Source organism: Tursiops truncatus, chromosome 17 (assembly GCF_011762595.2).
Source record: "Tursiops truncatus isolate mTurTru1 chromosome 17, mTurTru1.mat.Y, whole genome shotgun sequence".
NCBI classification, from domain to species: Eukaryota; Metazoa; Chordata; class Mammalia; order Artiodactyla; family Delphinidae; genus Tursiops; species Tursiops truncatus.
The window spans coordinates 37,463,314-37,589,954 of record NC_047050.1 but is presented as its reverse complement, the minus strand read 5'-3'; the positions used below and the strand labels follow the sequence as shown (position 1 = coordinate 37,589,954).

General features: G+C 43.1%; 2 long non-coding RNA genes across 5 annotated transcripts; one reads left to right on the top strand and one right to left on the bottom strand.

The window, feature by feature from the left end:
• Positions 1–43,157: 43,157 nt before the first annotated feature.
• On the top strand, positions 43,158–101,548 carry LOC109548284 (uncharacterized). 4 transcript variants are annotated; one of them, XR_004522810.2, is made up of 5 exons: positions 43,158–43,310; positions 80,119–80,222; positions 94,160–94,332; positions 95,839–95,928; positions 98,905–101,548. It is a non-coding gene; the product is annotated as an uncharacterized lncRNA (long non-coding RNA). The 4 variants fall into 4 exon arrangements; XR_012327270.1 differs by having other exon boundaries at positions 95,839–101,548; XR_004522809.2 differs by having other exon boundaries at positions 94,160–95,928.
• A 14,656-nt stretch (positions 101,549–116,204) lies between these two features.
• On the bottom strand, positions 116,205–121,746 carry LOC141276911 (uncharacterized). The gene is made up of 3 exons (XR_012327267.1): positions 121,586–121,746; positions 119,388–119,472; positions 116,205–118,425 (listed from the first exon to the last, which is right to left on the bottom strand). It is a non-coding gene; the product is annotated as an uncharacterized lncRNA (long non-coding RNA).
• Between the last annotated feature and the right edge of the window lie 4,895 nt (positions 121,747–126,641).

Genomic DNA, 126,641 nt, shown 5'->3' with positions numbered 1-126,641 from the left:
TACAATATTAGGTAAGTTTCAGGTGTACAACATAGTTACTCACAATTTTTAAAGGTTATATTCCGTTTATAGTTATACAATATTGGCTATATTCCCTGTGCTGTACAATATATCCATGCTGTTGCAAATGGCAAAATTTCATTTTTTTTATGGCTGAGTAGTATTCCATTGTGTATACATACCATCTCTTTTTATCCATTTATCTGTTGATGGACACTTAGGTTGCTTCCATGTCCTGACAATTATAAAGAATGCTGCTATGAACATTGGGGTGCATGTATCTTTTTATTTTAATTTTAAAATATTTTATTGCTAAAAATTCCAAAACAATTACAATAGTAACATCAAAGATCACAGATCACCATAATAAGTATAATAATAATAATGAAAATGTTTAAAATATTGCAAGAATTACCAAAATGTGACACAGAGATGTGAAATGATCAAATGCTGTTGGAAAACTTGTGCTGACAGACTTGCTCAATGCAGGGTTGCTAAAAACATTCAATTTGTAAAAAAAAAAAAAAAAAAAAAAAGCAATATCTTTGAAGCACAATAAAGCTAAGTGCAATAACACTAGGTGTGCCTGCAGTTGTAGTACTACACTTATGTTACTATTAGCAGTCCTTGGTCACAGTGAAGCCCTCCAAACAAGGTGCTAAACCTTTCCTGGTTCTCAGTCACTTGTCTCAAGATTCCTATTTACTACTCACTCTTTTTTTTTTTTTTTTTTTTGCGGTACGTGGGCCTCTCACTGTTGTGGCCTCTCCCGTTGTGGAGCACAGGCTCCGGACGCACAGGCTCAGCAGCCATGGCTCACGGGCCCAGCCGCTCTGCGGCACGTGGGATCCTCCTGGACCGGGGCACGAACCCGCGTCCCCTGCATCGGCAGGCGGACTCCCAACCACTGCGCCACCAGGGAAGCCCTACTACTCACTCTTAAAGTCAGCATCCCACAGTTTAACATGTTTAAATGTCCTCTAGTTTCTTCAAGTGCTTTAGTCTTCTTAATTGTAAGTATTATAGGGCAGAGACCATGTCTTGAATTCTCAGAGATTCTGATTCAGCTAAAATAGCATGGGGTGCAATGGTTTGTTATAAGCACCTGAAGTGATTCTAATGCAGGTGGTTTATGCAGACCACATTTGAAGAAACAATAAGATAATGGTTTAGAGTGAGCTCTGGAGCCAGGCTGCTATGAGTGGTTGTAGGCGTGGGCAAGTCAACTTGCCTCTCTTACCCTCAGTTTTCTTGTCTGTGAAAAATGAATAATAGTACCTGCCTCACAAAAGTTGCGGTGAGGATTGAATGCCATATATTGATTTAAAGCGTGTCTCATTGGATGTGCCTGACCCACCATAAGTGCTCAATAAACAGTAGCTCTTATTATTCCTATAATGCTATTTATATTAATCACTGCATGTGCACTTTTTGAGTTAGTGTTTTTATTTTTTTCAGATATACACCCAAGAGTGGAATTGTTGGATCTTATGGTAGTTCTCTTTTTAGTTTTTTGAAAAACCTCTGTACTGTTTTCCACAGTGGCTGCACCAATTTACATTCCCATCAACAACAGTGTACGAGTGTTGTACACTCTGCATCCTCACCAGCATTTATTTGTATTCTTTTGTGTGTGTGTGTGGTACACGGGCCTCTCACTGCTGTGGCCTCTCCCGTTGCGGAGCACAGGCACCGGATGCGCAAGCCCAGTGGCCATGGCTCACGCGCCCAGCCGCTCCGTGGCACGCAGGATACTCTAGGACCGGGGCACGAACCCACGTCTCCTGCATTGGCAGGCGGACTCTCAACCACTGCGCCACCAGGGAAGCCTTGTATTCTTTTTGATGATAGTCATTCTGACAGCTGTGAGGTGATAACTCTTTGTGGTTTTAATTTGCATTTTTCTGATGATTAACAATGTTGAGCACCTCTTCATGTGCCTGCTGACCATCTGTATGTCTTCTTTGAAAAAATGTCTATTCAGGTCTTCTGCCCATTTTAAAATTGGTTTGTTTGTTTTCATGATGTTGAGTTGTGTGAACTGTTTATATATGTTGGATATTAACCCTTATCAGTCTTATCATTTGCAAGTAAATATTTTTTCCCATTCAGTAGGTTGTGTTTTTGTTTTGTCTTCTCTGTGTAACAGCTTTTAAGTTTAATTCAGTATCATTTGTTTATTTTTGCTTTTGTTTCCTTTGCCTTAGTAGAGAGATCCAAAAAAAGATAGCTTTGATTTTACATCAAGTAGTGTTCTGCCTATATTTCCCTCTAGGAGTTTTATGGTTTTGGTCTAACATTTTTGTCTTTAATCCATTTTGGGTTTATTTTTGTATATGGTGTGAGAAAATGTTCTAATTTCATTCTTTTACATGTAGCTGTTCAATTTTCTCAGAACCACTTATTGAAGAGACTGTCTTTTCCATTGTATTTTCTTTCCTCCTTTGTCATAGATTAATTGGCCGTAAGTGCCTGGGTTTGTTTCTGGGCTCTCTATTCTATTCCATTGATCTATGTGTCTGTTTTTGTGCCAGTACCATACTGTTTTGATCACTGTAGCTTTGTAGTATAGTCTGAAGTCAGGAAGCCTGATTCCTCCAGCTCCTTTTTTCGTTCTCAAGATTGCTTTGGCTATTTGGGGTCTTTTGTGTTTCCATACAAATTTTAAAACTGTTTGTTGAAAAATGCCACTGGTATTTTGATAGGGACTGCATTGAATCTGTAGATTGCCTTGGGGATTATGGGCATTTTTACAATATTAATTTTTCCAATCCATGAACATGGTATATCTTTCCGTCTGTTTATGTTTTCTTCAATTTCTTTTATGAGCCTCTTATAGTTTTCTGAGTACACATCTTTTACTTCGTTAGCCAGGTTTATTCCTAAGTATTTTATTCTTTTTCATGCAACAGTAAGTGGGATTGTTTTCTTAATTTCTCTTTCTGACAGTTCGTTGTTAATGTATAGCAATGCAACAGATTTCTGCATGTTAATTTTGTATCCTGCAACTTTACTGAATTCACTGATGAGCTCTAGTAGTTTTTTGACAGTGTCTTTAGGATTTTCTATGTATAGTATCATGTCATTTGTAAACAGTAACAATTTTACTTCTTCCTTTCCAATTTGGATTACTTTTATTTCTATGTCTTCTCTGATTTCTGGGCTAGGAATTCCAAAAATGTTGCGTAATAGTGGTGAGAATGGGGCTTCCCTGGTGGCGCAGTGGTTGAGAGTCTGCCTGCAGATGCAGGGGACACGGGTTTGTGCCCCGGTCCAGGAAGATCCCACATGATGCGGAGTGGCTGGGCCTGTGAGCCATGGCTGCTGAGCCTGTGTGTCCAGAGCCTGTGCTCTGCAACGGGAGAGGCCACAACAGTGAGAAGCCCACGTACCACAAAAAAAAAAAAAAAAAAAAAAAACATAGTGGTTAGAATGGACATCCTTATCTTGTTCCTGATCTTAGAGGAAATGATTTCAGTTTTTCACATTGAGAATGATGTTTGCTGTGGGTTTGTTGTATATGGCTTTTATCATGTTGAGGTACATCCCCTCTGTGCCCATTTTTTTGGCAAGTTTTTAATCAAAACCTTTTTCTGGATCATTTGAGATGATCATATGGTTTTTATTCTTCAATCTATTCATGTGATTATATCACATTGATTGAGTTTGCAGATATTGAAACATCCTTGCATCCCCAGAGTAAATCCACTTACTCATGGTGTATGATCCTTTTCATATATTATTGCAGGGGTTCCCAACCCCTGAGCTGCAGACTGCTACCAGTCCGCAGCCTGTTAGGCACTGGGCCGCACAGCAGGTGGTGAGCGAGTGTGCGAAGCTTCATCTGGTGCTCCCCATCACTGGCATTACTGCCTGAACCACCCCCCAACCCAGGCCGTGGAAAACTTGTCTTCCATGAAACTGGTCCCTGGGGCCAGAAAGGTTGGGGACCGCTGTATTATTGGATTTGGTTTGCTAGTATTTTGTTGAGAATTTTTGCATCTATGTTCATCAGTGATATTGGCCCATAGTTTTCTTTTTTTGTGATATTTTTGTCTGGTTTTGGTAACAGGGTGATGCTGGCCTTGTAGAATGAACATTTGGAAGTGTTCCTTCCTCTGCAATTTTTTGGAATAGTTTGAGAAAGATTGGTGTTAACTCTTCTCTAAATGTTTGGTAGAATTAACCTGTGAAGCCATCTGGTACTGGACTTCTGTGGTTGGGAGGTTTTTTTAAATTACTGCTTCAATATCAGTACTGGTAATTGGTCTGGTCATATTGTGTATTTCTTCCTGATTGTGTTTTGGGAGACTGTACATTTCTAGGACTTTGTTAATTTCTTTTAGTTTGTCCATTTTATTGGCAAATAGTTGTTTGTAGTAGTCTCTTATGATCCTTTGAATTTCTGTAGTGTTAGTTGTAACCAATTTTTCATTTCTGATTTTATTGATTTAGGTCCTCTCTCTTTTTTTCTTGATGATTCTGGCTAAAGGCTTATCAATTTTGTTTATGTTTTCAAAGAACCAGCCCTTAGTTTCATTCATCTTTTCTATTGCTTTTAGTCTCTATTATTTCTGTTCTGCTCTTTATGATATCTTTCCTTCTATTAATTTTGGGTTTTGTTTCTTCTTCTTCTAGCTCCTTTAGGTGTAAGGTTACATTGTTTATTTGATACTTTTCTTAGTTCCTGAGGTAAGCCTATATCACTCTATACTTCCCTCTTAGAAATGCTTTTGCAGGGCTTCCCTGGTGGCGCAGTGGTTGAGAGTCCGCCTGCCAATGCAGGGGACATGGGTTCGTGCCCCAGTCCGGGAGGATCCCACATGCCACGGAGCGGCTGGGCCCGTGAGCCATGGCTGCTGAGCCTGTGTGTCTGGAGCCTGTGCTCTGCAACGGGAGAGGCCACAACAGTGAGAGGCCCGCGTACCGCAAAAAAAAAAAAAAAAAAAAGAAATGCTTTTGCTGCATCCTATAGATTTTGGATCATTGTGTTTTCATTTGTCTCCTGGTATTTTTTTATTTTCTCTTTGATTTCTTCAGTGATCCATTGGTTATTTAGTAGCATACTTTTTAGATTCCATGTGTTTGTGTTTTTGCAGAGGTTTCTTTGAAGCTGATAGTTTTGCTCTGCTACTGGGCTGGGCCAGGGCCCAGTTGGTCCCAGGGCAGGATCTGGACTGCTAGTGGGTGGGCTGGGTCAGCAGGCTGTGGGATGTTGGGTTTCTTGAAGGTAGTGTCTGTCCACTGGTGGGTAAACCTGGGCCTGAGGCTAGAAGAGGTTCACTAGTGGTTAGGGCTGGGGACCAGCTGGTCCCAGGGCAGGATCTGGCCTGCTGGTTAGTGGGCCAGATCCATAGACTGCAGGGCTGCAGTTTGCTTGTGGCTGGTGTCTGCCCCTTGGTAAGGCTTGTCTCAAGGCTAGAGCAGGTTCCCTGGAGGGAGGGGCCAGGGCCCAGGGGATCTAGGGCTGAGGACTGCCCACTGGTGGGTAGAGCTCAGTACTGGGGTCTCTGGCTGGAAGGCCCTGGTAGGGGGGTTGGTCTCATGTCTGATGCCTGTGCACTGATACATATGGCCAGGTCCTGGCCCCTTTGGTGGTCAGGGTCATGTCCAGTGGAAGCTGTGGGCTCAGAGGGTCTTAAGGCAGCCTGTCTGCTGGGGGGTGGGGTTGTGTCCATGCCCAATTAGTTGCTTGGTCTGAGACATCCCAACACTGGCACCTACAGACCGTTGGGCCAGGGCAGCGCTGGGTCCTGGGACTAATGAGCTAGAGGGAGGATTCCAAAATGACATTTGCCAGCATCATTGTCCACGTGGTAGAGGAGCTCCCCAAAATGACAGCTTCCAGGGTCTATGTCCCCAGGATGAGCTGCAGTTGCCTCCTGCATGTCCAGAAGACTCTCCAAGATCAGCAGATAGGTCTGACCCAGGCTCCTCCCAACCTACTGCTTCTGTCCTGTGTCCCAGAGGGTGTGAGGTTTAGTACGTGCCCTTTAAGAGTGACGTCGCTATTTCCCCCAGCTCTGGGACTCCTGAAAGCAAGCCCAACTGGCCTTCAGAGCCAAACGCTATGGGGGCTCATCTTCCTGGCACAGGACTCCCCAGGCTGTAGAGCCTGACATGGGTCTTGGACCTCTCACTCCTTGGAGAGAATCTCTGCAATTGTAATTATTTTCCCATTTGTGGGTTGCCCACCCAAGGGTATGGGACTTGACTACATAGTGATTCCGCCCTCCTACCCATCTCTTGTGGTTCCTTTAGTTATCTTTAGTTGTAGGAGATATTTTTCTGGTAGGTTATGGTCTTTTTCACCAATGGTTGCTCTGCAAATAGTTGTGATTTTCGTGTACCTGTGAGAGGAGGTGAGCTCAGGGTTTTTCTACTTTGCCATCATCACTTCTTTTTAAAGGCACAACTAAGAAATTGTGAAGACCACTTCTTATATCCCATTGACCAGAACTTTGTTATAGGGCCATTCCTAGCTACAAGGGAGGCTGGGAAATACAGTGTTTAGCTTGGTTATAATGCACCCACATAAACATTCTCTCTCCTAGGAGAAGGGGAGAATGAATTTTGGATTTCATCTGGAAGTCTGTTTTACAACAGCTGTTTCCAATACACTGAAAGCTCATGGAAGACCGGGTCTTTGGCAACACTTATTCCACTAAGTACTAGCATAATATGTATGCATAGTTGGTTCATAAACAAGAACTGCCATGAAATCTGCTCTTGCCATCCTGGTCACTATGGGCTAGTCATGGAGTTAGTGCATGCACCTGCAACGGAAGCTGATCATCACAGAATCAGTGTCTTCTCTACTACTTTCTAGCTGGGGGTCTTTGAACAAGTCAGCATGGAACCGAGTCTCTTCATCTATTCAGTGGGAATAATAATACCTGCCGTCACAGTGTTGTTAGGATTAAATGTATGCTTAGTGTTTGGTACTAGGTCAGTGCTCAATAAGTGTTTTAAGAAACTAGAATCGCAAGTAGATTATCCCATAGCTGATAGGGACAGAGTAAAGGGACTAAGTAGGTGATTAAATAGTTAATCCCACTAAGGGATAGTAAGTAAAAAAAAAAAAAAAAATGTTGGGAGACCCCTGTAAGTTAATGATCACTCAAGAAAGCAGGCTTGCTTAACAACAAAACCAAGCAGGCTTGCTTAGCAATAAAACCACGCAAAAGAAGCATGAGACATGCCCTGAAACATTTAAACAATGGTGGAATGAGATGCACATTGTGCCCAGTGAGGTCAGTAAGTTAATGATTCCTAGGACATACTCCTCTGTGCACACTAAAAACAAAAATATAAGGAAAAGGTGACATTATAGTGAAGCCTGAGATAGTTTACCATATTTTAGTATATGTTACTTGCCTTTTTGCTAATCTCGGTAGCACCATGACAATCTCAGTTTGACCATGTAGGGACTAGAAAACTCCCCCGCCCAATGTGGAGGAGGAACTGATAATGGAAGCTTGTCTACACATGAGAATGAGGAAGAAGGTGGTCTTCTCCGCACCCCCACTTTTCCTCTGATTATAAAACTGGAGCCCACTAAGTTCTGGGGTGGCCCCCTCTTGCCCACCTGCTTATAAACCTCACAAGTGTCCTATTCTAAGAAATCACTTCTTTTCTATCACTTTGCCTCTTGCTGAATTCTTTCTGCCCTGAGACATAAAGAACTGGAGCTCCTTGAAGCCCCTGAGCTGCATTTCTGTGGTTTCATAGCAACATCAGGGAGGGGCCCCACACAGAATCCCCCAGTTCACACAGCTGCTGGTAAGGAAAACAGAATAGTTCTCGGTAGGCGTGTGCTTGCTTGAGGAAACCCAATTTATAATCATCTTTATAAACAACCAAAGAAAATCCTCAGCAAGTAACATTAGGAGGCCAATAGCTTGAATTTCTCCACTGATTTATGATATAGCTTTTCTCAGCATGACTCTTTTGCCAGGTACCAAGAGAGATACTGGGAATGTCTTCTCTCATGACGGAAGGGTACTAGTGGAAGGCAAAGAACTTTTCATCTAAAGGTTGAGCACTGCAGAATTCTAATCCTGTGGGAGGTTTGTCTATGAGACCTGCCCTAAAGGGCTTCTCCTGTTTCCAGACGATAAGAATTCTTGGCTCCAGGGCTGAATTTTTCCTGTGAACTCTCAAGGCAGTTGGCTCCTTTTGTGCTCTCTAGAGGGGTGAGAGTCTAGACCTCCCTCTAAATCACACAGTCATTGCAAAAACCATGCAAGCTACCATTCCCAAAGTGCTGCCACATTTTTTTAAAAGTAAATGGTCTTGAGTGTGTCACCTGCAGGAACAAGAGTCATATTGACAAACACAGTGACATGGGAAGAACATGGATTTAGAATCAGATGGACTTTGGATCAGGCCCCAGCTCCACCGCTTGGCTGAAAGAATTTGGGCAAGTCCTGTAACTTCACAAAGCCTCAGTTTCCTCTGGAGGCGAATGTATTGCCTCAATCGTATCCTTAAAAGAATCAAATCAACTAACATCATGTATCAGAAAAGCACTTTGTACACTGAAAACCTCTGAAAACATTATTTCTAATGTTGTGAAATTGGTCAAGGGACCAATTTCATGCTTTTAAAGGGACCTCCGGGGTCCTCTTCTACACAACCCCCCCCCCCCCCCCATTAAAAGGCTAGGGTGTTATGCCACTCTGGCCTCTTATCCCTCCCCCATCTGATGAGGAATATTCAAGGAAGAATTACACTCGCTCCCTTATGATGTTTCATCCCCCACGAGGGTCTGGATCATTGTTTCCTTGGCTACCCTCCCCTCCATGAATGGCCCCTTCTCAGACTAGTTAGCAGGTTAGACCTTGGCATCAGAGTCAGCGAAATCCTGTTTTGAACTCTGTTCTCCAACTTTTGAGCTAATTAGTTAGCTGTCTGAGTCCTGATTTTCAAGTGGGGGAAAAATAATAGCAGTGTATCAGCTTTGGGCTGCAAGTAGCAAAACAATCCAACTCAAACTGGCTTAAGCAGTAGGGTTATCTTATATAACAGGACATCCAGAAGAATTCTGGGAAGGAGACAAGATTACTCTCAAATGAAGCCAGCTTATCATTGGTGTGGGAATGCATTTGGCTTTCCTGAGGCTACACTGGGGAAGAACAAAACTGTGATTCAGTTAGAAGAAAGGGAAAAATGGATGCTGGGTGGGCAACCGAGAGTTTCTCCTGCCAGGATGCTACCAGGGATATGTGAGAGTTAGAGAAAATAAGGTGATGAAAAGGAAAACACTTGTTCCCTTAACTCACTATTCACTGAAGGCCTCTGTACTCCATGTATAGGCAGGGATTTTTCCCTTACCAAGCAATTCTCCAAATTTCAGTGGACATAAACTTGGTGTGCTACAAATTTAACTCAATCCCAACACGATCTCCCTGGAGATAGCATCAGATCCTACAGGTTAAGGGCTCAGTCCCAGAAGGCTGCCCCACTCCCCACTTCAGATGCCGATCTCAAGTCTAGGTTATCATCTGTGCCTCTGACTGAACGGCCATAAATAGGAGGTTCTCATGATCCCTCCTTGGGTTTGATAATTTGCTAGAGTGGCTCACAGAACTCAGAAAAACAGTTTACTTACTATGGATTATTGGTTTATTGTAAATGGATACAACTCAGGAACAGCCAGGTGGAAGAGATGTATAGGGTAATGTATGAGGCAAGGGGTATGGAGTTTCCTTTTTCTCTCAGGCTCACCACCCTTCCTGCACCTCCATGTGTTCAGGAACTGGGAAGCTCTCTGAACCCCATACTTTAGGGATTTTTATGGAGGCTTCATTACACAGGCATGATTGATGAAATCATTGGCCACTGGTGATTAAACTCCATCTCTAGCCCCTCTCACCTACTGAGAAGTGGAGGGGTGTGAGGCTGAAAACTCCAACCCTCTAATCACTTGCCTGGTTCCCTCAGCAGCCAGCCCCCATCTGTAGGGGCTTTCCAAAAGTCACCTCATTAACATAAACTCAGATGTGGTTAAAGGGGCTTGTTATGCATAACAGATGATGCTCCTGTAGCCTTTAGAGCACTTATCACTTAGGGAATTACAAGGGTTTTAGGAGCTCTGTGCCAGGAATAGGGACAAAGACCAAATACCTACTTATTATATCTCAGTATCACAGGTACTGAGTGCTTAATAAATGCTACCCATTAGCATTGTTCTTTGTTTTTTTCTTCTCCTGTCAAACCTTCTTTATCCTGGATCTTTCGTCCTCATGATCCAGATGTGTGATCAGACAGACACTTAAAAAATGTAGCACTTTCTGGTATCAAGCAGAACTGTGAGGACAAGACTTTTAAGCAGAGGGGACACAAAACCTGTCAAATCACAACTGTACAGAATTCTCCTTAGGACCAACGTTGGTCACAGGTGTCTTCAAAGCAGCCCCTCAGGCCTCTTGCTGTGGCTGCTGTGTTGGAGGAGCGGAGGGCCTGGCACAGTCCTCACAGGTTATTCTTTTTTTCCTTTTTTCTTTTTTTAACATTTTTATTGGAGTATGATTGTTTTACAGTGGTGTGTTACTTTCTGCTGTATAACAAAGTGAATCAGCTATACGTATACATATATCCCCATATCCCCTCCCTCTTGCGTCTCCCTCCCACCCTCTCTATCCCACCCCTCTAGGTTGTCACAAAACACTGAGCTGATCTCCCTGTGCTATGCGGCTGCTTCCCACTAGCTAGCTATTTTACATTTGGTAGTGTATATATGTCCATGCCACTCTCTCACTTCGTCCCAGCTTACTGTTTCCTCCAGTCCATTCTCTACGTCTGTGTCATTATCCCCTCACAGGTTATTCTGTTATTGCAGGAGCTTGGCCTGGTAGCCTGCGAGCTCATGGCCTCCTTCTCCACCACCCCCGGGGCCCTCCCTCCTCTTTCTTTGCTAGCTCTTTCTAGCAATGGAGCCATGTGCTTGTGATCCTCAATATCATTTTTGGTAGAATTATTCTGAGCAAAAGTGCAAGTACAATAGGGACACTGTTTTGAAAATATGATTCTGATATAGTTTTTCACTTGCCTATAGTCCTTGTGTCATAAGTCTGAGCACTAGGCTTACTACTCAGAGAAAGAGGGTGGTTTGCTCCTAAAAATAGTAAAGATACTGTTTTTTGTAGTTCATTCTTGGATATAAGTTTCCACATTAGAACATTCCAAAGCCTAGAATGGGTTATTGTTTTTACAAGGCCATCTTGCTCAGATGCCTGCTCTCAAGAAGACACATTCTTCTTATTTCCCAGTTGGGGGTAAAGGAAAACAGCATGACAAAATAACATGTAATTATACATGTGGTAAGTAGAAAACGAGGTAGGTGCAACCAACCTTATTAATTGGAAACTTCATTCTAATTAAATGGATGTTATCCTAGTAATTTCATAGAAATACCAGGTGACAGAGACAGAGGTGTTCAGAAATTTGTTGCTGCCTTTTGAAATGTAGCAAAACATACCAACCAACCAACAGAAATCTCATCAAGATATGTTGCTTTCAATGATTCTCCTGTGGGCAGGCCACTTTCGTCTTTGAAGTTGATCAGTGTGGTGATATCACGTCATCATTAGTGTTCTGAACTTGTATAACGCTAGCAAGCAGTATTGGTTGTGGAGGCAAGAGTCCTCTTTCTTAATCTAACTCTGTGATTGAGAGCAAACCCTCACACCTGCAGAAAAATAAAAAGCAGTGTATTATAGTCAAGATACCATCCAGAATGCATCTTTCTTGGTCCCAAAAGTCCATGCCACAGATCCATTAGCTTTCCCTTGGGGTGCCCACTTAATGCCATTAGTGAACACTTGTAATAACAAGTGTTCATATATTACATATATATATATATATATGTGTGTGTGTGTGTGTGTATGTAACCAAATTTTTTCAATATTCTCAAAAATATACAAGAGATTACACAAAATTTTAAAAGGACACCAACCATTTCTAAAGCTAACACCAAATATATACTGTGATTAATTCACAGGATTTACTCACCAAATCCAAAGGGGCACCTTAGAATAGCTGGGATTAGGAGATACTGAAGTTATCAGATAACAGACTTTTGACTGAGATTCCATAGTGCTTCCACTCCAGACATTATAATCAGAGTAGCATTTTTGAATTGGGTATCTTCTTTCAGACAGATTTCACCTGTCATGCCTACAGGATTTTCCAAATTTTCTCCCATCTGCTGGGACTTTCTATCTGATTTTTTTTTTTTTTTTTTTTTTTTGCAGTACACGGGTCTCTCACTGTTGTGGCCTCTCCCGCTGCGGAGCACAGGCTCTGGACTCGCAGGCTCAGCAACAATGGCTCATGGGCCCAGCCGCTCCGCGGCATGTGGGATCCTCCTGGACCGGGACACGAACCTGTGTCCCCTGCATCGGCAGGTGTACTCTCAACCACTGCGCCACCAGGGAAACCCTATCTGATATTTTTAAAGTGTCTTTTTCTTTTAGCCAAACACTTTACAGGGATATGTCCTTCTCTAGCTTTAACATTTTTGTTTCTTTTTCTGTATACATAGTATGAGGAGGTATCCTTTTAAAACTTCAATTATGTAGTGCTTTTTATTTCTTCACCTAAGCATTTAATGTAATTAATAATCTATAACTTCTTGTCAAGTAAGTCAGCGACCATTTCATCCCCTGCAACATGGATACTCTTGGAAGCAGTTAAGTCTTAAGATATTGCTCCATGAATGATTCAATGGAACTTAATCCTTTTGTTGAGTATAGATGAGTATGTTTAACAGGAGCGTAATGGAAATAATTTCTTCCAGTTTCCTCCAAAGGCCCATATCATGGCTCTCAGTCAAGTGACCTTTCCCTCTTATCTAACCTCTGCTCAAGGAGAGAAGATGGGCCAGTGACAACTGGTGTAAAATTCTTGTTTGCAAGTTTCTTCAACTTCCTGGAATGAAATGCTGACCCATTGTCAGAAATGATCCTGTATTTTAGATCCAGGATTCCTGGGATCCAATAAACAGGCAGGGGTCAGCTGGATTTCAATAACTTCCTATTATGCCTGCAGATAAGTGACACCATCTGAGATTGCAGTAGAGATCTGAGATAGAAATAGTAACATATGAGTTATTTGGAAAATAATACTCCAGTTCAAATTGTATTCTTCTGTTACTTTCTCAAAGTACATTATTCTTTCCTATCAGAGCATTTATAATTTTAATGATGTTTGAATGCTTATTCATTAATGTTCATCTCCTCAACTCATCAGGAAGCTCCAAGAGGGCAGGAAACTTATCCTTCACTATTATTGTTATTGTTTTTGAGATATTACTTACCTATATAAAAATACACAAATCTTAAGTACACAGGTTGCTGAATTTTTGTGTGCATATACACCCACATATCTACCACCTAGGACATGATATAGACCATTTTCTTCACTACAGAAAGTTTTTTAATGTCACTTCAAGTCAGTATTCTGACATATAACTACAGGTTAATTTTGCCTGTTCTTGAACTTCATGTAAATGGAGATATACAGTATATATACTCTTTTATGTCTGGCTTTTTAAAAACTCAATATAAATGTTTTTAAGATTCATCCATATTTTTCTATGTCTCCACAGCTGTTTTTCCCCTATACTAGTATATAATATTCTATTATGTGAATATATCACAATTTATGTACCATTTTCCTGTATATAAACATTTGAGTCATTTCTAGTTTTAGTCACAATGAATAAAGTATCTTATAGGAGTCTTTTGATGACAACACATTCATTTCTTTGGGGTATATACCTAGGGTAGAATTCCTGTGTCACGGGGTAGACATATGCTTAACTTTAGTATACACTGCTAAGCAGTTTTCCAAGATAGTTGAACCATTACAACTTCCCCTAGTAGTGACTGAGAGTTCCCATTGCTCCATATCCTTGACAACACTTAGTGTTGTCAGTCTTTTGGTTTTAGCCATTCTGGCTGGTGTGTAATGGTACTTCATTGGGGTTTTAATTTGTATTTCCTTGATGAGTAATTATGAAATGAAAATCTCCTTCAGGATGATATTTTCTTTCCCACATCTGTAAGTAGACTATTTGTTGGTTGACCAGAGTTAGTTTGACTAAAATAGATGCAAGTATCATTATATTTCCTGCATTCTGCTGGCCCAGTTTATTAAATTTCTTTCTTCACTTAAAGTGAAATTTTAAAAGCATAGAATTTCTATTAGAAATTTTACCTTTACTTTTTGAGACATGAAGAGAAATCATCTCAGTAGAAGGAATTTTCCTGAGGCCATTATTTCTGAAAGTTTGGTTCCAAGAGCGCTTGTAAGATGGTATACTGGGTTGAATATATTGACCCCCCCAATTCATATCCACCTAGAACTTTAGAATGTGACTTTTTGGAAATAGCTTCTTTGAAGATGTAATTAGTAAAGATGAGGTCATACTGGATTAGGGTGGGCCCTAAATCCAATGTGGGTATGCTTATAAGAAGGCCATACAGGGCTTCCCTGGTGGCACAGTGGTTGAGAGTCCGCCTGCCGATGCAGGGGACACGGGTTTGTGCCCCGGTCCGGGAGGATCCCGCATGCCGCGGAGTGGCTGGGCCCGTGAGCCATGGCCGCTGGGCCTGTGCGTCCAGAGCCTGTGCTCCACAACGGGAGAGGCCACAACAGTGAGAGGCCTGCGTACAGCAAAAAAAAAAAAAAAAAAAAAAAAAAAAAAAAAAGAAGGCCATTCAAAGACACATATACAGAGGAAAGAAGGCCATGCGAAGACAGAGGCAGAGATTGGAGTGATGCAGCTACAGGCCAAGGAACACCAAAGATCCCTGGGAGCTACCAAAGGCTAGGAAGAGGCAAAGAAGGATTCCTCCCTGGAGCCTTCCGAGGGAGCATGGCTCTGCTGACGCCTTGATTTCAGACTTCTAACCCACAGAACTATAAGCAGCTACATTTCTGGTGTCTTAAGTCACTCAGCTTGTGCTAATTTGTTATGGCATTCCTAGGAAACTAATACAGATGGCTTAATGGAGAACTTCATATCCAAGGTAATGGAGCAGAGTCAGCTAAGAATTCTTAAAGGTACCCCAATGTGGTGCAATAGTGTAGAAGCTCTGCAGTGGAAATAGCAATGCTTCAGGTGTGATTTTCTTTTTTGGTAAAACGGAATAGTAAGATGGTGCTGATGAGAAGTACATCCTTAATATTTCAAGATTCACTAAATATTCAAGGATTAGGTCAAACAGTATTTCTGAGTTCCATAGGCTCTTAGGAGCTGACTCATTCCTGTTGAAGACTTTCTGTTTCATTTACCTCAAAGGAGAATGAAAGTCTCTCAAGACAGGGCACAGCTCAGTGCCTGGCACAAAGAAAGAGATCATAAATATTGCTCAGTAAGCTTTCAGTAGATGGGTCTCCTTCAGTTGTCAAGCAACAGAAGCCAATTTAGACTTACTTTCATGGGCTCACAGAACTGTGAAGACTGGGACACAGCTTGTTTCTGGCAGGGCCAGACCCAGGGACTCAGAAGATGCTCGCAGGGGACTGTCTTTCCATTTTTCAGCTCCATGTTAGCTTTATTCGTGGGTACCTTTCTCCCACCTCTCCTTGTAAAGGCAAAGAGAGCCACCAGCAGCTCTAGGCTTACATGATTCTCGCAGTTAAGGATTCCTAATCAAAAAAGAACGGAGTGCTTCTTTCTTACTAGCTCCAGAAAAAGCCGAGTGTAAAGCTCTGATTTATCCCAGGTAACAATAACTGTGGTGGGGTGTGGAGAACACTGGACGGGCCCAGGTCACATGTGGGTAAACCACAAGGATGGAGAATGGGCGGGATATTTCTCTCAAGAGACCTCAGCAAACTAAACACATATCCATCTCCTGCCTAAAGCTGTCATTTGGAGTTGTCTTTGGAATGGATTGCCATGCTGGTAATTGCTCAGATTTTTTTTTATAGCTTCCCCTGTTGTCTCTAGAAGTTTCATTCTGTCATTCAGCAGTCAGAAGAAAGCAAACCATTGGCCACAGCTCTTTTCTGGAGCAAACTTCCCTGGGTTAATATGCAAAATCCAGTAGAATACAACTGTAGGCTCTCCAAAGGAATAAAGGACACTAATGGAAATTTAAAAGAATAAAAGCACTAAGAATGAACCTCATTGGGTCCTGGAACACAAAAGATCCATTTTAAGATTGGCAGAGCCAGGTAGCACTGCAAGGAATCTTCAAATTTCTGAACCTGAATGAAATCAAGTGGAGTAATCAGTTTGAAAAAGAAAGGCATCTATGCCTGCAGAACCAAATTAGGCCTGATTGAGATGCGTCATCGTCTTCTCGTTGATGATTGAGAATTCTTTCTCTGTATCTCCAAAAGACAAGAATTAATCAAACTAACGTTTTAGCTATTCAAAATAAATAGGATTTGGGATACAAGCACATTTATTTTATGTTAAAAAAGGGGAAAATTGAGTTAGAAATGATTAGCACCTAGTATTTATTATAAAATACTTATTATATGTCAGGTACTACGCTAAATGCTTTATATGAAATAGTTAATTCTCCCAACATCCTTATAAGGCAGATATACCATCTCTGAGCTACTTCTAGAATTTTCCATTCAGCAGTTTACAAGCTAGTTTTCAATAACGCATTACAATTTTAAAATCCCACCTCTATGGTCTTTAGTATAGAATGGGGGAGCAAAAGCCACACTGGTCCATGTGGATCACAGAGGATGAAGCCCAATAACACATGTAAGAAGAGGACTGGCCCAGGGCCCAATCCAGCACATGAAGGGGGCTCAGTCCACCCTCGGGCGCTCTTGTTCACTCCGGGCCCATTGTGTTGCCACTTCTAGCTCCACATCTGGTGGACTGGTCTCGTTGAAGTCCTAAGAACAATGAGAGTGAACTGCCACAGCGAAGCAGAAACAGACCCAAAGAATGAAACACTGTCTGAGGGCATGTCCCAGGAGTCCAGGCACTGTTTGCTCCGAGAGTGACAGAGAGCAGGCAGGCGGTGCTTCCAGGCTCCCTCCTGTGCCACTTGGCTGGCGTTTCTCTGAGTACGTGCTGCACGTATGAGTTCTCTCAAAACACATGCTCTCTCTTTCTCAAATGCTTCTCGGAGATCCTTGAGCTTCTGGCTTATCACAAGAAGTATTCCTGCTATTCCAGAAGTAATTTTTTTCATATCTGAACACCTGCTGATAATTGAGACTTGGACCTGTGAAGCAATCCTGGACCTTGTCATGAGTGAAAAATTCTGCTGCAGCAGCCCTCTCCCTGACGCTTTGACTATTTAAAAAATGATTTTTTTTAACTTTACAAAAGGATATATGATCTTTTACAAAAATTAGAAGTCAACAAGTAAAAGGAAGAAAACAAGAAACATAATCTTATCTGTCTAGTTAATACACTAGTTTGTTTCCTTCTAAATCTTTTCATCTCTCTGGGTTCATATAATGCAAACTATTTTGTGATTTGCTTTTTGCATTTAATAATATTCAAGTAAATGTTTTCCTATATCTGCAAATATACTACTATCACCCATAACTGTATAACAGAGTAGTATTCCACTGTGTGGGTACAACTATTTTTACATTTAAAAGTATGGTAGGTGTCTTTATGTTCTGATGTCATATTAAAGCAGACATTGAAATGATTAGCTGGCAAACGTAAAAAAGAAAACTTTTTAATGGTGGTTTTCCTAGTGGTATATCGAATAATTGGTTTGGTTACTTTTTCCCGAGACCAATACCTTTTTTTTTTTACTGCATTAACTTAATTGGTCTGTAGCTCTGAGGTTCTGTGCATAGATCTTAAATGCTCCTGAAAAGCTAAACAAAAATATTAGATAAACATTGGATGTAGGTTTTCCTGCCAAGAGTCAGAGCTGTCTGCTTTGCTTTCCCTGGCACGCTGACTGGAATGCTAGCCTTGTTTACGTTCTGGGGACCATGCAAAGTCATTAGACGTGGGAGGGAGGGTGCAGGAGGTGAGAGGCACTTATAGCCTGCTGCTCCTCTGGGTGCTTTCTCCTTGAACAGATTTCATCTTGTCACTGAAACGATTCTTTGTCATTTGTGGAGGCTTCCTGTCAGTAATATTTAGGAATAGTGCCTTTCTCGGTTTTCTGTCTTGTTTTATTAGCCAATGTGTAAGACAGTGCTCCCTTGCTTACCGTATTATTCTTAGCCTGTTGAGGAGAATGGAAGAGAAAACAGGAGTGTTTGCTAGAGCTTTTGAATCAAGAAAGAGCATCTTCCCTTTAAGGAGACTCAGGAAGGCTGTGCTGCATACGGCCACACCCCTGAAACTGATGTTTCACAACCTGTCACCCTGCAGCGCAGTGACACATTTACACAGGGGTTATATTTTGTACACTTACCTCCCTAGCCTTCCAAGTATGTGCTGTTAACCACTGCACCACCTTTCTGGGGAGTGCCTCTCCAGCAGCAGAGCTGCAGCTTCTCTGGAGGTCTTTCCCCTAATCTTGACCCTGAGACAGATCCCGTGTTGGTATCACCCTTCTGCCTGGCACTGGCTGGCTGGGAGTAGCCTCTGACACTGGGTTACCTCCATTTCAGATCTGCTAAAGAGCTTTGCATCACTAAGTTCTGAGACTTCTTGTGGTGAAACAGACGAATTGGCAGTGGGAACACAGCGTATTGTCAGAGAGCAGACTAAGAAAAGGATAAATTCAGAGGCAGAGGTTGTGTGAGGAACTAAGCATGTTCTTAGAGCTGGGTTTCCCCGAGACCCCCCAAGGGCACACAGCCCCTCATCTGGGACAGGAGTTAGCTTGTTATCTCTGGCCCCGGCCTCCCTCTGGCTGACAGGTCTCCTCCTCTCTCTGCATTTCTAACCTTGGTTCCGGCTTCTCTTATCCTGGAGGCTCTTGCTCTGGCCTCTAAAATTTCCCCTGAGTTTAATGGTCTTTCAGCACCAGGCCCCGACTCTTGTGTTTTGATTTGTCAAATTTGACCTCTTGGGCTTCCCTGGTGGCGCAGTGGTTGAGAGTCCGCCTGCCGATGCAGGGGATGCGGGTTCGTGCCCCGGTCTGGAAAGATCCCACATGCTGCGGAGCGGCTGGGCCCGTGAGCCATGGCCGCTGAGCCTGCACGTCCGGAGCCTGTGCTCCGCAGCGGGAGAGGCCACAACAGTGAGAGGCCCGCGTACCGCAAAGAAAAAAAAAAAAAAAGTAAAGGCAGAACTGGGATTAAAATAGAAAACTATCTGGCTCCAGTACTTGTGTTCATCTCACTATGTCAGACACCCATTCATTGACTTACTCAGAGTCAGGTTTTGGGCCAGGTGATATGGCCAGGAAGTCACCAGGGCATGAAACAGCTGGGACTTGACCCCTGATCTCCCATACCAGCCCAATGTTCTTTCTCCCACACCACTGCAATCTTTGTGACCCAAAACTGGGCAAACCGTATGAGAAAGGCTAAGTGGGGTTGGGAGTTTGGTCTACCCTGGTTCAGCGGCACCCACCAAAATGGGAAACTCTTTCCAAGTCTGACTGAGTGCCCGCTGGCCACCTCCCCTCCCCACTGCTGGAAAAGGACACCCACTTTGTACCTCATCCTTTGCTTCTGCTTCCTTCCTGGGCTGCCTGCAAGATGCCAGGTACTTAGTGTAGGCTTTATTTATTCTTGTCTCCTTGAGGTTTTGCCTATGTGTACTTTCCACTTTCCAAAGTGCTGAAAGATATATTGTTGTTTTTTTTTTTCTTCCATGCAGTTTATTGCAGAGCCACTCACAGAATAACTCATTTTAGAACGAGATTGCTACAAATGTAGCATGCACTTTAATTTAGGGCTGTCCTTGCTGCACTGTTAGAGCCATCAGTGTTGACCTCTGGGATTTGTCTCAACTAATGAGGGTTGCAGCAAATATGAATTTTGCCTGAATGTCTACATTTTTAGAAGGAGGTTTAGGATTGTTTAAATACAGGTTAAATCCATTTAATTGAGCAAGCATTTTAAGGTCCATTGAAGTGTAACCATTAATAATGTAATCTCCCAGGCTGGAGGCTGACGGGATAGCAGGGATGAATGAGGCAGTCTGTGTCCCCTGGGAGACTTTTGTTTAATTGAAAGGGAGGCTGATGGAGAGCAGGGGTCAGCAAACATTTTCTGGAAAGAGTCAGATAGTATATATTTTAGGCCCTGTGGGCCATAAGGTCTCTGAAGCAACTACTCAATTCTGCCTCTGCAGCATAAGAACAGCCATAGCCAATAGTAAACAAGTGGGCATGGCTATGTTCCAATAAAACTTTATTTACAGGGCTTCCCTGGTGGCGCAGTGGTTGAGAGTCCACCTGCCGATGCAGGGGACGTGGGTTCGTGCCCTGGTCCGGGAAGATCCCACGTGCCGCAGAGCGGCTGGGCCCGTGAGCCATGGCCACTGAGCCTGCGCGTCCGGAGCCTGTGCTCCGCAATGGGAGAGGCCACATCAGTGAGAGGCCCGCGTACAGGAAAAAAAAAAAAAACTTATTTACAAAAACAAGTAGTGGGACAGATTTGGCCAACCAGCTATAATTTGCTGACTCCTGGTTTAGAGCAAGGTCTCTGCCACAAGACTGCCCATTTTACAGCCCACTGCCTTCAACTGTGGGACTTCGGTCAATTCACTTAATCCCTCCAAGTCTTAGATTTCTTATCTATAAGTGCGAATAGGGATAAAAGCTGCCCCATGGAATAATTCTAAAACTGAATGAGATAGGGCTTCCTTAGGGCAGTGGCTGGCTCCTGGTAAGAACTCAATAAATGTTAATTATTACTACTAGGCCAGGAGCCCATTCAGAAGCCTCTCTCTGGTGAGGACATCACTATAGCAGTGATGACAGGGATAGAAGTAGAGAAAGGGGGCTCTAAACCATAAAGTGCTGTAAACGAATTCTCTTAGAAGTGAAAGTCTTACACGAGGACCTTGTGAAGAGGTGTGTGAAGATCAGAGAGCCTTCTGAGGCTTTTTCTGACACCCCCTTCCCCCAGCAAATATGGTTATCTTTGCTCTGCTCTCATCACATCTTGTGCAAACATCTGTTAGGGCGTTGGCGGTTCCTCTGAGGTAACCAATAGTTAATGTCTGTCCCCACTCCACTGCGAGCCTCTCCTGGGATTTCAGGACCTGGAAGAGGGCTGGGCTCAATGTTAGGTGAAGAGTAAGTATTGCTTTTGTATACTTTTCAGTGTTTAGGATTCCATATATGTAAAGAAACAGCTCTGCTGTAACAGCCCTGAGATCTCCATAGCCAGTCAGTCCAGCTTTGGGGGAGGGAGTTTTGGAAGGACCCTCCCATCATGCTGCTAATATCCTCCTCCTTTTCACTGCAGTTCCTAAGCTGGGTCTTCCCCATTCTCTGAACGTCTGTTTTCTTTATTTCTAAAAGTCAAGAACTGATCCTGTAACACTTACAGAATGTTCTTGAATAACCAATTGACCCCTGATTGTTAAATGAATAATCTTTTTCTCATAGAAATGAAAAACAGGTTAAAATGCCAAAGTCAAACAATCCAAGCATGGCAATTCTGTGGCGGATAGAGGCCATGCCACTGTACGGAGACCCAGATAAACAGAGTGAGGGCAAGCCAGACAGCCAGCTCTCCATTACACACCCCGGTAGGCATCCTCCAGCGCCTTCCTGGCACAGTCTGGAAGCGTGGTGCCAACTGGGGACACGGCTGACATCCACCTCAGTTCTAACAGATGCAGATCAATAGACCTGGCAGCTGGTTCATCTTCATTTGAGTTGCTTTTGAAAGTCCAGGGTAGGGAAAGCCAACAGGCTCTGCAGCACAATGTGTTAGATTGGCCTTGGCCAAAGGCACTTCTGCTGTCTGCCTCTCCGCTATGGTGAGTCATTCTCAACAGGGGCAGGCGGGAGGGGGAAAGGGGCCTCTTTGCAAGGATGTGGAGCTGGCCTGCCACATCCCAGTTCTTTGAGCAAACTGGGCATTGTTACTCACTTCTGTCTGAGATACAGAACCAGGAATGCAGCAGAAGGAAGAATGGGGGCCTGGGAGAGGAAGAACAACACAGACACATATCGGTGCCTGGGCAAGCATAGTGCTAGAGGCTGACACACATCCTCATGTGAAATTCCCACAAAAAGTCTGAGTCCTCCATGCCAGAGCACTTCTTTACCCTGGATCCTAGGTATGAAGGCAATTATCCAGCCTGAATCAACCTCCACAAACCTCCAAGAGGTTCTGTCACTGCCCCACGCTCTCCCCAAGACCAGTCAGCACTTGCTATACTTGCTTTTCTCAAACTCAGCATTCTCTCTTTCACCACAGAACCTTTCCAAGTGCTATGCCTTCTATCTGGAACTCTCTTCCCTTCCTGACTCCCCTTCCTCCAGCGTTTTGTCTCAGTAACTCAATATTTATACCTCAGTTCTCCTTCATCAGGAAAGCTTCAACTCACCCTGCAGTGGAGGTCAAGTAGCTTAGGTACAAGCTGCATTTCTCCCTTTCAAACCTCTTACCTCAGTTTGTAATCACCTTTATTAGCAATAAGTCAGTAGTTAATGCAGTGAGTGTTTTATCCCCATTGTTAGCACAGTTCCTGGCTCTAGAGTTGAACTATTAGGACTTAAATCTTATCTCCAACATCTACCAGCTGTATAACAAGGGCAAATCACTACATCTGCCTATGCCTCAGTTTCTGCATCTATAAAATGGGCATGAGAATGGTGTTGACATCATAGAGTCATTGGGATGATTAAGCAAGTGAACCCCTGAGGTGCTGATGCTGCCTCTTCTCCTTGGTGTTGACACCTGGCTGGACTTCTGCATTCACAGGTACAGTCAGGACCTCAGCATGAACCACTCCTGACTTCTTGTTTTGACCAACTGTTTTTGCTGTCAGATTGGTTCATTTCTGCCTGGTCAGTCCATGATTTTTCCCTTTGACCTTGACCCTGTTTCTAGCCCCAAAGCTGACATGGACATCACTAGCCCTGGCTCTCATTCAGGTTGTGACCACTGCTCTGGAGGTAGGAGAGACAGTGGTGACAGCAAGGTGGAATTGGATGGACTGAGCTCTGACCTGGAGACACCACCATCTACAGGCTGGGAGTCAGCAAGGGGCCGAGATGACAAGCAGACAATTTCAAGACTCCAAAAATCTGCCCTTTTGTCACATTTTCCCACACTCCCCTCCCTGACCTGGGCAGCATCCTGTCCTGTTCCCCTCCCTCTTGACCTGAAAACAGCACTGGGGAGAATATTGTTGGTGATGTTTTCCATTATAATCACTCTTCTACTCTGTTAAGATTACATTTTACATGTTTAGATTTTTTATTTTATCTTAAATTAGTTTTTAATTCTAAAAGTAATACAAATTTACACGGTTTAAAAGTTAAAACTGATCAGAAGCATAGAAAAGTTATGAAAAAGCTCACCTTCACTTACCTATACTTGCATATCCCATCCCCTTCTGAAGGGTAGCCACACTCTATGGTGTGTCCTTCTAGAAAAAGTTTGGCAAATATGCAATTTATACAAAAATATGTATTATACATCCCTTTCTGCACTAATGATATATTATACATATTGCCCTGCACAAGGGTACTTCTTTTAATAAAGCTGTAACTTGCTTTTATTTTAAAAGATAAATAGAGATGGAAGGAGAAACAAAGACATTCAAAATGCCACTTGTCAAGCTGTGCTTCTTCAAACATTATTGATATATGACTCATTCTTCTCAAGGCAATAACATTCTGTTCAGAAAATTCAGAAAAGGTCGTCACCTTAAAACCAAAGGAAAACTTTGGTCTTAAATAGATATTTAACAGTACTTGTTCAGAGTAGGCATTTATCACCAATAGTGACACAACTATTGATATCATTATTAGTATATTCTAGAAGGGAAGACTGCCTAGGAGGAGCTGATTACTCCTTCCTTTCTGCCACTGTTATCCCTTAAATACACACTGTAGTCACATCTATATTTTAGGTTTATAACTGTGTGTTTGTATTTCTTTCCTTTTGAGTCTTATTTATCTTTCAAGCCCCATGGGCTCAACAGTGTCTGGTACATAACATGCAATGAGTCTTTGCACTGTCAATCCCTATGTAAAGACACAGCTTCAACCCTTAAATATAAACAGGCAACCAAGGACCATCAGACTTGAGGAAAGCTAAGTCATGGGATCCAGGAAATAAGGAACCTAACACAAGAAGGAGATGAAGAGAATAACCGGGATGATGGCAGAAGTAAGTTCCAAGACAATAGCTCTGCAGCAGGCCTAGAAAGAAACCAGAGGAGATGGTGCAAAAGAACAGAGGATGTCTCCAAGGAAAAAGTGTACTTAATAGGTTACCTGATGTATTTGACCATACAGAGGGAAACTTTACAGCTTTGTAAGTGAATCTGGCTGTAAGTTGGCGATAAGTACATAAAAAGAACTAAAGGAATAAAAAATAACACAATCCTTAGCTCCAAGAAAAACAAGAAGTTCTACAGGAAAGCAAAATAAATAATGCTTGTATAGTCATAAAAATATAAACACAAAATAGTAATTTAACCGAAACCTGGGATATAAACATACTTGGGATATAAATATACTTGGAAAATGAGATGGAAGAGAAGTATAATAAAGCTTATCTTTCACAGTATGAAGTCAATAGATAACGTCTATAAAACTGAAGAAAGGGCTTCCCTGGTGGCGTAGTGGTTGAGAGTCCACCTGCCGATGCAGGGGACACGGGTTCATGCCTCGGTCCAGGAAGATCCCACATGCTGCGGAGCGGCTGGGCCCGTGAGCCATGGCCGCTGAGCCTGCGCGTCCGGAGCCTGTGCTCCGCAACAGGAGAGGCCACACAGTGAGAGGCCTGTGTACCGCAAAAAAACAAAAAAACAAACAAAAAAAAAAACTGAAGAAAAACCAGCAAGAAACTTCTGTTAAAGCATATTACTTAGACAGTATGGAGGTCCCTTAAAAAATTAAAAATAGAATTACCACACGATTCAGTAATTCCACTTCTAGGTATATATCCAAAAGAAGTGAAAGCAGGATCTCAAAGAGATATTTGTATACCCATGTTCATTACAGCCTTATTGACAATGGCCAAGAGTGAATATCCATCAGTGAATAAATGGATAAAGAAAATGTGGCATATACACACAATGGATTACTATGTAGCCTTAAAAAAGAAAGCAATTCTGCCATTTATGTTCAAATGGATGAACCTGGAGGATATTGTGTTAAGTGAAATAAAAGTTACAAAAAGACAAATGTTGCGTGATTCCACTTATATATGATATCTAGTCAAACTCATAGAAACAGAAAGTAGAACTGTGATTGTCAGGGGCTGGTTGCGGCAGGGGGGATGGAGGGTGTTGTTCAATGTGTATAGAGTTGCAAGATGAAAAAGTTCTAGAGATCTGTTGCACAGCACTGTAAATATAGTTCACACCACTGAAGTGTACACTTAAAAATGGTTAAGAGGTAAATTTTTTGTTTTTTACCCAATTAAGAAAACTCATGGGGGGAGTTCACTGGTGGCACAGTGGTTAAGAATCTGCCTGCCAATGAAGGTGACACGGGTTTGAGCCCAGGTCCAGGAAGATCACACATGCTGCGAAGTAAATAAGCCCATGCGCCACAACTACTGAGCCTGCACTCTAGAGCCCACGAGCCACAACTACTGAGCCCTCGTGCCAGAATTACTGAAGCCCTCTCACCTAGAGCCCTTGCTCTGCAACAAGAGAAGCCACCACAATGAGAAACCCACACACTACAATGAAGAGTAGCCCCCACTTGCTGCAAATAGAGAAAGCCTGCGTGCAGCAACAAAGACCTAATGCAGCCAAAAACAAAACCTCATCGACTGTACAGTTAAAATATATGCATTTTATTGTATGTGAGCTATACCTTAATGAATTTGAAATGAGCAAAAAAGAAGAAAAACATGTTACTTAGAGAAAACACTAGAAGAAACAGCTCTTTTAAAAAATCTCTTTAAAGAGGTCATCTCTGGTAGTGGGGGGCGGTGGTAGAGCAGGGACTACTAGTTCACACTACGTGTACAATTAACTGTTAAATGTTATATTATGCTCATATAGTGCCCAGAAAAAATAAACAATAAATTTTAAAAATCCATTCAAGGACATGAGTAAACACTGAGGTTTCAATGGAAAAATGGGTCAAGGTTATGATTCAAAAAGAAATACAAAGAGCTAATGAAAATAAGAAAAAAGTGTTCAAAGTTATTAGTAACAAAAGAAATCCAATGATACACTCTTTTTCCTATTAAAATAACAAATAGTAATAAAAATCATATAATTCAATGATGGCATAGATGGAATGAGATGAAGGGTTTCACACATTGTGGTGAAACCTTCCAAGAGGGCAATTTGGGAATGTGTATTGAGGTCCTTCGGGTCATACCTTTTGACCCAATGGCTCTAGTTTAGGAATTCATCATAAACAGAAAATCAAAGGATTAAATCAGAGACATGGACAAAAAATTTCCAATGTTCTATTATGAAAAATTTTAAACACAGAAAAGTTGAAAGTACAATGAACACCCATATACTGTTCACCTAGATACAACTATTGATAACAGTTTGCCACAAGTAAATGGTATGACCTCCATAGTTAACAGTGGTTATGTCTGGTTATCGGGATTATAGGTAATTTTTACTTTTTATAGTACATTTTTTAGTTTTGAGCAAAAACAGGAATCAAAAATTCCCAATTAATATCTTAGCAAAAAGAAATTCCAGGTAAGTGATTTCAACAAATATTCCATAGTCCTTTCCTGTGTGTAATGCCATATGGCACTCCCACTACTAATACCATTTCTGAAATCAAAATACCAGTCTTCAGAAGCTTTAGTGAAGTCTGTGGTGAGCTTCTCCAGCTTTTTGTCAACAGCTTGCCCTTGAGAGAAATTTCTAAGATGCACATCGTTTATTTGAAACTAAGAGTGAGTTTCCGTCTGGGTCAATCCGAGACTGTGTTTATTACTATTTTTCCAATTTCTAATGACCCTGGACATCGTCCTGAATTCCAAATGGTCACCTCTCTTAACTGGTCTGAATCGCCTTCCTCCACCCTTGCCTGCCCAGCTCACACATACCCACTGTGGAAGGCCTTGCCCACATCCATGGTACCTGATATTCCAGAGCAATGAGAGAGATGCTCCTCCCACCTCCCGCGTCCCTGAAGCGCTGCGCATGCTTTCTTCCCGCGCGGGGTTATCACTCAGTCTCCTTACCTGCCTCCGACACTGGGCTCTTAGCCCTTGAGGACAGGGCCTGCCTTACCTCAGTGTCCCAGGACCTAGAAGAGAGTGGGGCTCAGCCACCAGGGCTTTGAATGCCTACTATGTTGCTTAGAAGATACATTGTTTCCGCCGGAAACCGTTCAAAATGGCTCCAGAGCGTCCCCCTTTTGTCCTTTGTATTTCCCCTTAACTTTACTGAGAGAAATGCCTGAAGAAGATGTGGTTTCCCGTCTGGCTACCAAGCAGGAGCTCAGAAGTTTTGTCCTGCCTCTGATTGAGTGCCTCAGTACAGACAACTTTTTCTCTTCCAGAGGGAAAACAATTTGGGAATGACGTGGATCATCTTCTAGACGGCTACTGTGGGAGGAAGGGTGGCGGGGGAGGAATGGAAAATGAAAGTTCCTTTTGAGCTCACAGTGAGCTGAATCCACTCAGCAGATTTATCCCCTCTCTGGGCTCGTTTCCTCATCTGTGAAAGGTTAAGTCTGGACGTGATGGCTTCTCAGGCCCCCTAGACAATGTGAGTCAGAGGCAGTGGCCCTTGCCGGGAGTCCCGGATAGGGGTAGAGAGGATACCATCAACACAAGCCCCTAGAGAACTCCAAGCAAAATCAAGAGAAAGGAAATTCAGAGCATGTCCCCACCCTGGTCAGGTGACCTCTCCACTTTTGGAAAAAAAAAAAAACTCCCAAAATGAATGAGACTCGCTCAGAGGCCTTTTGTGTGTGTGTGTGTGTGTGTGTGCGCGTGTGTGGTGCATCTCTGGCTGGGGTTCTTCCTGAGCAAGCACAAGCTCATCTCGACCTGTAGACTTAGTGCAAGTTCGTGATCGCAGAGATGGCGCAGTACTACTGGGTCGTTTCCTGCCCAGCCTGATACAAAGTTCTGCACACACCATCGCTTCATGGAGAAGGTTCAGGGACTCTGTTAGCTACGACCTCCTGCTCGCTGGCCTTTGCCCAGGGCCCGGCTACCCTGCTAGGCTGCTCAGTCACCGGTGAAAAGATTGCTTCAGTTCCGTGGCAGCCTGCTTTAGGATTTGGTTAGGTTTGAATCATTTTCAAAAACAGAAAATGGACATCGGATTCCAACTCCCTCACATCCTGTGTGTCTCAGTTGCCTCCACAGAATCGTCACAAACGAACAGATGTAAAATCAGGCAGGAAGTTAGGGCACCGTTTAGAAGAGGGCAGATTTACGCAAAGATCCTCAAAATTTATCTCTTTTGAAACACGGAGGCTGCCTCAGAGCTTGAGAGGATGTTGTGCTGGAATGAGCACTTCCTGTGACAAAATAATTACCCTGTGGCTCCCCAGCCGGCGGCACTATGGAAACCAGCGACCTGCTGTGCATGGCCTGTGACTAATGTGAACTGAATTTTAAAAGGCATTATTTTGCCAAAAAGAAAAAGCAGGACTATAATAAAATTAATGAACTTTTAAATATGACGTTTATGACTTTTTTCCTTACGTGCTTGAAATATTTGTCTTTGCTGAAATCCAGGGCATAGAGACTTAGGATCCCAATTATTCAGAATTACCTCAGACTTTGAGCGATACTGATTTGTGACAAAACAGAGAACTGGGCAAAAGTAGAACTTCTAGCTTCATACTGTCATAAAAAATAAAACAAAAGCGGTAATACAATGTCCTTCCCAGTGCCTTTTAAGACCTGCTTCCCTGGCTGCTCACAGACACGGACTGCCCACACCACCTGATGAGAGCCTGGGTGAGTGGCCAGCCTGAACTGTGGGGTAGACTTAGGTCCCTTGGTGGTGCCTCTCAACGTCTACCACGCGGATTTCCTTCGACCTCCAGGGAAATTTGAAAACTGATGATGTTTTGCTATGGAAAGTTCTGCTCTTGGGACTATGCCCAAGCTTTTGATAATGTTTACATCTATTGCTTAATAATTCCCAACACACATCATATAAAACCCCCACAATTTAGGGTACTTTAGTTCACCTACCAAAAATAAATCAATTAATTTAAAACAACAAAGGGAATTTATTTCCCACAGTAAGTTGAGGGGGAGAAACCCACAGGGCTGTTGTTCATTCCCTGGGGCCAGTTAGAAGTTTTTACTCCTCTTTCCCCATAGGGGAGGCCTTTGCACTCACTCCCTTCCTTGCTCCCTGAGAGCTGATAATCTGGTTGTTCAGATTCTAGAACACTGACTGGGTCACGTTCAAGGGGACAAGGGTGCTAGGAATGAGTGGTTGTCTCCTCCTCTGCATGTGGCTGAAGCAATAAACTGATTCAGGGCAGATCGGCCCATCTTCCTTTCTCTTCTCAGTGGGAAAGGAGCTGAGGTCTCGGCCTGTTTGGGAGGGAGCCAGGGAAGCTCTCTCCCCTCCCTGTAGAGGGGCTTCTCTCATTTGCTGCCAACTAGAGGATGGCGAAAGCCTGAGAATCAGATGTGGACCTAGGAGGAAACTGAGGGCTGCCCTTCAGGCCTCAGGCTGCGCCCCTTTCTCCAATTCTTTTCACTGCCATTTTGCACAGAGCAGTGGTTCTCCAACTCTAGCAAGCATCTTAATCACCAGAAGACCTTGTTGAAACACAGACTGCTGGACACCAGCCAGGATGTCTGATTCAGGAAGTCTGAAGTGAGACCTAAGAATCTGCATTTCTAATAAGTTTCCGGGTAATGCTAAAGTCGTTGGTCTGGGGACCACACTGTGAGAATCACTGGCTTAGAGTTTCAGATACAAGCCCAGTTTATGATAAAGTAGTATTTTGCTTTCTTTTACAAACTAGGTGTTTCTGGGTCCCTTGCTGAATACCATCAAAGCCTCACTCTGACTCCTAAAAAGAGTAATAAAATTATTAAATTATCCCAGTAATAGACAAGGGGTTTTATGATGTAACGATAAAGATCTCAAAGGTTTTTACCCTAAAGAGGAAGAAGTCAAAGAATCTCAAGTAGAAAGCTGCCCACATGTCCTCCACAGATGGTTAAAAAGGCGTGAGTGGCCACGAGGGAGGGCCTGGCAGACACAAGGAAGGACTTCTAAGTGGCAAGGATGATTAAGCAGGCATGGAAATACTGTCCCTGGGGGTCTCTAAAAGCAGCATCAATGACCAATCTCACTCGCATGGCTTGAACCTGGATGAAAACACACATTTCTAGAAGAGTTGCAATTAATTTGACCCTCATTCTCTTCCAGGAACTATGCTAAATGCTATATTTTATTTTATTCTTGTAACAACTCTGTAAAGTTGGTACTAATATTATCACCATTTTACAAATAAGGAGGCAGAGACCACAAAGCCCTCTTGCTCATACACCTGGAAAGTAGCAGAACTCGGGTTCAAACCCATGTCTCTATGATTCCCTGTCCCGATTTTAGGTCATACACGAAGCTATAATTAGCTATTGGAGGTTTGTATTTTCAGATTAAAGAGTCATTCCTGTCCCAAGAGGTCGGAAGGAAGAAAGTTCCCTGTAACTGAATGAAAGATACATGATCGGCAAGCTTTGATGGGTTGTGGGTGAGCGAGGTGGGGTAGAGGATATTGGAAGCACAAAGGCGCAACCAGTGAGGAGCTGGGGAATGATATGAAGAGCCAGGTGCCTGTGGGGGGATTACGCTGAAGAGGGTGGAGAGAAAGGAAACTCAGCTCACAGTCTGCCTCTTTCACAATTTTGCTTGGGCCAGATATGCGGAGTGTAGCCAATAAAAGAAACCCAGATTCAATAAGGGCTTAACCAGGATGGAAATTTATTTCTCTTTGATGAGACAGTCCAAGCTGGTAGAGCAAGTTTCCTTTGTGAAGATGTCAGGGGCCCAGACTCTTTCCATTTCATTGCTCTGCCATCCTCAATACGTGCATCTGTCTTGTGTTGTGGATGGGCTGCTCCACTTCCACCGCCCTATTCCAGCTACTGGCACCAGATCCAGAAGTTACACGTGCAACTTTCCTCTGTATATCTTTGGCTAAAACTTAGTCCTGTGGCCACATCTGGCATCAGAAGAGGCTAGGAAGGCTTCCCTGGTGGCGCAGTGGTTGAGAGTCCGCCTGCCGATGCAGGGGACGCGGGTGCGTGCCCCGGTCCTGGAAGATCCCACGTGCCGCGTTGTGGCTGGGTCTGTGAGCCATGGCCACTGAGCCTGCGCGTCCAGAGCCTGTGCTCCGCAACGGGAGAGGCCACAACAGTGAGAGGTCCGCATACCGCAAAAAAAAAAAAGAGGCTAGGAAATGTAACTTTTGTTTGTTTGTTCATTTTGTTGTTTTTTGTGGGGAGTTGTGTGCCCAGCTGAAAATAAGGGGCTCTATTATTATGAGAGAAAGGGAAAATGGATAGTGAGAGAAATTCAGCTGTCTGCCTCAGTAGGCCCTTTCAGCGTGGCTTAGGGTCCCTTCCCTTTGTTAAAAGCAGAATATCATTACAAAATACATTTCAAGGGCTTCCCTGGTGGTGCAGTGGTTGGGAGTCTGCCTGCCGATGCAGGGGACACGGGTTCGTGCCCCTGCATCGGTCCGGGAAGATCCCACATGCCGTGGAGCGGCTGGGCCCATGAGCCATGGCCGCTGAGCCTGCGCGTTCAGAGCCTGTGCTCCGCAACGGGAGAGGCCACAGCAGTGAGAGGCCCGCATACAGCAAAAAAAAAAAAAAACATTTCAAAACCTGCTTTTTTCCACCATAACAGAGGTCACCACCAGCTACCCAGCCACCTGACCAGAAAACCTGGGATTCTCCTTTGCCGCCTTCTTGCCTGTTCTCTGACAGGAAGCAAGTTCCATGAAGGCAGAGAATGTCTGTGCTGTTTGTCATGTTCCAGCGCCCAGCAAGGGGCCAGGAGCGTCACTTTCTGCTCAAACCCTGTCATATCCCCATGTTCTCAGGATGAAGTTAGTGCTCCTTTGGCGGCACTCAGACCCTTTATCGCCTGCCCCTGTCCAATCCTTCACGCCTCCTTTCTACAGCCTGCGGGTCCCTTCCCCGAAGCCATTCTGCGTTTTTCCCCGATGCCCCACATGCCGTGTGGCGCGCTGTTACTGTCGCCTGACCCAATCCCATTCCTCAACCAACTATTGAGGCCTCAGCTCCGATGTCACTCTCTCCAGGAAGTTTCTTGGATCCTATTCTCATTCTAAACCTCCAGGCCCCTCTCTTCTGTTCCTGTCTCTGCTGAGCGATCCTCTATTATAGCATTCCTCATTTTTCTTATCTTCTGGAGGCCTGAGACCTCCAGGTTTTGTCTCTATCCCCCCAGCACATTACACAATGTCTGATATATCGCTTAATAAGTGTATGTCGAGTCCACTTACAACTCCAAGAATCAAACCGTGCTCAACACTTGTGTATCATGCACCTCACAAACCAGGACCAAGCAGAGTGTGGTCAGGACAAAGCCAAACCCATTCCACAGACATTTATTGAGCACCTGCTTTGTGACTGGGAATGAGAGCCAGGTGTGGAACAATCCTTTCCCACAGAGAGCTCCTAGACCCATGCGGAGGACAAGCCACACACCCAGCTAAGAGTTCTCACCTAACAGATATGTCGTGACCGCCTTCTTCTCTCCCGCGGGGAATTCGCCCTCCTGGGGCCTGGAGGTGGAGCTTGTACCAGCCTAGAGCGGTCTTCCACCCCAGCTGCCCCAGGCTACGTGGGGAAGTGGGCCAGCGAACCCGCTTCAGAGAACAACTCAGGGCCCTGCGCTTTTCACACTATTTCAGATTTGCAACCTTGTCTCCTGCCTCAGTGCCACTGAGACATCTCAGGGCCTTTTATTCAGTCCCTTAACAACGGCGATTAAAGGCAAGCAAAGTGAGGCACCATCCAGCCACTGCAATGAAAGAAAATATCAGGGGCAATTTAGCTTCAAGTCTGAGAACAACACAGGCAATCAGTTTTTTGCCCCTTAGTATTCTTCAGGCACAGAATGAAAAAGTATCTCAGATCTGGAAAGAGATCCAAATCTGTCCCAACACATCTGGTTTCAAAGAAAAAGGTCACGTTATTTTTTTCCTGGTATTTGCAAACCCAAGGATCAGACACTGAGCGGCCTGGCTGCCTTTGCTTGGGTGAGGAAGAGCTCAGAAGAGAGCTCTGAGCTCTTGGAAGGGGATGAAGGCCAGACGTTGCTCATTGGTTTGTCACCCAGCAGTCACCTGGAGCCTCCTTCCAGACAGCCCCCGTGTCAGGCGCTTCAGAGACAGAGATCCATTCTGCCGTGCTTCCACCAGGCAGGGCATGACACGTGTGCAAGGTCATGTGTTATTGTAACAAAAAACTGTAGACAACTTAAGTGTCCATGGCTAACAAGCCACGTGATAAATTATGGTCCTCCCATATTATGGGACGTCAGGCAGCCATTAAAAAATATATTATCTCTAAGATTTGTTGTTATGAGAAGAAAAGAAGCTTCGAAACAGTGTTAGATATTTGTTGTTATGAGAAGAAAAGAAGCTTCGGAACAGTGTTAGATTTGATTATTACAAAAAAGGGATCTATCTGTCTACACACACATACATGTGGGCATATGCAGTCTTTTTTTTTTTTTTTGGCCGTACCACGTGTGTTCCCTGACCAGGGATCAAACCTGCGCCCACTGCATTGGAAGTGGGGAGTCTTCACCACTGTGCCGCCGGGAAGTCCTGCAAATATGCAGTCTTAGATGCTTACTGGCTTACTGCTGATGCTCTGGGAAGGGAAACTGGAGACTTTAGGGTGAGAAGAAGACTTAATCTTCACTATATATGTTTCAATAATGTCTGAATTTTTAAAAAACAATCTTAAAAAGAATGCTCCTTCTTGAGTTAAAAAAAATGCAACACGAGTTGGATACCACTCTTGAATACCCTGCCAGGCAGTGGACGTGCGTCATCTCATTCACTCTTCACAAAACCCATGAGGAAGGTATTGTTGCCTCCAAATAACAGGTGAAGTAAGACAGCAGCAGCTATGGAGAGCCAGCAAGGGCCAGCGCACCAGGCCCAGGGCCTTCAGAGCTGACTGAGCCCCAGTTCCCAGAGTAAGTCTGGGAAGTCAGGCCAGGAAGGTAATGTCCAGTGAAGGGGCCACGATCTGGCCAAGGGGACAGGACTGCTTGGGGCAGATAGCACAGGGACATCAGGGAACACTTCTTCCTGAGGTCTGAGCCCTGAAGATTGAGGAGGATTAGTCAGGAGGAGTGGGAGCGAGGTGAAGGGTGAGTAGCACATCTGGGGGACAGAGCAGCAAAGGTCAAGAAACAGAGGATGAGGGGAAATGGTGCCCCACAAAGGCTGCAGGTCCGGGTGTGATGAGTGGTGGAGATGAGGCTGCAGACAAAGGCTGGAGCACAGGAAGGAGGTCGTGGGTGGCCAATGCTGAAGGTGGCCAGGAGCCACTGCAAGGTTTCAACAAAGGAGGAGGGCTTGCTCCTTCCTCATCACCTTCACTCTTTTTTTTTTTTTTTTTTTTTTTTTTTGCGGTACGTGGGCCTCTCACTGTTGTGGCCTCTCTTGCCCCGGAGCACAAGCTCCAGACGCGCAGGTCCAGCGGCCATGGCTCACGGGCCCAGCCGCTCCGCGGCATGTGGGATCTTCCCGGACCGGGGCACGAACCCGCGTCCCCTGCATCGGCAGGCGGACTCTCAACCACTGTGCCACCAGGGAAGCCCACCTTCACTCTCTTGTCTGTTCTTTTTAACGCCAATTACCGTCTACAAAATCCTGTTCATAGTTTACTTGTTTATTGTCTGTCTCCCTCAACTAATACATAAGCTTTGGAGAGCGAGGACCACATGTGTTCTGTGGGCTCCACCATCTCCATGCCTAGAGCAGTGCAGGGCACGTGTGGACACTTGGCATTGGATAAACGGATGCAGATTGACTGAAGGCCTGCTGTGCACCCCACACGAGCCACAGTCCTTGTCTCCCAGGAGGGAGACAAGACAGTGCGCTGGGAGTATCCACCTGCCCCTCCAGAGCTCCTCCCTGTCTTCTCCATCCCCGCCGCATCCCGGGAGGTGGGCCTCCAGGGGCTGCCTCACCATTGTAGAAGTTCCCTTATGCTCCGGCTTCTGGGAGAGGCCAGCCAATGGACAGCACCACCAGGAGATCAGAGAGAGGGGCCTCCCTTAAGCCTGTCTTTTATTTTCTGTATCCTGAAGCTTTGACGTCTGGGGCCTTGCAGACCTCAGAGGATGCCTTTATATGCAAATTTACCCATCCAGAGTTCTTATTCCCAGCTGCCTTCTTTATCAGCTCTCTCACTCTGGGCCACTGTCCCTCTGCCCTGGACCAGGTACCAGGCAACTAGAGACAGCCTCTAAACCCCATTGTTTAAACTAGCCAATCCTAAGCTTGCTTATCCTGCCTCCCTTTTTCCTTCCAGTAGAAACCACAATAAAGGCTCTGGTCACGTTTTCTACTGTCTCCCTCTGCCTCCTGACCAATTCTGGTACCTCCCTATGGACCCCTCGCACAGTGGCGTGCTACGCCTCCTGTGTCTAGGGAACTGTAAGTATAAAAACTTCTTCCTTCATGACAGTCATTTCGTGTCTGTGTGTCTTAAGGTACTCGATAAAACAAATCCTGAGTACCCTGGAAACTGGGCACAGTGAGGTCAGGGTATGTATTCCCTAAATGCCCTGCCCATGGAGGGCTGCCTGCATCCCTCAAGCGAAGGTCACAGCTCCCGTCCAGGTGGCTCTCTCCGCATCACTCTGACCTCCTAGGTTCTGGTAACCGCCCTCCCTTATTGCCCCTTCAGGCAGTGGTGATCAGCTCTCACTACTCTCTGCGTTTTCCCTATACCTTGTCCACTCCTTAGTAAATAGTCCCTTTACTAAACTCCTCGAATAATCCTCATCTGTGTGTGCCATCTGCTTCCTGGCAAGACCCCAGCTGATACAGAGCACTGTACCATTGTGCCCAGCAGGTTCTTAACAGTTACTGAATGAAGATAGAATGAAATGCGTCAGGGAAGAGGGGTACAAGATGCTAGAATAAACAAAGGAGGTAGAAACCCATTGTGTTAGGATCAGGGAAGTTTTCAGGCAGGAGTTGGCACTTGCATTGGGCCCGGAAGGATGAGAAAAATTTCAGCAGGCATTGGAGACTGGGGGATGAGGAAATATTTCCCAGGTGGAGAAGCCAGCTCACATGGAATGGTGACAACTGGAAAAAAGCAAGGCTTGTGTGTGGAACAGCAAGAAATCCAGTTTGATGGAAGGACAGTGTTTGCAAAAGGGAGTGGTAGGTGATGCAGCTTGAGTGATGGGTTGGGAGTGAACCACGGACGGAGGTCAAGGCAGGGGAAGAAATTGGGATTTGCTGCCATTCTGCAAAAGTACGGCCATGGAGACACACCCAAGCAGGAGTGCATAGACGGAGCATAGTTTAGGAGATGATGGGGAGCACAGAGGGCAGGGGCAGCGGAGAGAATTCTGCAGGTAGGGAGACCAGCAAGGAGGATCCGGCAGGAATCCACTCAAAAGTCAAGAGAATGAGGATGGAGAGAACAGGCGTGACAGCAGGGGTGGGAGTAAGGGGGCAAATGTGTCCACTAAGCAGGCCAGGTGAACAGTGCCCCACGTCAGGGTTCCTGGAGGTGGGTCAAAGGCAGGAGCCTCTCACTGCTGCTCTTTCCTCAGGCCCGGGTTCCATCTTCTTGGGAAGCCCTCACCTGTGTTCCACCAAAGAACAGTGAGAGAGGCTGGGGAGAGGAGCTCAGGTCCCAAAGTGATAGGAACCAGAGGTTTTGAACCAGTTCTGTTGAGTTCCCAGGATCATTGTCACCCACATGTAGAGAGGTGGGGAGGGGTCCACTTAATTTCCTCCAAAAGTTGGGGTGAAAAGAGCCATTCTCCTAGGCACCATTTTTCTTTCTCTTCCTGATCATAATGGTGATAAGACCAGGGGCTCTGTGGTGGAAAGAGCATGGGCTCTGGAATCAGACCTGGGTCCCGGTCCCAGCAAGCTGTGTCAGACTGGACAAGTTACTTAACCTTTCTGAGCTTTGGCTGCCTCTTAAGTAACGTGGGAATACTAATACCTACCTGGCAGAGTTGTTCTGAGGGGTAAATAGACAATGCACCATATATGCTTGTATATAAGGTGAGCTTTTTGTCCCCCTGAAAACTTAGCCCTCAGAAGGAAAAAGGAACTACCTTATATTTGTGTCCCTACTAAGTCTTCCTATTATGGGGTGTGTCAGAGGCCTCTTAAAGGCCACTTCATAGCCTCTCAGACTCACTTGTTTCCAAGGTAACGCCCAGCTGCTGTGGCCACCAGCTGTGTGGCTTCACATGGGAGTAACTCATCGACAGTGTCCCACTTCCTGCTGCACCTTCTTCCTGCCCCTTCTGGGACTCCCTGCAGACACTGCCATTTTGCTGTGAGGTCCATTCAGTGCCCATGCTGAGCATCCCAGGAGGGGAGGGACGATAGCTCCCCAAGGGCGAATATTGACCCCGGGGAGACTAGGGCAGGGGTATGAATTCTTCCCTCTCATCCCCCCTGAGCCAAGACGCAATTATAAGGCCTCTTGGAGGGTGTCTTGAGAGATGGAACACTTGCTTGCCTTGATACCGACAAGGCTGCAGCTCAGGAATGCACCTTATACCTGCCCCTGCCCAGCACCCGGCTCCTGCCTGCGCATTCCCTGATAAAGTGGTAGCTGGAAGACTTTGCCCGAGGAATTCTTTCCCTTTACATTATTTTGATAAAGTACTGTTTGAGAAGGACAAATTGTTCTGAAACGATGTTCTGTCAGTGCAGTTTGGAATGGTTATAAGGGTCGCTTTACACAATGGATTTTTCAAAGGAGGCAAATTTAATACAGATATAGTCATAAATCTGTATTATCTGAGGATAATACAGATTTAGTCATAAATCTAGGGATATGACCTCACAATAGCAAATACTAGATATCATTGAAAACAGGCCTTTTAAGGATCACTTTAAAAAGCAATATGAATGGGGTTATTTTATAAATATCGTAAATACACATTTAGAGAATGAATGAAAAAAACCAACTGTACTAAGTCTTATGAAAATAGATGTTTGGAGCCTAAGGTAAATTTTCATTAACAGCATATTGTATGGATTCAAAAAGCAATGTTATCTCAAAGCAACTGAGTGGGACGTAAAGTCGCCGTGTTTTGGAAAACTGTTAGATGCCTCAAAAAGTGACTTTAGTTGTGACAAATACAGTGATAGTAAAGGGAATATGAAGAACTTATGTAGGATGGTTTTATGAATATGAGATTGGGAATGTTTAAAAGCAGTATTTCTAAATTACTATAATTTTTATAATACATCTTGATAAATTAATAAATATAACAGGTAGACATTTGTCTATTTCATTTACGTTTCTAAAAGTTTATATCCTCACATTGGTCAAAACCTTTGTTTTTGATCGTTAATCTTTCAAAAATGGAGGCTCATCATTCTTTTTGTGTTTGCTGTGTATTTAAACATTTGTGGTACATAAAGGGCTTGGCACAAAGGAAGGAGTTAACAGATGCCAGCCCCTTTGCCTTCTTACTTCCTAATTAATGGCTCAATTCTCCTTGCTCTTTGCGGCTCAGATTCCACCAGGAGTTAGTTTGCTTCACTTTGCTTTGTTTTCTCTAACAAGGGAGCCAGACTTGGACTAGAAAAGCACCTGAATCTTTTTACCTGATATGTCCTGGCTGTCTTTCTACCATAAACTGATGAGGGGTGATGGTGGGGTGCTAATTAAATTGGGATAATCTAATTTTTGCGGATGAAAATGATATATCATTTTGCCCAAGAGATATCATTCTTAGGAGACCTCACTCTGCTTGCCTTGAAGAGGCAGGACACCTGCCAATTGCAGGTCAGAGCCACACAGAAAAAAAATGTGCAGGGAAATATTTCTTATTGGGAATATTTTCTCATTACCACAGAGGCAATGGTGCTCAGTGGTGGCTAAAACCAGACGGACATTAATATGGCTGCTTTGGGTAAAGAGAATCACTGAGGGGCTTCCCTGGTGGTCCAGTGATTAAGACTTTGCCTTCCAAAGCAGGGGGTGCAGGTTCTATCCCCGGTTGGGGAGCTAAGATCCCACATGCCTCACAGCCAAAAAACCAAAACATAAAACAGAAGCAATATTGTAACAAATTCAACAAAGACTTAAAAAAAAAAATGGTCCACATCAAAAAAATCTTTAAAAATAAAAAGAATCACTGATTTTTGCCCTTCCTAATCAGGGATGCCGCTTAAGAGGGCAGTAGGTTGCTTCATTATTATAATTTATTATCGCATCCACTTGGGGACTTCAACAGCACCTTGGCTCCCTAGCAGTTTGTTACTGTAGACAGGATCCATGCATTGATGGTACCATGTTCTTAGGAGCCACAGGCAGAGAAGGTGCCATTTGGGTATCTTCTTACAGCTGGAGAAGGAAAGCAATGGGTAGATGCAAGCCCTGGGACCAGGCTCTTGAGCGGTCTCTGGGTCTCTGATCACCCAGCAGGTGAGTCCAGGGCAAGGCTCTGAAACCAGCTCCAAAAAGGAAACAGAAAAATGGCTTCTTATTAGCTGACCAGGTGACCAGGGATAGCAGAATGGTTTGGGGTCAGGCAGGCCAGGTGTGAATTTCAGGTCCTCTACTTACTAGCTATGTAAACTTGGGTGTATTAATTAATGTTTTTGTTTTCCATTTCTTTGGTTCAAAATGGGGATAACAATAGCCCCTCTCCCTTTCCCCATAAAGTTGTTGGAAGGATGAAATAAGGTAAATATGGGAAATGCTTTGCATATTGTCTGGCCCCAACTACTCCAGAGATGTGAGCTATTATTATTGAGTATATTACATTTTCTTTAAATCGCATTTGGCCACATCCTACTCATGTGTTATTAAGGAATTCCTTCTCTGAAGATACTGTTTCTCCTAAGAAAAATGTACATACAGATACCCCCCAAATTTTACAGATAATTTTAGAGAATTCAATAACCCTCTGAGTTCCAGACTGAAAAACATCGTGTGACGTAACACAGGGCTTTACTTCTAAACATCCTAAAACATTCACAGTTTCACAAATAGAAATATTACCTCACATATGAGATTACCTTATATTCAACCATTTCCTCTGTACTTTAATCTATTTCCTTTTCAGTGGAAGACGTCAACTTGGTTAATTACCTTTAGAGCTTCAAATATCTTAATCAATAATTGGACTGTTCACAATTTGTGGGTTAAGAAGTGGAAATCTGTGCTGCAAAGTAGGCTTCAGTCCTCAAATGCACGCGCAGGGTAAAGTGTTTCTACCTTTGGGAAAACGTTGGAAATGAGAAATCCTTCCAAGTTGCTTGAATACCTGACATCCTTTTGGGGGAAAATATGGGGAATATTTTCTCAGTCTTCTGAGGTTAGATGCCCTGATTTCCTTAGAGGTCAATAGAATTCTGAGGGACACATTCTGCTGGAATTTGCCAGTTTCTGTTACTCAGTTTTCAAATATTTTATGAAAGACTCTTTCTGAATCATTGGTAATTTCAAATGCCACAGATTCTTCTAGTTGGTTTAATGAATCAAATAGGTCATGAAGAATGACTTTACTAACCAAAATGGCGCCTAAGCAGAGCAGTCCAAGTCTCCATATCAATTATCGAAGCTTTGTTTTATAGTGTTGCCAGATGTGGGAGAAGTGCTGGATAAGGGTCTGAATAATGATTAATAATAATAACAACAGCAGCATGAATAGCAGCTGTTATTTACAGAGCATCTACTGTTATAGCACTGGGCTAGGCACTGTGCTCATCGGTTCCCATGCATTATCTGATTTAATCTTCACAACAATCCCATAAGACAGGGCTCACAGATGAGGAAAATGAGGCGCCAAGAAGAGCTTCTTTTTCAACTTCAGTGGCATCAAATCAAGACTATCCAAACTTTTCCAGAGAAAAAGCAAACCGAAGTCTTATGATTGCCTACATTATGGATGGAATCGAGTGGAAAAGAAGTAGGAAGTTAGGAGAGATGGGGGAAGGAGGACTTGCTGAAAATTAAAGTTACCCACAAACGTGCTGCTGGGGAGGATTTCATCACAACTCGCCGTGGAGGAGGCCTTGAGGTGGTGGTGGCGGACTGAGGACCACTCCGGGTCTGTTGAAGGGGGGATTCTGAAGTGTGAATTAAACATAGCCTTCTCCCTTCTGCCCTCCAGATTCTGAATCCATTGAGAAGTAAACAGGAGTTATATAGGGAGCAAAGCATCCACTTTCTAGATAGCCAAGCTGATTGGAGAGCATGATTAGACCATTGGAAAACATAGTGGTTTGACCCCATTCCTCCAAATCAAACCTGGGGTACTGGGCACAGGAAAGCAGCATGGAGCATTAGGCCTGGCCTTACACTTGCGAGTCTAGGAGACTGTAAGACGGGCAGAAGGAGGGAACCTCAAGTGTGCCTTTAACCCATTAACCTTGCCCAACAGAGAACATGCACATCCAGGGACCAATGGATGTCAAACTCTAGTCATCTCAGCAACCAGATAATCACTCTCCCCACAGGAGGAGGATTGAGAGGTTAAGAGTGGGAACAGAAACATTATTCCAGAAGTCTGTCCTCTGGAGAATAGAATGGAGGTTCCCTCTCCTCTACAGAAATGTGAAGACAGGTTACTGAACCTCCTGCCTCAACCCTCATGTCACCCTGACGCCCAACAGGAACCTCTACCATAAAGCCCTATGTGCTCAATTTTCATTCGCTTTTCTCTAATGGATGCCACATATCGCAGGAATCCAAGATGTAGACTCAAATAGAAATAGATAAAACAATAACAGGAGCATAAAGAAACAAAGTGCTTCAGGCAGACTCTCCACCACCAATGAAAGAATAAACTGCTACTCATATGCTGCTCGGGTGTGGACGTATGAAAATTGTATGTAAAAACACATAAAGCATATAGTTCTAAGTCTATCGATGACGTGGACTATGGTGATGATTTGTAAGATACAACACCAGATGCATGATCCATGAAACAAACAGTCGATTATTATGAAGTTAACCTTATGGGAGTTCCCTTGTATGTTATTTGTCATTTTTCCCTTGCTGCTTTTAATATTTTTTCTTTGTCTTTAATTTTTGTTCATTTGATTACTATATGTCTTGGCATGTTCCTCCTTGGGTTTACCCTGCCTGGGACTCTCTGCACTTCCTGGACTTGGGTGACTATTTCCTTTCCCATGTTAAAGAAATTTTCAACTATAATCTCTTCAAATATTTTCTCAGGTCCTTTTTCTCACTCTTCTCCTACTGGGACCCCTGTAATGCAAATAATGGTACATTTAATGTTGTTCCAGAGGCCTCTTAGACTGTCTTCATTTCTTTTCATTCTTTTTTCTTTATTCTGTTCCATGTCAGTGATTTTCACCATTCTGTCTTCCAGGTCACTTATCCGTTCTTCTGCCTCAATTATTCTGCCATTGATTCCTTCTAGTGTATTTTTCATTTCAGTTATTGTATTGTTCATCTCTGTTTGTTTGTTCTTTAGTTCTTCTAGGTCTTTGTTAAACATTTCTTGCATCTTCTCAATCCTTGCCTCCATTCTTGTTCCGAGATCCTGATTCATCTTCACTATCATGATTCTGAATTTTTTTTCCAGAAGGTTGCCTATCTCCACTTCACTTAGTTGTTTTTCTAGGGTTTTATCTTGTTCCTTCATCTGGGACATCTACCTCTGCCGTTTAATTTTTTCTAAATTTCTGTGATTGTGGTTTCCGTTCTGCAGGCTGCAAGATTGTAATTCTTGCTTCTGCTGTCTGCCCTCTTGTGAATGAGGCTATCTACGAGACTTGTGCAAGCTTCCTGATGGGAGGGACCGGTGGTGGGTGGAGGAAGGTCTTGTCCCTCTGGTGGGCAGGGCCATGCTCAGGAAAACCTGCTTGTCTGCTGATGGGTGGGGCTGTGTTCCCACCTTGTCGGTGGTTTAGCCTGAGGTGACCCAGCACTGGAGCTTACAGACTGTTTGGTGGGGCTAATGGCAGCCTCTGGGAGCGCTCACGCCAATGGGTACTTCCCAGAACTGCTGCTGCCAGTGTCCTTGTCCCCACAGTGAGCCCAGCCACCCCCTGCCTCCACAGTAGACCCTCCAATACCAGCAGGTAGGTCTAGCCCAGTCACTTATTGGGTCACTGCTTTTTTCCCCTGGGTCCTGGTGCACATGAGATTTTGTGTGTGCTCTCCAAGAGTGGAGTCTCTGTTTCCCCCAGTCCTGTGATCAAACCCCACTGACCTTCAAACTTAGATTCTCTGGGGACTCTTCCTCCCATTGCTGGACCCTCAGGCTGGGAAGCCTGATGTGGGGTCAGAATTTTCACCCCTGTGGGATACTTCTGTGATATAATTGTTTTCCAGTTTGTGGGTCGCCCACCCAGTGGGTATGGGATTTGAGCTTATCACAATTGTGCCCCTCCTACCGTCTCGCTGTGGCTTCCTCTTTATCTTTGCATATAGGGTATACTGTTTTGGTAGGTTCCAGCATTTTATTGTCAATGGTTGTTCAGCAGTTAGTTGTGATTTTGGTGTTCTCATAAGAAGGGGGCAAGCTCGTGTCCTTCTATTCAGCCATCTTGAGCTAATCTCCCACTAACATTTGACAGAGACTCAAAGGCAGACAGAGGAGTGGGATAGCTTTACAGGTGTAAAAAAAGGGGGAGGCTTCAGGTATGTCCTGATTGGAGGCTGTTGGCATGGGGAAGCTCCAGAGGGCTAACTAGAAATGGGGCATCCTAGGTGACTGGTTAGGGGATGTATTTGGCTTTCTCTGGTTGGTCCTAAGTTGGAAGCTGTCAGTTATAAATCAAGTCCTGGCAGATTGTTACAGAAGTTATTGTTTAACTTCCTGGATTGTCACTGGAGATAGCAATCTGGCTTCCTCAAGTCTGACTTATACCAGGCTGGTTTCCTGGGTTGCTTATTGCAGATAAAGAGGTTGGTTTCCTGGGCAGGTTACTATAGATTGTGGGTCAAAGTTCTTTTTTTTTTTTTTTTTTTTTTTTTTGCGGTACGCTGGCCTCTCACTGTTGTGGCCTCTCCCGTTGCGGAGCACAGGCTCCGGACGCGCAGGCTCCGGACTCAGCAGCCATGGCTCACGGGCCCAGCCGCTCCGTGGCCTGTGGGATCTTCCCAGACCGGGGCACAAACCCATGTCCCCTGCATCGGCAGGCGGACTCTCAACCACTGCGCCACCAGGAAATGTTGCACAACATTGTGAATGTACTAAATGCTACTGAACCGTATACTTCAAAAAGTTTAATTTCATATTATGTGAATTCTGCCTCAATTTTAAAAAGTGGGGGCATATAATTAAACCAAAATAAAACCTATAGTGAGCATCCTACGTCTTTCTAAGAGGATTCATTGCTGGGATTCAGACATGTCCAGGCCTGCCTAGAAATTATGAGCTGGGCTGCCTGACGGACAGAGGTCCGCCTGAGAAAGGATCTGCTCCTACAGGAAGAGAAAAAGGCAAGCTTGATCCAGTAGGGCATGGGGGAGGGTGATTCAAAGAATTAAGTGTTTCCGGCCCTCACCTTTCCCTGATGTAACTGCATGTCCCCTGTATTCTAGGCCACCTGGGTTGCCCTTTCCTTTAGTATCAGGCCCCAGCTCTGTCTTGACAGTAGGATACACTCCCAAATAGTGCGAATAGCTCCAAGGGGTAGGGCCGCTAACACAGCCTGCCAGGGTGCTCTCATCCCTTGTACCAAAGTTCTGCTCTGGTTTCTTCTCACACTGCCTCTGACCAATCTACTACCTCTCCACGCCACATTAGCTTCTTCCCAGCATATGTTCTTGTTGCTTGCTGGAGGCTTTTGTAATGATGGGATTGCTACCGGACGGGGAACCCCTTCCAGGGCCCGAGAGGGCTCCTGTCTAACACTCGGAAATGAATTGTCCAAGGAAACACACATACTGACAAAGCAAAAGACTTTATTGGGAAGGGGCACCAGGGCAGAGAGCAGCAGGGTAGGGGAACCCAGGGGAACTGCTCTGCCACATGGCTCACAGTCTCAGGTTTTAAGGTAATGGGGTTAGCTTTCTGGGTTGTCTCTGGCCAATCATCTTGCTTGTGCCCATATTTGGTCTGACTCGGGTCCTTCCTGGTGGTGCCCACATCTCTCAGCCGAGATGGATTTAAGTGTGAAGATTTCTGGGAGGTTGGCCAGACATATTATGGGCTGGTGTCTCCTCCCTACTTTTGCCCCTCCCGAATTCTTCCAGTTGGCTGTAGCTTGTCAGTTCCGTGTTCCTTATTGGGACTTCCTGTTGTGATATAACTCAGGGCAAGCAGTTATTATCCTGCCTGGCCAGGGTGGGCGGTTTCAGTCAATTACATCATTAAACAAGGAACCTGGCTGGGCACCAGGCATCACTTTCCCTAAAGTCCTGGGTCAAATCTACCCAGGCCAGTCTCATGGCAGAGGCCTCCTTCTGGCCCTGACCATCATCATGCAGCTGGAGCCTATTCCCTCAGTACAGAGGTCTATTTCCAATTTTCTCTCTCCTTGAAGTCTAGAAACATTTTCACTCCTCCCCCATCTCTTTTCTCCTGGACTGGCCCAGACAAAACCAAACGTCAGAGATCATCAAAGCCAGGATAAGCTACTAGTAAAAGCAGGACATTATTTCAGAGAGGGAAACATTACACAAACTTTAAAAAGAACTCAACCTAATTAGCAATCAGAGAAATACTAAATACAACCTGCACTTTATACACACCAGATTGACAAAAACGAGAAAGACTAACAATACCAGCTGTTGGCAAGGAAGTGGAGCACTCTGACTGTCAGAGTGAAATGCAGTAACGAGGGACAGTGTCCAGCAAGAGCACATGCTCAGTGTCACTGGCCTCACTAGCCCTGCGTCCTTTCACTTCATAAAGGCAGAACAAATCCTCTTTGCATCAACAGAAACATTCCAGACCAAGGTCTGGCCTCCCCTTCACGTAACCTCTCTGCCAAAGCAAAGTCTCCGTAGGATGGCTCCGCCCTCATCCCTTCAGGCGACTGGCACAAGAGGCAGGCCTGGGGTTCTTCCTGCCTCTGCTCCTCCTCGGGGCTCCCAGTGAGCCAGGCTGGGACCTGGGACCTGGGGCCCTTTGCTGCAGTGCTTTGCACCTGGACAACCGTCTCCTCAAGTAACAGAATACAAAGAAACTATAAGGGACTAAAAATAACGGCACACATGTGCAGCTGGGGCAAATTATGAACAATAAGATACAAAAAAGGCCAAAGTCCAACTGCCATTTCTGAGGTGCTGGGATTAAAAGCAGGGTATTACCCATGATCCCTGCACACAGCACCACCAAAGGGGTGAGCAGACCATCTAAGCCAGCTCTCCAGCGGACCCCCACCCCCACCCCATTTAAGGAACCAGCTCATTCTTCCCCCACCACCCGGGGATCAAGCATGGGCACCTGTTACTTTGTTCTCTCTCCCTTGTGCTGAAGCATGAGTCCCAGTAAAGCCTTGCCTGAATTTCTCTTCTGGCCTCTTATCAATTTCTGTTGATTAAAGAGTCCAAGGACTCAGCGTTCCTATCCTGGGTCAGTGTCACAAAGGTGGATGAAAGGATTTCCAGCTCCTGCAGTGCCCTCCTTCCCCTGGGCCTTGCCGCTTTAGGGCTGGCATGCTTCGTGCCGGGGTCAGCAGCACCTTTGGCCCTGGGCACAGCAGGGTCACCAGCGAAAATGGAAAGATTTAGCGGGGCTCCAACATCAAAGGGGCGTCAGCACCAGTGTGGGAGGCAGGGGCCACTCGTGCCCTGACACCGTGCCTGTGATGGCTTTCAAGTGGCCCTGGGCTAGGTCTCTGCAGGGAGCAGAGTGGGAGCACAGACATGCAGACGCCTTGGGTAGATGAGGGCATCCTCCTCGGCGCTCCAGGAAGCTGGAGTAAAGGCCCTTCCACAGAGAGAAATAAAGGCTAGGACCAGCTGGTGATGAAGGATGGTACATATTGGTTCTCCAATTTGATACCCTGCTGGCCTGGCTGGAAACCAACAACAAAATGCTAGTAAATCAGGTAATCCTCTGGTGCCAATTCTGTAGAATGCTTCTCAAAGGGAGGTCTTCAAACTGTTAGCATCAGGACTTCCCTGGTGGTCCAGGGGTTGAGATTCTGCCCTTTCAATGCACAGGGCACGGGTTCAATCCCTGGCCGGGGACCTAAGATCCTGCCTGGCGCAGACAAAAAAAAAAAAACAAAACTATTCACATTAGCATCAGGTGCAAATTTGTTTAGATCTGGATGCTCAGGTCCTACCCTAGGCCTCCTGAATGAGAGCTGAGGAACCTACACTTTAAGGAATTCCTCAGGGGACTCATGTTTCCCCGCCATCAGGGGATTCAGGAGCCTCTCTGCGAAGACAGCTGAGCCTCGAGGACACCTGGGCTCCGCCTCCTCCTATTAGCTCAGTCTCTTCACTAATGATCAGGGAGCCCCACACATCCAAGGGACTCAAGGATTGTCCTCCAGGCGCATTCCATCTGCAGAACACAAACTCCTCGTGCCAGAATTCCTTTAAGAGGCTTTGTTTTGTAGAATGTCTGAACAGTGTCCTTCAAGGAGATGTTCATATCCCTAATGGGTTGTCAACATCATTTTTGGCTTTAATTGTGATTTTGTGAAACATGAGATTTGGGACGCGTCTTAACACAGTTTAGTCTGTTATATCCCGAAAGCCGCTTGGGATTTGTTCCCTTAATGTACGTATCACATAAAGGGAGGAGGGGGCAGGGGGCTGTGTGCAGAGCTTCAGGTGCCTTCACCCCCTGCCCTCGCCTCACAGAGGTGGGCTCCAGGTCAGCTTGCCCTTTAGTGTACCGGGTTGCCTGAGTTTTTTCCCATGGGTACGCTCTGTATCTTCTTCTTCCCTCATTTCCCCCCTCCAGCTTTTACTCTGGAGTCTGTAAAGGTAATAACGCCAAAGACAGACCAAAAGCAGGATTTTACACATTGACTTGAATCTCTTGTTACTCACAGTTTGGAATTGTTACTTAGTTACCAGAAGAGTCTGGCTTGGACTCCAAGAAAATTAGTCTGACGCTAAAAACTTAAAAATGCCAGATGTGCTCCAATGTTTAGACAGGCTTGGCAGATGAAAAGTTCCAGAATTGGAAAATGGTACAAGCATGAAACCCACTCAAAATTCACAGACCTCTGCATTTACGCATTTTCCCCTCTTTTTTCTCCTCCTGGTCAATTAATTGCGTATGGGTGGGCCGCAAATCCGTGCTCTGACAAACATTCCTTCACCTGCAACAAATGATTTATCGTGGCTTTTCCCAGAGGCAGTCTACATTTCTGTGAACTTAAAAAAGCAGTGGGGCTTCCCTGGTGGCGCAGTGGTTGAGAGTCCGCCTGCCGATGCAGGTGACACGGGTTCGCGCCCCAGTCCAGGAGGATCCCACACGCCGCGGAGTGGCTGGGCCCGTGAGCCATGGCCGCTGAGCCTGCGCGTCCGGAGCCTGTGCTCCGCAACAGGAGAGGCCACAGCAGTGAGAGGCCCGCGTACCGCAAAAAAAAAAAAAAAAAAGAAGAAGCAGTGGTTCCTGCTCTAGAAAAGGAAGAAGGGGGAATCTCGATGGAGCCCCCTATTTTTATTTATAGAAAATCATAGATGAGAAAGCATTGCAATTTGTAAATACGTATGGTGTGTCTCCCCTGCTAAACCTGTGTTATTAACGCCACAGATTGAAGTCTGATCCAGTCCACCTGGGGTGGGACCCCTGAGGATTTGCATTTTTAACAAGTTCCCAAGTGGTGCTGATGCTGCTCATCGAGGGACCCCACTTTAAGAACCACTGGTCAGAGCAGCGATTCTCTCAGCCTTGCTGCACTTTAGGAGCATGGTGGGGGAGGAGAGGGTTAAAAACCTGAACGCCTGGACCCACCTCAGAAGAGCAGTTGGTTGTGAAAGTCATGTCAGCGCTTTCAGTCACTCTAGGGCTGTGTTTCCTCAATCTTGGCTGCACATCGATCACCTGAGGAGTTATATTTTTTAATTAATTAATTTTTGGCTGTGCTGGGTCTTCGTTTCTGTGCAGGGGCTTTCTCTAGTTGCGGCAAGCGGGGGCCACTCTTCATCGCGGCGCGTGGGCCTCTCACTGTCGTGGCCTCTCTTGCTGCGGAGCATGGGCTCCAGACGCGCAGGCTCAGTAGTTGTGGCTCGCGGGCCCAGTTGCTCTGCGGCATGTGGGATACCTCCCAGACCGGGACTCGAACTCGTGTCCCCTGCACTGGCAGGCAGATTCTCAACCACTGCGCCACCAGGGAAGCCCACCTGGGGAGTTTTTAAAACCCTAGCGCCCAGGCTTCTGCTCACCTCAGGCCTATTCCCAGGCATTAGTGGTTTTCAAGTCTCCCCAGGTGAGTCACACATGCAGCCTGCAGCGTGGAGAGCTGCCGGAACGCAGGACCCTTATCACTGAACAGATGCCATGGCTCTGGGAGGGGCGCGTGCGCTTCAGAGTTAAACCCTAACCGCGTCAGGAGCAGTTTCTTTTTTCCGTCTTTTCTCCCATGAAGTAGGTTTTGAATTAGAGGCTCTAAATCCGCTTATGTTAATGCTGGAGGGGTTCGATGGCATTTTAATGGTCACAGAAGCAAAGAGGATCACTACACTCTTTTGAGGTCAGGGAAGCTTCCACTTTGAACGAAAAAATGGGCTTGACTTCGCTATTACCTTCTTTTGGGGGTGGGAGCAGAGGCTGACCGTATCGCCTCAATGGGAAGGCGACGTTTGAGGGATACTGGGTGAGAGGTGAAGGAGCCTGTTGTACGTTTGAACCAGCCCCACCCAATGTGGCTGCAGGCTGTGAGAGAGGAACAGAAGAAATGGAAGTAGGGAGGATGGTCTGGGGAGACCTGCCCGGTGCTCAGGACAGCTGGGGCATGGCGGGGGGGGGGGGTCCAGGTGCCTCAGGACAAGTCAGGAGGGGACTAAATGGGGACTCAGGGACGCTTGGAAAACACCATTTGGCTTAAACCTGGTGCCGAATGTGACTTTTTTTGATGAGGGACCCAAAGAACACACTTTCCCTTCAAAGAAGTTGATTTAGACAAAGCCGCTTTATGGAGTTCTTAATCACACGTGGGCCCTTAAACCAGAAAGGACCCCAAAGATCACCCGGTGTAGTTCTATCCAAACTATGTTTTGCTGAGCTCTGGGGATTCCCAATGGTTCTCTGAGGGGCCCAGAGATGGGAGGGGAGGTGAGAACCGTGGTAGAGCCCAGTAGTGGCCTGAGGGGGGGACCCTACCCCTCACCCATAGGCATAAGATCTAGTTAGTACTGCACATGCTGTGCAGCATCAAGACAATAAAAGGCAACGCAGGGCACCTGCTCGCTCCCGCCAGCCACCCTCCTAAGCACTTTCCATGTGTGAACTCATTCAGTCCTCACCAACTCTGTGAAGTAGTTCTATCCCCCTCTTAACCGTGAGCAAAGGAGCCCAGCGAGGCCAGAGAAGTTGTCCAAGGTCACAGTCATAAGTGGCTGAGCTGAGACTCACATTGGACAGCCTGGCTGCAGAGCCCAGCCTCCAGCACTGGGCTGTCCCCCTCCGGCTCACTGCCGTGGGCATCCCTGAGTCTGCTTGGCCACACGAGGGAGGCTCAAGGCTTCCCCACCCACAGTTCAGCCAGTGTTCCTCCCAAGCCACTCCAAGGTGGCAAGACCCCTCCTCTTTATCTCCAAGAAGGCACCTCTGTCTTTGCTGCTACAGATGAGTGGAGGGTGTACGTCTTCTTCCACGTGGTGGGGTAGGCACCAGCTCCCTCAGAGCCTGTCCTTCTCCAGGGCAGCCTGCCTCACAGGCCTCCTCCAGGCCAAGCCAGCAGAACCACTGTGGACAGGTGCTTCACTGAGGGCCGGGCAGGTCTCAGGGCGGACAGAGGCAGGGCAAAGGCTGCCCTCTCTCCAGCTCAGCTGTTGTCCTCTATTTTTCCCAAGAAGGTCCTTCCAACTCTGTCCCTCTGCAAAGAGAGGGCCTCTTGGGGTGTCACCTCCTTCCCTCCCTCCCTTTCTACCCAGAAGAGGAACCCCCATTCACATCCTCAAGTTCTTACTCTGGCGCTTGCTGCCCCACTTTATTTGCAGAAGTAAATGAGGAGACAGAGGTTCTGGCTGTGGATTCTGGTAACTTGCCCTGAGGCTGCTTTGGGCCCTTTGAGGTTTTTCTCTGAGGTTTTTTTTTTTTTTTTTGGTAAGCGGGCCTCTCACTGCTGTGGCCTCTCCCGTTGCGGAGCACAGGCTCCGGACGCGCAGGCTCAGTGGCCATGGCTCACGGGTCCAGCCGCTCCGCGGCATGTGGGATCTTCCCGGACCGGGGCACGAACCCACATCCCCTGCATCGGCAGGCGGACTCTCAACCACTGTGCTACCAGGGAAGGCCCTCTCTGAGCTTTTTTGCAGGTGGAGGCTTGAGAGGGCACTGAGCCCACTCGGGTGAACTGGGACCCTTTCAGATCAGCCTCCTGATCTGAAAAGAGCCATCTGGGGAGGGGAGAGGAGGGGAGGGGAGGGGAGGGGAGAGGAGGGGAGGGGAGGGGAGGGGAGGGGAGGGGAGAATAACCTTGCCAAGCAGAGGACTAGTTACTAGTTTCTGTGGGAAAGCATGCAGCTTTGGATCAAAGGAGGCTATTGATCCCTTAGCAGACCTCACACCTTGTGGAACCTTGTGGAACAGCCTTTGTCCTCTAAGCTTGGCTGTGGGCCTCGCCACTGGGGTACCCTCGTGATCATGCTCAGAAGTGTTTGCCTTCCCTGCCGACCTGAGGCTGCATGCCCCATACGTGAAGCCACTCTCACTGTAAACGGCTCTTCATTCCAGGAGGAATGGTGCTGGATTCTACACTTAAACTTGTAAAACTCTGTACCAAGGCTCACCTGATTTAGGCGGGAGTTGCACATGCTCTTCACACCAACATAAGTTTGTAGGATCCATGTAACTTTTGGTTTCAAAAAAGGAGCCTGTGCATGGGGAAAAACATATCTGAACCGTGATATTGAGTCTTTGTTCCTCATTTTAAATTTAAGAAAACCCATTCCAAGGAGATGAGACACCTCTGGCATGGTTATCGAGCTCACCTTTTATGAAAGAAAACTAAGCCTCACATTAGGAAACAGTTTATGCAGAGAAAGAAGCGGCTGCGAATCTTTCTAGAATGATGAGAAAAGTGCTGATCACAGACATTCCTTGTCCTCTTTGAGGGCCTCCCTCTGACAGGCTCTCTCTCCTTTCTTTTGGGATAGCTTAGATAGAAAGTGTGGCATTCCAAGCCTAGATATAAAGCCAGACCCTTCAGGTTTCCATCATTCTCCCTGCTAGGCTGTTTTGAGGCCTGTGCCTATATTCCACAAGGCAAAATCTGATTCTCTGGAATGTAGCCACTGTTCCCTTTTAGACTCTGGGGCAGTTTGTTTAAGATAAGGAGATGAGAAATAGACTGGATTTAGAGTTGCAGGCTATACCTGTACGGGCACGATGATGTCATCCCTGGGGAGGGGCGCCAGGGGCGGGGGAAGGGACTCCCTCCACCACGGCCTCTGGTCACTGCCATTTAAAAGAGAAATTGTCCTTAACTTGGTTTCTTTCTTCCTCTAGCGATGTCCCTATACGGTTAATCCTTACCCCAGGAGCTGTGGGATTCGAGAGTGAAGTGGAGTGAGAGGCAAAAGAATTGTGCTTAAGAACTCAAACTGTTGCAGGAAAAACATGGGGCACAAGAGGATGGTCACGTTCCAGGTTTCAGGGGAGTCCCTGGGATGGGCCACCAAGTGAGGGTCCTTGGCTTCGCGTAGGAAGGAATTCAAGAGCTAGCTGAAGGAGAGTGAAAGCGTTACCGAGTCCAAGCTCGCTCTGCTCACCGCACGACGGGCCAATAAATCGGGAGATGAAGTGGTGAGGCAAGGAATGATGACTTTATTCGGAAAGCGGGCAGACCGAGAAGATGGCGGACTAGGGTCCCCCAGAAACCACCTCATCAGGGTCTGGATGCCAGTTTCTTTTATAGAACAGAGAGGGAGAGGAGGTGAGGAAGTAAAGGAAAAAAGGCCATTTATCTTGCAAAATAGGAGGGGATGTGTTGATTTCTTCTTTTCTGCAGCCATTCACAGGGGGGGCAGGGTCAGAATGTCTCTCTGTGAGCTGAACAAAGTCACTTTAGTTTAACATTTAGGCAGAGGGGCAGGGTTCCCTGAGGCAGGCCATTAAGTGTATGATTATAATAACAAAAGCAACGGAAGAGCAAAGGTTAAAGTCAAAGAAACAGATCCAAGGTGGAGTCTGATTTAGCTCTTCCCCCTTACAAAAGCAAATTTATTCAGGGAGATACACACTCCATAAACAGAGTGGGGGCCATCTCAGAAAGCGAGAGGCTCCAGGGTATGGGGTTGTTAGTTTTTATGGGATGGGTAATTTCATGGGCTAATGAGTGCGAGGATTATTCTAGCTACATTGGGGAAGGGGTAGGGATTTCCAGTCATTGGGTCACCACCCACTTTTTGGCCTTTTATGGTCACCTCAGAACTGTCCAGGCACCTGTGGGTGTGTCATTTAGCATATGTTAATGTATTACAATGAGCGCATAATGAGGCTCAATGTCCACTGGAAGTTTAATCTTCCGCCATCTTGGGCCTAATCCGTTCTAACCAGTTTACGTCATGTCCTTAATGGCTATGTCATTCTTTTAAAGGTTGTGCCCTGCCCCCTTCCCTCCTGTCTCAAAACTGTGAGTCAAAAACCAACTCTAATCCTTACTGACCGGTGATCTTAGGTCTCCATTTTCTGATCCTTAAATGGGGTGAGACTAACACACCTTTGTATCATAATTATAACAAGATAATGCAATGTTTCTGGAAAGAACTGTCTTTCATCCGTTTCACGTTCTTGTTCCACTGTGTCTACTCAACCCTCTTCAGCTGGTTTCCTGTTACCAAACACTCCATATGCTGCCTTTGCCTTTGTCTAGATCACTGATGATCTGCGTGTGGCATAATGCAGTGGACACTTGTTTGTGACCATCTTCCCTGACCCATCTACCAAGCTCAACAAGCTACTCCTCCCTCCCCACCTGGCATCCACAGCACGCCTCCCACCTTCCTCTTCCTCCTCGGCCCCTCCTTCCCAACTGCCTTCAACAGCTTCTCCTCCACCCCTCCACCCCTCAGTGCTGAGCCATTCTTTCCCTCCCCCAGGGTGATTCCATCTAGTCTCCAAGCTTTAAGTTGGAAGCCAATGACACCCATATCAGTATCACCAGCCTTGACCTCTTCCAGGAATTCCACACTTGGGTATCCAACTTCCTCTAGGACATCACCACTTAGATGCATAGTGGTCATTCCATACTTACTATGGCCAAAACAAGACCCTTAATTTGTACTCCCTCACCCCTCCCAGGAAAAGGCCTGCATCCCAGGCTTGCCTGTAGGAGCTATCTTTGATTAGTTTTTCTTTGCAACCCTCTTCCCCTCCCCATGGCCCCCTTCCCCACCACCATATTCTAGTCCATAGCCCGTTCTGTCAACTGCATCTCAAATCCTACCTCAGTCCACTCCCCTCTTTCCATCTCCACTCCTACCACCCTAATCCAATCCCTTGTATCTTATTTTGGACTTCTATCATCATCTCCCTGTTTTTTTTCTTACCCCCTGTAACCATTCTTCCTACCCTGGCAGGATCATGCCCTCACCTACCTTGGCAACCATGCCTAGTCCATCCTCTCCCTCGTCCATTCCACTGTGGCCATATTGACGCTGTTATGATTTCTCATACTTGCCAAATTCATCCTCACTTTAGATCATTTGCTCTAGGGATTTCCTCCGTCTGGAATGCTCTTTGTTCTGACAGGGCAAACAGCCCCCACCCCTCCAAAAAGAGCACTATTTGAAAGCAAGGGGCACATACATTTTCAAATAACTTGCCACTTTATATAATCTACACCATGACTACATTTTTTCATCTGGGATGATTGGGAGCCGTCGAGAGAGAAACACACTCAGAAAAACACCTTTCTTGTTAATAAGGTAATGTGATCCCAAACGGAGGAATTCTATGAGGTTATATGTCCGTGACTCAGAGTGACTCACACTCCACTCTGAGTGTGGTACAAATACCTTCCTGATGCCAGTGGGAGATTTCCGTGGGTAATTTAATCAATTGGACCTGTTGCTGTGTTACTGTCACATCACTTCTTGCTAAGATGTATTCCCCCCCAAAAAAAGTCTTAGTGCTGTCTCCTAAACTCTTAAATTGGCAATGAGCAATACCTCTAGAACAGACGTTGTAAGGATAAAACATGAGGGTCACAAAGGCTGAATCCAATTCTCTTCTCTAAAATGAGACACAGAGGAAATGACACAAAGGAACATTTTCCTGGATATGACAGGCTCGGTTGTTCTGCTAAAAGGGCCTCAGTGCACACTCCATCCTCCCAGAGGGTGAAGCCAGGTGGGCTGCAAATGCTTGGTCACCGTTAGACATCTCTGCTGGTTGTCAGTTGGCTTTTGAAGCTCCCATTCCTTGGCCCTTAGAGGACACGGTTGCACTTCAGGTTGCACTGCTGGTACCTGGGAGCACACCCAACATGTTGGGCATTTTCAGATATCTGCATGTCTGCCCTGGGAAATAAGAGATGGTGGCAAAGATCATTCCTCCACTCCCCACAGGCTGTGTGACCAGCACATTTCCTAGCCCAGGGGCAGGGCAGAGACTGACAAAGGATACAGAACACTTTGATCTGATCAACCAAGACATTCTGAAAACCCTCATTCCCCCAATAGTTGAGCCATGCCTTATTTGCCACCTTAAATTACTTTTGACCTACTTTGCTGAACAGGGTGTCAGAGGCAAAGTCCATGCTCCAAGGCAGTACGTTCTGAGAATAAGCTCATGAACTAAAACGGTCACAGAGATGATTTTAACGTGAGCAAAACACTAGGCTCATGCTATAGTTGGCAAAAGTTTGGATTTGGAATTTGCAATGTTGACCCACCACTTATTTCTCCAGCCAGAAAACGGGTTTCTTCCGGATCAGCAGAGAATTGAAAAAATAACAAAAAGAGAAAAGAAAAGCAACATGGAGCTCGCAACTATGGTGAGCTGCGTGCAAGTCCTTTCAATGCGAGGGTAGGAGAGCACTTTTATAGAGGGGAAAAGGAAATTGGGAGGGCTAGAGTAAACCAAGTGTGGCTTTTCATTGGCTGAGTCGTTGCCAGGAAAGAGGAGGATTGCTTCTTCCTGTCGGGCTCTGCTGTGGTCGCAGAACAGGACAGCTCTCTCTTCTGGTCTCCCAACTCTATAAACTAAGGTTTCTGTTTATTAATTTTTCACAGCAACTACTATGTGAAACCCTCAGATGTGTATTTTTACCTTTTACTCTTTTTTTTTTTTTTTTTTTTTTTTTTTTGCAGTACGCAGGCCTCTCACTGTTGTGGCCTCTCCCGTTGCGGAGCACAGGCTCCGGACGCGCAGGCTCAGCAGCCATGGCTCACGGGCCCAGCCGCTCCGCGGCATGTGGGATCTTCCCGGACAACCCGTGTCCCCTGCACCAGCAGGCGGACTCACAACCACTGCGCCACCAGTGAAGCCCCCACCTTTTACTCTTTTTGAAGAACAGAAGCAATACGGAAAAAACAGACAAGAGTAAAAAGTGACTAATTCCCATAAGATTTTTAATCTCAGCACCACAGAATGAATAATTACCTGTTACCCAATAACAAGCTCGAGTAGGGCAAAGGGGCACAGACAGGAGTCTGTTCAAGTCCACAACTCATTTGCAGCTGACTATAGGTTTGGCATAGACTAAACACATTCTATTCCTTCTCTTATCTAAACTCTAATGTTCAAACTAGCCCACTCAGATAGGTGTTATTACCCCATTCAATGGATGCAAAAACAGGCACAGAAAGTGAAGTAACTTTCTCTAGATCTCAAAACTAGCCTATGGCAGGGGTCTGCCTGACCCCCAGTTCTCTGATCTCTGCACTACCACCCCTGCTTCCTTCTCCAAGTTGACTTCCCTGGCTTTCTCCTCTGGACATCCAAACATGCCCAAGCATCTCCAGGATTAGAAAAATCAAAGAAAAGGGCACAACCGTCATCAGAGAGTTCATTCTCTTCTGGTTACAGTCCTGTCATTCTCCTTTCTTTTAATTAATTAAATTATTAATTCGTTATGAGATAGATTTTAATATGTTCTGACTTCGTGCCTTGGATCATTTTTGCTGTGTTGTCAATAGGAAATGATTCTCAAATTAATTCAAGCAACAGGATCATCTGAAGGAACTTAAAAAAAATACAGATCCAGGGCCCCATTTCAGACCTGAATTAGAATTCCACTGGCCACAACACATGTCTCTGTTTTGGTGGTGGAGGGGTGGTGGTGGTTGTGTGTGTGTGTGTTTGTGCCTGTTTGTTGATAACACAAGATCTACCTTCTTAGCAAATTTCAAGTATACAATACCAATAGTTTACCATAGTCACGTCGTTGTACATTAGATCTCCAGAACTTATTCATCTGATAACTGAAACTTGGTTCCCCTTGACCATCTCCCCATTTCTCCCTCCCCCAGGCCCTGCTCTTCTATTCCCATGAGTTTGACATTTTTAGATTCCACATATAAGTGAGATCATGCAGCATTTGTATTTCTGCATCTGGCTTATTTTAATTAGCATAATGTTCTCTCAGTTCATCTATGCTGTTACAAATGATAGAATTTTCCTTCTTCATTTTAGTTTTTTGGCCATGCCTCGTGGCTTATAGGATCTTAGTTTCCCAGCCAGGGATTGAACCCGTGTCCCCAGCTGTGGAAGTGCGGAGTCCTAGCCAATGAACAGCCAGGGAATTCCCAGAATTTCCCTTCTTTTTTTAAGGCTGAATAATATTCCATCGTATATATATGCACCATACTTTCTTTATCTGTTCACTGTTTGATGGACGTTTATGTTGTTTTTGTATCTTGGCTATTGTAAACAATGCTGCAATGAACATAAGAGAACAGATGTCTCTTCGAGATCCCGGTTTCACGTCCTTTGAATATTTACCCAGAATTGGGATGGTTGCATCATAAGGCAGTTCTGTTTTTAGTTTTTTGAGGAACCTCTGTATTGTTTTCCATAATTCTCCTTTAAAACCAAGCATCTTCAAGATACAGAACAGTGTGTAAAATATACCACAACTGTGTTTAAAGGGGGGATTCTTTTTTAACCTGTTTGTGCACAAGATATATATGGAAAGATACCCAAGAAACTGGTATTGTTGGTTCCCACGGGGAGAAGTGGATGGTCAGCTGCTGTCTCTCATGGAGCAGAGCCACCCAGCTGAGCCCAGTCAAGGTCAACCAACCCTCAGCAGATTCACAGATGTATGAACAATAATAAATAATTATTGTTTAGAAGTAATAGAAATAAGTAAATCTTGAGAGTACTGTGTATCTCACCATTTTACTGTAATAATTCCCTGCTTATATATTTATTCAAGTAAGCTACAGTGGTAAGAGTCAGGCTCTGGAGCCAGACTGCTTGGGTTTGAATCCCAGCTCTGGTGCTGTCCAGCTGAGTACCGTGCTCTGGTCACCTAACGGCTCTGTGCCTGAGCCTTCTCATCTGTAAAGTGGGAATTACAGGGCTTCCCTGGTGGCGCAGTGGTTGAGAGTCCGCCTGCCGATGCCGGGGACATGGGTTCGTGTCCCGGTCCGGGAAGATCCCACATGCCGCGGAGCGGCTGGGCCCGTGAGCCATGGCCTCTGAGCCTGCGCGTCCGGAGCCTGTGCTCCACAACGGGAGAGGCCACAACAATGAGAGACCCATGTATAGCATAAAAAAAAAAAAAAAAAAAAAAGTGGGAATTACAATAGAGCCAACCTCAAAGGGCTCAGTGTTTTATAATATACATTTAAAACTGTGTAACTATTAACATAAAATGTGTTTATACATATACAGCCAAAAATCATGTGGTAAAATGCCGGTTGGTATTGTGCTGTATTTGGGGTACATCACTATTACATAAAATTAAGAAAAGGAAGGAAATGTGCTCAGTACAAGTCTGTCCCGAGCCCTTAGGAAGAGGGCAGTGTTACGTTCATGCGACTGATCAGTGGCTCCAGGACTAGCCTCGCCCAAGGCTGGCAAGAGCAGAGATGTTCATGTTATCTCCATGAGCCCACAGGTCTTCCCGTCTGTGTAGCACCTGCCCATTCCAGGAACTGTAAGATATTACAAAATCATTCAAAATGTCTCTGCCAGAAGTTTAGGCTGAAAATTCGTCTTGGGAGAAGACGGATTGTGAGGAATCAGTTTCTTTTCTTAACTATTAATTCTGCTTTTACTCCAAACTCCATCAAATCTAAAAAGTCTTTGGTCAACCTTTTAAGGCTTTGCTAATATCATAATGATGAGAGAGAGTTATCAGGCTTCCAAAAATCTAAGCATGAAGTACTAAAAGGGAAATCTGGACTCTCAGTCACAGGGGAAGAATATTTTGTGGCTTCTAAATTTAAGCATTTTAAAGGTGCTGAAGGTATGAAATGTTATACCTCTACGAGCCAAACAGAATTTAACAACTTTTTCACCTTCATAAACGTGTGTGTAAGGTAAGAAATATATCTTTAAGAACTACTGATAATATTTTTTGAGAAATTTTTAGATATATTTGAAAAATGTCCAAAGCAAAGAAAAGCAGAGACATTTGGATAAAAAGAATGATAAGAGCATCAATGAGAACTGAAAAAGGTGACAGTATGCCCCACACCGCTCTCTTCTAGTTTCCCACAGCTCTGGTGAGTTCTATAGTGGAATATTAGGTCTGAGCTAAACCAGAGGCTGAAGGCCAAGGTCTGTACTTCCTAGTTCTGTCTCTGCTGTTTACTTCCTGCAGAACCCTGTGCATTATCTCATAGGAAAATAGAAATAAAGGCTTAAATGAGCTAGTTACAAAGCAGGTTTAAATAATAAAAATAATTATGATGCAGAGATAATACTCATATATATCTACACACATGAAGAGTTGTAAACATGCAATCTTTGTGCTAAAAGAGACTTCGGTCCAGTCTCTGGTTTAACAGAGGAGGAAACCAAAGCACAGAAAGGTCAAGTGACTTGCCCAAGGTCACACAGTAAATTAGTGCTGTTGGAGATTAGAACATAGGTCTCCTGATGCCATTCCAGGATGCTTTGCCCTCTAGTACCTGGACTGCAACGTACGTGGCACAGCTAGGTCAATGTCAAGTCTGAAAATGGAAAATAAATAGATATGGTTGAAGAATAATTATTTGTATACATTCTTCTTATGAAAAGTAGGGACAGATCATTTTTTTTCTCTCCTTGATAAGGGTAGAAGGGCAAGGAAATTAGTATAGATTTTAAAGGTTAAATGATAGTAAAAATAATAATAGATATTAAATAGTATGTAATTTAGTAATAATAATAGTAGTTAATAAAACACACTAAATATCATGGTGCCAGGCCCTGTGCTTATTACTTCACTTTTTCCTCGTGACATCCCTATGAGATTGAAACTATTCTTATCTCTATTTCAGCAAAGAGAAAACAGTTTTATGAAAATTTTCCAGTGAAGTGGTGGGTGGTTGGATGAGCTCTATTTTATAACCTCACTTTAACGGACACTGACAGGTGGGAGGCCATTCCAAGAACAGAAGCCAGGGATTTAAAACCTGTCACGGCAGAGGGAGCTGAAGGACCCCTTTTTGAATGTTCCTGCTAAGTTAAATGCATTTATACACTCATTTAATCCTCTCAGCAACCGTAAGACCTCGTTACTAAGGTTTTATCGGCTCCTTTTTATAGATGTAGAAACTAAGCAAAGAGAGATCAAGTACCTTGATGGAGGTGGAGACAGGATTCGAACTTATTTCTGTTTACTTTTGATTTCATGCTTCTGACCACCATGCTCTGCTTGCTCCTGAGCGTCAATTCTGTCATCCGTAAAGCAGAGTTTATAACACCCATCATAAGATTTGAGAGAGGATTATACCGCACAGTGCCAAGTAAGTGAAGGAGCGATAGCTATTAGCTGCTATGGGAACACTATTTTTGTGGAGATGAGGTGGGAAAGGAAGCTTTGCTGGAAGCGTAGAACTTAGAACTTGGAGTTTTCCTAGGAATGTTGGCTAATTGTGTTTTTCTCAATTCTTAATGCTAAAATTCTCCATACCTCCTTGCAGTTTTCCTTCTGCATACATTACTGAAATACGTATGAAACTCCAAGATGCAAATTCAGCTTTCTTATGAAAACCATTACCAGTGAAAACACTTTATCAGACTGATGAAGAGGAGAGTTAAAATCAAAACAGCAGGCTACTCCCAAAGGGCTGTTCCTGTCGACCCTGGGGCTCTGAAAGAAAATAATTAAAGCGGGGCCTGTGCAAGGTTCCCACAGAGACTTATGAACAGAAACTTAAATACCTCAGCGATCCTGCCTCTGTTTAATCACTCCGTTGTCAGTGACCTCCACAGTGGAAAATCTGAGAGGGGAGTGTTCTGGGTGCTCAAAGTAGCAGAGACACCAAGGCAAGAAAGTGAGAAGCCTCACTCTTGCAGAGGCACTTGGACACTTGTACACACATCAGAAGTAACAGTTCTTGAATTGAATTAAAAGGTCAAGCTGTGAGGGACCGAGACCTGACCGGCCACAAATATTGTAATACGTTGTCTGTCCCTATTAGCGTTTCTTGTCTCAATCTGGACCACAGATTCTTCCGCCACTCATATATATACTCAGACACATGCTTAACTTTCCAAAACAGAACAGTTTGCCAAAACAGAACTCCAGGACATTTCTTGTTTAAAACAGTATTCATTTCTTAGAATTGCTACTAATCAAAGCCAATGGTGACTTAATGTCTTACTGCCACAGTGAGATGTTTCTGAATTCAGTCTATAGGGCATTCACAGTGTGGAAAACAGAAAGCCTTCAACTCCAACCCAGACTGTCACAGTACAGGTAGTTTGTTTTCATTCAGAGAACTGACCTTAAGCTTCGTAGTATCAAATCCTTTCTATTTTTCCCCCCGTTTTTCTATTTTTCAAAATTTGTTCCAGATAATGCTTACATGATAACCAGTATAAATAACCAGTCACCCAGCTGAAGGACTTCCCACAAGGGAATGTGGAAATAAGGGTACAGGGACACTGCTTGCTTGCTTTTCTGAAATGATTTTACAGATGTACCTAAATCCAGCTTTTGTGCTCAAAGACAAGACACACGCACAGCGCTCACCCACAGCGAAATTCACCAACCCATCCAAGTAAGTTCCCACTAAGGCTGAGATCCTTACTGTGAAGAAAAGGGAGACAAGGGAAGGACTTAGGTCAGATTCCTCAGATATCCCCAGAAGCCAACTTCTTCAGCTTTGGCCGAGTGGATGTACAGTCAGCTCTCCCTATCCACAGATGCCGAACCCATAGATCCAGAGCGCTCACTGTACGATACCATTTTGTATAAGGGACTTGAGCATGGTGGGGCCCTGGAACCAATCCTCCACGAATACTGGGGATGAGTGTAGTTACGTGGTCATCTTAAATCCTTTCACAGATGTTTAGTGTAAAGTGGTTATCAATTTCCTCTGGAGACCAACTGGCACATAGAGTCTCTGGGACTCAAACTGGCGCACTGGTAAAAGAAGCCCTCATGAAAACGGATGGGCAGCAATTCCGCTCCTAGCTACACACTGGAAGACTTGACCACAGGGACTCAAACACACACTTGTACACAGACGATCATAGCAGCCTTAATCACAATAGCCGAAACGTCGAAACAACTCAAATGCCCATCAGATGATGACTAGACAATCAAAATGTGCCAGACACAACATGTCACACATATTGTATGATTCCACTTAAATGAAATACCCAGAATATGCTAAGTCCATAGAGACAGGAAGCAGATTAATGATAGCCAGGGCCTGGGCAGGGGGCGGGGTACTGGGTATAAAATTTCCTTTTAGGGTGACGAAGATTATTTGGAGCAAGGTAGAAGTGATCGTTGCACAACATGTGAATGTACTAAATGCCACTGAATTGTACACTTTAAAACAGTTAATTTTGTGTTATGTGAATTTTAGCTCAATTTTTTTAAAAAAAGGCCAGGGAATGAGATACAGATCCCACCAGAGAGGAAGAAACTTTGCTGTTACTACTTGTCCGTTGTCCCCAGCCCAGAGCCTCTCTGCCCCCATCAATGATCTCTGTAGTTGGTATGGGTATGCAGCACTGTTACCGAACCAGTTTTGTTTTAACCTACACAGCGCAAGCAAAAACACAGCAAAGAGAGGGTTTATTGGCAAGGTGGCCAAGTCAGGAGACAGGAGAACAAGTCTTAGATCTGCCTCCACAAAGGCAAGGGGCTTGGGTATTTATGGGATGAAGAATACAGAAGCAGGGGGAGCATAGGGAAAGGTAATTGGAAAAAGGTACAGTAATCGTCATTCTGCGTGGGTGTAACTAAGCTATAGACCTCTGCACGTTCAAAAGTGGAGGCCCTTAGCACCATCTGAGGGTGGAGTTTGCAGTCCTCTGACATCAAAAGGTCACCCGGTGGACACTTGTGTATGCCCAGTTGGAGGGTTGGTGGTCCTAACCAGTCTTAACTAGCTCTGCCTGAACTAGGCACAGCTAACTCCAAGTTCCTGGAAAACAGTTCAGGCAAACATTTATCGCTTAGGCTATGCTCCACTTGGAGAACCCACAAGTCTTAAAAAAAACCTTGATTAGCGAAGGCAGGTGAAATGGATTTGACTAATGATTACCCTTGGTTTCAACTGCATTGGAAGTTGAGAAATCTCCTTGCTACTGCTTGTTTAGCCCATCAGTGTGCTTCCAGTCAGCTGCCAACCTAGCCTCGCGCTCGCCTCTCACATCTGAAGATGGCTTCTGCCCTTCGTTGCTCTTCTCAGGGAGGGTTTGCCACTACCCATTAGACCATAACTGGTGAGGCCTTGGAATGCTGCCTTTACATGAGGACCACGTGCTCATCCTCACTTTGCTCCGGAACTTCAGGGGACCAGGGAGTTAAAGGACATGGGAGGATTTTAAGGTGTCCTTCTTGTTGCCAGAGGTGTCTGACCTATATACAGGTGGTTTTCCTGAACCAAGAAAACACTGTCAGATTCGAGGATATGAAAATTAGATTGTTGTCTTAGCCTGGGTCACCCAGAAAGCAGGGCCTGAGACAAACGCACATGTGCATGTCGGTTATCATTTGGGAACTGATCCCAGGGAGGGGTGAAGAAGGGCGGAGTGGAACTAGGAACCAGGGAAGAGGGAAAGCCAACGTAAGCATGCGTTATCAAGTTGGCCCCTGCAACAGGGGACTACTGCTTGACCTTGCCTGAACTTTCTGAGGAGCCTCCTGCAATGTGTCATCTCGGAGCTACCAGCCCCAATTACAATAGGGGGAAATATTTGTGCATTGATACCTGTCCCCGTTTGATGAAGGGCGGCTCCATCATGCTCGCATTTCTGAACTGCACACTCATGAGTGTCCTGCAGGTCACTGTAGGATCTCACACGCTGGCATCAGAGAAACCCAGGCAGGAAAGGACAAGTGTGTTTGCAGTATTAGTCTGCTTGGAGGCCTGTCTGGAAGCTGTTTGAGTAGTGGCAGCTGGAGCAAGGTGTGGGGCTCATGGGATCTGCACTGGCATGAGGTATAAGTGCTGCAGAGGTATCGGGAGAGCGTTACACTTAAAGAAACAAACATCTGGAATGCCCGCCACAGCATCTGTGAATGGCTGGCGTACTCTGGCATGTGTTTCTGCAGTTCTTCATACCCACCCACCGGACAGCCATCACCAGATAAGCTCTGCCTGGAACCTCCCTTCAAGCCTCAGGTATTGACTGAGCATCTGTGTGACAGGCAGTGTGCTAGGAGCTGGGCATGCAGCAGTGAGTAAGACCACAGCATCCTTGCTCTGAAGAAGCTTATATTCTAGTGGACAGAGACAGACAATATAAACTACAAAATATCAGAGAAGTAAGTTCAGGAAACTGAAAATAGGGTGGTGCGATGGGGCTTGAATGGCCAGCTTACCTTGTTACTTTGAAAGGTCAGACAGGTGGGTAGTTTGGCTTCTGGTTCCTGTTTCCAATAGCTCTGTGACTCAGTCACATTTTAAAAAAAATCCATTTCAATCACTTAGTCAGACACAGTTGCACAATTTTAAGGTCTAACATTTTAAAACAATTTCATGATTCATAAGATCTTATGACACATAACTAATACCAACAGTGTCTTCTTCGGCAAAATGTGAGAGTCATTCTTAATTTATTGTTCTCCCTTGTATGCCACACACACATACACACACACGTGTCACGTCAGCTGTACTTCCTGACACTTCTCAAACCCACTCTCCCTTTACATCCTCTCCATCCCCATAGCATGTGTGGTCCAGGCCTTCACCACCCCTTGTCCAGGCTCTGTGGCAGCTTCCTGATGACTGTCCAAGTTTTGCTTTGCTCTGCAGCCCCATTGTCTGGTATCTAGAAGAATCTTCCTCTTTTTAACTTTTTTCCTTTTTTTAACTTTTACCCATCGGTCCTGGTTATGCCCTCTGGAGTTTCAGTGAATAACTACACGCATTTAACCACACAACTGCCCTCCCAATGAATGAATAGAAGGACACAACACTCCCCACTTGTCTTCTCTCCAGCCTGCATCTCCCCTGTTCCTCACTTTTCTCATTGCATCATCACTTCCTGACCCTTCTTCCTCCTGGTGACCCATATCTGAACGTACTTTGATTTATTGTTATTTTTAAAATGTACTAAATTGTGGTCTGAACAAAGCACAGTGGTTCTATTTCCTCTTTTGAACTAATTCTCTGTTTTAAAAATATATATTATAGAGTGCCTCTCTGAGTTTTGACAAATAAATACGCCTGTGTAGCCACCAGTCTGGTCAAGGTAGAGAACGTTCCCGTCACTCAAGAAAGCTTTCTCTTGCCCTTTTTTAGCCCACACCTACCAACAGTAGCAACCACTATTCTGATTTCTCCCCCTGTAGATTAGTTCTGCTTATACAAGAATTTCACATAAATAGAATCACAAAGAACGTACTCTTCTGTGACTGGCTTCTTTCAGTCAACATGATGTAATTGAGATTCATCCCTGTTGTTGCATGTGTTGGTAGTTTGTTCCTTCCTATTGTTGAGTAGTATTGCCTTGAATGGATATGCCACAGTTGTTTATCCATTCTCCTGTTGATGGTCATCTGGGCTGTTTTCAGTTTGGGGCTATAATGAATATAGTTTCTATACACAAGCTGTTTTGTTGACATTTGTTTTTATTTATCTTTCTTTTTTTTTTTTTTTTTGCGGTACGCGGACCTCTCACTGTTGTGGCCTCTCCCGTTGTGGAGCACAGGCTCCGGTCGCGCAGGCTCAGCGGCCATGGCTCACGGGCCCAGCTGCTCCGCGGCATGTGGGATCTTCCCGGGCTGGGGCACGAACCTGTGTCCCCTGCACCGGCAGGCGGACTCTCAACCACTGCGCCACCAGGGAAGCCCTGGGACCTGCCTTCTTAACAGAGTCACTGAATTCGGGGGGGGGTCATTGACCTCGGCAACATCCCAGCCACACCTTGCTCTTTGCTGACCCCATGCAAGTGCTATCCTAGCCTACTTTTACCGTAAACTGAATGCTCTATTAGCCCCACTTCACAAATTAGATAACTTAGGTTCAGAGAGACAAGAATATAAAACAGTAAATCACAGTGTCAAGATTCAAATCCAGTCTCCTGCCTCCAAAACCAGTAACGTCTCATAGGCTGTCTCATTGCCTTTCTAGGTAGGTAGTTCCCTGTCCAAGCAGCGTGCCATCAGAGGTGGGAGGGCTGTCAGAGCAAAGTTATTCAAGGCCCTTCAAAGTACTAGTTTAATTATAATTGTAATCATAATTCTGCCCAATGACTGGGAATATAATATCAACCTCTAAAAGAGAGAGAGAGAGAGACAGAGAGAGAGAGAAAACAAAGTAGAAAGTGTTGTATTACTAACAACATAACTCACAGCCTGTCCACTTTTTTTTTTTAAGATTTTTTTATTATTTATTTACTTATTTTATTTATTTTTGGCTGCATCAGGTCCTAGCTGCAGCATGTGGGCTCTTGGTTGCGGTGCACGGGCTTCTCTCTAGTTGTGGTGTGCAGGTTTTCTCTTCTCTAGTTGTGGCGCACAGGCTTCAGGGCGCATGGGCTCTGTAGTTGTGGCACTTGAGTTCCAGAGTGCATGGGCTCTGTAGTTGGTGGCATGCAGGCTCTCTAGTTGAGACGCGTGAGCTCAGTAGTTGTAGCACACAGGCTTAGCTGCCCCGCAGCATGTGGGATCTTAGTTCCCTGATCAGGGATTGAACCCGCATCCCCTGCATTGTAAAGCAGATTCTTTACCACTGGGCCACCAGGGAAGTCCCCTGATTCATTCTTACCAGCAAGAATTGTGCCACTAAGTCGGCCTCTATTCCCATTATCTGATAAAGATGAAAGCCCATCTCCAAGATGAGATATCTTGGAAAAGAAATAGAACCACAAAACTCTGGTTTGCTGGAAGTAAACCAGATAGAACCTGACTTTTGCTGCTTTGCCCAGTTCACTGAATTTATAAAACAAAAATAAAAGTTAAGCCTTAGAAGGAAGGAGGGAGGAAATACAAAGAGAGAAAAGATTCAAAGCTGCATCTGTGAGACTCCCCTAAGCTTCCCTAAATTTTTTCCTAAACGAAGAAGAACCATGAGGGGTTTATTTGTGTATTAATCAGAATTCTTTCAGTTGCAAGTAACAGAAACCCAACTCCAGCAGTTTAAGGGAAAAAATAAATGGATATTGGTAGGCTCACAAGACTGGTAAGAGTAGATAGCGTCAGGTATGGCTGCATCTAGTTAAGGCAGCAATTCTCAAAGTGTGGTCTGGGGATCTTGGGGAGTCACGGAGACCCTTTGAGATCTGCAAGGTCAAAACCATTTTCATAACAATACTATGATATAGTCTTAGTCCCTTCCACTGTCAGCACCTTGAGGCAATAGGGTTATTTTTCTCTCGCTGGGGAGGAGAGAGGATCCAATTTCATTTTCTAATTAGAGTTTGAGTCCAAGTCACGTTCCCTTTTCCACTTGTTCTCTCACAAGTGTACAGTGGAGTTTTCCAGGGGTTACGTGACATGTGATATCAAGCAGATAGAATGCAGAAGTAGACAGTAGAGTCCAACTGCTCTTCTAGTAAACTGACCATTAAGGAGATTTTCAAATATGTAAAACAATGTCATGCTTCTCAGCAATTTTTTTGTTTGAGAAAATGTAATTATTTTTCATAAAAATACATTAGTTATTTTAACCAGTAATGGATTTATTGTTACTTTTAAATGAATTAATATTTTAATGTTCTTTTCTAATTTTCAAATACAGTAAATATTGATAAATATAATACACATAAATAAAATTTCTTTGGAGTCCTCAATAAAAAAAAAAAAAATCAAGCCTTTCTTCCATGCCTAGCAATCTATTTCTGTGAGTCTGTCTTTATGCCCCGAACCTCTGGATGGCAGAGTTCCAGGCCATCATTCTGCTGTTTTGACAGCTTTTCAGTTGTGCCCCCACGTACTGGAAAGCTGGCGAGCTATGCGCAGTGGCTTGGTCTTAGAACTGTAAACATTTTCAATGTGATGAGGCATTTATAAACTGGAAGTACAGCTAGGGTCCAGTGCTTCCAGGAATAATGTGTATAACCCAGAGGCTCTTTTTTTTTTTTTTTAATAACCCAAATTTATTTTAAAAACTCAATAACCTACACATTCAGGAAACTCAACAAACTCCAAGTAAAATAAATGCAAAAAGAGCCACAATTATATACATCACATTAAAAATACTGAAATCCGGGCTTCCCTGGTGGCGCAGTGGTTGAGAGTCCGCCTGCCGATGCAGGGGACACAGGTTCATGCCCCAGTCCGGGAGGATCCCACATGCCGCGGAGCGGCTGGGCCCAGGAGCCATGGCCACTGAGCCTGCGTGTCCGGAGCCTGTGCTCTGCAACGGGAGAGGCCACAACAGTGAGAGGCCTGTGTACTGCAAAAAACAAACAAACAAACAAACAAACAAACAAAAAAACCTGAAATCCAAAACAAAAATATAATCTTGAAAACAGCAAGAGAATAACCACTTGTCACTTATAAAACTCAGAGGCTCTTAATAGGATACGTTGCGGATTTCTCCTGCTCTTGCCTCTGGGTGGGATCACGTGAATTTTTATGAGTTTACCCATGAGTCATGAGCATGAGACTGTTACACAGACAAATTTGGATCTTCATCTAGATTGATAAATTCTATAAAACCCACCCTACCACAGTTTCAGAAGGTAGTTTTGTAGAAGGCATTCCTAGACATTTTGTAAAACTCATTAGCCCTGATGTGGTGGAATCAACGTATCCCTACATTACACATATCTATATAACACCGAAAAAAGGATGGAAATAATTCTAGAATAAAATACAGTTGATGAGGTAAAAAGCCTTTAACTTTTATTCATTCACTCCCCAATCATTTTTTGATCACCTGTTACGTGACAGGAACTCTTGCTTGCTAAACATACAGAAATGATAAACACACTCCCTTCTTTCAAGGGGGCTCATATTTAACGGGAGAAACAAACCTATGTGCAAATAATGGTAATCCAGTCACTATGATGCCAAAGGTCCTTTGGGAGCACAGAGGAAGAGTGGATTAGCTGGGAGGCTAAGGGTGGACATCACAAATGAGGCTGCGTTTGAACTTGGTCTGGAAAGACGTGTAGGTGTTTGTCAGGCAGAAAGGTTACTGTGGGATTCCAGGTAGAGGAACTCCACATACAAAGACAAAGACTGTGGTGAGGAATGGTAAGTTTGGAAAATAGCAAGTCATTTAGCTCTATTTAGGACCTAAATTTCGAACAATTGCAGTGAGAAAAACTGAAAGCCTTCTGCAAATCATACACACACACACTCTGATGCTAAAATTATGTATCCACAGTAGATCTAGGTAGAGCAGCATGGGTCATGGAAATAGGGCCAGAAATAGACTGAGACCAAAAAAAAAAAAAAGGATAATCTGTACTCAAGTAGTCTAACATATGATCCCAGTGACTCTGGACTATGGGTTTTCCCTAAATCCTGTGGGAAATGAATGGATGTTAATATTAGAGTCACAGAATATACTATTCATTTATAGATAAAATAGTTATGTTGCATACATTAACTCTAAAATAATTATTAGTTCAGTTATTCTCAGCAAATACCTTTGTTATAATGGCCTAAAACAAACATCCCCTTCAAGTATTGATAAGGAGAGGTGCAAAAAGTGAGTGGAGCACACTGATATTTGCCTTGTGGATAGAGAGGCCCCTATAAGATGGTGTCTGCAAAAGATCTGGCACAAGATAAGCACTTAATAAATGGTAGCTCAATGGTGACGAAGGGGCATATAAAAATAACAAGTGAAAATTCACAAGGCAGCCCAGGAAAGCGTTGAGCTTGCTGTCTGGGGTTTCAAGGAGGCCGGAATCCATTCAGGAAAGTTGAAAATCCAGGTCTGCGTACCTGCACATCAGAATCCACATCTATTCTATCTGTGTGGCACCAGAAGCCCAAGCTAAGAAATTAAAATGGAAGTAGTATAGGAACATTGAAAACACTGGGGTTCAGTAGATGCAAATGTCGAGCTGCTCTGTAAAGAATTTGCAGCTTGCTTCCCTGGTGGCGCAGTGGTTGAGAGTCCGCCTGCCGATGCGGGGGACACGGGTTCGTGCCCCGGTCCGGGAAGATCCCACATGCCGCGGAGCGGCTGGGCCCGTGAGCCATGGCCGCTGAGCCTGCGCGTCCAGAGCCTGTGCTCTGCAACGGGAGAGGCCACAACAGTGAGAGGCCCGCGTACTGCAAAAAAAAAAAAAAAAAAAAAAAAAAAAGAGAATTTGCAGCTCTAGGTTCATAGGACCTCCTCAGGAGGGGATAAGAACAAAAAACCTTTTCAAGGGATGAGCTCATAATCAAAGAATTCACAGAAAGAGACAAACCACCATAGAGGAAAATTAAGAGGCATAAGAGCAGGAAATAGTACAGTGGCCTAAAAATGACTTGAGGACAAGAGGTTTGAGAAAGTATTGCAAACAAATACTTCTATAACTTCTACCCACATACTAAACTTAATTGAAACCTGTTAAGAACAATAAAAGGTAATTCCATCTGTAAATTCTTGTCAGCCTCTTTTGTGCTTCGATCTTGATTTGTGGACTAAATCAGATATCAAATTCAAAATGTAATTTGATACCAATCTGGCCAAAACCTACTCAGTTTGGTCAAAACCAGTCTTTTAAAGTTAGGTCAAAAGTTATCTTGGGGACTTCCCTGGTGACGCAGTGTTTAAGAATCCGCCTGCCAATGCAGGGGACAAGGGTTCGATCCCTGGTTCAGGAAGATCCCTCATGCCTCGTGCACAACTACTGAGCCCACGAGCCACAACTACTGAAGCCCGTGTGCCTAGAGCCCGTGCTCCACAAGAGAAGCCACCGCAATGAGAAGCCCATGCATCACAACGAAGAGTAGCCCCCACTCACTGCAACTAGAGAAAGCCTGCGCACAGCAACAAAGACCCAACGCAGCCAAAAATAAATATATAAATAAATAAAATTTAAAAAATAAAATAAAATAAAAGTTATCTTGGAAAAGGCAGAGAGATAGAAGATGCCAGAGTCAAGTTAAAACAGGCACCTCATTTTGCCCAGTGAATTAAACCAGCTCTGAAATTGTCATAAGTAATTTTATCTATTCAAATTTCAGCTGGTGGGTCCATTTGGTTTAAGTGTAGACTTCTTAGCCACTTACTTCGTTAATAAGAGATGTCAGAATCTCGACAAAAACTCAAAAAAATTTTTTTTGTATCTTACTGCTTCATTAGAACAACATTCCAAAATGGCTTTACATGATTTTTTTTTTTTTTGACCTGTGGAATTTCTAACTCTTTCTGTGACTGCCAAACTTTAGTGGGTTGACTAACCCGATAATGACACTGAAGCAAGGGCCTCAAATTCCTGTGTGTCCACCCAGAACTCTCCTGGATTAGCAGGTGCTGAATTAAGGGGCTTTTTGGATGAATACAATTTAAGGAGTGATAGATAATTTAAAGGAGTGATGATAGATAATTTCCATTTTATTATTAAAGGAGTGGTAGATAATTTCCATCTTATTATTTGATATATAAGGACATTCAAAATAAATATCTACTACTGCCCTAATTTTATTTTTAAAAGAATATTTTGACACCAAAATAAGGAAGAACATAATATCAGAAAAAAGAGCAAAGTCCTCAAATTTGTATAAAGGTAGATTTATTAAAATATATATTATAGCACCTTGTTTTCTCCATTTTGCCATGAACTAGTAAAATACTGGTCATGGTTTCAGATTGTGAGATAATAGAAAAAATATGTATTGATCTCTGCCTCCAGTTACTAACACAGAGCTCCTGAAGCCCTTGTAATTTCCTGGGTAGGAGTTTCTTTTATTCTAGCGAGGCGACTCTGGATGGCTCCTGATTGAGGACTGGTCACTGGGAAAGACCAAGCTATGACTAGAAGCTTAAAATTTCCAGCCCTGCCCTCCACTTTCTTGAGACGGGAGAAGGACTGGCAATGATGCCTCCATAAAAGTTCCAATAATGTGGGACTCAGAGAGCTTCCTGGTAGATGAATACATCCACACTGGAAGGGTAACATATCCCAGCTCCATGGAGATAGAAGCGCCTGCTCTTGGGATCCTTCCAGACCTAGTTCTATGTGCCTCTTCATCTGGCTGTTCATTTGTATCCTGCATCATATCCTGGTAAACTGGTAAACATAAGTAAGTGAGCGTCTGTGAGCTGCTCTAGCAAATTAATCAAACCCAAGGAGGGGGCATGGCCACTTCTGAATTATAGCCAATGGGTCAGAAGCACAGGTGACAGCCTGGGACTAGCAACTGGCATCTGAAGTGGGGTGGGGGAAGTCCTGTGGCACTGAGCCCTTAACCTGTGGGATGTGATGCTATCTCCAGGAAGACAGTGTCAGAATTGAGTTAAATTGTAGGACATCCAGATGACGTCATGGAGAATTGTTTTGTGTGGGGAAAACACCCATATATTTGGTCACCAGAAGTGAAGTGTTCTTGCGTGAGTAGTAAAAGAGAAAAACTCACAGGACATAGACTGAACTGTAGCATTTTCCAATACACAGATTCAGTGCTCTTCACTTGGGGATGCAGGGTACGTGTCCTCATAGCTGTGATACCAAAGCAGGGGTTGCATAACTCTAGAATCCCTGTCAACTTAGACTCACATTCAACATTAACATGGCAGACTCTACACCTCCTGACCTATCTTTCTCACTAGACTGACTATAAAACTATTGGAGTTTAGAGGATTCTTTATGGTTTCCATAGAGCTAACATACATATGCATTCTCTCCTTCAATCTAAGGAAGAAAGAAAAGAAAAGAGAAAAAGAAAAAAGAAAAAGAACCCTACTTCAAGAAGATCTGATCTTATCACAATCTTGCAAACGAAGAAACCGAAATTCAGAGCAGTCATTCATTTACTCATTCATATGCTCATATAGTCAACAAATATTTATTCCACGTCTCCAGGCCCTGTAGCATCCTGTTAGCTCCTGATGATGTTACGATGAATAAAAAATCATCTACATTCTTGACTTACTTAAGATATATGGGTAGTTAGCGGCAGAGCTAAGACTGAAGCCCAGGTACTTTGACCGCAAATTTTGTGCTCTCTCTAGCAAGCCATGCTACCCATTGTATCTCTCTCTTCAGTGGAAATAGTTCTACTACAGACACACAACCTGCTCCCTCCCATAGAGTCCGAGCTCTGCATCTTGGCCAGATTGAGATGTGTGGCACTCTGGATTGGCTCCCATATTCAAACCAATATTCTTTAGACACTTGTTCAACATTTACTTAAGATAACTGAGCTCTGCAAAGGGGCTGGGGTAAAGATTAAGAATGGGGAGGAGGACCACTAGAAGCAGTAACCCAATCAGCAAAATAAAAGGAGATTCAAAGACCAGGTATTGTTATTTGAACATGAACATACTTACAGGCCCTTAATCTCCTCCCACCATCCCAAGCAGCTTATCAAAATAGTCTTTCCAAACATTTGTAGTTCTCTCCCTGAATGAAGATCCAATTAGTGTAATTTTCTCCACTTCCTTATATTCTAGTGATGCCTTAGTTTAACTCCTTGGTTGCCCACCCTTTAATCTTCCTCTGCACCCACTTCTTGTTTGAAACAATCTTTGTTCGGCACTTTGCCGAAACATATTCTCATTGTGCACCACCCAATTCAAGACCCATCCTTTCCAAGGAGACCTCTTTGATGCACCCAGAACATTGCATTTTCCCAGCTTGATCTCCACACATCTCAGCATCTGGTGTCCATATATTCCAGGATTATATCCAAGCCTGCACCCAGCAGTATGTGATTGGACTGACAGGTGTCCTGGTCACATGGTTGTCAGAATTTTGAATATCACTCTTACATATATTGCTGGGTTGTAAATACTCTTCTTCCATGTTTGTCAGACTGAGACATGTTACAGGGCAGAGGCAATTTATAAATAGATATAAATGTATAGATACAGATAATTGTAATATGTTTAATGCAGTGCCAAGTGATGGATCATTATATATTCGTTCATGACAGTTTTGAAGTTAAGAGGAAAAGAGAAATACCATCTTTAACCCTTCGCTTACAACTCCTCTCTACACTCTGTTTAATGGGATGTTTAAACTCTTCTATTTTTTCTGAAATAGAAAATAATTGGTGCTGTACTGAAAATATGTTAGGTCTGTCTTGAAAAATGTCTTGAAAAGTTCAATAGACAACATTTGAGAAATGCATTATCAAGTTCATGCAAGGTGGTTTTAGGTGAAGGCTTCTCTAAAGTGAACAAGACCCTCTTTCAATAGCAGTGCAAGCTCCTCTGTGAGGGAATTGTACAGTACTTTAACCACTCATTGCATTGTGGCCTCCACAGCTTTGTCAGAGGCATTGAGAGAAAAATACTTGTTATCAATCCATCACAAGGTATAGGAGTTCTGCAATATGTTAAGACATCTTAACTAAATCATCAAGTCCATGTGACTCTAGGTGATGTGAGCTCTCATGTAAGTTCCTAGACTTCACCCTAATGGACACTGAATAGCCACACACAAGATAGTCCTAACTCTTGTGAAATGTACAGTATTCATCCTCAAAAATGCTACACACAAACGGGGTAACCAACAAATATTTATTGAATAAAATTGAAGAATTGAATGAATGGAATTGGACTCTGTAGCCAGGGGTTGCTACCATCCTCAAATGATAATGAGATTAAATGATGAGAATTGTACTTTCTAATCCTAGCACTGGTCCTGGGGAAAGAGATCTTGGGTCCTGTGGATTGTCAGTAATTTATGCTTCTCTTTAAGACTTTCCACTTCACTTATTTCAAGATAGAATTAAAGCCTACCAGCATGTAAATTTCAGTAAGTAGGTTAATTTGGAGACAAAGATTCTGCATAGCAGCCATTCTAAAAAAGCCATCAACTATTCACAGTAGCCAAGACATGGAAACAACCTAAACGTCCCTTGACAGGTGAATGGATAAAGAAGGTGTGGTACATATATACAATGGAATACTACTCAGCCATAAAAAAGAATGAAATAATGCCATTTGCAGCAACGTGGATGGACCTAAAGATTATCATACCAAATGAAATAAGTCAGAAAGAGAAAGACAAATACCATATAATATCACTTACATGTGGAATCTAAACTATGACCCAAATGAACTTATCTACGAAACAGAAACAGACTCACAGACATAGAGAACAGACTTGTGGTTGCCAAGGGAAAGGGGGGTGGGGGAGGGATGGATTGGGAGTTTGGGATTAGCAGATGCAAACTATTATATATAGAATGGATTAAAAATAAGGTCCTACTGTATGACACAGGGAATTATATTCAGTACCCTGTGATAAACCACAATGAAAAAGAATATGAAAAAGTATGTATATATATATATGTGTGTGTGTGTGTGTGTGTGTGTGTGTGTGTGTGTGCGCGTATGTATATATATATATGTATAACTGAATCACTTTGCTGTACAGGAGAAATTAACACAACATTGTAAATCAACTATACTACAATAAAATACATTTTTTTTAAAAAGGCATCAACTCAGTTTCCTGCATGAAAGCCATATTTATTTGTTCAATCCCTTCATTCCCTGTTAATTCCTTTTCTCTTTTCCTAGTTGAATAACAATTAGCAGAAGGTAAGATATCAAAATCCCTTCTACCCTGTCCCCAACCAAAGTAACAGGAATCCTGAGTCACAGCACTTTGGCCCACATACTAAATTTGATTTTTTCTCTATTTTCCAAAGAAGTAGATGCTTTCTGCAGAGAGAGTGGCTGGGAGAGGCATGAGCTCTTGAATGAAACCCTGTGTCTCCTAAAGAATCTTCACGGGCCAACTGAAATTATGCACAGAGGCAGCTGGTTTCTGAAAGCTGCATACAGCACCTTCCTTGGAACATAAATCTTTGCAGCCTGTGTAAATAGGAAAGAGACACCAGATGTGGGAGAGGGGTGCAGAAGGATGGGTGAAAGGACATTAGAACTGAACCTGACCTTTCTGCTTGCTCCAAAGGATGAGAAGGCCCTAATGCTGCAAAGATTTATTTGCACTAACAAACTCTTATTTCAAAATGCAATTACCCATAGGATGATTAAGCCTACAGCACTGGAGATTGCATTACACTCAATTAAGTCCTCTGAAATCAGAGTCATTATTTGGGGGCAAGGGGAAAAAGATGCACATTCCAGTTACAAGGGGATGGAAAAGAAAATGATCTAGGGCAGTGTTCCCCAAATCTGCTGCATAAGATTCATCAGAAAGGCTTCTTAAAAACAGATTCCCTTTTCTCCTCCCCACTTCACACCAGCTCTGAATCAGGAAAGACTGATGTGGGGTCCAGGAATAAATATTTTTAAGCTTCCTGGGTCATCTGATGCTGCCAGCCCAGGAATGAGAACTGGGGAACCATAGGTCTTGGAGGCTGGTTTGTTGCCCAGACCAAACTTCAGTCTGATCTTCAGCTGGACAGACATTAAACTTGATGTTGCACTAGGGCTGATTGGGACCGATCCACTTACAAAGTTCACAAGAAACATATGTATAAACCAGAAAGCCAGCTCACTAATTACAAGGAGGGATAATCCTTCTCAGAGTTCAAAGTGTCCATGTTTGCCATGCAGAACACCTGGACAACCACACTCTCAATCAGATGAATGTCTGTTATTGATATATGAAATCAGATCAAAGGGATGCTCCCAATGGCATTTTCATTCAGGCTGCAGAAGCGAAGCAATAATCCTTGTACTAAATGCCCCAGACCAGATCTCCTTAACCTTGGCCAGAGCTGGAGAAATGCTGCCAAATTCTTGCCCTCAGACATATTTTTCTAGATTCTGTAGCTCCTAAGAGCAAACCCAGGAAAGGTTCTGCTGTCCATCATGCTTGGGCAACTTGCCTCCTCAAGGGCAGCTTTTCCAACCTTGCTGGGAGCAGTGTTGTGCCACCCCTAGTGGGCATGACCAGACACTTCCTGAGATGTTGCTTCTTATTGTGTTTTATAAAATAGTGTGTAGTTTACATAAAAATAAAACTTAAAAAAAAAGTTATCCACGTGCAAAACTGTAGGTGATGAAAATGGTTTTTTTTTCATTTTTTGTTAATTGATTTACAATGAAAATGATTCTGATGGTCATCCAGATTTTGCTAAAATCTTTTCTTTTGTTTTTAATATGTTTATTCTCCCTTCAAATAGCACACAAATATTTTTACTAAATTTCCATTTTCTTTGTTGAAACTGCATTCCATTCATGCATCTCTGGTCACCTATGTCATATTCCATGTGTTCACATCACTAGTACTTGGTGACTCCTTGACAGGTAAACTTATTCTCTAACCTTCTGCTCTGATCTGACACAATCTTGTGAACTTACATCCTAGTGGGGGGAAGACTTGTAATAAATATATCTTAAGAATCAAAAAATAAGAAAGTGTGAGTGCTTTGAAGAAACTAAACTAGAGTGAGAGATAAAAAGAGGTAGAAAGACTGGAGCTGGGAATTAGTCAAGGAAGACTTCTCTGCAGATGTGACATTTATATTGAGAGCCAGAACCTCATAATTACACTCTCAAAGCATATTTATTTACAAAGTCACACAAAGCCTTATATCTCCATCATAAATACTGACATCATTCAACTAAAGGAGTCAGTTCACGGTTTTGTAAAATTTGTTATAAACAGCTAATGGGAAAAATACATGTCTAGATAGTTTGAAAACTCTTCCACTACTAAACACAAGGAATACTGGATAAAAAATAACAAATATTTATAAATACACTATTTTAAAATGAAATATATATTTTAAATTAAGAGACAAGCTCACAATAAGGTAAGAGAAATCATCAGTTACCAAAAATAATGAGGGAAGTGAAAACCAGTAAGGTCAACATGAGCCTTGAAGCTTCAGCTGCTGCAGGGAAGGAGTTTGGATACTAATCCCTGTGTAGGAACAGGAGATAAAGCCTTAAGCCCTAGAGACAAGAAGTTGGAACTGAAACTGCAACATGAAGCCAGGATGAAGCAGTGTAGAATTTTAAAATAATTTTTTTAAAAATCCATTAGCTTTGGATAGGAGTTTAAAAAAAATAAAAAAGATATCTCTGAGGATTTATAGCCACATAACCATCTGGTGTTGAAATTCATGCCATGGGCAAGATGTAGGAAACTTTAAATTGAGATAATAGCATAAAAAGTAGTGTTTAGCTGGTGATACTCCTGGAGTACCTTACAAAAGTAAAAGCAACACCTCTCTTGAACATCCCCTTAATGTGTCTCTGTAGGGATTTCAAGAGATTAAATTCCAATGAGGCCAAGTTCATTGTCTAAAACTGTGAAACATATGAGGAAACAATAATGTGAGAAAGAGTCAGCAAACAATACAGAAGACAGAATTAGAATTTTAAACATTATAATTCTTGAATAGAAATGATCTTTAAAAGGACTTAAAGGATTAACTATATAAAGAAGGTCTTAAGGAGAAAGTATAAGGTTCTCTGAAAAGAAATTCAGGCTGACCTTGAAAAGAGAACTAAATAGAACTTTGCGAAATAAAAAGTAGGGCAGTAAAAGCTAAAACTTGTTGGAGGTGAAAGTATTTGCATATTACATATCTAACAAGGAACTTGTATCAGGAATATGTAAAGAACCCTCTAAATAAATTATTGATACATATAACAATTTGGATGGATCTCTAAGACATTATACTGAGTGAAAAAAAAAACTGTCTCAAAGGATTACAAACTGTACAGTTCCATTTATATAAAATTTTCAAAATGACAAAATTATAGAGATGATGGACAACAGATCAGTGGATGTCCAGAGTTAAGAGAAGGTGGAAGGGGCGTGTGTGATTATAAAAAGGTAACATGGGGGAGTTCCTTTGTGGTGACGGAACAATGCTGTATGTTAACTGTAGTGGTGGTTATATGAATCTACACTTGTGATAAATGTCATATATTTATACATAAATACCTTAAAATATGATTATATGCCAAAACTTGCAAAATCTGTTCTTTAGTTGATAGTATTGTGCCAATCAACTCCTTAGGTTCTATAATGCACTCTAGTTATTTAATAGGTCACCACTGGGGGAAGCTGAACATAGGTATACGTGAACTCTCTGTACTATTTTTGCAACTTATAATTCTATAATTATTTTAAAATGAAAATTATTTCAAATTTTAAAACTATGCAATATGTATTCATTTTAGAGCTCAATGGACATGTTAACAACAAACAAGTCACAGAAAAAAGAGAACTGTTGATCTAGAAGATTGATCTGAGGAAATCACCCAAAGCCCATCAACCCAGGAAGGTAAAGAGATGAAAAACACAAAAACATTGAGACATAGAGGACAAAACGAGGTGTTCCACATATGCTAATAGGAGTTGAAGATAGAAAAAACAGAGAAAATATAGGAAAGAGGCTATTTGAATAGATCATGGTGAGAAGTTTATAAAATTGAAGAAAGATATGAATCTGCAGATTCAAGAAGCCCAACAATTTGCAAACTGTGTAAATAACAATAAACTCATCCTCAGACATATTATAATGAAACTACAGAATACCAAAGGAAAAGAGATTTTTAAAAACAACAAGCATGCTTAGTTTTATCTGTTGCTAATCACCAATTTCTTTTCATTGAAAAACCAACTGACTGGTGCTTCTCTTGTACTTACATTTGAAATCTGCTATCCAAATACACTGATACCTAAGAATGTCTAGAGTTTATTACTTTGGAGAAAAAATTAAAAACACTCTGCACTGCCTAAACTTTTGTGCAATCTCAGTAGTAAGAGCTGAGTAAATATGACAGGCACATGATCCTTGCTGGCCAAGAACCAACCAACAAACTGTAAGTCTGCCTTAATTTCACTCAAGTCGTTTTCACTGCTGTAAACAGCGAATAAATCAAACCCACCCTTCCTCACAGCCTGGTCTGCAGCATGATGACAGCTCAGTATAAACACCCTTCAGTTAATTTGTCGAGCACTCAGAGGGTACAGGTTTAGCCCCACATGTCCCTTCTACCTGAGCTACCAAGCTCTGACTTTGAATTGGGAAAACTGAACTGAGAGAAGAATAATGTAGTTCTTTGTTCTTCTTTTTCTTCTTCCCCTTCTCCTTCTCCTTTTTTCCCCCTTTCTCTTTTTCCCCTCTTCCCCCTTCCTCCCTTCTTCTTCATCTCTTATACCTAGTGAACATGAGGCTTCTTCTCTGTGAATCAGGCAATTTCAGTCAAAATGGGGTGATTTACAATATAGAGCAATGGGCTGTTTCTGACTCTTCTATAAATCTCTTAAATCTCTGAGTCTTGTTTTTACCCATCTCTAAAATGATGCAAACCCAAAACTCTATCATACTGCTTATTTCAGAAGAAATACACCATTACAGCCCTAAACTTCACAAACATATGTTTTACCATTCTACTCCACTGCAACTTAAGCTGCAGGGGAAATGAAAAGGATTCAACTTTTTAATTTATTTTTCTACAGACATTGATTAATTTGTCAAGTTAGAAAATAAAAAGACAATCCCTGAGGATTAATTGGGACAAAGTGGAAGGATCATCCATCTCTTCCTGTTTGAATTTTTGGTGAATGTGAGGGATGAGGGGGCATTTCCTTTGGAGTTGCCCAAAAGTAGGATTGCGTACATGGAACATGTCCTTAAAGAAAAGGAGTCATATGGAAAATCTACTTATAATTTCCTCATTTGGGTGATTTCTATGACTCTTCCCCATTGGACACTTTCTCCATTCTTTACACTGTCCATGACTTTGATGGACTCTGACAAGTGTATTTCTATAAACAGCAGTTAAAAGGCGGTATATTATGAACTTCTCAGTTCTAGGGGTATGAATAACCTGAATGAACCATGTAGGGAAGAAGGGTGTATCATCTCTTTCCATGTCAAGATCCTCATGCACACGGATGGAACATGTTCCCAGGCTGTCTTCTCAGATCAGGAATAGGGGTTTGCTCTGTTTCCTGAGGACCTGCACAAGGGAGTCATGTTGATGCCATGCAAAGATGATTCAGTCTCTGGCCAGAGGTCATCTTGATGCCTTCATGGGTGGTTTTTAATTAGAAAAGATTTGGCCTAAAATTCACAATAGAGACATATGCAAGATTTTTACTTAATCTTTACACTTATTGGCGCGTGACTCTACCATGTGCCCATCTCTTATTCATTTGCCTACTCTCTTTCTCTCTCTCTCCTCTCTCTTCTTTGTTCTCTCATCATTTACTTAAAGTGCTGAAATACTTTCAAAAAATTCTGTTAAATAAAAACAATGATGAAACGGAAAATCGCTGCCATACTCAGGCTAGGAAATGACTGGAAACTCTGACAATATCAAATAAATACACATATGTTTTACCATCTCTATACATCATACCAGAAAACCACAGCTGCCTAACGAACGTCACACCTACTTTTGAAAAGTAAACATTGTGACAATAAATGTTCCAAGATGACATGCAAGTATTTTCATTCCTGAAATTTCCTATACAGATGATATGCATAGAGTCAGTATTTCAGTTGTTCCAGATAATAAATTATTCCACCAGGTTGCATCCTTCACTTACACCAACCCCCAGGCTCTGTTTGTTTCAATACTTCCTGCAGCTGTTACTTAAGTTTTTGCTACAAAATTATTGTTTATTCAAAAATCTCTCACTTGTTAGGGGATTTACCTACAGAGCTCTCACATTCAGCTTTCAAAACGTGATGATTCTTAAACATTTTGTCCTTTGTGCTAAATGTTGGAGGCGGCTTTTAGCCCTAACCAAAATATTTGCATGATGTTAATTACATTTCTGTGGACCATCAAAATAAAGTCCGTAGAATAATAAATGAAAAATGTGCATCAAACTTCATAGTTGTAATTTCAAATCTTATGGAACAAAGGATCTTAAAATTGGAGGAAGTAAACAGCTGAGTGCCAGGCCTATGGACCAGACCTGCTCTGAGTGCCTTCCATATTTAATCTTTAATTAACCATAGGCGATAGGTGGTATTATCAGCCTGTTGCACAGATGAGAAAACTGAAGCACGGAGAGGTTAAGTCACTTGCCCAAGACCCCGCAGCTAGTAAGTAATGCAGTCTGAATTTAAACCCAGGCATTCTGACTTCAGAGTCCACACTTGAACCACCACACCATACTCTCCTTATGAAAGTTATTTCTCCACATCTCCACATTGGTGTATATATATATATATATATATATTAAGTTCAATATCCTGTGTACTAGATAAAGGAGAAAGAAAAAAGTCAGGAGACTCCTTCTCCTGCCCTGATCCTGGTCCCCTTTTCAATTCATCAACCCCTAATGCCTCCCCCCTACACCCTCTACCTTCGCAGTAAACGGGAAAAGCCCCTGTAGGGCACCCAGATCCCTAACATCTGCTTTTCCGATTAAAATTTATTTAAAAGATCTAGTCTCTGTCTTCTAGAAGTTTGTAATCCAAATAAACAATATAAAGAGGCATATAATTTATAATTCAAGAAAACAATGGAAGGAGGCAAATAAAAAGATCATATAGGCATGGAGGAAAACGTGGAGGAAAAAATAGGCAAAGTTTGCCCCGAATTTGACAATAAGACAATGAGATTTGACGTGTGTAATTGATAAAGAGCCTCTGAAGGCAATTCCAAAGCCAAATTTCAACAGGGTTTCTGCCGACTTGTGGTGACAGCTATGAAATGGTAGCCCACACTTAGAATATTTGGGTAAAAGTATCTCATTCTTTTATACATACAACGCAAGTGGCTTTCACCTCTTTCCAGTCAATTTACCCGGCTTTCCCTACCTCCTCTTCTTCTTTCCATCTCCCCCTCTTCCTTTATGTCTGCATTCATTCCTCTTGTCCAGGTATTCATTTAACAGCTCCTTATGGAAGACCCTTTTCCAGGCACTGAGGGCCACCAAGAGCTAAAGGTAACATCCGCCTTGTTGAGGAGCTTACCTGCCGCAGGATCATCTTTTAAAACTGAGATTATGATCCCGCCCAGAATATTTAAAACCATCCAATGGCTCCATTGCCATTAGGACAAAGAACAAAGTCGGCCACAGGGTCTCCCTAAAGCCCTGAGTGGTTGGCCCTGCCCCTTCTCCAGTCACAACCCCACACTGTCCCCTCTGTTCATGTCTCTCCAACCTGTGGTCAGCTCCTTGAATGTGCCAAACCAAGATTTTAGTTTTATGACTTGATAGCATCCTCTCTGCCATTCAGAGCCCATATCCTAATTTACAGATGCGTGCTCCTGTGATCATTGATCAGTGTTGATCTCCCCCACTGGACGTAATCTGCAGGAGTGTGGGCAGGAGAGCCCCAAAGAGGTAAAGCAGAAATGCTAGTGGAAGTCAGGTTGTGAAGAGGTGTCCAGGTGCCAGACTGAGGAAACCGGACATTACTTTGTATGCTCTGGGGAGTCATTAATGGTGTCTGAGCAAGGAAGCAAGGTGATCAGAGTTGTGCTTTAGGAATAGAGTTGAGTCTAGTAGCATAAGCGAGGTGGGATGGAGGAAGACAGAGCAGGGGCCCATTGGGGAGGCTGTTGATGTAGTCTGAGTAACTGGTGTGATGTTGCACAAAGGTGATGGGGAAGAGAAGGAGGGGACAGATTCAGGAGACTGGGCCAAATCAGCATTTGATCTTTGTTTGTCTGTGGAACTTAGGGACAGGGAGGGTCTGAAAAGATTCAACTTCATAAGTAGAAATCAATAGGTAAGAGGAGGCCCCTCTGAGGAGAAGATGATAGAATCAGTTTTGGGATTGTTCAGCTGGAGGCATGCCTGGGGGTGGACAGATGGAACTGGATGTCAGAAGAAAGAAAGGTCAGAGCCGGTGAAAAAGATATGGGCACCATGCGCATGGAGATGGTCCTCATAAATAGGAGGAGGGGGAGGAGGAGAGAAAGGAGCTGGGAAACAGGAAGAGTGATGGGAGAGAAATAGTAGAAGCTGTGGTCAGTAACACAAAGTGTTCTGCCAAGACTGAAGCGGATGAAGCGTGAGAAAAGCCGACTGACATAGAGAACAGACTTGTGGCTGCCAAGGGGGAGGAAGGTGGGAGAGGGAAGGATTGGGAGTTAGGGGTTAGCAGATGCAAACTAGTATATATAAGGTGGATAAACAACAAGGTCCTATTGTACAGCACAGGGAACTATATTCAGTATCCTGTGATAAACCATAATGGAAAAGAATATGAAAAAGAGCATGTATATGTATAACTGAGTCACTTGGCTGTACAGCAGAAACTAACACAACATTGTAAATCAAATCTACTTCAATAAAATAAAATAAGAAAAAAAAAAGCCAACTGAGATGGCCAAGTTGCAAGGGAGGTCTGAGTGAGCAGCGTGGTGAGGGTAAGCCCACATTGCAGAGGTTTTATTGAGACGGCAGAGGTCGGCAGTGATTCTACTGCCCTCTGCTGCGGAACTTGATTTAATGAAGTAGGACAAACACCAGGACTTACTTGACCACTGGCCATGAACCAGGTGCTTCATGATATTTAAATAACTTTTCACAACAGTCTTGTGAAGAAAACATCTTTCCTCATTTTAGTGTTTTAGTATCCATTATTGAATAATTTACAGTTTAAAATAGAGCTCAGGGAAGTACTGTAACTTGCATAAGGACAGTGAAAAAAGTTGCTAGGCTATAAGTTCCACAAAGGCAGGACCCATGAGTTTTATTCGTCATCACTTATGCCTAGATAGAGAGCAATGCTCAGCATATAGGATAGGATGATTTTTCAAGTGAATGAATGAATGAATGAATGAACTAATCAAGTTTGGTGTCAAAGTTAGGTCTAATTCCAAAGCCCATAAAACTTCCAGATATCCACTGCTGTCTCTTACACACTCTTATTCCAACAGAAGGGACTGTCCTATTGCCAATTTCCTCAAAAACTCTTAAGAAACAAGAGTGAAGAAGCTGACGTTGTGAGAGGTGTTATTTCTGAATAAAAGTATGTGATTATAACCTTACTTTGAAAATTACCCAGCTGATAAACCAATCAAATAATCAAGTCAATCAAAGCTAAATTCATCATGTGTATGTCAATGTTTACAAGTAAGTAAATTTGTATGAATTTTAAGAAATGTAGGGAAGTGCCCCTCAGCCGTCCCAGAAGTCAATCTTGGGCCAAACTGTTTCAAATTACAGGCCACAACTTTTCACATATTTTTTAGAGAGAATTATTTTCCTAAGGTGACATTCCTTCATACATTTTTCAGAAGACAAATTCATGGGAAATAGCGGTCACATATCTGAAACTAATTATGAGAATTTGAAAGGGAAGAGATTCAAAAATATTTGAGTCTGTTTCTGAAAACATTTGGAAAGGACATTTCATTATAAGAAAGATTTGCACCACAACAATCTATGTGTTTCCTGTCATGGAGGCAGGCGTCATACTGATATCCAGATTCTTCCAAGTTCAGCTGGGAGCTGGGAGGCTGGATGGTCCATTAAAAAACATCGTAGATGGGAACAAATTTCAGGTCTGTCTGTAATTAAATTCAAGTTTGGAAAATCAGCTGGACCTTCTAAATATCAGTTTTCCCATCTGTAATATGGGATTAAAAGTGCCTGGTCTACTTAACTGACAGACTTGTAGGCAATATAAATATAAAATTGAAAGAACTGTCAAAGCACTACACAAATGCAGTCTCATAAGCATTGTCTCTTCCCTAAAAGATGCTTCTCAACCATTCCCATCCAAACAGAAGAACAATCTTCAAGGAGTCGAGTTGCTGTTGGGTTTTCTCTGTGTCATCATTTTTATTATTATTATTTTTTTTTTGCGGTACACGGGCCTCTCACTGTTGTGGCTTCTCCCGTTGCGGAGCACAGGCTCCGGACGCGCAGGCTCAGTGGCCATGGCTCACGGGCCCAGCCGCTCTGCGGCATGTGGGATCTTCCCAGACCGGGGCACGAACCCATGTCCCCTGCATCGGCAGGTGGACTCTCAACCACTGCACCACCAGGGAAGCCCTCTGTGTCATCATTTTATAGTAACACAGAATTGAGTGACTCGTCAAGAATTCTCCAGGTCAGGCTGCCTTTAAGCACCCTGGAAAGAAAATTGTCTTCATTCACCTAGAGTCTACCTCTTGGAAGCTTCCAGATGGTCCTGAAGTTTTGAACTTCCATGAAGCTTCTAGAATCATATATCTCCTATAGATTTGAGTATATGACTTCCAAATCTTGAGGTGGAAGCCCCCATTAGTATCTTTCCCAAAGTAAAGTTCAAGGAGGCTGTGGCCAGGATTACCTTTGGGAGTATCTTTCCAACCAGGGAGGCCCCTGAGACCTAGGGTTAAGCTTAGACTGCAGTGTTCTTCCTCTGGGCCCTACCTTGGGTTAAGGAGATGGTTGGAAATAGGCCTGGCTCCCAGGAAGCCAGCTGCCTTCTCCTGGCTGAGCAGTGCAGCTGCAGCTCTCTCTCATGTTGCTAGGGGCAGATCTCCAGCTTTGGGCTAAAGTGGATAATGATCTCTGGTCAGGGCCTTCAGAATTGGGACACCCCTTGAATGGCTCTAAGTGCAAACTAAGATGAGTAGAGGGTGTGTAGGAGAGGACAGGTGGCATGCAGACAGCCAGGTTCACGTTTGAGGGTTACCTGGAGTAAGGTAACAGAGGGCAGTGGAGATGTTTGCCAACAAAAATAATAGTTACCATATATTTATTCAACCCTTCTTATGGGCCAGGAACTTTAAACATATCACCTCATTTAATCTTTATAACAGTATGAAGTATGATTAAAAAGCATTGTAGATGGAAACAAATTTAATCCTTCTAGGTAGATATCATGGTACCCGTTTTACAGATGAGTAAACTGAGGCACAGAGTCTCATTTCCACAAAATATTTATTGATCACCTATCAGTTTTCAGACACTGAGAATATAGTGACAAATACAGCACATTACTGTTGAAGAAGTAATGACCAAGAGGAAGTCACATAACTTCCCCAGGACATCCCTGACAGGATTTAAGAGCCAGAATTTAAGAATAATCTGTATGCTGGAAGCCTTCCTACCTGGAAGCTTCATTCAGTCATTTGTTGGTTCATTCAGTCAAGAGTCAAGTATTGAGCACCTATTGTGTGCCGGGCAGGATGCCAGGGGTAGAGCAGATAAAACCATGAGTCATATCAGGCAGAGTCAGCTCCCACCTTCACAGAGCTTAAACCCTGTGCTGCCACAGGGGTGCGGTTCACCAGGGGAGAGCCGCTGTCCTCCCCTCCCAAGGAGGCCTGCCACTGATTTTAGGCTGCTCTCCAAGGCCCTGGTTCATGCCGGTTTTGTGGTTATGTCAGGCATCACAATAGGGACGTTTCTAGCTGATTTTTCTTTCCATTTATGGACAAAAACATTTTCTTTGGGAAAATGCCGGTTCTGGACAGATGAGATCATTCATAAGTGAGAGAAATATAAGTAAGTAAATTAAATAAAATAAAAGGGACAGAGATCCCGTATTTCCAAAGTGGGTACCCCTTGAGGTCCAGCCTCTGTCTCCGTGACACACATCCTCTGGGCTGAAGGTAGCAAAAGGGCCGGCTTTGTCCTGGGGCTGCGTCACAGCCCACGCAGGATCCATGCACATCACTGTGCCGTCAGCTGCCCACGCCTCACCTGGGCTCGAATCATATTTCTCTGACCCCATTAACAGGATTGTGTGGGATGTGTGTATACTTGATTAAGCGTGATTGCCACCGCAGGAAGCCGAGCTCTCTGCGCAAAAGCCCTGCTCCCTACTGAAATCTTAGGGGTTAGCAGCTCACTAGCTCCATCTGTTGACTACTCCCCGCAACTGTCATTGCCTCGCCAAGAACCCTCTTAAGCGTCCCAGAGGCTCTGATTCTCTTCGTTCTAATTTCCTTTAGCTTTTGACCTCAGAGTTAATTGTAGGATTAAATTATATATGACTAACCCTTGCACTGCTGACAGTAATTTTGTATTTCTTCTTAGTATTCAGAAAGGAAACTGTTGGTGCCATTCTTAATTTTTTTTTAATTTTACTGAAGTATAGTTGAATTACCATGTTGTGTTGATTTCTGTACAGCAAAGCGACTCAGTTATACATATATATTCCTTTTCATATTCTTTTCCATTATGTTTTATCACAGGATATTGAATATAGTTCCCTCTGCTGTACAATAGGACCTTGTTGTTTATCCATCCTATATATAATAGTTTTCACCTGCTAATTCCAAACTACCAATCCTTCCCTCCCCCACGCCCCTCCCCTTTGGCAACCACAAGTCTGTTCTCCATCTCTGTGAGTCTGTTTCTGTTTCGTAGATATGTTCATTTGTGTCGTATTTTAGATTCCACATATAAGTGTTATCATGTGGTATTTGTCTTTCTCTTTCTGGCTTACTTCGCTTAGTATGATCATCTCTATTTGCATCCATGTTGCTGCAAATGATGCCATTATTTCCTATTCATACAACAGAGGTGGACTGATGTTTGTGTGGTTAGGGTCCTGACAGAAAAGCTGTAGTCATTGTCACACCTATTACTTTTGTCACATCTCCTGGCTGTTGTCCTATATCCTGGCTTTCACCACCTTTCTGGTGTCCCTAAAAAGCCCGTTCACACACCCCTCCACTCTCAGTGATGGCTGTATATTCCCTCCTTTTCTAGGGTTTGTCTGGGATGTCTCACCATAGCACTGAAATGTTCTCTTTGCTATTTACCCAACTCTTTTCTGTTATTTTCCCAAGTTTTGTCTGCATGTCACATCTCAAGCCAGTCAGTATTTTGATGTATGGAAGAATGGATATCTACCCATCTCAGCCTCTATTTTTCCATAACAAATAGGTACCAGTGATGAAGATGGAATTTTTCTTAAACTGCTTTTAGGTCAATTTTAGCCTTGATGGGCTGGGTTGCCAGATTTAGGCTTAATAACGTAAGGGAAAATTCTTAGCCTATTTCCCGGCACAAAACAAAATTTAATAAATGTTTATTTTTTTCCTTCCTTGGAAGAAGTTACTTAGCCTAGACTGTCTTAGAGAGTCTCCATTCTTAGATATACATGAGCCTGAACTCAGGATGAGAGCAATCAGAGTTCGGCACATGGGCATCTCCACCTTTCCGAAGCAAACCAATATGGCAGACCTTGTGAGATAATAGAATCTTGGAGCGAAAATGGCCCTTTGAGATCATCTCTATTGACCCTTAGGCAATTTTACAGGCTTTAAAATAGATTAGTAATGTTAAAAATAAGCAGACAGTGAGGTGATGGTCATTGCTGGAAGATCTCACCTTGGTGTTTTTCTTGAGCAGTCTCCAGTGAGCTAACCATGTTGATTCATTGTGCCCAGGAATGATCCCCTTCCCAAGAAATGATCCACTTCTCCCAAGAGCTGATCTGCTTCCCTAGGGTTCATCTCCTTTGATATATCAGTTGTTTTTTAAAAAAAATTGCCACTGACTTAGGGTGGTCCTTAAAGAGACACTGCAGGCCTCTTGTGAGATCCCGTAAGTTTTAAATTGGGACAACTCCCTTCAGAAACCACAGTGCATCTAAACACAGGTATGCCAAACAAGAGGGGGCTTGGCCTACGGCAGAAAGCACAGGTTTTGGAGTCAGGTACACCTGGATGTGAGTTTGGAGCCTGACACTTTCTGGTTGTAGAACCTAGTGTCAGGGAAGACAGCAACTTCTCTGACCCTCGATTTCCAAATCTGCAAAATGGGAGAGTAATACCTATCACTGGAGATTGCTGGGGAAGTAAAATGACTTCATGTCTGCAAAGTGCCTCGCACATAATAATCACCAAGTGCCATTCATTTACACTCCTTGTGGCACATTCAAACATCACAGTGTCAGACAGTCTCAAAAGATATGTTATTGACTCCCTATCATGTCACTGAGAGTGGGAAAGGGTTTCGGAGAAGGCTTTGCTAACAACACAAACTATAATTTTTTTCATGGTCGTCTACAACCACTGACAGAAATAGATTTCCTGATAGATACAATAAGAAGGCAAAAGAAGGGCACTTTGCTGTTGTCTTAAATGTTGAATTCCACTTCTGCTGTGTTACTAAATACGCCTTGTCTTGCTTGGAACTATAGTTACACAAGATTTTCTCTTTTAATTTGCTACCGTATTTTTAGCATCTCTCATGTATTTTATTAGGTGTTTTACATACATTTTTCTCACTTAAGACTCCCAATAATCTACGGAAGGAGTGTTGTTTTTCCAAGATTACAGATGAATCTCAGTGAAATTAAGTGACTTTTCTGAGGTGACACAGGCTTACCTGACACGAAGCTCCCTCTGCATTTTGGAGTGTGTGTGTGTGTGTGTGTGTAAGGCTGGCTTTTTTATATGCATGTCACTATGTTTAGCAGGCATGAACTGTGAGTTCTTTTTCCCATGACGAAGGTGATTGGTGCTCAACAGCTATTTCTTGTATAAATCAATCTTCTCTTTCTCTTCAGACCTTACTTGTAATCAGCACCGGGTCTGTGATATAGCTAGCAAAGTCCAAGTTTGGAATTTTCCTCTCTCGGCAAAGTACTCATTTTCAATTTTGCTCCGCTAACCATGTAGGATGAAGGGAAGGGTCATGTACAGTCTCTTCTTACCAGCCTTGTACTGTCCGGCCCTTATCTACCCTCCAGCCTCCACACTAACTACTCTCCCCCAGGTTCCCTACTTTCCAGCGACACTGGGCTTCTTCCAATTCTTGATGGTGCCATGATTCTTGGGCTCTTCACATGTTGCTCCATCTGCTCGGAGCACCGGCCCCTTCTACCTATTCTTCAAATCTTAGCTAAAATGGAACTTCCTCCAGAAACCGCCCTTGGCCCCCTGTTTCAGTTATCTAGTGCTGTAGAACAAACCTCCTCAAAAGTTAGGGGCTTCAAACCACCACCATTCATTTGTTTGTGAGTCTGCGATGGAGTTGGGCTTGGTGGGGACAGCTCAGCTCTGCTCCACGTGGCATTCGCTGGGCTAGCTGGCTGAGGCCGGAGGATCCCAGGTGGCTTCACTTATATGTCAGGCACCTCAGCTGAGATGGCCGGCTGGGACTCACTCTCTCCCCACGAAGATTTCACTAGTGGGACTTCTCTACGCGGTGGTTGACTTCTAAGACGGTGAAAATGGAAGCCACAAGGCACCCTAAGGACTATGCTTGGCAGTCATATGGTGTCCCTTTTGTCACATTCTGCTGATCAGAGCAAATCACAGGGCCAGCACAGATCAAGAGGAGGGAAAGTAGACTCCATTTCTTCGAGTGACAAGTGCTTAGAGGATTGGAAGGAAAAGCCGGTGGCTGTCTTTGCAGCAAACTTCCACACCCTCCCAGACTAGATAGTTCTGACTGTTATATAGAGCACCACACCCTTCTTTGTAAAACTAAGAGCACTTGTAAGTGCTTATTCAATGTCTGTCTACATTCTCCTGTCACCTCCCACACCAGCCCGTAAAATCTATTAGAACAGAAATCCTGTCTGTCATGTTCATTGCTAATTATAAATACGGAGTGAACGAATGAATGAATAGGTGAGCGTACTGTAGTCCAGACACACAATACAAAGCAGTTCTCACACATGCAATAAGTGTGGTGTTCCTTTCTTGTTGATCATCAGCTTGACATTTAAAGTCCTGTGGCCCTCCCGTCTCCTCTGGAAATATTGACGTGCATGTCATGAGGATTGAAATTTGGCAATCTCTAAAGGCGCAGAAAAGCTTATGGTCCTTTAGACAGCTTGGAAATTTCTGACTTCTCTAGGAGGAAAAGGCAACGATCCTGTTGTCAGTAATCTTTCTTAAAGTTTTTGTGACTTGTTTTGGGTGCCTGCAAAGCTGTTACTGCAATGTTAGAATATCTTGCCTTGTTGATGTTTGTCTAGAAGTGACTGTTTTGGAAACACACTGGAAAATCCCTTCGCCCTTCCCCATCTGTCTTTTTTGTTCTAAATATTAACAAAAACCAGAAGGGGATTTCAAGAGAATAGCAAAACCAAACATGGCTATGTAGCGTTCATGGGAGTTTGTTTTAGAAACTCACATTTCAAATGCTAAATTAATTGCAGGTTTATGCAAGGGAAAAAGAGAAATTTCTTAGAACCAGAAAAAAAAAAAAAAAAGTAAGCCAGGGAAATCAATCAACGTGCATTTTTTTGATGTTCTTTTCCATGAAAACAGAACAGGATGTGAGGCACAGGGAAATTGGGACTTTTTCAGCCAGAGCAAGTCTTAAAAAATCTGGTTTTGACCTATGAGTCATTTGATGCACAGATGCCAAATCTGGGGCCTCACTGGTCCCTGCCCATCTCCTTGGCCTTCATCTGCCTGAGCAACTGAGCCAGGCCAAGGCAGACGACAAGCAGAAGTTGGATTAGCAGCCACTCTTGCATTGTGTCTCCCATGCTCATCTCCATGTTAATTATGCTTAGGTGCCAGGAGTGTTTGCAAGCATTTCTAAGAATAAATGAATGCCTGTTGGCAATAATGGTTCATCGCAAACTTTGAAAAACAGCTTAATAAGGAAGAACTCTGATTTGCTTCAAATTCCTGTTAAAAAAAAATATATATATATATACACACACACACACACATATGTTTGTGTATGTGTGTATGTGTATGACTTTTCTTTTTCAGCAACTTGAAAAGATAGTCTGGAAATAGAAGAATGAGGCAAGCATGGCCTCTTAGCATCCCAGAATAAATACAGCATCTCAGAGCTGAGAAAGGCATGTTTTTCATTTGGATTTCTAGGCCTAAGTTTATCATTTATTTCTTTATAAATACATATAAACAAAGTTTCTAGGCAACCATCATGAAATAAAGCAACTAGCTCTGAAAAGCAGAATAATGATGTTCATTTTATTCTTATTTTTTGCTACTTAGAAAATCTCTCCCACTCTATACTCACCAACCGCCCCACCCCACTTTCCTTGATAAAAACAATAGTAGTTAATAGGGTTTTTTTTACCACCAAACAGGGAAAATTTTCTTGGGCCTCAACACATTATCAGAGGCAAATGCCTTCACAAAATTCCATCAAGGTAGCGCCCTAAATTGGTGAGTCTTTCCAACCAAAACATAAATCAAAGACTGCCAGTGATTTCACTGGCTTCTGACATCATGTGCTTCAGCACAGGTTTCTTTCATCACTGCATGGTTGCCTAGCAACCAGCCCCACTCCTTCCTGCTCTTTTGCTTACATTGGTCCTCACAGGGTTTTTTTTCTGTTTGTTTTGCCCCACAGGAGCAGGATCTGAACACCCAATACCTGCAAGGATGGCTTAGAAGTTGTCCAGGATAGTGTGGCAGTCCTCAGATGCCGAGCTGTGGAGTCTCTCCCTCATTTGGGAAATGACAGAGAGCCACTGTTATTCTGAAGCAGCGACAGGATCAGAGCTTGCTCCTGCTGAGGAAGTTGTGAGTAACAGACCACAGCCATGACCATCAGAATGGGAAAGAGGGTGCAGATGAGACTCACGTGCCTGTGGGAGAAGCAGTGCCAGGCTGCGAGGGCCCTGGAGATACCAACGGTGTGGGCATAGCTTCAGACCTAGGGGCGGGGCCGTCTACAGGAGCAGCGAGTCAGGAAGATGTGTGCCAAGTCAGGCATAATGAATCTGAAGTGTCAGAGGAACAGAGAGGCCAAGATGCCCACATTTTTTCCCCTAAGTGTCCTCCAGGAGGTCTGTCACCAGAGAGGCTATTCCAGAACAGGAACTTTACTCGGTGACTTCCTTCAAATCATAAAGATACTGCGAGGAAGTGGACACATTGGGACAGCTGTTAGTGATTTCCTCAGAAGCCCCACCATGCCACCACCCACCCCCAGGGCTGTCACATGACCCAGGCTGATCCGAGGGTAGCACCTCCTCCCACTGGCCCCATGATTGGTCCAAGCTGGGCAGGGGTCCTTGGCAGAGGAATCAAATTCCCTGGAAATGTCTTCAATGGAAGCTCAAAGAACAAAGGTTTTTATCTGGAAAGATTTGAGTCTAGAGCATGTTCCCTGCTATTGAACGCTGCCCATCTTCAGAAGCAGAGAATGAAACCAGTTTTCAGAGTCAGCAAAGAAGAGAACCTGACAGTGCTGGTGGTGATCCAGTCCTTGAACCCAGCCAGCTCTGAGGCAAAGCTTTTCCTTGGCTGGGCTCCATGAGCTAACAAGAGTCCCTTTTTGGATGAAGCCATTCAAGTTGAGTTTCTATCACTTGCAACTTAAGGAGTCCTGAGCAGTATCGTATTGCCATCTTGATTTGACAGAGAGGGGAAATGATGCTCAGAGAAGTTAGCTAAATCCCTTGTGATCACAAGAACACATTAGGGTACAAGCTTCGGAACCTGAGTTTGCCTGGACCCCAAAGCCAGTGTTCTTTTCTTTTTATCATTCTGCCTCTCAACTTGTCCCACAATTGTGATGCTCAAGAGAAGAGGTAAATAAACAGGTGTGTCTGGATCTCTGCACACTGTCCGTAATCCTCTAGTGAAACCATCTGTGACATTTCTAAATGCCCGATGCCGTGGAAAACAGGAGATCTGCTCATTTTACAAATATTCTCCGTTCTTCTTTCAATGATAACTCTTCCACCTGCTCCAGCTTTACAAACAAAACACCTACTTTCAGCTTGAGAAGAACCGTCAGACAAGCTATTTGCAGTTTGCCACTTAGAGGGAGTGTGAGAGAACTTTGTGTTTTGGGGCACAATTCTTCACTAAGGACCAGGGTGGAGAAGGGGAAAGATGCTCTAAATGGGGCAGCCATCCACCTTCCAGCTTGAGAAGAACAGGAGCTGACGCGGTTGAAGAGAGTGTGGCTGGGGATTCAGGATTGCATAACATCATGAAACCTTCTCTCTAGAACATTCTTGTTAGCATGTGTTGGTTCCAGCAAAGACAACTTCTGAGCTTGTTTGTTCCAAATTTCAGATTCACAGAAGACAGATACTGCTTCATACAGGACAGATCAGAGGACAAATCCTAAATTACCCACCCACGAAGGGGGCCAGCGTCACACAGGTTAGCGGGACCATAGGGGCCAGAGGAGAGAGGGTGGTGGTGAGTCAAACAGACATCCTAGGAGAGGTCCACTGCAGCATGATGGTGGCCCAGAGGTGGTGATAACATACTCTCTTGCTCTGCGGGCAGGGCCATGGGAGGACCAAGAGATCATGGCAGATGTTACTTGCCTGTGAGCAAATGTGAGACACAACCTGGAGACCCAGCAACATGAAGGATGAGGCAGCTAGTGTGGTTAAAAATGAATAGTAATTGTTTTCAGTTACTCAGCCTGCATGTACACAGCCCCGTCCTCAGCTCTTACTTGTGCTATCTCATTTAACCCTCACCACCACCCGATACAATAGGCACTACTGCGCTGGACAAGTGAGTAAACCAAGGATGGAGAGATTGAGCGACTTTCCCAAGGGTACACGCAGGGGAGAGCAACGTCTTGGCTTTGAAGCCAGACACTTCAACTCCAGAGGCCTTGTACCTTACAGTGTTTTACTCAGCAAATGGGGCAATGAAATACGGGTACTGCTCTTACTGGGGCCCCATTTGAAGCCACAGACCACAGTCAGGCCTGCTGGGGGCATCTGGCTTGTGTCCTGTTGTTGCTTTAGATCAGCCTTATTCACCACTTGACAAAACACGTCCAAGGAGTAGTTAATTACTCAGAAATACTTTACTCTTCAGAATCCACATATGTCCTCACATATGAAACCGTCCACATCCTTGTGGCTACAACAACCTTTCTCTGTTGTAACCCATAATGATGATACCATTACATCCCATAGCATGCAATCACTCTGTCTCATGTACAGATACTCAACTGTGTCATCCAGGGGCTTGTCCAAAGGGCACCTAAGTCTGGACTCGTATATTCACAGAACCACCCGGTCCTTTCTAGAGGAGGGCATGGTGTACACCTGCTGGGATTTTGTGTTTATTTAGAAGTTGCTGCTACCGTTGTTTTTAGTTCTTCCTCTGGCATTCGTCTTAATGGTCCAAATAGCATTTACTTTTGAACTAGACCTTACCATGCTGATATACATCTGCTAGAGGCTTTCCTAAGTCAACAAGTATGGATTTGTACACACACATCCAGAGTGAGGAATGGGGCTGGAGGGTGAAGCAGCAGCTTGTGCAGGTGGGTTTTAAACAGATACACCACCAGAGGGAGCTATACAGGAATGCCTTCAGGGAATGGAGCAATTCATATTCACAATCCCAGGAGAGACAATGAGTACCGTCTTTATCCAAGAAAGACTGTGGTCTGGGGCTACATTTCTGTCATGAAGAAGATTTGCCATCTAATTCCTGCATGTTTAGCTAATTATATTTTCTCAGCTCCCCTTAATTATACAGACCAGATTCTTTATGACTAGAAATAAACTCAAAAACAGAAAGAGCATCAAAGACAAATCATCTGTGACGAAGAGTCATAAATTGAAAGAAAACAACAAATTAAGTAGTCCAGTCACAGTCACAATTCACTTGTCGCAGTTCACCTTCTGAATTCAATTAGTTTTAGCACTGACTGTAATGATAAGCCTTTTTTAAAATTGGAGGCAAAGGGGCTTCCCTGGTGGTGCAGTGGTTGAGAGTCCGCCTGCTGATGCAGGGGACACGGCTTCGTGCCCCAGTCCGGGAAGATCCCACATGACGTGGAGCGGCTGGGCCCGTGAGCCATGGCTGCTGAGCCTGCGCGTCCGGAGCCTGTGCTCCACAACGGGAGAGGCCACAGCAGTGAGAGGCCCGCATACGGCAAAAAAAAAAAAAAAAAAAAAAAAAAAAAAAAATGGAGGCAAAGTATTTTGGTTCTTTTCTTTTTTCTTTTTTGAATAAGCAGTAAAGGAAGATATCAATGCTAATTTCCATCTCCCTGGCAATAATCAGGATTTCCTGTTAGTGTGTTTTCTTCTGGACTCTTCTCTAATTGTTTATGTGGGTGATGATACCCTATCTGAAGGACACATTTCCCTTATACCTGCCGATCAGCCAGGCTTGTGTGAGGCCTTACAAGACATTGTAAAAAGCACCGGGCTTGGATTTTGTTGGCCTACATTTGAATCTCTACTCTGTTCCCTGTTATGTGGCTGACTTTGGAAAAGCCATGTAAAGTGCCCTGCAAATGGGATTAGCAAAACCTGTTTCACACATGTGCTCGTTCATTTACTCTACAAATATTTTACTGGATTCCTTCTAAGTGCCAGGCACCTGGGCAAAGCTCTGGTCTAAGGCGGCTCACAAAGAAGTAAACAGACAATTAAAATATGATATAGTATAATAAGGAGCATGTCCCAGAAGTACAGGGTGCTCTGGGATCATGGCACGCAGGAGTCAGGGATGGCTTCCTGGAAGAGGTGATGACTAAACTGCAATCTGAATGATAAGAAGGCATTAATCGGGCAAATAGGAGTTTGGGGTGTGGGTCAATGTGTTGGAAGTTTGAGGAGGTAGAAGCAGTTTTCTAGGCAGAGAAAGTGTTCTGTCCAAAAGCTCCCTGGCTGAAGAAAATGAAATACATTTTAGATTAAAAAAAAAAAAGTTCAATAAGCTGAAGCTTGGATGAAACAGATAATTTGGAGGGGACATAATTAAAGATGAGGTGGGAGAGCTTGGCGAGGACTTTCTATACCATGTGAGGGAGTCAGAGCTGATAGCACGGACAGTGGGGAGCCACTCAGTGTAACCAGGTGCATGCTGTGTTCAGACTTGCCCTGGAAATGGTGAGTGCTAATAATATTAGCTGTTACTCACACACTGTATTCCTTTAGCCAACATAGCCTGCACTGTTGTCAACAGTGGTTGCTATCTAAGAACCAATTTCCAAGAGAAGAAGGAAAAGAAAGAGAAGGCTGGCCGGGGAGGGGCGGTGTGACAGTTGCCAGTGGTCATTTGGAATCAATACTCCTTTACTTGAACCCTTCACCCCAGTGGTCGCTGTGGAGTCCAACTGTGACTTTCATCTTTTTCCTTCCCTAAAACCAGAGACTGAGAAAAGATTGAAGGAGAAAGACAGGCAGATCTCCCTAAATCTGCCCAGGAGCACAGAATCCAGAGACTCAGGGCTCCAGGTCATCGCTGGTCCTGTCCTGTTGGGAGAATTTCTGCTGTTTAGGTAACCCCCTGGGAGTCACGTGAGTGGGATCATCGCGTTAGAGGCCAGGCTCCACTCACCTCACACATGACACCCGGAGACTTGCTGCTCTCAGGATCTCTTTCAGCACAGGACCAGGTCATCAGACGGGAGAAGAAGACTACAATTCGTGTGGTGTGTTCTTGAAGAGGCCACCCCTCATTTCTCCTCATTACACTCTCCACATCTCATGTCTTCGTTGTTAAAGACGAGGGAGATGGGAGGGAGGGTGTGAAGAAAATGGTAGACATTGCCATCTTTTCTCGCTCACACATCCCATGATTCTTGCATTTGGTGAACCTGTCCAAAACAGCTCAGTAGGAGCCAGTGTCTCCTGGGAAAATCGCTACCTTCATAGGGTGCTGGAAAGCGCACTGCACCAGTCCCAGCCAGATGTCTACCTGGGAATGAAGCCACAGAAGCACCAGCAGGAAAACAGAGATAGTGCCATGGGACCTCTTGAAATATTAATTGAGGCATTTTCCCTTCTCATCACTAGAACCAGACCAGACTTACTGTGCTAAGGAAGGGAAGACACAAAGGAACCCCAAGAGAACAGTTCCATTCTTGACTTTGAGTTCCAAGAGTCTTCAAGTCATGGTTCTCAGTTGCAAGAACCAAGCAATAGGGTGGGAATTGGGAAGGGGTAGATTTCTTTGGATTCAAAAAGCTTAGCTTTAAATACCTGGTGCCAAACCTAGAGGATTCAGAGCCTAGAACAGAGGTCAGCAAACTCTTCTGTAAAGGGCCAAAGTCCTCATCTCAATGACTCAACCCTGCCATTGTGCAGGCAGCTCACAGACAGTAAGTAGACAAATGAGTGAGCTGTGTTCCAATGTAACTTCATTCACAAAAACAGGCTTCAACCAGATTTGCCACATGAGCCCTAACCTAGGGTGTTTTTTGGAAACCAGAGAATAGGAAAGAATAAGGTCCTTTTCTCTTATTGGTCTGGGGGCAAAGTTTTAGAAGGGAATGGAACAGGAAAGCAAGAAAACTGAAATGCTAGTGTAGCCCTCATCTCTTTGCCCTCACCTGAGTGGACAAGGGAGGTGGTAATAAAATCCTGGATGGGCTTGGAGATTTTGAAACAGAGGGCCCTGTACCCATTATTCTTCCTAACTGTAGGAGGAAACAGTCCTAAAGAATACCCCACATCATCATAGGATGGCCAGAGGAGAGCAGAAAAGGCAGTGTGGTGAGTTTAGCAGAGAGGGTCTGGGTCAGCCCTCCCACACCCCCAGGTCTTCCTTGCCTCCCACAGTACAAAGAGGAAATCTGAACTTTCCACATGCCCAAGTAGGGGTGTGGAAGGAGTCTTGGAGAGTCCTGGTCTGGTCAAGAGGATGGCGAGGAGTGAAGAGAGCAGACCCCATAGCAGAGCCAGCAGGTGCAATGCACAGAGGGAAATCACTTTGGTCGGAGCCAAGTGGATGTTGGTCCGCAGAAGACCTCACCCGGCTCCCAGGCAGTCCTCAAGATTGGCCTTGCTAAAAGAAGGGACAAGTAACATCAGTGATGGATGCCCGAGGAAGAGAATCCGTGGAGCTCAGCTTCTTCCCCGGCACCATCACATGATATACTCCTCGGCTTAGGTTCCTGCTGGGCAAGAGGAAAGAAGAGAAAGAGGGAATCAGAGATTGTCTAGGGATTGAAATATTAATTGAGGCATTTTCCCTTCTCATCATTAGTACCCAGAGGGACATAGGGTCTAAACTGGAATCACCTGGAATTGGCAAGATTAGGTTTTCTATCACAGCGTGAGAAGAGGCTCTTTGAGAATGGTCCTAAGTTCAAGTACAGGGAAACAAAGTTATATTTGGGAGCATCAGACTTTGTGACTATGAAGTTGAACTTAGCTGTTTAGGATAAGAAGGGAGAAACCAAGGCAAGAGCATGAAAATGTGCGCAGGTCCCTAAGGTAGACAGTGTTTGCACCTCAGGGACACATTCAAGTCTGTCCTGGGCTTCAGGTTACATAGACGGTCACCTCGACCCCATCACTGAGGCCTGACGGAATTTGAAGAAGGCATAATTTTTGAGTGGAGGATTGCAAGGCCTCAGAGGCTAAGGTGTAGAGTCTTTCCGAAGTCTGTGGGTTCAGCTGGTCCATACCTGCAAGTGTGTCCAGCCTGTGTAGGTGTCCTCACTTCAAACAAACATTGACATCTCGGGGGCAGAGACGGGGAGGCCCTGAGTGCTTAGAGTTTCCAGCAAATTTCTTTTCACAGCTTATGATTCACAGGGTAAGTAATTATCCAGCATCTGACACGGGGCTTGCATGTTGCAGTTTGAATAAATTAATTAGTTAATGAATACCTCTACCATTTCCTCCTGGTTCAGTTATTTGCTCATCTTGTCATTGTCTCATAGCAATTATGCCGCACTGTAATTATTTGTTGAGCTCTTTGTCTCCCCAGGTGAACTCAAGAGCAAGGACTGTGCCTTTATTATTTTTAGCTTCTATTTATGCAAACAGATAAAACGTAAAACGAATTTCCAAATACTCGATCCATCACTGTTTCCTAAGAGAGAGGCAGGAGTTCAGGGACAACTGAGTGGCTGGCTCAGGGCTGACTGAGTCCCGGCAGGGTGGGTGACGGGGCTTGTCTTCTGCCAGCCACATACCGCTGTCTTTCCCAAGTTCCATTTCACAACCTGTTTTAAATACGTAGATCCATAGTTTAAAACATTGAAGACACTGTCTTAGATGGCATATTTATAGCATTTTAAGGTATTTTTGTGTTTTCATTCTATCTCAGTTTATTTCCACAAAAGGACTCTCAAAATTTGGATCGGTGATGCTCAACACTGAACTTTACACAGAAAATGTACAACTGATGTGAATTGATTGGGGATGAATAACCTGCTCCATCACAAGGAAGAGTTAAGACAATTTTTGCTGAGAACATAGCATAGACTTATCACTAGCATCACAAAACAGTCCCCACTAACTACAATAGTTAGAGGTAGAACTAGATGATAAATCCTTGTGGTTACACTGGGACTAACTGGGTAATCTAGAATAATCTCCCCACCTCAACATCGCTAACTTAATCACAACAGCAAGTCCCTTTTGCCACGTATGGTAACATATTCACAGGTCCCAGAGATTAAGATAATGGACAACTTGGGGGTGGGGGGGGATTATTTAGCCTATAATGCCACCCTTGACATGATGTCAGAACCAGAGCAAGCCTGCCACAGGAAGGCATCCCTTGATCTGCCTGACCCTGGATGAGAAACTCAAGGTCTAGAACAACCAGAAAAATAAGCAGCTATAGCTCTTCTCATCCTTTCCTCTCCCTTTGCTCCACCTTGTTCTACATTCAGTCCGAGACTGTCAGAACACAATGAGAAAACAAGTGAGATTGGGAGTGGGGGACCAGCAGAGGCACATTGCACCCTGGGAAATGTATTTCCTACAAGTAAAGTGCTGTGGGAAGGGCTGGTGACCAGGGGACCCTAATAGAAGTGCACTCTGGTAGTTGTAGGCTGTTGTGTCCTAGCTCTGCCAGAGAATCTGAGGACCAGGTAATGGGGATAGGGATGCAGCCTGCCTCTAGTCAGGAGAACTGACTAAGATAAAAGACAGCTAGAGAGGGTATTGTGCACACCCTCCTGCCATTTATCTAAGGAGCTGAAAGGGGGCTTTGGTCTCTTCTTTTGGTTTGGCTTCTTTCAGTCTGGGAGTCCACCTAAACAGTCTAGAGAGATCTTTTCATATCTGACCCACAACTGAGAGCTAAATTCAAGTTCTATCCCTTGGCATTCCTAGGTCCAAGCCAAACAAGGAATAAGGATTTCCACTTATGTTATGAAAGATAAGGTAATTAGGACCAATCCACCCACTGAGGACAACCAAAAAAGCTGGAAGAAAAAACATTTTTTAAAGCATCAAAGAACAAACAAGTTAGTGAGGAATTTCTGGGTTCAAATCTAGGGAAGGATAAGAACTCAAAGAGGTAAGCCCAGTGTTCAAAGCTCCCTTTGTCCTGGAAGCATTTGCTGATACAAAAGAAACAACTGAATACTGTGTCTGGCAGATATCCAGGCTCAAGAAGATAAAACTCAAAGCCCAGAACACACCAAAAATACATACTGTGTTAAAACATCCCCTATTTAAGCTGGGACCCCAAAGGGCCTTAGCCTCGGAATAAGGTGAACCAGAAGGAAGCCTTGTAGTGACCCATAGCCTAGTTTTATCACATCCTAGCAGTGGGAGAAAACTCAAGACTTAAACTTAGATGAACAGGGTCCTGGACTAGAAACACCCCTAGGCACCCAGCAAAAATAAATGAAAAAGCTCTCAGGAAAGACATGTCCTCATCCTAGGCCTCATAATTAATATTTCAAAGAACTTTTCAAAAACAATGACCAGCACATAGTGAAAAATAACCAGACATACTCAGAAACCAGAAATTCAAACACCAGATTCCGTAAGTAAAAAGGAGCAGAAAGACCAAACAACAGAAATAGATGTACAAAGACCTAACTACTAGAATTATCATATTCAAACTATAAAACAACTAGGCTTACTATGTTTTTAGAAATAAAACACAAGCTTAAAAGTTTCAGCAGGGACCTGAAAATTGCATTTTAAAAGTAATATGGCAGAGCTGAAAAGAACTAAATAGAAATTATAATTTTAAAATGCAATAAGTTAACTTAATAGCTCAGCAGAGGGTTTAACAGTAAATTGTACATAGCTCAAGAGAGACTTGGCAAAGTGGAAGATGGGAGAGAAGAAACTATTAGATGCAGCACAGAGAAACAGAGAGATGGAAAATATGAAGCAAAGAATAAGAGACTCCAAGGATCCAGTGAGAAAATCTAACAGGTTTTGAAGTTCCGGAAGAAGAGAGGGGAAAGAATGCAGTTGAAGCAGTATCTGAAGAAAGAAATAATTTGGATATGGATATCAGATTCCCTGAATATTCCATCAGAGATTAACTTCCTGAAACATTCCCAAATTAGTTGCCTGGTTAGTTCAGAGCACACAGGAGTCCTCTAGGGGGCAGCGTTGCCTAATGCCAAACACCAGTCTGAACACTGCAGATACGAAAATGTCCAAATGCTCTGGTGGAAGAGGATGCAGTTAGCCAGAGGAACAGGGGAAAGAGAGTTCCAACCTGAGGAAGTTGCATATGCAGAGGCTGGAAGACAGAAGGAGAGTAAGAGACAAAGACAGAGAGGGAGAGATAATATGAATAACTCTTTCTAAAAACAGAATGTCTGGGGCATAGAAGGGGATGACAAGATGATTAAAGAGCCCCCAAAGGGACATGAAGAACCTCATGGACCATGAGGACATTTAGGTCTCATTCTGTGGGCTATGGAATTTAAAAAGGGAAGTTAGAAGAATCAGTCTGGGTAGAGTATGGAGAATTGATTAGAGTGGGGAGAGTGACGGCTGGGGACCACTAAGAGACTGTTGTAAGTCATCCAGGTGGGAGCTGAGGGTGACCTGCTTCAGGTAATGGCATTTAAGAAATGACAATACCTAATGTTGGAGCAGGTGCAGGAAACAGGCATTCTCAAACGCTGCTGTTGAGATAGTTGCAACTTTTTGGAAAGCAATTTAGTAAAACGTAACAAAACTTAAAAATGGATATAACCTTTGATTCAATAATTCCCCTTCTAGGATTTATTCTAAATAAATAATTAAGAATGTGCAGTTCATCACAATATTAATTATAAAAGAAAAATGTTGAAAACAACCTAAATGTCCAACACTGGGTATCAAATATATGTACACAAATAATACCTTAGACATTAAAAACGTATTTTAAAAGATTCATTTTCTTCTTTATGCTTTTATCTTTAAAATTTTTTCTCTAATGTACATTGACTACTTTTGTAATTAGGAACAAATCAATGAAAATGTTTAGAATTTATGAAAACATATAAAAAATTCACATATAAAAAGAACACAGGAATGTTTCAAAAATGAAAATTATGCAAGGCATATGCTTCAGCCACTAGAAAATAAAATTCAAAAGTAACGCGATATGTGTAACTCGCTCCACCCAGGAGGGATGCAAGTAATACCACATTTTATTTATTTCTTAAATTAATTGGAACTGGTTTGAGTCCCCACATTCCAGACTGGTGAGAGGTCATGGACTTCATTCTTGGGCCTTTCTCTTATCTATGGGCCCTTACACTCTTCCAAGGGGTTCATTTAGGCAGTTTAAAAAGGAAAACAGGCAGGCTTTTATTCTGAAGCAAAGAAGAACTCTAGCTTCTTTAAGTCTGCTGCCACCTTCACCACAGTTGCTTCTTGCTTCACAAGACAATTTTGCTAGCCTGGGTCTTCCTCTATCTGTCCAGAACTGTTGGTCCCTGCGTCCCAAGTCATGCCTCAACAATGTCCTTCAAAAGGGAGCAGCATTGTGAGCAAACCCACTTCTTCCATGTGAAGCTCACTCCCCTTACATGGGCCCCAGTATTGCAGCTCTTGGTATCTGGACCTGTCTTCACACACAGCCACTTTCCTCCAAGGTCCTACACTTCAGCGATGTTTTGCAAAAGGGGTTCCATCATCCTCTCTTCCTTAAACCAGTCTCTATTCCCAGGACTTGGAGAGCACACCTCGGACTGGAGTGCTTTATTTTTTCATCCACTATCACACATCTCCAAACCCTCCTCCTGAAATTAAAGGTCCATCAGGTTCCTTGCTTTTATAATAGGGCTTGCTTGTCTGTGATGAAGTGTCAAACTTTAGAAATACACACACACACACACACAAAGCCTTTCTACTCAAAGAGGGATGAGGATGGAAAGATAGTTTCCATTCTTTCCTGATGAGTTACTATTCCTCAAGGACAGATCAGAAGACTTTCTGCTGAACGAGAAATAAGCAGTGTAAAGATCATCCTAACTATAAAGATAACAAAAACTTGAAAGAATCTTGGACAATAAGAAAACAAAACAAAACAAAACAACTCTCCTAAATACTTGGGGCAAACCAAAAGCTAAAGCATAGTTTATAGACAATACTATACTCATTTGAAATTTATGGAATATTGTCAAAGCTATGCTCAGAGGCAAATAAGTAGCCTTAAATGTTTTTTTTATTAAACAAGATAAAATAAACTCCAATTAAATATTCAATGTACAAAATTAGAAATCTAACTTAGGCAAACTAAAAAAAGGTCAAATTTAATGAATTAGAAACAGAGAAACTGTAAATTGGTTCAAGTTCTGTTTCTTTGCTGGGAAAAAGAGCAACAAAAGCAGTTATAACAAAAAATCTCTAGTAAATCTAATTAGTGAAAAAAAGGAAAGCAAAATAAACATAAAGCATTAAAAGGAGGGAATGCAAGAAGAAATAAATGTAAAAACTTTAATAGAATAAACTATTCTCTGGAAAAATGTAAATTATCAATGTTTATCTAAAATGTTGAAAGTTGAATACACTGTCATGTAAGAAATTAGAAACTTTTTCAAAGAAGTATCTGCAAAACAGAGTTCAGAGGCAAATAAATGTTACCAATTCCTTGCTATGTGAATTACTTCAGAAAACAGAAAAGGTTAAAAAAACTTCACAAACTATTTTACAAAACCAGTATTACCCAAATGCCAAGAGATCTAACTAAGATAACAACCAAAAAAGTAAAATTATTGAGATGTATATATGTGTATTTATGCCAATTTATATATGAATAAAGGTGCAAAAATCCCACATAAATACTAGATAATCAAACTCAACCATATTTGGGGGGCTGGGGTTAAAGGTACTGCTTTTTCAAAAAAAAGTTTTTCAATTTTTTATACAATTTTTAAAGTTTACTTTCCATTTATAGTTATTACAAAATATTGCCTATATTCCTCATATTGTACAGTAATCCTTAAGCCTGTCTTACAGCTAATAGTTTGCACCTCTCACTGCCCTAACCCTATATTGCCCCTCCTCCCTCTCCCCACTGGTAACCACTAGATTGTTCTCTGTATCTGTGAGTCTGCTTCTTTTTGTTATATTCACTAGTTTGTTGTATTTTTTAGATTCTACATATAAGTGATATCATACAGTATTTGTCTTTTTCTGACTTATTTCACTTAGCATAATACCCTCCAAGTCCATCCATGTTGCTACAAATGGCAAAATGCTGTTCTTTTTTATGGCTGACTAGTTCTTTTTTATTCCACCTTTTCTTTATCCATTCATCTGCTGATGGACACTTAGGTTGCTTCCATATCTTATAATGCTGCTATGAACATTGGGGTGTATCTTTTCAAATTAATGCTTTAGTTTTCTCTGGATATATACCTAGGAGTGGAATTGCTCATTCCACTCATATGGTAGTTCAATTTTTTAGTTTTTTGAGAAACTTCCATACTGTTTTCCACAGTGGCTGCACCAGTTTACATTCCCACCAAAAGTGCACAAATGTTCCTTTTTCTCCACATCTTCGCCAACACTTGTTATTTGTATTCTTTTGATGATAGTCATTCTGACAGGTGTGAGGTGATATCTCATTGTGGCTTGATTTGCATTTTTTCATGTTGAACTTCTTTCCATGTGCCTGTTGGCCATCTGCAGTTCCTCTTTGGAAAAATGTCTGTTCAGTTCTTCTGCCCATATTTTAGTCAGGTTGTTTGTTTTTTTGATGTTGAGTTGTATGAGCTGTTATATATGTTGGATATTAATCCCTTATCAGTCATATAATTTGCAAATATTTTCTCCCAATCAGTACATTGGTTTTCCATTTTGTCAATGGTTTCTTTTACTGTGCAAAAGGTTTTAAGTTTAATTAGGTCCTGTTTGTTTATTTTTGCTTTTATTTCCTTTATTTTAGGAGAGGAGTCCAAAAAGTACTGCTGTGATTTATATCAAAGAGCATTCTGCCTATGTTTTCCTCTAGGAGTTTTGTAGTATCCATATATTTAGAAATGCTATTTTCAGTCAACCATATATTTTAAAATGCTATTTTAGTTTTTAAAAACCTATGCCATAATACATTTCAAAAAGAAAAAAAAGAGACCAGCCCAATATATGTCAAAATTACATTTGATAATATTCAAAACCTAATGCTGGCTTAAAAATGTCTCACTAAAATAGAAAAAGAAGAATATTTACCAAATATAATATAAAAGTACAGAATACAATATATATAGTAAATATAATGTATCAAACCACCAGTCAATATCACACTTAATGAACACTGGAATCATTTCCTGTGAAATAAGGAATAAAAAGGAGTTATTCATTACCACTCCTCTTACGTAAACTTTTTTCCTCTTACGTAATTTTAACTTGAAAAATAGTGTAATAAGAAACTCCAATGGAAGATTGGTTCAAGATGGCGGAGTAGAAGGACATGCTCTCACTCCCTCTTTTGAGAACACTGGAATCACAACTAACTGCTGCACAATCATCGACAGGAAGACACTGGAACTCACCAAAAAAGATAACCCACATGCAAAGACAAGGGAGAAGCCGCAATGAGACGGTAGGAGGGGTGCTATCACAATAAAATCAAATCCCATAACTGCTGGGTGGGTGACTCACAAACTGGAGAAAAATTATACCACAGAAGTCCACCCACTGGAGTGAAGGTTCTGAGTCACACATCAGGCTTCCCAACCTGGAGGCCTGGCAACGGGAGGAGGAATTCCTAGAGAATCAGACTTTGAAGACTAGTGGGATTTGATTGCAGGACTTGGACAGGACTGGCGGAAACAGAGACTCCACTCTTGGAGGGCACACACAAAGTAGTGTGCACATCGGGACCCAGGGGAAGGAGCAGTGACCCAAGGGGAGACTGAACCAGACCTACCTGCTAGTGTTGGAGGGTCTCCTGCAGAGGCAGGAGGGGACTGTGGCTCACAGTGGGGACAAGGACACTGGCAGCAGAAGTACTGGGAAGTATTCCTTGGCATGAGCCCTCCCAGAGTCCACCATTAGCCCCACCAAAGAGCCTGGGTAAGCTCCAGTTTTGGGTCACCTCAGGCCAAACAACCAACAGGGAGGGAACCCAGCCCCAACCATCAGCAGTCAAGCGGATTAAAGTTTTACGGAGCTCTGCCCACCAGAGAAAAAGCCAGCTCTACCCTCCACCAGTCCCTCCCATCAGGAAACTTCCACAAGCATCTTAGATAGCCTCATCCACCAGAGGGCAGACAGCAGAAGCAAGCAGAACTACAGTCCTGCAGCCTGTGGAACAAAAACCACATTTACAGAAAGATAGACAAGATGAAAAGGCAGAGGGCTAGGTACCAGATGAAGGAACAAGATAAAACCCCAGAAAAACAACTAAATGAAATGGAGATAGGCAACCTTCCAGAAAAACAATTCAGAATAATGATAGTGAAGATGATCCAGGACCTTGGAAAAAGAATGGAGCCAAAGATCAAGAAGATGCAAGAAATGTTTAACAGAGATCTAGAAGAATTAAAGAACAAACAAACAGAGATGAACAATACAATAACTGAAATGAAAAATACACTAGAAAGAATCAATAGCAGAATAACTGAGGCAGAAGAACAGATAAGAAATGTTTTTGACAATTCTGACCTAGAAGACAGAATGATGGAATTCACTGCTGCAGAACAAAATAAAGAAAAAAGAATGAAAAGAAGTGAAGACAGCCTAAGAGACCTCTGAGACAACATTAAACACAACAACATTCGCATTATAGGGGTCCCAGAAGGAGAAGAGAGAGAGAAAGGACCAGAGAAAATATTTGAAGAGATTATAGTCGAAAACTTCCTGAACATGGGAAAGGAAATAGCCACCCAAGTCCAGGAAGTGCAGCGAGTCCCATACAGGATAAACCCAAGGAGAAACATGCCAAGACACATAGTAATCAATTTGGCAAAAATTAAAGACACAGAAAAATTATTGAAAGCAGCAAGGGAAAAACGAGAAATAACATACACGGGAACTCCCATAAGGTTAACAGCTGATTTCTCAGCAGAAACTCTACACGCAAGAAGGGAGTGGCATGATATACTTAAAGTGATGAAAGGGAAGAACTTACAACCAAGATTACTCTACCTGGCAAGGATTTCATTCAGATCCAAAGGAGAAATCAAAGGCTTTACAGACAAGCAAAAGCTAAGAGAATTCAGTGTCACCAAACCAGCTCTACAACAAATGCTAAAGGAACTTCTCTAAGTGGGAAACACAAGAGAAGAAAAGGACCTACAAAAACAAACCCAAAACAATTAAGAAAATGGTCATAGGAACATACATATCGATAATTACCTTAAATGTGAATGGATTAAATGCTCCAACCAAAAGACAAAGGCTTGCTGAATGGATACAAAAATAAGACCCATATATATGCTGTCTACAAGAGACCCACTTCAGACCTAGGGACACATACAGACTGAAAGTGAGGGGATGGAAAAAGATACTCCATGCAAATGGAAATCAAAAGAAAGCTGGAGTAGCTATACTCATATCAGATAAAATAGACTTTAAAATAAAGAATGTGACAAGAGACAAGGAAGGACACTACATAATGATCAAAGGATCAATCCAAGAAGAAGATATAACAATTTTAAATATATATGCACCCAACATAGGAGAACCTCAATACATAAGGCAACTGCTAACAGCTATAAAAGAGGAAATTGACAGTAACACAATAATAGTGGGGGACTTTAACACCTCACTTACACCAATGGACAGAGCATCCAAACAGAAAATTAATAAGGAAACACAAGCTTTAAATGACACAATAGACCAGATAGATTTAATTGATATTTATAGGACATTCCATCCAAAAACAGCAGACTGAACTTTCTTCTCAAGTGTGCACAGAACATTCTCCAGGATAGATCACATCTTGGGTCACAAATCAAGCCTCAGTAAATTTAAGAAAATTGAAATCATATCAAGCATCTTTTCTGACCACAATGCTATGAGATTAGAAATCAATTACAGAGGAAAAAAAGGAAAAAACACAAACACATGGAGGCTAAACAATATGTTACTAAATAACCAAGAGATCACTGAAGAAATCAAAGAGGAAATCAAAAAATACCTAGAGAAAAATGACAATGAAAACACGATGATCCAAAAGCTATGGGATGCAGCAAAAGCAGTTCTAAGAGGGAAGTTTATAGCTATACAAGCCTACCTCAAGAAACAAGAAAAATCTCAAATAAACAATCTAACCTTACACCGAAAGGAACTAGAGAAAGTAGAACAAACAAAACACAAAATTAGCAGAAGGAAAGAAATCATAAAGATCAGAGCAGAAATAAATGAAATAGGAACAAAGAAAACAATAGCAAAGATCAATAAAGCTAAAAGCTGGTTCTCTGAGAAGATAAACAAAATTGACAAACTGTTAGCCAGACCGATCAAGAAAAAGAGGGAGAGGACTCAAATCAATAAAATTAGAAATGAAAAAGGAGAAGTTACAACAGACACCACAGAAATACAAAGCATCCTAAGAGACTACTACAACAACTCTATGCCAATACAATGGACAACCTGGAAGAAATGGACAAATTCTTAGAAAGGTATAACCTTCCAAGACTGAACCAGGAAGAAATAGAAAATATGAACAGACAGAATGAAATTGAAACTGTGATTAAAAATCTTCCAAAAAAAAAAGTCCAGGACCAGATGGCTTCACATGTGAATTCTATCAAACATTTAGAGAAGAGCTAATACCCATTCATCTCAAACTCTTCCAAAAAATTGCAGAGGAAGAAACATTCCCAAACTCATTCTATGAGGCCACCATCATCCGGATACCAAAACCAGACCAAGATACTACAAAAAGAGAAAATTACAGACCAATATCACTGATGAATATAGATGGAAAAATCCTCAACAAAATACTAGCAAACAGAATCCAACAACACATTAAAAGGATCATACACCATGTGGGATTTATCCCAGGGATGCAAGGATTCTTCAATATACGCAAATCAATGTGATACACCATATTAACAAACTGAAGAATAAAAGTTTTTTTATTCTTGTGGCATGTGGGATCTTCCTGAACCAGGGATCAAAACCGTGTCTCCTGCTTGGCAGGTGGATTCTTAACCACTGTGCCACCAGGGAAGTTCCCATAGACACCAAATTCTACATGCTATCCCTACTGTTGGAAGTCTAAATCAGTAATAGAAGATGCTTTCCAGGGATCGTTTATCGAGTGCATTTTATGAGACAAGAATTGTTTATGTACTTTGTGTGAGTTTTGGGCATTTTTGACTTGTTAGCTGGGACTCAGACACTGTGAACAGAGAAAACATACCCATAGCCAGGCCCCAGAGTCTCTGTGCATTCACTCATATATCTGGAGCTTCATTTGTATAACTTGTGATTCAAAGAGGAATTTGAAGAGAAACGATGAGCAAGGTTTTTTTCTGGCTCCTTGAATAATGTTTAAGCCCAGAAACTGAACTATATTTCTTGAAATAGTTAGTGGGCTCATGGGCCAGAGGTTATGCCCAGAGGTGAAGAAACAGAAAAACTTTCGAGGCTCCCGGCATAGTCTGAGCTATTTCAGGGCTCAGGAAACAAAGTTGCAAGAACTAGGGAATAGGCTATTGTCTTCTTCATGGAACCCAGCATTACTCTCGTACCCACCAAGAAGTGGAAACTTATTAACAACTATAGGGATAACCTTGATATGAACATTGGCATTCTTGTGAGCAGGAGGGGTTTCCACCCAAGTGACTTTCAGGGGCTGCAGACTTGGATAACTGGGAGTCAGAGAAAAAGAGTGGGAAGACACTGGATGGTCACCCTGGAGACAATCTGATTTGGAAACTCATACAAGCCCTGCCCTTCTGGACTCTCAGATACTAATGTGATACACTTCAAGAACACTAATTTCTAGTACTTCAGGGCATAGGAAACTGACTCACTGGTTCTAAAATTCATGTGGCAATGCAAAAGCTCAAGGAGAATGAAGGCAATCTTAAAGAAAAAGACTTAAAAAAAGCCTGAAGACTTACCCCCCCCCCCCCCCAGATACCAAGACCTATTACAAAGTTTTAGCAGTTAAGACAGTGTAGCATTTCCACCAGGATAACCAGAAAGGCCAATGGAGCAGAACACAGTTATACGTGAACAGAAACCTAACTTATGACAAAGGGGACAGTGCCATATCCTTTTCAGAGGCGAAAGGATGATTTTTTCATAAATAGTGCTGGGTCAATTGGATATATAATGGGGAAAAAATGTATCTTGACCCCTACCTCACATCATAAACAAAAATGCATTTCAGATGAATCACAGATCTAAATGTAAAAGGTAAAATAATAAAGCTTTGAGAAGGTAACACAGGACATCCTCAAGATCTTAGAGTAGGCAATGATTTCATAAACAAGACAAAAAGGGACTCACCATAAAAGAAAAAACTGAAATACTTACAATGTTAAAATTAAGAGCTTCTGTTCACCAAAAGACATCATTAATAGAGTGAAAAAGCAACCAGAGTAGGATAAGATATTTGTGATACGTATATCCAACAAAGCCTTATACCAAATATATAAAGAATCATACAAATCAATACAAAGAAACCCACCACAGATGATTCAATAAAAAAAGTGTGCAAAAGATTTAAACTGATATTTCACAAAAGAGAATATCCAAAATGTTCAATAAACATATGAGAAGATGTTAGATTTCCTTAGCCATGAAGGAAGTGTACTTTAAAACCACTATGAGATAACACTATACCTCCATCAGAATTGCAAAAATTAAAATAAAAATACCAAGTTCTGGAAAAAATATGGAGCAACCAGAACCCTCATAGACTACTGGATATATAAATTGGTTCCAATCACTTTGGAAAACTATTTAGCAATATCTACTAAAACTTAACATATGCATAGCCTGTGACCCTCTAATTTCACTCCTGGGTGTATACTCAACAGAAACACAAGCATATGTTCACCAAAATGTACGTACTAGACTTTTTAGAATTTTCGTAAACCGTACTATTTTTAGGAGCCAAAACCAGAAAGTTACCTAAATGTCCATTAACCAAGAAAGGGTAAATAAATTGTGGGGTATTCACACAATGGAATATTATATGGCATTGAAAATGAATGACCTCGAACTACATGCAACAATACGGAAGAATCTCATAAATGTAATGTTGAGTAGAAGAAGCTGGGCAAAAATTGTACCTACTATAAGATTCACTTATATAAAGTACAAATAAAGGTACAACTAATCTATGCTGTTAGAAATCAGGATAGTGGTGACCTGGGAGGGTGGCCAGTGACCAGAGGAGCATAAGGGGGACCCCTGGAATGATGGTATCTTCTGTTTCTTGATCTGGGTACTTATTACATGGATGGAAGTTCAGTTCATTAAAATCCACTGACTGCATATTTATGATATGTGCAATTTTGAGTATGTATATCATACTTCAGTAAATAGTTTTTTAAGTAAAAACCTACGTGACCTGTAGTCATGTGACTATTCTGTAGTCACAACCATATGGTAGAGTTACTATTATGTCCACTATACAGAATAATTCAGGCTCAAAGAAATGAAATAACTGGCACAGAGTCACACAGACCTTATGTGGTAGAGCTTGGACTGGCATTGAAATCTGTTGAAATCCAAGGTCACGTGAAAGATTACTCTAGCCCTTCTTCAGGTTCTGATCCTTCCCGATAACCTTCATAACTCTATGTCTTTTGTCTATTTGTCTTTTCTACCTAGAGTGCTCTTACCTAGTGCTCTCCTCTACCAAGAAAATTTCTACTCAGTTTTCAAGGACCAGCTTAAGGTCTTATCCTCTGTGAAGTGTTCCCTTATAACTCTACTTCCTTTCTCATCTCCAGCTGTTTACAGTAGAGATTCCAAAGGGCCCCAGCACATATTGTAAACGAGGGAAGCAGCAGCAATAACAGGGAGAAGTGAGGAATGTGACACAATGCAGTGGGCAAACTCCATCTAAAGGTAGGAGCAGGTACTCCATTCCAACCAATTGCTGCAACTCAGGAATACAATATCGCTGAAGCCAGAAGTCTAGATTATTCTATGAAATCTTTCTTTTAAATATTACTTTTTAAAAATTAAAACCTAACACAAGCAAAAAACACCATCAGCCAAACGCAGCATGTCCGAGGGCCAGATTTAACTTATGAGTCCCAAACTGCAACCTCTGTTTAATTTGGCAGGGTCAGACAAACTCCAGCTGATCAAAAACTGACAGACTTCTTTCCTAGGGGTTTTGCCTTCTTCCTGCTGGAGATGCTCTTCATCTCCAGCAGGAAGAGGAGGGTTGCTTACTAAAGTTCCAAGCATTCATTTTTACTTCCGCATATGTCCCCCAAAACCTGTGAGGAAGGGATGGAAGAAATGTTTTGGGTTCCCTTCAAGCCCACAACTGCCCCTCAATGTCCTATGATGTACTCACTCAGAAACCATTCCTCATTAATAGGTTGTTTCTCAAGGAAGCATGAGAGAAAAAATGAGGCAGCATTTGAAATAGAAGGAAATCTGCCACATCGGGGCAGTATAACCACATCACGGCACCAATCCCCAACCACCCGGGATTTCAGGTCCCAGCCCCCAATCCCAAAAGAGCAGCCCCAGGCGATGAATGAAGCACGCAAACAGGGAGAGGCTTACAGAGGGCAAAGCATCCGTTTGGGACATTAAAATCTCTAGTTTAGAACAAAAATTGAACTTGAACATACGTAGATCCATATTGTGAGGGAGAATCAAGAGGGAGTTCAAGAATAGAGGAAAATGCATTATCAAGGATCTTACTGGTGTTTTTCCCTTGGGGGTTTCAAAATGGGTAGTTTTTCTCTATGAGTGAGCCAGGTAAACACCTTGTCACGGATCTGTTGTGTTTGGAAGCAATCTAAGTGAAATCTGCTTTTATTAGCAACAAACATCCAATTTCTTTTTTCTATTCGATAGACAGGAGAACTGAATAAACATACCCGAGCTTACAAAAAGGTCATTTCCAAAAGTGTGCCGTTAGGCTAATTTTTTGGAAGTTAGAATGCATTTTTGCACAGAAACAAAGTGATCTCTGAGAATTAACTTTTCATGAACAAGTCGAAAGAAACGATTTAGCCCATAATGAAACTAAAATATTACTTTTGCAATTCAGAATAGAAAATAACTCTGTACTAAGAAAGAATAACTTAGAAATCAGCCAACACATTGAATAATTTAGTAATCATTTATTACATATGTGCTTGTGCAAGATGCAGCTGATTTGAGTTTTATGTTTGGAGGATTAGCAGTAGCCTGTGAGAGCAGACTTAGTGGGGTGAGAGAAACAAAAGCCTGATGAAAGTGGATGAAGGTGGAAGAGGCAGTGAGAAAGTGGAACCAAATAAGATTGTTCTTTCTAGGACCCTGACTGGGGAAAAAGGAGAATGTCATCACGATAGCTGGAGAAGGATTCAGAACCAAGGGGTCAGAGCTCTTTGAGTATGCTTTTAGGCAATTGGAAAGCCAAGACAGAGGGAGAGGCAAAAATACAGGTTAAAGGGGGTAAAATCAATGGATCTATATTCCTGTGACAAAGACTAGTAGTTGTCTCTGCTCTCTGATCTCTGCCTATCTAGAATGAGAACCCTGATTATAATCAGGGTACTGATGCACTTAGCTAGAAGGCCACATTCTCCAGCCTCCCTTGCAGCTAGGTGTGGCCTTATGACTACGTTCTGGCCCAAGGGATACAAGCAGAAATTTTAGTTGGGACATTTCGGGAGATTGTGGACTCAGGTGGGAGAAAGCCCTTCTGTCCTTCCTGCTGTTGAAAACTATAAATGTTAAAAATGTAATTCCCACACATTATCTGAGCACATGCCACAGTATAATTAATTCATTAATGAGGGGAGCCAGCAAGATGACATAGCTGGTTTAGTAGGGAAAAAAGAAATCCTGGAATAAGAATGCTAATGAGATACAAAAATGGCAAATGTTATTCAAGGTAATAAAACCATCTATCCTGAGAAAATTTCATTTGCGTCTTATTGATTTTTTACAAATTAACATCTAATTTTAGAGTCTGAACCCTGATCAAGAGTAACTAAAGGGCCATTCTCCAAGTGAGATGACCCTTGGGGGAACTTGACAGTGTTCTCCTATGACATTGGTAGGACACACAGCCATCCTTTTGCTTTATTTCCAAGTTTTGGGTAACTTTCTTGAACATCAGCTTCCTTCTGCCTGCTGTCTGGAATGTGGATGCAGTGGCTGGAGCTGCAGCAGTCACGAGGATGGAAGCCATGAACTGGAAAGGCAGGGCAGAAAGGGAGAAGGAGCCTGGGTCCCTGATGACTGTGGAACCACCAAAACGGCCCTGCACCACTTTACTCCTGGACTTTTTTAATGAGACAGAGAGAAGGAGAGAAATAAACTTCTCTCTTAAGCCACTGCTGTTTTGGATTTCTTTTATAAGTGGCCAAGCTTAATCTTCTAATGGGGCAGGAGGCAGACAGAGAGAGAAATCATTATTAAAGAATGCTGGAAATCCAGTGGACCATCGCACTCAATGAAGTTGCCTATAGGAAGGGATTCAGGCAGGGAAGCCTCTTAGTGAAACTACCAATGGAGGTATGGAGGACGTGGGGCTTTCCAGACCACACACAGTGAAATGCGGTGTCATTCCCTACCCACTAGTGGGTAGTGGTGGCTTTACTACAATCTGGAAGAAGAAACTGAAGAACCAACTAAGGGCTAGAGAGGAACTGATAAAGTTATCTACGAAAACTAGGATGGTGACAGCAAATGGGAAGATGGAATATTCATTAGTTTGTCCAAGGTTCCTAAAAAGCTTACTTAAGTAATCCCTCTTTGGAATTTCATGCTATATATTACTGTATACTTTGTGTAGTCTTATGCAGTATATATACCTTACACCTATATATTACTGTCTGCTTGGTACATTCACACCTATATATTACTTTACAGGACTGTATTCTCAAAGCCACTTTTGACCTATTGTTATGGATTATTTAATTACTATGTGTGACTTTTCCCTTTGTACTGACTTAAGAATCTAATCTCCACCTTAAGATGTGATTCTACCCTAGAGAAGCTGAAGGTGGATCTGATTAACAAGTCTGGTGGAGAGGTGAGACTTAAAACAAGAGAGAAGGAGGGAGGTATAGAAACAGATAAAGTTGTTGGCTAGGAAGTAGGAAATGAAGCAAGTTCTCACTTGATTACCTCAATGTCCTCAGTATGAGACAGCCATCTGTTGAAAGGTGATGGGGTATAATAGAGGAAGACTTACAGGAGCTTGGGGAAGTGATGGAGCTTTGAAATACCTGCTCCGGGGAATGGGCTTGAGAACTGACCAAGGACTTGCAAGAAGATAAGCAAAGGGATATGCTTAAGCCTGAGACGTGATTGTGATTGGCTCCAAACTGGCATCCTCTTCCTCTCTCTCTGTTTCTAGTCCCCGCTGGGGGAATAGGGGGACAGGGAGGAAAAAGATCGAGCCGTTATGTATTAAACCTGCCCACTCAGAGTAAATACAGTCAAATTTGTAAATAAGATAACATCTGGCAAGTTGTACAATTTGATTACATTTGGCTAAGAGCTGATATTTTAGTCACTTGTTTTAAACCTAATTTTATTTCATTTTTAATATTCTTTTTTAATTGAAATATAACTGATTTACAATATTATATTAGTTTCAGGTGCACAATATCATGATTCAATATTTGTATAGATTATACTCCATTTAAAATTATTATAAAATAATGACTATATTTCCCTGTGTCACTCTTAAAAATCTAAGGATGCATGGTTGTCCCCCTCATATGTCAATTTAGTTCACTAGTTTGTCTCCTATAAAACCAAATGGATCCTAGGAGTGGATTCCCACCGATTCAACTAAGCAGAAGCTCTAATTGCAACTGTCATGCTGGTATCATTACTAAAGTATGTCAGTGTGGCTTCTGGCTCATGGTATATGATCACTGATCTGGCAAATGTGTTGTCGTCTATTCTCATCAGAAGAGAGTAGTAGAAGCAGCTTGCATTCACGTGGGATAGTATACATTTACAGTCTCTCTTTAGCTTTTAAGTTAACTCATGCCCTCTGTCACAATATAGTCCCAAGGGCCTCAGACTAACTGGAAATTCTGTAAAACATTTTAGTGGTCTGCCATACTGATGATATTATGTTCATTGAACTGATGAGCGGGAAGTGGCAAGTACGTTGGAGGCCGTAGTAAGTGTTTTAAACTTATTTTAGAATTAAATTCTGTTCCTGATGCACAGTAGGCACTTCATAACTGTTAGGATGATTGGCCAAATACAAGCAACTGAATGGCCTGTAGCTGTCTGAATTCTGCAGAAGCCATTGTTTAGAAGAAAGACTTGTCAAGAAAAGATCCCCATAAATGGCAAAGAATTCACCTGTACCCCACCTGTGAAGACCTGGGGAGCTTGCATGTCTGTTGCTGCTGTTTCTTCTTGCTTCCAAGGGCGTAACTTCCTTTTTCTTAAAAAAAAAAACACAAACATCCTTTAAAGTCAAAAAGAATCAGGGAAAGGTGTCCTGAGAGAAAAGGATTTACATGAAGGTTAGAATCTTACATAACATATATTTTTTTATACCACAGGTTAAACCTAATACCGTTTCCTTTAGTGTCTATATTTATTTTTGAGAGCACCGTATTTTAAAGTTGCATGCTGGGCTGAATTGCTCTACACTGTCTAGTCTACCCCAGGACCTTCTGACATCACTGGAGTAGCTGGCTGTGTTGGGCATTCACAAATGCTAATGAAGGAAGGAAGCATCTTTTGTGGATCTAAAGGTGGGAAGCACCTTTCATCTCCCCCAGGGTTTTAGACAACGATCAAATCAAAGAGGAGGCAGGAGGCAGAACCTGGCAGCAGCCGCCCAGTCTTATCAGCCTTTTCTCATGAACATGGAGCTCAATTTCTTGGTGTCTAAGGGAGGTCAAGGTCAGTTTGCCATGAGAGGAAGGAAACCCATTTCTCTCTGCAGAAAGTAAACGTCTTCGGTAACTAAAGGAATTTAGTTGAGCCAAGACAGGGAAAGACTTCCTCTTCAGGACATGGGCAAAGGTGACCCTGAATGGAGAACAGACTGGATATAGGACAGAGTTGACAGACCCAGAAAACTTAGTTTGAATTGTCTCCCACAGTGATCAAACATGAACTTTGCATCCAACTTTTGTGATGGCAGCCAGCTTTCGGCTGGGTTACCCTCACTGTTGTAAGAGAGCTGGTGACGTGACAAAAAAGAGACCAGCAAGTTTGCCGCTAAGCTACAAATGCAGAGCCAGATCAGCTTTCTCGAACTCTTACTATGTGCCAGACAAGGAGGCCAGCATACTAAACTCTAAATGGGCTCAAGCCCTGGAGCAGCCGCCACAAAGTCAGGAAGCAGCTGCCCCCTCACCCCCAAGTGGGCTTGGCTGCCTGTCGCCAAGGCTGGGGAGCTGTGAGAGGTGAGGGGCAGGCCTTTTCTCCAGAAAGGGAAATGAAACTAGGCAAAGATGGTCAAACTCACAAGCAGATGAGGTACAGCATAAAGGGGCATTGGTGAGGAACACATGAGCCACTGTCCAAAGAAAGAAGATAACTTGCCGAAGTACAATAACAATAATTCTTTTACGAACACGCATTTTAAAAATATACACAAAAACTCTAAGATAAAGTCCAAAACCTCAGAAGCTTAATGTGACTGAAACGCAACTGGACAAAATCATTTGGGTGCTGTCCTGTTAGCCTCCTGCTTTGTCTCCTCTGCCAGCTGCATAGATGGGGAAGGGGGAGGGGAGAGAAGAGGCGGGAAGTGTTGGATCGGACTCACTAGAGAAGAGGGGCAGAAGGGAGGGATCTGGCCAAGCCAGGAGGGAAATGTGAGGCCCCTAGGATTTATTAGGTTTGAGAGAAGAGTTGAGGGTAAAGGGTTTACAGATTAATCATGAATTATGACTTGGATTATTTAAAATTTTTAGAGATGTAAGACTGAAATGCCTGTTTGAGCTGTGCTTCTTCAAATAAGTGTCCATTTTGAGACTAGACTGTGTGGGCTGTGACTGTGTAAGTATTCTCCAAGCAGGATCATGAGGCTGACTTTTTGCCCTTTTGTGAGCACAGGAAATTGCAGAAAATGGAGTCATTCTCTTTGATTATTTCAAGTACCTTCTCTGCTACCCAAGACCAATCATGTGCCAACTTCTTAATAACCTCCAAATGATGGAACAATACATCCTTACATTTATCTGGGGGCAGGGAGAGGCAGGGAGCAGGTCATAGCTCAAATGCCATAGATCCTCACTGTTCTGAGATTTAGTAGGTTTTCTTGAATAACTGTTTCTTCATTTGCTGTATGCCCTCAGGACAATCTCCAGAGATTTTAAATGGTTGCGTTTTAAAAAATAACTTTCACCAGTTATGATTGTTTCACTGGACAGCAGGTCTGAGAAGTTCCTCCTGTCACCATTCCAGAATTGGATCTTTGGTACTTGTATTTGGCATTTTAGTAGAGAGGCAAAGCATAGTTCAAGTCAGGTTGGGAGCCAGAGAAAATAAATGAGAACTTGGAAGCCAAAAAGAATCCATTGGTCATGGTTACTTACCTGCTGGGGATTTTGTGGTCCAGCTCACTCTAGAGTTAGAACCCTTCTTGGCTGAACCAGCACCAGCAAAGCTGTGGGCAGTGGTGTATGACAGCCTAGATCCACTGTGAGGCACTGATGTTACAGACAGGTTGTTCTTCTGACCAGAGACCAGAAAAAAAGTGGGCTAGAGAGATAAGGCAAAAATGGGGTGGGGTGGGTGTGGGATAAGGGTCCAACTTCATTCTTCTGCATGCAGATATCCAATTTTCCAAGCACCATTTATTGACAGACTATCCTTTCCATTTTGTGTGTTCTTGGCACCCTTGTTGAAGATCAGTTGACCATGTATTCATGTTTTTATTTCTGGGCTCTCTATTCTGTTTCATTGGTCTATAGGTATGTTTTTATGCTAGTACCATAATGTTTTGATTACTGTAGCTTTGTAATGTATATTGAAATCAGGATGTATGATGCCTACACCTTTGTTCTTCTTGCTTAAAATTGTTTTGGCTATTTGGGGTCTTTTCTGGTTCCATATGAATTTTAGGATTGTTTTTTCTATTTCTGTGAAAAATGCCATTGGAATTTTGATAGGAATTGCATTGATTTGTAGATTGCTTTGGATAGAATGGACATTTTAACAATGTTAATTCTTCTAATCCATGAACATGGGATAACTAAAAAGATATTTGTCACATATTATTAAGTGGACAAACAGGTTACAAATCAATATGTATAGTACAATCTGATTTTATATTAAATGTATATATGCATATCAAAAGATCTGGAAGGATAATAGTGAAAACGACTCCCAGAGCACTTTATATGCATTATTCTTTATAATCCTCACAAAAAGCCTATGAAGAAAGTGCTATTGTTATCTCCATTTTACAGATGGGGAATCTGAGGCACCAAAAGGTAAAATAATTTCTGGGAGCTGGTCAACTTGGGACACGTATTTAGGTCAACCTGTATCTAAGCCAGTGTTAATTCCACTATACTGTACTGTCTCCTGATATACTGACTTGTTAATAATTGTTATCACTGAATAGCAAGATAATGGTTCAACTTGATTATCTATTAATTATGTCTGCTTATGTGTATTTTCTAATTTTCTACATTGAGCACTTATTATCTATATAGTAGAAGTAGAGTCTTAAATTTATTTTTTAAATAGGCTTGTAATAAACAGGATCGTATTATACAACTTGATTTTTTTCACTCAATATCTCTCAGAAATGTTTTCTGCATAAAAATATATATTTGGTCATTGCACATCTTGTTTACCAGATAACGTTCAAATTGGAGACATCATCTGTTCAGAAAACAGTTGAATGACCAATGTCTGGGTAACCAAATGTAAAATTTTCAAGAGCATAACAAATTGCTTCAAATCTTAATGTCAAAAACAATGAACAGTTATTTCTGTGAAAATTAATATAGGCATACCCCAGAGATATTGTGGGTTTGGTTGCAGACCATCACAGTAAAGCAAATATTGAAATAAAGTGAGTCACACAAAATTTTCGGTTTCCCAGTTCATACAAAAGTTATGTTTACATTATACTGTAGTCTACTAAGTGCGCAATAGCATCACGTCTGAAAGAACAATGTACATACCTTAATTTAAAAAGACTTTATTGCTAAAAAATGCTAACTATTAACTATCATCTGAGCCTTCAGCGAGTCACAGTAGTAACATCAAAGACCAAAGATGACTGATCACAGATCACCATAATAAATATGATAATAATGAAAAAGTTTGAAATAGTTTGAGAATTGCCAAAATGTGACACAGAGACAGGAAGTGAGCAAATGTTGGAAAAATGGCACTGATAGACTTATTGAACTCAGCGTTGCCACAAACCTTCGACTTGTAAAAAACACAATATGTGCAAAGCAAAATAAAGTGAAGCACAATGAAATGAGGTTTGCCTATAAATAGAAACCTCATTGAAAATGAGGAGGTCCAGGGACTTCCCTGGTGGCGCAGTGGTTAAGAATCCTCCTGCCAATGCAGGGTTCGAGCCCTGGTCCCGGAAGATCCCACATGCCGCAGAGCAACTAAGCCCGTGCACCACAACTTCTGAGCCTGCGCTCTAGAACCCACGTAACGCGACTACTGAAGCCCACGCGCCTAGAGCCCGCGCTCCGCAACAACAGAAGCCACCGCAGTGAGAAGCCCGCGCACCGCAGCGAAGAGTAGCCCCTGCTCGCCGCAACTGGAGAAAAGCCCGCGCACAGCAACGAAGACCCAACTCAGCACACCACGCAAAAAAAAAAAAAAAAAAATGAGGAGGTCCAGAAGGGGGAGCTCTCATGCTGTACCACTGTAAATCAATTGCAGACCCAACTGGAAGAGATGTACCTTTGCAGTTACAACAGGATGAAAGTTACATTACTACCCAGTAGGAGGAAGGAAGAATTTCTCCTTGCCTGGCAACAGCCCAGCCAATGAGAGACTGTCACAACTCAGCCAATGAAAATCCACTATACTTCAAACTCTCAGTTTCCTCCAATGGACTCTTGTTTATAACAGCCCGTCCCCCTCCTCCTCTATAAAAAAAAAAGGTCCTCTCTTGTGTTCTCCAAATCTGCCTGTGATTTGCCATAGATTGCGTGTCCTGAATTGCAATTTTTTACTGTTCCTGAATAAACCCATTTTGCTAGTAGAATAACTGGCTGCGTTTTATGAGGGTTTAGAATTTGGGTGCAGCTTTTCTGGCTCAGGATCTCTCATGAGGTTGTTAATCATGCTGTCAGCCAGAGTTGCAGCCTTTGGAAACTTGACTGGAGCTGCAAGGTCTGCTTCCAACTCCACTCATGTGTCTATTGCCAGGAGGCACCGGTCTCTTTCCATGTGGTTCTCTCTACAAGGCTGCTCACAACATGGCTCCTCCCAAGAGAGAGTAAGAGTGACCAAGACAGAAGCTGCAGTGTCTTTTATAATCTGATCTCAGGAGGGACATGCCATCACATCTGCTGTGTTCCACTGGTCACACAAACAAATCCTGGGAGCATATTACACAGGGCATAAATGCCAGGCGATAGGGATCATTGGGAGCCATCTTGGAAGGTGGTTACCACATAGCCAAGTAGCCAAAACAATGAACAAGCCCAATAAACACTTGCTAGATTGGACTGAACTAACTGGTGGCTGGCAATTCAATCCAGTTACAATGCTCCAAGACTTTGATGGGTGACTGGTTAGGTCTCCCAAGTTCAGTTGTCAAGTTACCCCATACCCGAGTAGAGCTCAGTGATCGTGCACTATGGTAACTACGGAATCAAGAGGAACAAAAATATGACTGTGTTTGAACAAAACATACCAGTTCATTAAATGTGAGTGTACACACGTGAATGACTAATGGCAATATGTAAATCACAAAGATGTTCTCTTGCCTAACCACCAATCCTTCCTCATTTAGAATTAGTCAAGTCTCCCACCTATGAGTAGCTAGAAGCCAGATTTCAGCCTGGCATGGCTCTGGCTAACATCGTTTTGTACTTCTTCCTCCCACCCCTGCCTCTACCAACTCTTGCATCCCATGCCTGCTTGGCTAGTCTTTGCCATCTCAAGTAGTTCTCTAAATGTATGCTAGCTGCAAGGATGCTATGGCCATTGTGTACAGTTGACCCTTGAACAACAAGGATTTGAACTGTGCAAGTCCGCTTATATGTGGATAGTTTTCAATAGTAAACACGACAGTGCTACTTGATCTATGGTTGGTTGAATCTGCAGATGTGGAATCACAGATACAGAGGAACCGTTGATCTGGAGGAATGAAGTATACGGAGGGCTGACTGTAAGTTATATCCGGATTTTCCTGTATGCTGGGAGGTTTGGGGCCCCTAGTCCCCTTCTCGTTCAAGGCTCAAATGTACTATCTACCTAAGGCTTTTTCTGCAGTTCCTATCTTTCTACCTCATCTCCCACCGTGGAGATTTCAACAAATGAATTGGGAAACTGAGGAACTGCACACCTGGACACTGCAATGCACTCCTCACTTGGCACACTCTGTGGGTGGCTCCACTCCCTACGTGCTAGACTAACTGCTGGCCTACATCAGTCTTTGCTGCTTCTTCTGAGGATCGTTATCTCAGCTTTGCAAGGGCTCACTTGTCTATTGGCCACTTGACAGTCCTCGGGTCTTCTCAATTCCAAAGGGATCATTCTGGTTACACGGAGAGGCTGGGCAATGTGATGTGATTAAACACGCAGGCTTTGGAATATACAGGTATGGCTTTGTTTGGTGTGTGATGCTGGACAAGCTACCGTGCCTCTTTGCACTAGGTAAAATAGGGGAAATCATACTTCAGTTTGTTTTAAGGATTGTATTGGTCAGGTCCGGGTAGGAAACTGATTTCACCTTACATTGTTCAAATGAACGGATTACTCACGGAGGTGTGAGCAAGGATGAGGGAACAGACAGGGTTGTTGAGGCACCCAGAGACGAGCAGTAGTAGGAAGTCTTTACCATCCCTAAGGCTGAAAGGACAAAGGGAGAAATAGTGTGACCTGAGCCCACTGAGAACCGGAAGTGTGGAAGAGGTGCAGCCCTAAGGGGCTATAGTGTGGAGGGACACAGCTAAGGCTGGAGATGTTACTTGAAACATGGAGAGAGCTAGGAAGAACTATCCCAGCATCTCTCTCATCCCACCCTCCAGTCACCTGCTGGTGCTACCCACTGGTTGAATGGAAATGATAATCAGAAGACAAGCGAGGGACTTCCCTGGTGGCGCAGTGGTTAAGAATCTTTCTGCCAATGCAGGGGACACAGGTTCGATCCCTGGTCCAGGAAGATCCCACATGCTGCAGAGCAACTAAGCTCGTGTGCCACAACTACTGTGCCTGCACTCTAGAGCCCGCGAGCCACAACTACTGAGCCCGTGCACCACAACTACTGAAGCCCGCGTGTTCCAGGACCTGCGTGCTGCAACAAGAGAAGCCACTGCAATGAGCAGCCCGTGCAATGCAACAAAGAGTAGCCCTGGCTCGCTGCAACTAGAGAAAGCCCGCGCACAGCAACAAAGACCCAACGCAGCCAAAAAAAAAAAAAGGACGACGAGAAAG